We start from the raw sequence: 144,179 nt of genomic DNA on the forward strand, positions 1-144,179 counted from the left end.
TTTTATGATTGCCTGCTCGAGTTAGTTAAGCATTCTGCTCGTTAGCACACCACATAGGCTGGTCAACCATGCAAGTCCGCAGTCATCTACCTAAGCAGGAGGGCTTCATAGTGGGCTCAATAAATCTTATTTAATACCCTCTTCTCACAGATCATGGCTACCCCAAACAAGGAGGTGTCACAGTTGCGGGCCATGGTGGAATCGCTGGCAGCCACTGTGGCCACGCTGGCGGACCGGCTCCCTCCCCTCGCAATGAAGGAGGTCGATATCCAGGATGGTTCTGGTGATGACGACCCCCCCCCCCCCCAGCAGTCCTATTCTCGCTAGGGCTGGAGAACATGACCCCTCAGAGACGGCGAACCAGGAGGACTGGTTGACGGGCCTAGCCGGTGTGGGTCCTCGGGAGGTGCCCCCTTCTATCGCACAATTTATCAGGGCCCATTGGGGCTCTGAGGGGCGACAGGAGAGGTGCCGGAAGGCCCTCTCAGACTTCCCACGCCAGACTTCCTTTTCTGGTGGTACCAGAATTAAATGCTGAAATGAAGTCTCTGGTGCGGGGGGCACCAAGGGACAGGAAGGCCCCCCTGTCACCGGACGGTGACACCGACCACAGCAGCGCCACTCAGAGGGACCAGGCCCTCCGAGACGCACAGGCCTCGGTGGTCTCATCAATCAGTCCGCTTGTGGCCCTCCTCGAGCGTTGTGCTGACCGGGAACCCACGGCACAGGATGATATCCCCAGCGGCCAAGTGGAGAGACGGGTCATTGCTGACCACCTGGCGGCGACCATCTCCCACCTCGGCCGCCTCTTCACCTGCCTAGGCAATGAACGGCGGGACAACATCCTGGGGCGCATTGCTCCGGACCTGCGTTCCCTCGGGTCTAAGGACCCCCAACCCGAGGACGAGGGGACGTCGCAGCTGTTTGGGCAGCGCTTCCTAGATCAACTTCGCACCCGGAATGAAACGTTCCGGGTGTTGAAAGAGGCCCGCCAGGAACCCACACGCCAGCCGATGCAGGAACCGGCAGCCAAACGTCCCAGAACAGCAGGCGGCGGCCCCAGTACCTTTCGGCGCCAGCCCATACCCTTTCCAGGGAGGCCCTTCCCGGGGGCTTCCAGGGAAGGGCACCACCAGGCCCAAGAGGTAAGTCCTGTAATTCAGTCACCCTTGACGGCAGGCAGGACCAGTCATTGTGTTCAGGCTTGGGCTCAGCTATCTCGCGACGCGTGGGTCCTCAAGACAATAAGGGGGTACCATCTGGAGTTCTCACAGAGGCCGCCGTATCAGTCCCTCCACAGCAACACTCAGGTTCCGTGTCCTTCGGTTGCCACCGGGGGAGTGATCCAGGAACTACAGTAGAAAGGAGCAATATCTGCCATCCCCTTGAAGGATGCACGTTTTCTGTCCCCATTCTTTCTGGTCCCCAAGAAAGATTTGCAGTTGAGACCCATCTTGAACCTGAAAGAGCTAAACCGTTTCATTGCTCACGAACATTTCAAAATGGAGGGCTGGGACACTGTGAGGGGACTGCTCCTCCAGGGAGATTTTCTTGTTCGAATAGACCTCAAGGACGCTTACCTGTCCATTCCAATCAGCAGTTCCGATCGTTCATGGCTTTGTTTCCTCTATCACGGGACCTGCTACCAATGGAATGTGCTCCCTTTCGGTTAACGTCTGCACCACGGGTGTTCACCAAATTGATGAAACCAGTCGTGGCTTACCTGAGATCGCGCGAAGTTCGGCTAGTGATTTACCTGGACGACATTTTGATCATGGATCAGTCTCCTTGTCATCTACTTGCCACCACGAGCTTTGTAGTAGATTTCTTGCATGCCCTGGGTTTCATCGTGAACCAATCCAAATCCCACCTCGTACCAACTCGGAAACTACTCTTTCTGGGGTTCGAAGTTTCAACCTCCCCAGAACCCACACTTGGCCTACCCCTGGGCAAGGGTCAGACCATCATCCAGGAGCTCGAAGCCCTTCTTCAGGGCCCAAGGCGGGCGAGACACTTAGCAAAAGTCGTTGGCCTATTGAGTGCAACATCCCTAGCAATCTTGGAAGCTCCTCTCCATCTCCGGTCGCTCCAATCTCTGCTTCATCAGACCTTGAAGCGGGGTTCGTACGAGAGCACAATTACGCTCACCGTGGACGCCACCAAGGACCTGCAGTGGTGGAGCAAGAAACTCTTGTCATGCCCCACTCGACCATTGCGCGAGAAATCTGTAGTACGGATTATTCAGTCAGACAGCTCCCTGAGGGGTTGAGGGGCGAGCTCCGAGGGTTCTGTAGTGGGCCAACAATGGACCAGCGACCAGGCTTGCCTCCACATAAACGAGTTGGAACTGGTAGCTGCCCTCTTGGGGCTCAAAGCTCTAGTGAAAGCGCCACCTCAAGGGCGGATCCTTCTCCAGCTAGACAACAGGGCAGCAGTGGCAGCCATCAATCGGATGGGGAGCACCCGTTCCTCACGTCTCAATCAGGTAGCACTCGAGCTATGGTCTTGGTGTGGCCTGACAGTGTGGCCAGTGTGGCCAGACATCGTGGCCTGACAGTGCAGGCGCAATACATCCCAGGGAGTCTGAATGTGGTGGCGGACCGAGCCTCACGTTTCAGGTTCGGCAGCAGCAGCTGGAGACTGCATCCCTTAATATTCCGCAAAGTCGTGAAGCTGTGGTGACCAATTCTGGTAGACCTGTTTGCAGACCTATCGAACTTCCAGGTGCCACACTACTTCAGTTGGAAACCGAATCCAGGGTCAGCAGGTGTGGACGCCTTCAGCCAGCCCTGGTCGGGACCAGGTCTCTATGCTTTCCCCCCTTCAGCGTAATAAGCCGTTGCCTTCAGAAAATGTGCGAGTCACAATCCACTCTCGTCCTAGTAACCCCGATCTGGCCCTCTCAGCCATGGTATCCGTCCCTCCTGCGTCTTTCATGCCAGGAGCCTCGTCTAATTCCTCCACTTCCAGACCTTCTACAGAACACCCAGGGTGTAGCTCATTCACTGTTGGGACAGGGCCTTCGCCTGGCGGTATGGAAAGTGGCCAGCGACCATTCACAGACCCAGGCCTTTCGGGAGAAGCTGCCGAGCTTATCTCAGCATCATGGCGTAGGGGCACAAAGCTTGTTCACAGCGCTTGCTGGCGAAAGTGGGACAGCTGATGCAGTACAAGGTCGATAGATTCCATTTCTCCCCCTATAACAGCAGTCCTGAATTTTTTGGCCCATCTCCACTTCAACGAACGTCTAGCTTATAGAACGATCGGTCTGCCCTGTCCCATATTATCGGTAGCTGCGAAGGGTATCCTTTAGGCGAGCACCCTTCTGTGTCTCGTCTGCTTAGGGGAGACTTTAATCTTAATCCCCCTCTCCCAAAATATACCACTACTTGGCCTGTGGAAGTGGTCACCTCTTACATCTCTTCCCTCGGCTCAAACAGCTCCCTCCCCTTACGCCTTTTAACTTACAAATTGACCATGCTCCTAGCCCTTGCTACGACTGGCCGCTCGTCAGACCTACGTTTGTTGTCTACAGAGGGTATAAGACGACAAGTTTTGGGCTGGGATATAGCTCTCAATGGGTTACGGAAAACATCCAGGCCCTCGGGGACTGCACCTTCCCTTATTATTCCTGCCTTGCCACAGGAACTTCTTTTTTGTCCTGTGCTCTTCCTGCAATCTTATATAGCACGCACCCTATACCATCGGAACAGCTGTCCTCAGCTCCTTCTGACAACCCAGAAGCCGTATAAGCCTGCCTCACGCGATACTATTGCAAATTGTCTAAAACGGGTCCTGAATCTTGCGGGTATTGACACCCGCATCTTCCAAGCACACTCTGCTAGGGGTGCAGCAACATCCAAAGCACTGGATAAGGGGGTTCCTGTCTCTGAGATACTCAAAGTTGCTGACTTGTCTTCTGACACCACATTCAATCGTTTCTACAGGCGTGAGGCTCGCTCAAGGACTAGCTTCGGGGTCCAGGTGCTATCTCAGGTGTGCACACAGCTTTGAACCAGCAGTTGTAAACCCTGATAGTAAGTGGCGACATATACAGAAGTATAATTATGCGGTTCTGACGAATGGTACTTACCTGAAGTTAGAGCAGGAATTATACGATGTATAGGGAGATACTTACTATCAGGAGGTGTGCCCTCCCGTGGTTACGTGTCCCACCCTTACACACCCTGTTTAGTCATACATTTGTATATTCTTCCCTCCTGACAGGTCCAGGCAGAGTATGACCTTAGGCCATCAGTCTAAATCAACCTAGTTCCTATGGCCAATAAATGTAGTTGTGCACACCCTCGTACTGTCTCTCGTATGTACCTCCATCCCCTCCTCAGTCGGCAAAAGGAAATACGGGTAGGGATTAGGGAAGTGACACTATGTATGATGGGAGTTGCAGCGCCATCTGGGATCCCAGATTTCAATCTTTTGGCTTTGAACTTGAGCTCCGACGCACGGAAAATGGTAAAAAGCAGTGGTAAACCCTGATAGTAAGTGTCCCCCTATACATCGTATAATTCCTGCTCTAACTTCAGGTAAGTACCATTCGTCAGAACTGGTAATTTGTGTTTGGACATTCGCTCAGAGCGAGCTTGGAGGGCGGGCTCGCAGATCCTTCCCACAATTCCTGAGCTAGAAGATGACGGCTATTTTGAAATTTTGGGTTTCACCCAGACAATCTAGACCGCCGTACCACACGAACCAGTTATGGAATTAGTGCTTGAAAATGCAAAACTCTCTGACAGATGTCGAGAAACTTATGTAACACAGGCTTTGATGCAGAGTTTGCAGCCAGCGTCGTGATGGACGAACGCGCGAGTGGTCCCGCGTGAACGGCAAGCAAATCGGTCGTCGTCGTTTTCCACACACTACGTGCAACATGGAATGAAACGTGAAATGATGTACAAACCGAAAAAAGAAGGAACACAAAATCAGAAAAACTGACAGAAGCGAAACCTTCAAGCCACTAACGCATAAACGGTGCCGTACGACGAACACCAACGGAAGCAGACGACACAGCCATAGATACTGCGCAAGCGCAAAGCCGTTGTCGCTCGGTCGCGTATGGAATTTAATTTTCTCCTCGCTTTAGGGTCAGTTCTCACTTGGCGAGGCCCGACGCGGCGTCGTGAGCGGGCGGCGGAAATACACGCGCATTTCCGGAGGAGAGGAGAGACGTCGAGCCAAAAAAAAACTGCCATGCCGACCTTCTTTAACGACGTCGGCGAGAGTGGCCGAGAACGACAGCTGGCGACCAATTAGGTGACACAGAAAGGCCACGCCTCCTGATTTTTCGTCTGCTTTAGACTGCGGAATGCCACTGTGGTGGGAACATGTAAATCGTGCGGGCTGACGGGGCGGCGGAAATGCGCTCTTACTTCCGCCACCCGCTCACGACGCCGCGTCGGACGTCGCCAAGTGAGAACTGGCCCTTACACCCGACCGATCGATTTCCGGTTCGGTGACGCACATCCGCTCAGCTCGGGCTTTGCTCCGAGCGAATAAGGGTCAGTTCTCACTTGGCGACGCCCGGCGCGGCGTCGTGAGATGGCTGCGGAAGTTGAGGCGCATTTCCGCCGCCCCATCAGCGCGCACGATTTTCGTGTTCCCACCACAGTGGCATTCCGTCGTCCAAAGCAGCCGAACAAGCAGGAGGCGTGGCCTTTCTGTGTCACCTAATTGGTCGCCAGCTGTCGTTCTCGGCAGCTCTCGCCGACGTCGTGAAAGAAGTTCGGCATGGCAGTTTTTTTTTGCTCCCCAAGCAAGCACCCCAAGAACACACTGTCATCCCAGGGCTATCCTAAGGTTGTCTGATGGGGACAGGTATGGCATCCCTAGGATGTCAAAATCTGATCCTCGGAATGTCATAATACTGCCACTTTGGCATATGAGATGACGTCACCGAGGCTGTCCCACGGCCATCCTCAGGGACCAATTTAGGACAGTTTAAGTACACATGGAGGACAATGCTTTCCCTCAATTCCCTGCTTTGATTTGTTTTAGTTTGCTATTTCTGGCACGCACATCCGCCAAGTGCTAACAGAAGTTACATCAAATTGCAATGACACCAAAGTTATGGCATCATTTTTATTGTTTCAATGAGAAACAAAATCTTGTCAAGGACACTAACTCTGACAAATCCTCGAATTGCCAACTGTAGGGTGGGACAAGCTTTGCATGCCCACTCCGAAACCCACTCCGAAAGGTACTAGGGTCATTACACAAGAAGCGATCCAATCGCGTGGCTCGACCATCACGAATTTTGACGCTATTTTTTTCTCAGATTGGTATCATGAAGATAGAGATACTCAAAGAATATTTTTGCCGGATTCGGTATGGTTGAAGCGCAAAGCTGCGCTGAAAGTCAACTCCTGCCCTAAAGGTGGAGTGCATAAGAGTACGTCTCCAGGAAAAACGGCTGAAGATATTAGGGTCCGGTCACCGTCAGCGAGTACAAGAAGCATGTTTCTTTCACTTTTGATGAAAAACATCCAAGACGTACGCGTGTTTCGTATCGAGCTGGGGGCCTAAAAGTATACATTTTTACGAGAACTTCAACATTTTTTTTTCTGCTCACTAGGTCGAGGTAGGAAGGTGAAACTCGGTGAGCTTGTAGTTCGGGGAATGACAAACACGTGAAAAAAAAATTCATTTTGCTAAGTGCAAGGAAAGGCTGTGAAATATTTAGCCAAATATGGCAATTTTACCAAACTTCGCAATATTGGACCGGAAAAAACGTGACGTGTGCATCGTGATTCGGACGTTTCGTTAACGGCAAAACGAAGTGCTATCTATCTACATCCAGCCTGGAAAAAACTAAAAGGCTTATATATGTTGTCTTTTAGTGACCATTTTTTGAAGTGAGCTTGTGGGACAAGCCTACCTGTTAGCGCACCAGGTTCACTTTCGGACATTACTGCTCCGTATGTCGCCGAAATTTTTGGTTCAGATGCTTGTCTCACATTAGGAGCATCCCGGCCTCAGGTTGTTCTTGTTGAAAGACGCGTTTGGTGGTGGGCACAAAAATATAGTCGTCGTTGCGCTCACTGGTTGTTTGGTTACATTATCCAGTGGTTGTTTTCCTCTTGCGGATATTGGTTCACTGAGGACGCCAGTCTTTTTCTTAATGTCCCTGGCTTTACGCACCAAACGGTCAGACGCTCCGAAGTAATCCATGGTTTGCTGTCTGGACCACGACGCGATTTCATAACATACTGCTTGCCAGGAAAGAAGTATGTCTTGAGGGGACAGCAGAAGCGCTTGATGCTGACTGGATTAAAGGAAGATGTGGCGGCCCGTGGAAGACGACGACGACGCGCCTCTGCTGCCACGCGCTACGGCGCTGGCACGGCAGTTCTACCGGCACCGTCCTAGCGTGAGGCCACGTCCATCTGCCCGCTGGGACATTCCATCATCGCCGGTCGGGACTCATGTAGAGGAAGACCATCGTCCTCTACATTTGGTGACCCGAATAACGAACACCATGTTCGGCGCAATTCGGCCACTCAACATCCTAAATTTTTCGTCGGCAAACCAGCAGCGAAGAACCCTCTAGCAGGCAAGGCGCACCGGGACCACTGTTCCACCGGGGACCCGCAGGGAGACCACAGTAAGCTGTCTTTCCGGCCTCCACCTGCTTCATGATGCTCCTCCCCGGCACTTCTCTGGCGGCAACCGGCATTCACGCTGTCGTACCGGTCGCGGTACTGTCGCCCACTCAGCAACTCAACACAATCAGCAACAAACAGCTCTCAACAACGATCACTCAACGCACTCCCTCAGCAACAAGCAACGCAGCAACTCAACGCCACACAACGCACTCAAGCGCCCAACCACTGAGCACTCACAACTCATCTCTGGAACCCGCCCGGATCCAGCGCCCTTGTTCCCGCCATCCCGCTGCCGCATCAACAGCCACAATCGCAAGCCGTATCTCCAATCGTCCACTGTCCACGAGTCGTCCTCATTCTCCTCTTCCTGGCATCGACGCGGACCTCAACCGCACGCATCGCTCCGCGTCTGAGGGGGGGAGTGATGTGGCGGCCCGTGGAAGACGACGACGACGCGCCTCTGCTGCCACGCGCTACGGCGCTGGCACGGCAGTTCTACCGGCACCGTCCTAGCGTGAGGCCGCGTCCATCTGCCCGCTGGGACATTCCATCATCGCCGGTCGGGACTCATGTAGAGGAAGACCATCGTCCTCTACAAAGGTTTCGACCTGTGGAAGGCCAGCAATCTTACACAGAAAATTTGATTTTCAAAGTTCGCTTCTTTGAGACCTTCCAGTTGTGTGCTTCCTGGGAGCCCCGGACCGCATTCTGTGTGCGTTTGCAGTTATCATCAGAACGTGAAACTGATGCTCAACGCAGCAGGGATACAAGAATCCTACAAAGATATTCTGAAGTTGATGGTATGTAGTATCCGTGAAGAAACATGCATGCTGGGCGACTGCCGTGACTGCCCTGGGCCTGGAGCGCTTCATGACACGATTGAAGAACATGTACTCCGAATGTCTGAGTTCTGCGACCAGATCATGAACGGAAACCTTGGTTGCGAGACCTGAATAGTTGAAGTTGAGTTGCAACACCTGAAGTGAGAACAAACTATGTCCCAAGGATATCTTGGGGAAGAACTGAATTTGACATTTGAATATCCCAAGGATGTTCGTGAACGTCCCGTTTACGTCCGTGCGACGTCCCTGGGAACAGACTTCTTCATTTTGCATTCCGGGGGACGTCCTATGAACGTCTCCGTTAGACATCTAAATGTGAATGGGGCGTTTACCGTTTCATATCAGATTAGCGTGTATGCTGACCACTATGCATTACTTTTCAGTTTTTGTTATCTGTCCACCTTTTAGAAATAGTTTTGAATAAATAACAGGCATCTTTTATTTGAGAATGGTATGCAACACTTATCGGCAACGCCACGTGACCTGCGTATCCTATAGTGGGTATGGGAGACCGCTTGCGCTCACACATACACACATCTGTGATATCGAGTAAGAGCACTACCCACGGAGGCCTATGGTGGCCCCTTTTGGCGTACTAGATGGAGCATATACTGAAATGAGAGTTGTAGGAGTACGTTCAGTAAGTGTACAGCGGGGTGAACTACGCTTGTTACGATGAAGACGTCTTGGGAATTAATTCGTGTGCCAACAACACCGAAGCATAGCCGTTGATACTTTTGGCGTCCCTTTCTCACAAATATTGTGTTTTTAATTCAAACTATCTTCCATGATGTGATTACTCGGCAAAGAAAGGTCTAAAACCAGAATGTTTCACGCTTTGCTTACGTCACTCCTGTAAGCATCACGTACGTGTCCCAGATATGTGCGCAAAATGCCACGCGCTGGGGCAATTACTTTTACATCCTGCAGATGTCCCTAGGAGATACAATGTCCGACGATTTTCAACGTCACATTGTGGACGTCCAAATAACGTCTGGTGGACCTCCTGGACATAGGTGACGTGTGCGACTTTTCTGGGACGCCCCTGTGATATTTTTGGTTTACTGGGCTGAAAACTACACATATATAGCGCAAAATTCCCCGCAGCCATTTTACTGGAATACGTCGCAGGCAACATTACACCCCATTGTAGTATACTTCAAAGATGTAGCAGGTGACCAATTGCAACATTCATCCTATGTCGTCATCTCCGGCTCTCTCACTCATGACAGCGCATCTCTCCACCTATATCAGAAAGTTTTCCTGCAGTACTTCCTTGATGCTCAGCCGCATATTAAAAGTTGCACTACTTTTCGGACGGAGCTACCTCACGATATATATATATATATATATATATATATATAAACTTTATCAACCTCTGCTTTCATCACGAAGACTTCGGACTTCATAGGACGTGGAACTTTTTCGGAACATCGCATGGGAAAGGTGCTTGCGAAAGGTGCTTCGATAGTCAAATTCTGACCCCGCAGCCCAAAGAACACACGCGGTCCTCAGGACGTCTCCACAGTGTCATCGTGTCCTCGTCCTTCGATGTTATCCTCAGGACGTCCTGAGGATAATACTTCGGACTGTCCGTGAAGAGTCATTCAGGTACGTCCTGTGCCCGTACCTGTGGGTAGCTAGCGGGACGAGAAATACTACTTTGTTTAGTTTACCTGTTCAGACTTTCTAAACACATTTGTTTTCTTTTTAGGCCAATCCTGGACCTGATTGACATTTTTCTGAAATAAAGGGTGGTCCAGGGTAAAATTCTCTGCATCTAAAAACGATGACTATCTATGATAAATGGAGCGCATTATTCGTGAAATGGAGAGAAACGCGCGATTCTGTCGCACTGCTTTTGACTTTCAAAGCTCCTACCTGAACGTCTCAAACGAAAAGGAGTAAGAAACATAGACTTTGCATTGATGTGGACCTAATACTTCAATCAATTTCTCACTTTGAGTATTCTTTCTTTGCGTAACCGAAAGAAACGTGGATAGCTCACCCTCCGTTTTGTGTCACAGGCGAACAGGACTCTCGAATGTACGGAGGATCGCGTTATAAGCAATAAACAGTGTCTGTTTTGTTTCGCCTTTCGGAGTGGGTCTCTCGGACTTCGTGCGGATGACAAGATTTTTTTTGCGTCTTTTATATTTCTCTCTGCTTTCTCTTTAAACCGCGGCGCTCGTTGTCCGTTATGAATAGTACTAGAAACAAACAGCGAGATTGTATTGCAGAAGTTAATCAAGATGTATGGAAAAAGAGAAGTTTTCACGACTGTGTCTGGTGTCGATGATACGGAGAAAAATGGGGTACAGGTGGGTGCAAATGAAGTCGTCCTCACAAGGTCCTGCGTGTGTTCCAGGTTGACACCCTGAGGATGTGCAGGTGATATGACCGGGAGTCCCACTTTAACACGGAGGTAACACTGCGAGGACCAGTTGATAACTTCCTGAGGATGTCATCGTCGTCCTGGGTCGACATCCTGGGGACGGTCGCAGGACGTTTCTGTGTTGTTGGGGAGCAACTATTTTTGTGGGCTCAAGAGCACCTTCGCAACATTTTCCCACTGTGGGTCTCCTGCTCTGAAGTACTGGAAGAACAGACCAGGCTGAAAGGCCGTTACGAGAAGGCCAAAGCCATCCCTGGCACGCGTGATTTTCATTACTTTCAAACCACACTCCACACACAAGGTCTACGTGCGCGTGACATCATCCTCTAGTGTAGCAAAAACCTACAAAGTCAGCATGGACCGATACTGAATGCCTTCCCCAGTGTGCCCTGTTCAAGAGAAACAGCTATGAATAGAAAATTTTGACTTGATGAGAAGCTGTAACTATTTATATTTCCTGTCGTGGGTGTAATAAAATATTGCAGATAAACAACGCCATCTATTTCACAGTGTGGGACTGATTCTGCGCAAGTCCGAAGGGAGCGAGCAGTTATGGAGCATAGTAAACTTAAAAAGTCACTACTAAAAGATAACAAATATAAGCCTTTTAGTTTTCTCCAGGCTTGATGTAGGCAGATAGCACTTCGTTTTGCCGTTAACGAAACGTCCGAATCACGACGCCCACATCACGTTTTTTTCCGGTTCAATATTGCGAATTTCGGTAAAATTGCCATATTCGGCTAAATATTTCGCAGCCTTTCCTTGCACTTAGCAAACTGAATTTTTTTTCACGTGTTTGCCATTCTCCGAACTACCAGCTCATCGAGTTTCATTTTCCTACCTCGACCTAATGAGCAGCAAAAAAAAAAAAAGCGGAAGTTCTGGTGAAAATGTATACTTTTAGGCGCCCAGCTCGATACAAAACACGGTTGCGTCTTGGATGTTTTTCATCCAAAGTGAAAGAAAGATGCTTCCTGTACTCGCTGACGGTGACCGGAGCCTAATAACTTCAGCCGTTTTTCCTGGAGACGTACTCATATGCACCCCGCTTTTAGGGCAGGAGTTGACCTTCAGCGCAGCTTTGCGCTTCAACCATACCGAATCCGGCAAAAATATTCTTTGGGTATCTCTATCTCCATGACACCAATCTGAGAAAAAAATAGTGTCAAAATTCGTGATGGTCGAGCCACGCGATTGGATCGCTTCTTGTGGAATGACCCTGTATTGCCAACTGTAGGATGGGACAAGCGTTAGCTTGCCCACATCACGTTTCAAAAATAGACCCACTAGGAATGACCCACTAGAATTCGCTTCCGAAGCCAAAACAGATACCATTTGTTGCTTATAACGCGACCCTCTGTAAATTCGAGAGTACTGCTCACCTGCTACGCAAAACGAAGGGTGAGCTGTCCATGTTTCTTTCGATTACGCAAAGAAAAAATACTCAAAGCGAGGAATTGATTGAAGTATTAAGCTCTGCTTAGTTCCAAAGTCTATGTTTTTTACTCCCTTTGGTTTGAGACATTCAGGTAGGACCTTTGAAAGTCAAAAGCAATGCGACAGAATCGCGCGTTTCTGTTCTTTCCACGAGAAATGCTTCATGTATCATAGACGGTCATTCCTTTTGCCTGCAGGGAATTTTACGCTGGGCCACCCTTTATTTAAGAAAATGTCAGTCAGGTCCCAGGATCGGCCCAAAAAGAAAACAAATGTGTTTAGGGAGTCTGAGCAGGAAAACTAAATAATATGTCTCGTCCCCCTAGCTACCCACAAGGACAGGCACAGGACGCACTCGAATGACTCTTCACGGACAGTCCGCGAGTTTTATCCTCAGTACGTTCTGGGGATACACCTCGAAGGACGAGTACACGATGACACTGTGGAGACATCCTGAGGACCATGTGTGTTCTTGGGGCCGACGGTTGGCAGAAGGTCGGATGACAGTTGGCCAACGACTCTTTTGGCCATCCAACGTTGGCGCAACGTTGCATAGCGATAGGCAGCGCGAGGATTGGAAAGCCGTCGGCCAGGGTACAGATCCGTATCAAGAAACGAGCTCGTTGGCCAAGCACTTGCCAAAGCTCAGACCAGTCTCGCCTGCGGGAGAGGGTAACGGAGAATAGTGTAGCGCTGCATAACCCTATTGAAAAATACTTCAGAAAATCTTACAAAAGAAATCTCTCAGACCGCTGAAGGAATTTCTATGAGGTTATGAGACTAAATCTTACAAAATTTCTCTCAGAGTTTCTTACAGGGATCCTGTAGGATTCCAAGGAGGCTTTCCTGCAGGATTTCTTACAGGCAGTGGCAATGCAGCTTTCTTACAGAGTTTCTTACAGGGTGGCCTGTGAGGCTTTCTCACAGGATTTCTTAGAGGACTCGAGGCCCGCAAGAGAGCCTGTGAGAAAGGGTAATGGGCCACCCTGCAGGAAACACCCTAAGAAAGCTGCACTGCCACATGAAAATTGAAGGATCCCAGACTTATTTTCTGAGAAGTATTGAGAGTAAGTCGCATGCCGTCACTGTAAGGATTGTTGCAAAACATTTGTGGCCCAGCCAATAAATTCAGAAAGGCATGACCCAACGCATTGTAGACTTACTTGAAATGTCCAATGCGACGGCCAAAAAAATCATTGATGTGATTATGCCATGTTAATGTTTTGCACCTTGGGAACGCGTAGGCTTTCTTGCGTAAAAGCAGCATCCAACTTTCTCGAGAAGAGAATGGGTTACGACCACGAACTCTGATCCAATGCGTTAATTTCCGCTGCCTGCCGCTTCTTACGAGTTTAACCTTGAAGAAACAGCATTTCAAAAAGCACGGATACAACAACATGTGTGGGCGTGAGAGATAGGCATAGAAATATTTAACATACCGTTTGCCCAAAGCACAGTTGCTATAACCATCTCACTGCATTCTACATTCCGATCCACAGAATACCTGCGAACAGGAGTAAGGACGCATAAAGAATGGGAATGCATAGCACGGGCGATTATATACCACACGCACACGTGCTATATACCTCAAAAGCGACGAAAATCCTGAATGCCAGGCGATATTTGCTTGAGATGCGTAGCTGCGTCCATGCGCTTCCTCGTTTTAAAGCAGACTAACTAATTTGCTGGCAGTTGGAATAAACGCCTCCACTAATGTACGATGGAATGTCATAACAGGTTATATAATTAATAGTTTCAATAGGAACGACAAAACGAAGCAACCATGACACTTCTACGAAAGAGGGATTATTCACAAACATACGAAATCGCACGAACTACTTTCCAACACGGACAACATATCACTCTCTGCGGCCCTTCAGTGCTTGCTTCATGTTCATCCGACAGGGAAATATCCTTCAAAATTTTTAGTACTGAAGGGAAGTTCGTGAGAAAGTCAGTCCTGTATGAATCACGCTGTTTTCTCATAGAAATCACAAGGCCAGACCCTGAATTATCGCACAGGATATTTTCTCACTGGTGTGCCTGTGAGGATATGTATACGAATCTGCATCCTCTGTAGGAAATTCTGAGAGACAAAGACGCTTCTGTAAGAAATTCTGAGAGAATGCTATGTTTCTATGAGATTTTCTGAAGTATTTTTCAATAGCGAAGCGACTTTCGATGGACCAGGGGAATTTCTCAGAACTAAAGCAGGAAGAAACAAGCGTTACATGGCGAGTTAATACGACAAGCAATTCATCATTTCAGTGTTGTGTACGCGCCAAATTAAACTTAGACACCTCACCCTTCATTTTGACACACGCGAACAGGACTCTCGAATTTGCAAAAGCTCGCGAGACAAACTATGTATAGTACGTATCTGGCTTATGTATAGTACGTATCTGGCACGCTCATGGCTTAACGGCAGGTGTGTAATCACGTGACGAGTAGCGCTGAAATGAGCCGCGAGAGGCGATTCTGGCGCCGAGCAGAGCCGTATATTAAAAGGGAGTCTGGCCATTAATGGGTCATGCCTATACCTGAAGCTCCACCCACTTTTTCAGCTTTCCGACCAATGAAGTCTTGAAATATGGGGCGCTATCAATCAGCCTATCCTCACTATTTGCCCCCTTATCCAACATGGGCAGCGCCATTTTGGGTGGCAAGTGGATTGGATGGGATTGAAATGGATACCTCTCGCAATCTGCAAAACTAGTGGAGTTTTGGTGCAAATTTGATGAACGCCACCTAGGGAGCGTAAGGCACGTCGGGAATTGTCGTCTGCTTCCGTCGTTGTACCGCTGCCGCACCTGCTGGGACACATTCTGTTGCCGGTATGATTTTTAAACATATCTACATGAATAGTTGGAACATAAAAGGCAAGAATGTTTATATCTATGAAATCCAGCAATTAAATATGAGATTGTACAGCACACTGCCGTTTTTGTTATGATTTCATTACGAGCGCCATGTTCACTAGGCCTAACACCGGCGACAAAACGTATTATTTTCAGTTAGATATTGGTGGATGAGCATAAGTTGAAACTGATTTCCGAGAAACGTATATGAGGATGTACATTTGCAGCGTAAAATCAAAGTAGTCTGTGAAAATTTTTTATCACGAAATCCCCGCTTCACTGTGTTTGTTTTCGTCGCCATTTTGGGTGGCAATAAGGTGTCATGGCGACCCCCTTGGTAAAAAGCAAACTAATCAGAGGACCGAAACTGTGATTGACAGGTCGAGCCTCTTTTTGTGACTCCTCCCAATGGCCAGACTCCCTTTTAATATACGGCTCTGTGTGAACCTAGGGACGCGCGTTCCTTCGGACCGCGAAAATGGTCGGCGATAAGGACTGAGTCATGGTCCCATTTCTGTCTCTTTTTTTTTCTGTTTTCGTAGAATGAATTGCCGGATTTTGACGGCTCCTGTGTTCGCTTGTTTTTGCTTTTAATAAACGTTTCATGATCGGCGTCCTTGAGCGATGCCCGCGTTTGTTTGTTTGTTTTTACTTTTAATGAACGTTTCATGATGGCTTGATTCATTGCCTGTTAGGCGCGGACATCGAATGGCTCGTTTGTGGCGTCCTTGGGCGATGCCCGCGTTTGTTTCTTTTATTAAATATATGGAACACGCGGAAGTGCGCGAAACCACTTTGAGCTTCCCGCTCCGCAGCGGAACCGGTCGGGACCCGGAACGCGCGCGGGATATCGGCGCGCCGGGGTGGCGCCAGCGCGCGGAGAAATGGCGGCGGCGCACAGGTCTAAGTTCGAGTCACACAGGCTCCGCCTCGTGGCGTGCGTCATATGTCACGTGAGGAGGGACAGAGAGAGAGCAAGGGATGAGGCGGGAATGGCGGGAAGAGGTAAAAGGCGGGGAGGTAAGATTGGTATGTGTACGGCAGGCAGAACTGTTTGCAAGTAGGGCAATTTATGCGATTTTTTGGGGAGTTCTAACTACAAAAAAGGTATTAAGAGCGGTTATATGTACGCAGCCCGTCAGACTGAGAACACGATAAACATTCCGTTAAATGCTCCGTTGAAACAGTCAGCACTTCCAATAGATGGGCATTTTCCTGCGGCCTCACTCATCCTCACCTCACGAAGCACGGACTTTATCAGCCTCACTCACCCTCACCAAATTTTCCTCAACAGTAACTTAACCTCAGTCGCCCTCACCCTCACATTCCATTTCAAATTTTTCCCTCACGAACCTCACTTCAGGGCATCGGGATCCCGAAAGGCCTCACCATCCTCATCCTCACATGCCTTCACCTCATGAGGCTATTCACGACCCTCATGGCCTCACGTATCTTCACCTCATGAGGGTCCTCATCCTCACTTGTCCTCACCTCATGAGGGCTCTCATGACCTCAGGAGTCCTCATCCTCACGTGCCCTCACCTCATGAGGGCCCTCATGTCCTCACGGCGCCTCACGTACTTTCGCCTAATGAGGACCCACATGGCCTCACGTACCTTCACCTCATGAGGACCCACATGGCCTCATGTGTCTTCAAGTCACTAGGAGACACGTACGTGAGCCTCAAAAGAACTTTCTGTCATGTTCACATGAGACGTCGGCGTTTATCTACTGTGTCGGTAGTTGGTACTAATGATACTGCGCGGCATTAAACTGTTTACAAGGTTTCGTGCTGTGCTGGATAAATGTGCTGACAGTTGTTACTGTCACAGTGAGGTTTAGCGTTAGTGTTTGGCATCAGTAAAGTGGAGCCCGAAATACTACAGTGCATATGTACTGTTACGGAAATGATCGGGTGGTGGCGGGGAATAGTGCTTGAAGAGATCCTGTACTGGATTCTCAGAACCGTATGACGCTGCTGCCAGAATCGGAGGATACGCTCACAGCTGAAGAGTTTGGGCACAACGATTGTACTTAAAGGGACCGAAAAGTGAAAAATTACCCCCATATTTTTGCCCACTGTCGTGCACAACATCGTTGTTTGATAAGATACAAAAAGCATTACTTCTCAATTCCGCATATTTTTTACGTATAAATATTTTGAAGATTGCCGGAACATGGACGGTGCTGCCAGCGAACGGCGAAGAAGAGCAACTTGGGTTTCAGGTCCAGGGCTCCCAGGGATTGGTCAACCCTTACCACGTGAGAGTTAATTTTGTAGAGAACAAAGCTGACGCACATTATCTTACAGCTAAATGTTAAAAATGACGCTCACTTCCATAGCTTTTACGTTAATAAAGCATTCAGCTACTTCGCCGCTACGAGCTACGATCCGCCGCGCCATCTGCAAGGCCGTCTGTGTTATCGCGTTTATTGTTTACGTCGTGGGTGGTCGTGTTGGTCGCGCGAAGAGAAGTGAATGACATGTTCGTGGTTGTTGTGTCAATTATTCGAGAGGCCTAAATATGCCTGGTGTAGTTTTGGTGTTCGGGGATGCAAAAATCATGTTCGTTCACCATCGGCGGCGGGCGTTTTCTACCACAAGATTCAAGAGGAGAGTGCGCGAAAACAAATGTGTTTCGAAACACTCGGTTATTAGATGTAGCAGTCGTGTCGTGTGTGCTGAGCTCATTTTGCTGCCGATGACTAAGAAGATGCCGTAGAAGGCGAATTGCGAAGACGTCCGAAGGAAACTGCCGTTCAGTAACCAGTGATTTTGCTTCACCGAGGTGACGAGTTCAACACAACGTCTTAAGTATGTACAGGCGTCACACATGTATAAATTCTAATATAGCGACGACGTATTCCATTTAACTTATGTTATCCTACTTGTCCCGTACTCAACATTGTCAACATCAACAAATTTAAGTTTAGGGGCCTTCCAGTGTTGAAGTGGCGCAAAACTGTTTCGTGTGTGTGTATGATCCAGGCATTGACATGACAGAAGTAGCTGAAAACAGGTATGCAAAGTCCACAGATGGAAGCACTAGATTTGTTACGTGTTCCAGACTTTGTGACATTTTTTTTAGTCTTTGGACAGGTGCAGAACATTCGTATGACGTCAACAAGGGGAGAAGAAACTGGTGAGAACTACTAGCTTGTTTGAAGGGTACAAGAATACTTCCTGTTGTGATGTAGTTGTGACTTTATGACTAAGAAACGCTAATTAATTTTCTAGAGATGCGTCCTCTACACTTGAATGCCCAGTGAAACAGCAAACGTTCGTTGTCTTTGAAGTCCCACTACTGGAATTGTTCAATGTGTGCCAGATCGAGCTGCAGTGAGCCATGCAAGGTTACCACATCATATTGGTCCTAAATTTGCAGAGTTCCCCTATCTCGGACGCAACTGTCATTTCTCTTTATTGCTCTTCCGATCCTACCTTCTCAGAGATTAATGAGGTTCACCATACACTGCATGGGTACTGCCTTTCTCTATACTCATGCTTTCGGTTTCTTGTTCTGTTGAATAAATCTTCACTTGAGTTTGAGAGCCATCACGCTGTCTACTGTGTTTGCCCCTCATCTATATTGATGTGCTGTAACGGTATAGCACATCGATATGCCAACAGCCTACCAAACAACCTTGCTTAGTCCTACTTTTGGATGGAAACTACACGATGTGGTAACATCTACATATATAAAGTTTTAATCGACGGAGATTTGGTGTTTTTGTACAACCTTCATTGTACATTTCTTTTGTCTCACTTAGCATGCCTGAAGAAATGTTCTGATCTTCATCAAGGTGACAGGTCATTGTTCGATCTGCAGCATTATTGTTCCTGTAATCTTTTCACCAACAGAGAATACAAAAGTGAAGAAATGGTAAAATATAACTAGCTTGTTAAATTCAAAAGGGAAAGACGAAACTGTTTATACGTCTCTTGTTTATTTTGTTGCAGGTTTTACAACTCTATCAAGTACGTCAAAACATCAGAGGACAGGAAGTCCTACTCTGTTTCCTAAATCCCTGGACAATAAAAAGAAATATATAGTTTGAGTTGTGACAATATGTTGCTTCTGCTCTTATATTATATTTCAATTAAATGTTACGATGCATTTGTAGTGTACACTGAAGCCAGTTTCAATTTGCCGGGCTGTCAAAAGTACTTTACAAAAGTACATCTCAATTACAGTAACAGAGAACTTATGCAATAAATTATTTAGCCATTTTGGCGTACTATGCACACCAATGGTGCATGGTTAACTTTGAAACCAGATCAAGGGTTGATAATACTTGAAGTCAGCCCTCAAGTCCTTCTTTACATATAATAGTTGGTGACGTCTAATGGGTGACGTGATAATGAATGAGTTACAAGTACTACTCCATTTAGCAAAACAGAGTTAATTAAGTGTTAGATCCCAATCTTGGTTCAATTATTAGTTGACATTTGGAAACGTGGTCACTAAGAAGTATACTAAAAGGTTAAGAATACAGTTCAAGTGAATGACACTGATGAAAATTATCTTACTCCTCACATGAGACTCAATTGAGACATGAGTATAACCTACAAATACATCTATGCCTACAGGTTACTTAACCCTCCAGGAACAAACTAGTAATTATAATATGCTGTTCCTGAAGAAACAAGGGTTTTCCGTTCAAGTAGCTCGTAAAGACCACGCGGCGCTGCCGTGTATGTTTCCATGCTCTTCGGTTTCTCGGATGTATATAAAAGACACTTGCAGTACTTCGGTGTCAAGGCACAGTATTTCGAAATATTCGTTAGTTCTGATGCAATCGTCTGTCTGCTTTTCACACGCATTTTCTACCCCTCGGCAGCAAAAACCGTAGTATCCATCCGTAGTATCCGTCGGTTTGCATTTCACACATGAACCCCTGCACGACGAAAAAACAGTGCTTGTTTCGGCTTACACAAGTGCTTCTCCCTGATACATGGAAATTTCAAAAAGCAGTTCATGTTCATGGCACGGTGAGCTACAGCTGAGGACGAATGTGACTCCGATTAATCTCTGGACGAGGAATCTTCTGCTGCGAAGAACACACTTTCCAGCACGCTAACGCACGAACAACAGTTCTGTGTGAGCGACAGTTCTCGAATGCGGAATTCCAGCGCACTCATGTCCAAGAGGCTCGACATTCTCGACGTAGAAAGTGGTCACAAATGCCCACTACCATTTTCGTTTTCGCCGGATAAGCGCCCGGAAGTGCGCGTATTACATGCGTCCTCGACAGATGGCGCGGGGTCATGCAGTTGTTGACAGACTGCTCGGTTTCCTACTAGGTCCCTGGACATGCAATTATGGAAAATTCGATTACAGAAAAACTACAGCGATTTCAGCGGAGTTCTTTGATATTTGAACTTTTGAAGGTTCAAGCTTTTCGGTGAACATAAAGTTTCGATAGGTTTATTTTCACTTTTCGGTCCCTTTAATCGCACCTGAAGTCGTGCCTTTTTATTGTTGTTTTTTCTTCTCATTCTTTTACATTTCAAAGGCGCGCTAGTCACGGGGATTCCAGTTTTCCTGGCTTCGTTTTGAGGAGACAAAGAAGGATTTTGAAAATTCTTACAACTCCATGATGAAAAACCCGAGACTGGGGAAAAGACGAAAAACAGATGACGCACACAAACTTTCAATTTCAACGTCTGTTTTTCGTCTCTTCCCCAGTCTCGGGTTTTTCATCATAGATATTTTTGATTGTTATTTGTTTGTTCTGCTTTGTTAGTTCCTTCCTTAGTACTTCCTTCATTATTGCTGTCGCACAGACTTTGGGGAGCCCGGTAAAGGCTGCTTTACATTGAGCTTTATGCTGTTAAGAACAAGAGATGTCAAAATAAAAAGAAAGCATCGTTACATTCCCAGCAGCGGTAACATTTGTTTAAAAAGAAAATACAAAAACACCGCACATGGCACCTTTGGCACGACACAGCACGCGTTGTCCAGTTACAATCACTCGAAATTAGCGGGGGGAAAGCAGCTGCACGCGCTTTCGAAAACGCGGTACAGGGCCTCTCCAAACGAGGCTGCTATTCCAGTAAACAGGCAGAAAAACGAATCCACGAGAGGTAGTGTGGCACTCAAAACACGACTTCGAAATCGTGTTCCCTATTCTCGGGGTTTTATCTTATGCGACAACATAACGTGACCGCCTAAGAGAGTCATGACTTATCTGTAAAGTCACTAATGAAAAAGTCCCATGCCCCTTTGAAGTGAGATTCTTCATGGTAGCCTTCATACAGGGTGGTCCACCAACCCTGATAGAAATTCATAGTAAAAAACGTAGGCCCTGGAGAGACATGCGGTGAAGGGATTCTTTTCTGCCAGTAACTTTTGTCACATATTTGTAATATTTTATTTCATTTCAATTGACGGAAAGTTAATTTCTTGAATTGAACTACGAAATTTCCCAAGGCAATCTAACGTAACCTTTGCGGAAATGGGTTCCCCGTCGTCATTTTACTCAGTATAGCGCATAACCCCACTCGTAATGCAATGGCAATTGCCGAAATAAATTCACCGAAAATCGTGGAAATGAGAGCCCTTGGCACCGCCTCTGTTTTGACGGCTCTAAGTTTGAAGGCAAAGCTGCGAAGAAAGGAGGTTACATTGACATGCCAAACGAGGGGGAAAGGGTTACAAACCCAACCCACAGAAGAATTCCGCTGCCAGGTACGGTATCAGCTTTGCCCACGTCAGTTTCAGGGGCGCGCTCTTTTTCTCTTATTCGTGTTTTGCTCAGTGTGTTTGTTTGCTTTTGGGTGCGTACGCGGCTGTTTTCACTATGACCGCTGATAGCGGTCTCGTAGTTTTTCTGCACCACCTTATTGTCATGAACCTGCGTATGTGTGTGAGAGAGAGAGAGAGAGTTGTATGCGCGAACGCCTGTCAGCTCTCTTCTTTTTTCAATTCGTTTGTTTCAACATGCTACGGATTTCTTCACATTCAACGCACTTCCTGTGTACTTTGATTAGGTTATGATTAGCCTAAAAGCGCTCGCCATCTGCTGCAACGCACAGGTGGGCTCTTCGAATTGTATCTTCCACGGCCCTTTTTATTTCGGATCTGGAAAGCGACGAGCAGAAAGCAGTGATTTTCCCCTGCTGGTCAGCCGGCGATCGTGGTTCGCTTTTGTATACCTCGTCTTTGATGCAACCCCAGAGGTAAAAGTCCATCGGCGTTAAGTCAGGAGACCTGGCGGGCCATGACACTGGACCAAATTGGCCAGCCCACTTCTCCCGGAACATGTGACGGAGCAGCTGTAATGCACGCCGCGCGCTGTGAGGTGGAGCCCCATCGTGCTGAAACCACACGCGGGTCTGTTCAGCAAGAGGCAGGTCATCAATAAAGTTGAACACGGCATCTAAAATTTCGCTACAGTAGCGGTTGGCATTTAGGGGTCCCGTGAAAAAGATTGGCCCCATAATGGCTCCGTTATAAATCCTGGCCCATACATTAAATCCCCACTCGTACTGATGCTTGCAGTCCCGTAGCCAGTGTGGGTTTGTTTGGCTCCAATAATGAGCGTTGTGTCGATTCACTTGAGCGCTATGGCAGAAGTGGGCCTCATCAGCCCAAATGACCCTGTGCACAAGGTTTCTGCTTTCCTGGGTCCGACATCGGATCCAGTTACAGAAATCCAGCCGTTTCTGGTTGTCGCCCGGCTGGAAATGTTGATGAAGGTTCACGTGGTATGGGTGGAGTTTGTGCTTGTGTAATATCCTCAGCACACTTGACTCTGATGTCTGTACTCACTTTGCCAGGGTGCGCAGACTTTACGTGGAGATCATCTCCTACTTCTTTCAGAGCCTGGCCTGTTTGTGTCGACTCACTGGCAGAGATTGGGTGTGACCGGCTCTGGGTACCGGAACGGAAAGTTCCTGTTGTGGACAGCCTCACAAATGCACGCCTTATGGTACAAGAGCTCACCACCCTAGTTCCTGGAAGCATTTCACTGTATTTGAGGACTGCTCTGTCATAGTCCATACCTGCAGCCCCCAGAGCAATGATCATCCTTGTTTTTTCTTGGTTGGAATACACGGTGCTTGCCATCGCTGCCGTTTACTTGTTCACTGCATTCACTGAGACCGGAGTGCAAAACGGTCCAAAAATGTATTTCCTTCCCTACCTGTCAACACGTCGGGTGACCTCATTTTTGATAAGATAGCTCTGATTCCCGCACTCACCGCGGGTGTTTGTTCCGTGGGTAAGGCTTGTAACCCTTTCCCCCCTCGTGTGGCGTGTCAATGCAGCCTCCTTTCTTCGCAGCTTTGTGCTCAAACTTAGAGCCGTCAAAAAAGAGGTAGAGCCAAGGGCTCATCTCCACGAATTTTCGACGAATTTATTTCGGCAATTGCCATTGCATTACGAGTGGGATTATGTGCTATACTGAGAAAAATGACCACGGGGAACCCATTTCACAAAGAAAACGTCAGGTTGCCTTGGAAAATTTCGAAGTTCAATTCAAGAAATTAACTTTCCGTCAATTAAAATGAAATAAATATGTTACCAATATGTGGCAAAAGTTATTGGCAGAAAAAAAATCCCTTGACCGCATATCTCTCCGGGGCCAACGTCTTTTACTAGGCATTTCTATCATGGTTGGTGGACCACCCTGTATATGGAGGAATGAAACCTAAGAACAGAACATGGCGATCCTCGAAGATCTTCGAATTTCCATTGGCCCTTCGCGCAGAGTGATGCCATCTGACGCACACCTTCTCCAAGCGAGGGGATACAGTGGCTTCCCCTTCATCAGTGAGGCTCTTCACGAATGGACCCATGACCTCATCCGTGAGGTTCCTCACAAACGGCCTCAACCGTGAGGTTCCTCACAAACGGCCTCACGGCCTCATCGGTGAGGCTCCTCACAAAGGGCCTCACGGCCTCATCTGTGAGGCTCCTCAGGGAATACGTTGTACCCTCACGTATTGATGGCCTCACGACGACTGGCCTCATGAGGGCCCTCATGGTGGGCCTCATGAGGAACAATGCCTCACGACTGTCCTCATGAGAAACTTTCAGCGTGGTCTGGCCTCACTCACCCTCACCTCATCGTCGTGAGGTGAGGGTGAGGCGCCCTCATGAGGGTCCTCATGAGTGAGGCCGCCCAGCTATGCTTTCCAACACGTCATGAAATATTATTTACGCTGTTGCCTGTGTACTGCTGTCCGAGGCGTGTTAACTGTTAACGGCTTCTCGAATTCAGCATTATGTATTCGATGCACGGCGATTTTCACATTTATCTTACTTCACAAAATAGTATAGATTATTATGGCTACGTGTAACTTTTGTACGTGTAACGTGTTTACTCTCATATAAGCCTCTGTGAAGTAGGGTAGGGTCCTGAGGCTACCAGGGGTAAACATCGAACATCATCATAACTTCTCTATCATTTATTATTGTTGTTGTACGTGCTTCCGAACTTCGAGATATAGGTATTAACAAGAACAGATACAGAGAAACTATTTCATTAAATGGAACAGAATAATCATATGTATATTGCTCTCAGTCTATTCTTTTGCTCTTTTATTTTATTTTATGTTTCCAGCGATTTGAGCACACATTTGAATCACACATCACAGGCACAACTGCTTGCTCACACCTGTCGCACTTAGTCTAAATTGTATTATACTGCAGTTGTCCGGGTGTTAAAGTGACGTGACAGAAGACGAAAGTTCAGGGAGTTCAGAACAGTCCTCTTGCGATTTGTAGTTGTTGATTGCAAAATTTTCCGAAGTTCAGCAGCAGGCACTTGTGTTGCCGCTCGGCAAACACTGATCCCCATCTTGCGTTTCCTCCCCTTTTTTATTTGGTCTAATAAATATATCCCCCCCCCCCCCCAATCCTGCCCGCGAAGACTAGTGAACGAGTTACTCTTCTTCTTGCAATCTGGAATGATATGTTTGGTTTAATAAACGAACAAAAGCTTTCCTTGACGTATGAATTATTTTGCGTGACAGATACCCAGCGCTGTCACCGGTCGGCTTTCCTATTTTACCCGGGGAAGCGGTGAAACTTCAGACACTTCCCCGTTTCGCTCGAGAGGAAGAACCACCTGAATGCACTCAGTGTAGCGAACCTCTGTCGGTTTTACACAAACTCATCTCATGTCCATCCAGCAAGGCTATGCAGTAGTGCGCGTAAAACACATTTACCTTATAAAACTACGAGCACATGTCCACATTCCACATCTCTCCGCAGATAGAAGAATCCCCAGCGGCCAGCGCGCGGGCAGAAGCCAGAAGCATCCACCGGAAGCTCCCGTTTGCGCCATAGGGGTGGCATCCAATGTATTGCTCCGTAGACGAAAGCGTGCTGGGCGAACGCAATGCATTCTGGACAGGTCCTGGTCGCACGTCACAGCAAATGTCAAGGCACACGTGACCTTAAAGGTGGCGGCGCCCGTGATCGGCGGCCAAACCGTTTGTAAACAGTGCGGTTGTTGTTTCTGGACGACGTTTTGGATGTTTTTCGATCACGGTAATTATTTTTATCCGATAATCTCGCAGTAAAACGCGCAATTTTACACATAAAACCTCGTATTGTTGACAACTTCCAAAGATGTGATGACGACCGCGCGTTAAGACTTACCGAGCCGATGCGATGTACTTAAGCTAGGGAGAAATGGGCTGCCATGTTGCGGAAGAAGCACCGCATAGTTTACGCTGGCAAAATACGGTCATCTCTTGGTGTTATGACGGCGAAAATATGTCGGTAAGCGGCAAAACGACATGTAAACAAAGTCACATGACCTCAAAATGACGTTTTCTATAACGTGTGACCAGGACAAGATGGCAGTTTTGCCAAAAGCACTCGCTTGAGGGTAGTTACAACAATGGCGGGTTTGTGTCACCCCTGTGGTTTGCGCAATGGTCCAAGGAAAATGGAGGGCGCCCAAACCACGTGATCTCCAGGAGCCACTCACAGCGGCCCCGAGCAGCAGCGCGGGAAAAAAGCTGGGGCCCAGTGCGCATGCGCAGACCGACCTCCTTTCCCAACCTCCTTCCCCTTCTCTCTTCGGGGTTTTCGTATCTCCTCTCGTCCCCCCCCCCCCAGCCTCGTCCGTTTGTCTTCGGCGCTTGCTGTAGAGCAACGATCATGCTGTCCCAAAGCAGACAATCAAAAAGCGATGGTGTATGACAAATCAAGTTTATTTGTCCTCGGGAACTGCCTCGAAAAAGCTACAGTACATATCTTTTTACGTCTTGTAACATGCTTCACTGGAGCTTTAGGTACTTTGACATCGGAGTGCAGTCCAGAAGCCAATGCTGAGATATGTGCGTCGTTGTTGCCCATGGCTGCGGGAGAACTAAAACAAAACAAAAAAATATATTGATGATCCGTAACTCTGCACGAAAATCACTGCTATGATAGGCAATCGCTCTTGATTTCGTATTTGAACACCAAAGCGCACTTGTCACAAATGTTCGTAGATCACAGTGAATGAACGGCTGCGACGTGCATAAGGGGCAACTAGCATAACCACACATAATTTGATTAGCGGCATAACAGAAACGTACAAGTTACGGCAATGCACAGCACAATGAAACGCCGCTAACGTACCGAGTGACTCGTAAATGTTGTACATAATACACTTAGTGATAAACCTGCATTACTTCCTTCGGTCACAAAAAGTAATCAAACTTGTCTTACCGTTCACCTGCGGTACGTCGGAAAGAGTGCAGACTTCCTCTCTGACGATTTCTGCGTCCTTTGGAGGTGCAGGGATTCCCTGTCATGTTCGTCTTCCCGCTGTTGTGATGATCAGGTGGATGTGCCATTCCGTTCTCACATTAGCAGTTCGCCACAATCTAAATCTAAAACATGGAGGAAGGAAACACAGGAGCGGCCGTTTCGAACAGATTTCCGTGGGACCCCTCTGGCTGTCGCTCCTGTCAAAACCGCCATTACTTCCTGTCCACCACGTGATCCTATCTAAAGTCTCGGTTTAGCAACGCTTTGTTGCTCGCGCTGCTTTCCGTGCTTTTCCAAAATCATTTACTCTTAAAATGTGAGCACCGCGGAAACAACGTTTTGTTAAGGTGTTCTTACCGCGGCTGTCGTTGAACGAAAAGCGAGCTGCTTTTCGTTGCCACAGGAATAACGTTTTATTCGTAAGTACGTACTTTATCGGTTGTTTCGTACCCTTGTCTGTGAGAGGGTCATCTTGAATCGTTCGTTTGCAAGCTGGCGCTGTGCTACAGCTGCAGATTCATTTGATTTCCTCCATTGTTGTACAAGTTTGATTATTGGCATCAGGGATTTCCCTAGTCGTGCAAAATTTTCAGATTATTCTTACTGCCGCATATCACTCGTCTTTGACGGGATTGTATTTCGGAAACATGGTGGGTGCGAAACTTAGTTGTCCTTTGTCTCATTTAGCTACAGAAAGCAGATTATTGGGGGGAGATTACTGTGGGGGGGGGGGGTGTACACCCCCCTGAAATTTCTCAGGTGACCCCACCCAGCTCGGCCACCAACACGTATTGGTAGAGAGTCCGGTGCAGCGAATTACATCCTGTACTGTCAAACTTTGACTGTAGGACCACAGTCATGCAGATGATCGTACCATGCATTACAATCTGTGTGCTAGGTATTCATTGAGCTTCGTGAGACAAGGTGCTAGTCTTTGTCCGTCGTGCGATTATGCATCTTAATGTTGAAATGCCGTTCATAATGAATCTGTATTCTAATGTACTGCGTTTTAACGTATAGTAACATGTACAAATAAAACGAGAAAGCTCTGCAGAGATGTCACCATTGTTCCACGATTCTTTCCGTGTCTAAGAAAATTCCTTAAGTGCAACCTTCACCAAGCATACACCCCCCCCCCCCATTGAAAGCTCAGCGCCCCCCAGCAGTGAATTTCTGGGGAAATCACTGATTGGCATGCTTTACCACTTCAGCAACAAACACACAAAACATGGCCCCGTCGTCACACAAACATCGCTGCACGGATGATGTTTCTAGCCCTGCGTGCTTGTCCGGCAGACTGTAATCGGTCTTGTAGTAGAACGGTAAACCAAGAGTAAACCTCCGAACACACAAATAAAATGGACGCGCGGCGTTCCACACAATGGAGATATCTCAACTGCAAGACAATCACGACTCCTGTCGTCTGCTTTAGGAGCTGGCCTGCGCATGCTTTTGGGGTCACGTGAGCGGTCACATGGTAGACAGGAGCATCCCAGAATGCAATGCGAAGGCTGGCACGCCCGTCCCATTGGCTAAAAGCTGGAAGGGCCGCTCCTGTGTTTCCTTCCTCCATGATCTAAAGCATTCAAAACCCTCAAACTACCCGCTAGCGTCTGCGTGCACAACGGCTGCAGTGGTTGCAGTCCGAGCGAACACGCGTGGCCGGACAGACGCGATGTCTCCTCTGTCGTTTTTCTTTCTCCTCTGTTCGACCGGCCGTTTGGATACTCGCGCCTCGCCTCAATCAAATGACTCTCGCCCAATCAGCGCGAAGGAAACTGACGACAGTTCTTGGAGATCAATGAGCATCCAAATATACACACATATAACGTGCCAATCAGAGATCCCCAGAGCAGGCGCGCCGGTGGCGACAGTATTTTGGAGGCGGTGCGTTTCGCTTTAGAACCGGCGGCTGCCAGAAGCGACCTTCTCACGTGACATATGACGTTTACCGAGAGGCGGAGCCCGTGTGACTCGAACTACAGAGCCGTATATTAAAAGGGAGTCTGGCCATTGGGAGGAGTCACAAAAGAGACTCGACCTCTCAATCACAATTTCGCTCCTCTGATTGGTTTGCTTTTTACCAAGGGGGTCGCCATGATACCATACTGCCACCCAAAATGGCGACGAAGACAAACGCAGTGAAGCGAGGATTTCGTGACAAAAAAATTTCACAGACTAACCTGATTTTACGCTGCAAATGTACATCCTAATATAAGTTTCTCGGAAATCAGTTTCAACTTATGCTCATCCACCGACATCTAACTGAAAATAATACGTTTTGTCGCCGGTGTTAGGCCTAGTGAACACGGCGACCACAACGAAATTATAACAAAAACGGCGCTGTGCTGTACAATCTTATATTTAATTGCTGGATTTCATGGATATAAACATTCTTGCCTCTTATATTCCAACTATTCATGGAGATTTGTTTAAAAATCATACCGACAACAGAATGTGTCCCAGCAGGTGGTTCTGCCGGCAGCGGTACAACGACGGAAGCAGACGACAATTCCCGACGTGCCTTACGCTCCCTAGGTGGCGTTCATCAAATTTCCACCAACAATCCACTACTTTTGCAGATTGCGAGAGGTATCCATTTCAATCCCATCCAATCTACTTGCCACCCAAAATGGCGCTGCCCATGTTGGATAGGGGGGGGGGGGCAAATAGTGAGGATAGGCTGATTGATTGCGCCCCATATTTCAAGACTTCGTTGGTCGGAAAGCTGAAAAAGTGGGTGGAGCTTCAGGTATAGGCATGACCCATTAATGGCCAGACTCCCTTTTAATATACGGCTCTGGCGCCGAGATACGCTTGGCGCCATCTCTCGGCAGGAGCATCGGCGGGTACGTATGACAACCGCCGAACGGCTCACCAGTCCTTCTAGCCCACCATACTACAGCCGAAAAGAGTCTCCCAGTTTCTGCACCGCCGACGGACAAGACTTCACGCTGATGTGGACGAAGCGGAGACTAAAACGATGGACTACACAAAATACAGGGTGTGTGCAGAAAAACATGACCCGCATTGAGGCACATAGCTTGTTGTCTACCTAACTAACGAACTTCCGGTGGGGCACGATGGCGCATTTATGCGTGCGAAATCTGCAGAAAAATTGTGGAAGCCATACTCAGCTTAAAAAATAAACGGAGCAACGAAAACGTCGGCCTCCGTGCATCAGAATAGGGCAACATGGTGGACGTAGGAGAGTTGTGTTCAAGTACCGCTAGGGGAGCTATCGGTGCATAAATCGAAACGATGTCCCACACACTCTTAAACCCGTACCTTTTATTGTAACTTTTAGAAACATGTAACTTCTATATAGACGTAGATTTCGAGATTTCTTATAGGTTACACCACTGTAACGTATATTTAGAGGTTAAAAGCGACCAAGGTCATGTCTTTACAACACGAATAGAAGTTACATCTCGGAAAAAACAAAAACAGCTTGTTGTAACTTATAAATATACCCTCTACCCCGACACTGTAACTTCTAAGCGAAATCTCCAACGATAATCTCTTTGTTAGTTTCTTATCGTTTCTTTTCCTTTTGTTTTTCAGCATAATGCCGCGTTTCAGCCTCCCATTCGAGACGACAGTTGCGAATCTACGCTGTTATTTTTTATCTGTTTCAGCGTCACCTATACGTCAACTACATGTTATCAATGCTGTATGAACACAGATTATATGTTCGCAGTCTGAAATACTGATAGTATGTTTCTTTCTAAAGGGTGGAAAACAATTGTCAATGCCGCAACCACCAAGCTTTCCGATTTCGCTGCGTAGACGAGACTGGTCTAGGTCTATCCACATTGAGAGGGGTTTCCTTGAAACGCCGTCGTCCGTCCGTTAACAAGTGTAATCTGTTTTAATCAGTGGTTTTCCTCGCGTTTATCATAGTATCGTCAGGAACAACGGAAAAGCTAGATGTCGCTAGCAAACAAGGATATTTTCGGTGTTCTCAAGGGAAAGTGTAGTGAGTGCGAAGATTGCAAAGAATATATAACCGAAAACGAACGTCACCACCGCAGCCCTAATTCACACACTTCATACACTGGGTAAGTGTACATTTTGTGCTAGGTACGTGCGTTATTTTGATAGCAAGAGCTCTTAGCGCAGGTTTGTTGTGATTATGGCAAGCGTTTTGCGGTCCTGCATATGAACGCCACTTACGCTTGCTACTTTTCTGCTCTTACTTGGTCGCCAAGTCAATACACCGGCGTGCATTTTGCGAGCTGCGGATATATGCATCGAGATATATAATTCGCAGCTTCCTACTTGTTGTATTCTTACGATATTCAAAGACTCAATCGCGGAGTGAACGCCTTCCCGCATTTATGCTGCTTTGTACCTTGTGCTTTGTACGGATTTGAATGGTTCCGTAAATGTTACTCTCATTGCCCAAACTTTTGTTCCCAGGATCCCACATGCAGGTTCACATACCGTCACCAGCGCAATGCAGTACCTCACAAACTCGTCCCAGAGCGCCTCCAACGCTGATAACGCAGTAATGTAGTGTCTCCTGCGTTACTGTACACTCATATTCCTCAAGGTTGTGTGCGTTTTATGTAATACTGTATTGCCATTTGCGCTCGCCTCTGCAACACGAATGTGGAATAAACTTTTTTTCTGCTGCAGTTCTCCATTTCGTTGGGTGTGTTCAGCTTAGCAAACATAGGTCAGTTGTTTTGACTCGCTAGCTTCCTCGCACTTTTATGCATTGCTTCTCACTTAGAAGATAGTTCTTTTTTCCACATACATGGTAAAGCGACCATGGTTTCTCCTCACACCAGAATCGCACTTGTGCACAATGTGTCACCTCTCGACAGACTTCTGTTTTTGTAATATACATATGTTCAAGATCTCCTTTTCTGCTGGTTCATTTTGGTACCTTGGTGTGTTCTGTAAATGTCTGTCCATATCCCACGCACAGGGTGTTTGTTTTTATTCGCATCACACCAGCGCTCATTTGACAGGTGGGTTATGTTAATTTTCGCAAATTAACCCATCCGTAGTTACAAACATTTCCGACATTTCCTGACGCATGTGTTTGTAACTACGGATCGACTAATTAGCAAATATTCACATAACTCACCTGCCAAATGAGCGCTACTCTGTTGCGAATAAAAATGAACATCCTGTATAAAAAGCCGCACGTTGGCGTAACCTTTACGGGCAGGTGCTAGATTGAAGGCCGTAACCTCTAATTAGTGGGTTTCCTTGTAAGTTTTATAAAAGGGGTCGCTCAGAGGGTACCTGGTAGCTTCTGAAATAGAGGGTAAAATATTGCGATTTTTTACCCTTTACTAAAGGGTACGGAGTTAAGAGTGCATGGATGCTCATCGGCAGTACCCCTAGCGGTGCCTGCACATAACTATCCTGAGACTGAAATGCACTACCCTGCAAGGTGATGACCGCCCTATTCTAATGCATGGAAACCCATGTTTTCGCGCTCTGTTTATTTTTTTAGGCTGAGTATGGCTTCCAGGATTTTCTTTTTGTAGCTTTCGCACGCATAAATACGCCATCGTACGACACCGGAAGTTCCTCGGGTAAGTAGACAACGAGTTACATGTAAAAATGCGGGTCACGTTTTTCTGCACACACCCTGTAGTCAGATGCAGAGGAGCCAGGAAAAGTCGCGAAAACGAACAAACAATTTGACATCGAAAGCATAGCAGCTGACTCTGAAACAGGACGAAGTACAACGCCATCTGTTGTGTGTCATACACCTGGAAAAGACAGCGCATAGAAATCTCCCAGACAACACGTATCGTCGCAGGGACGTCCCAAAAACGTCCCTACGTCCTTCGTTCCACCGGGGACATTCAAAGCACATCCATCGGACGTGCGTTCGTAAGACGTCCTACACGTGGCCCCGGAGGCACGTAAACGGGAGTACGGGAATGGTTGTCGGAGAAGGGGGTGTGAGAGAGAGGGAAGCGGTGGTAGCGCCATCTATGCAGAGCTGTGCAAATGTATGGAAGGCAAACGCTGCATAGCTCCGCCAAGGGAATGAAACTCGCGAGTTCACTTGCGGACTAAAGTGAGGCGCTCCGAGCTTTTCGCGTCATCAAACGTCATGAAACGTCAGAATTTTTACGTCGAAGCTCGAGTTCTCAACCGTCACGAGCCCATTGGTTCCTGAGGCCGCTCCTCCGGTATGCGAGCGCTCATTGGTTGGTTTGAAATTATGAACTCTCCTTGGCGCGCTCAAGCCGGCGACCCGGCGAGGGCGACACCGTGTCGGCGGTGCCGGAGCAACCGAGCACCGAGCATCTCTCCGCAAAGTTTCGAAATGTGTTGGATGCAGCAGGGACGCAAGCAAAGCATCTATGCCTGTACCGCTTTGGGTGGTTTTTAGTGTCCTTCCCTAACATGTTGTCGATACAGACTCTGAAAAGCTCGGTGCCTCATGGATATTTGTACAAGTCAATTCAGTGATAGATAAGTGGAAGGCAGATGTGCTTCGCTTGCTTTGGTGCGACAACGATTCAAGACAGATACTACTACTGCGTTTTTCGGCTACCCACTCGATGACAGGTAAGTCAGTTCCTATTCCATTCTGCCGCTTAGCATAGCATAGCGCCACACCTGTGGCATACGCAGCATTTTGGCAGGTAGAATTTTTGGTTTTCACTTTTCTGATCCCTATTTTTCTTGTTCAGGTATAAGCACTCAACAGATATCTGCTTCAGAATAGCATCTGCATGGATACAGTAGAATGGATAAGACACTCAGAGTGATTGGAGCATCATCTTTCGGCATAGCAGCCGCCACAAGTTCTTTTGTGGCGGGTCAACCAGGCGCCTACAGAAGCAGCAAAGGGATATGGACATGTTCTCTGTCATGCCGGATCTCTGAATGTGTGTGCCTGTGCAGCCAATATACTGTTGTTCTACTGCGAAATCTTCCACGTGAGACATCAGTATCAGTGAATACAAAGTTGCTTCGGCATATCATTCGAACTTCAGAAACAATGTTCATATCATGTTCGTGTTTTGCACAGCTACAGCAGGCTGCAGTTTTTGATTTGGAAATATCTATCTCGAAAAATAAAGCAGTTTGTATAACAGAAACAGCGAACGCTTCCGCATTTTGTTATTTATTTCACTCGACGGGAACGAAAATCAAGAACCGCCAAAGCGGGGGAGAGGGTAAAGAACAGATGAGAGAGGGAAAGGCACCGCCAGCGTCACAGGTCACCCAGAGAGACAGAAAAAAGCAAAGCAAAAAGCTACTCAACCGTCGTCCAACGATTGGCCCAACGCTAGAGGTCACGTGAGTTTTTCCCGACAACAGAAATATACTACACGTTCATCCCCTGGCTCCGCGCCAGTCGTTTGAACCAGAGAGCTATCGTGACCCATCCCAGTAAACCATAAATGTCCCTGGGATGACTGCAAAACATCCTTACCAGGATATGTGGACTACCTGTGGACGTCCACAATCCTCCTGATGATGTCAAAGTGGACATCCCATGGATGTTAAAAAAAGCATCCATATCATGTCACTGAGATGTCTTTCAGAGACATGATCTGGTACCTTGTTGGGACGTTTTTTATGTTATGCTAGGTGCATATACTTTGAGCAATATCATGATGCAAATATGTGGTTCAGCTTCAACGTTTATTGGTGCACTGACTGAGTACAGTAAGACAGCTTTTCATAAAAATAGTCTCGATTAGAATGAATCAAAAGTACGATAGGAAACTACAATAGTACCACAGCAGCGAGGAGCTTATACAGCTGGGTTTATAAGCATTTTTAGCAGAATGGAGAGAAAAATATGCAGGTTGTGTAGAGAACAAGGTTAAGCCACATTGTGCTACAAAGCATGTAACCATATATATATATATATATATAGCAGCGGCACTGCCGTGGTAACACACGTTTATGGGCGCGTTCCCTATTGACGAGTGATATCAGGTTTGATGTGATTGGGGGCACTGGCTTGATGCTCATGTTAACACGTGGCGCTGCTCTGATACTAATATTAACAGAGCTGTTCAGGCTCATGTTAACATTAGAGCTCCCTGATGCTGATGCTAACACGAGGGCTGCCTTAATGCTGATGTGGCACAATAGTCGCATTGATGCTGATTATGGCAATCTTGAAAATGCTGCTGTGTGGCCAGCAACGGCAAGCTATTCACCAACCCTCACCGTCGCTGTCTACATGCTTTCTGAAATGTTCCGCGAAGTAAGCCGCTCATGTCTGGGGGAGATGAGAACCCGCAAAAAACCCACGCGAAACAGTAGATATAGCAGCAAGAAATAACTTTATTCACCACTCCCGAGTACGTACCTCAGAAAGCATCCCCATTCATCATCAACACACCTGAGCATTCGTCTCACGCAGGCACAAAATTCGCAATGATCGGACGATGAACAACAATGAAAAAAAAAAGCACATAGATTCTCACTTCCGGTCCAACTTGTCTTTCTCAAAGCATTTGCAAATCTTGTAATGGATGAGTCTCCGCCACATTGAACACAATGCTTGCGTCTTTCTTCCTGGTACACGTCGCGCCATACACGCCCAATCTGCAAGAAATATCTTTTCAGAAAACACGATGACAGCATAGCCATGTGCAGTAGGTGTCAAGACATATACACACTGTCCGCACCAAGTCACTCACAGTTTCATCTTGCGTTCCGTCTCCCTGTCGTTGGTCAGATTGCCTGCAAATGGAGTGAAATCTACAATGGCAATGCAATGCACAGTCGAACATATTATTTCACAGTTATATTGATTACACACCTTACACGGCGAAAATCCTGATGGCGAAGAGCGATTTTGGCTTCAGATACAGGGCCGCGTCCTCACTTGACATTTCAAACGAGCCTGACTGGTCTGTTGTGGGGTGGCAGAAACATTTCCCCTTACGTGCTCTTTCTCAGACGGGTTGCTAGAACGACAGCATACGCAGGGAACGACAGCACAAACCCTCTAATAGGCGAAAATTCTTAGGCGAAAATTCAGGAGGTCGGCATCAGAAAATTCAGTAGAATTCAGTAGATGTACTAAAAACAAGGACAAACGCTCCACGGCGACCTAACTAGTGGGCCATATGATAAATAAATACGAACTTTCACGATATATAGGCGACAGAATAAGTGAAATATACTTGTAATCTGGTGTACACAGTAAAGAAGTGCTTGCACACCGCCATTCGATCATGTACTCTCGCTCATACATATTCGCAGTTAAGTTAAAGCAGTTCTTGTCTCCTATCAGTCGCTTCGTGTGCAGCGGTTCAGTGATAGTTTCTGTCGAAAGCTGTTCACGAGGTTCACCTAAGAAAATATCCGTTCCACGCACGCGCTCGAATGCGACAAGCAGAGGAGGTTTACAACGAAGCTTCCTAACGACGGAAACATAAACTCGTCGGAACTTGCATGTTTGCTATGTTACCGGGTGTCCTGTGGAATATGCATGATTCTGCAATGTTACCGGGTGTCCTGTGGAATATGCATGATTCTGCAATGTTACCGGGTGTCCTGTGGAATATGCATGATTCTGCAATGTATTTGCTATAAATTGTTTTACTTGGGCGGCTGCTCGCTTTTTTAAAGGTGACTGCTTGCAGATGCCACATAACGCGTAGACCCCTCATTATGTCAAAAGTACATGATTTTCTCGCTCGTACGCGGACTACGATGCAACCAGACAGTGCCAGCAAACCTGAATTGGAGTTCGCTATGCAAAACCACGCTTCAGGCAAAAAATTCAGTAGATTTAAGGCGGAATCAACCCAATGTATTCTCTATGGGCATTGCTTTGGGAAGTTCATCTCGAAAACTACCGCAGTAATGGAGCAGTACGCCGAGCTGGTAATACATGGGCAAATTCTGCACGTCCTGACATATTTTTTATCTGAATACAGCAAATAGGCGAATTTAGACGATTTTTTGTTTCTGTGAATGCGAATACATGGAGTCCTATGGGAGCAGCAGAAATCACTTCCTCAGATCTTTCAGCGACGAAATAAACGCCTGAAAAATATGTCAGGACGAGCATCTGTGTCCCCTGATGACAGTACAAGCTAAGTTGCAACGTTAACCTTCGTATTATTCAAGATGAACGGGACAGATGTGTGGACATTTGTCGTCTGCTAGCATGGGCTGCATTGTGCTGCCCCCAGTGGGCTTCCGCTCCGGGAGAGGGGATACATCGAGATGGGAGGTGCGAGAGCGAGAGGGAAGGCAAACGGCTACGTGCACTGCGTGAGGTTGTTGCTTCAACCTGCCTTGGCGACGGGACAGAACGGTGCGCGTCTTATCGTGGTGAATGACTTTGCCTGCTCTATCCGGCGTCAGCGTCGTGCATCGATATTCCTCACGCATGGCCTGTTACTGCGACCTCGGCTGCAATCAGTAGGGCATAAATTGGCGTAATCGTGGCGTAATGCACGATACAAATAGGTGTTGAAGAGAAGGTACGTCTTGTACTTTCTGTGTGTCAGTTGCGTGATGTTTTCGGGGGTGCGCTTGTTTTATTACACTGGTTCACGACCCAGTATATGCTTCAGCCTAAATATGGAGCGAAGGACAGTATTCATAGCTGAATCTGGCATGGTCAAGATGTGCTGACATCTCATGCGACCAACACAAGTGCACGATAACATGAGATGTGCGTGATAAGGTGTCCAGGATGTTACTAAGCTGCCGCTACGGGAAGGATCGCCGTGAAATGTGGCTTGAGAACGAGAAGACGTGCCTTGATTTTGAACAAGTGTGTCGGAAAGACGCTTGAATTGTGTACCATTATTATTGTGTAGCATTCCACTCATGAGGACCTTTCGAACGCCGTGTGCGGCTGCCCTTATATACAACAGCAGGTTCTGTTCGTCATAAATCAGACCATCTGTTTATGGAATTTTATCGTGCATGTGCTTCTCTTCGTTCCTTAGTGCCACTTCTGTGTACCCTGGGTCATTCCTAAGTGTCGGAGCTATGTGTACTAGTTGTCAAGAGGACAAAATTAAAGGCAATCAAATGGACTGTTCATCTGCATAGACAAGTGTTATTCATTTCTGCTTAGTTGCACCATGTACACACAGGTGAGCGCAAATAACATGTATGCGGGTGACCGTGACTAGAAGAGGTACAAAAAAATCCAGCTAAAGTTATTGACACTGGGCATATAAGACGACGGTTGATCTTGCCTGCGCCTTGCTCGTTATGGATAAAGAACTAATGTTCTGAGGCTGGAACAACATAGAAGGGACAAATACATACAATCCAGAAGATGTGGGTTCGAGTCCTACAGCTGGCTAACCTTTTCAGTGACTTTCATCTTTCATCGTTATGGATGTCCGTTGAGTTTTTCCGGGTCTAGCTACAGGATTTGTGTGAGACCAACCACACGGCTTCATCCACAGTTATTCGCGTGCTTGCACCGATGGTTCAGCACATCATATTTTCGGCCGTGTACCTATGTTGAATTATGCGATTATGATTCGTGAAATAACAGACGCAGGCAAGTCATGGGGATATTCCTGCCGTCACCCTATCCCCATGGTGTGATTTGCAAACATTTCGATGGGGGGATGGGGGAAGGGCGGATATATTGAAAGGAATATATATATATAAAGAATGAAAGGGAAGCGCCAGCCATGCACAGTCCGATTGGTCCCGCAGTGCGCTCACCAACGGGAGCGTATACAGGGTGTTTCAAAAAACGTGTCATTCGGACTTTATAAAAAAACGGGGCGACGGAAAAATACGGGGTAAACGGCATTTGTGTGGTAACTGAATTTGCCACCTTGTAAACATATTTTCATTTGATTTTAATTAAAAGAAATTGAATTTCTTTAATTGAACTCCAAAATTTCCCAAGTCAACCTAACGTTTTTTTACAGAATTAGAGAGTCCGTAGCGAACTTAGTCAGATCCACCAAGAAATCCGCTCGATATTGCAAATGGAACTGCCCAAAAAGAGTCGCGAAGTTGAGGCTTCGGAGTTTCGGGTATTCAACGGCGCACCAAATCAGTCGCAAAGATGCGCGAAGGGCAGGACATGTTCCTGCCCCAATGGAGCTAGAACAGTTTATCGCCGGACCGGCGTCCAGCACAAGACGCGCCGATAACAAGGCGGGTGACATTCCACCATACGTTGATAAGCGGCAAACAAATATGATTCCGCCTCTTTTTTCCCGCCCTGCTTTTTTTTCGACCTTCTATCTTTCATGTGGGCAGGAGCAAGTCCTCCTCTCCACAAATCTTTGCGTCTGATTTCGTGCGCCGTTGAATACCCGAAACTTTGAAGCCTCAATTTCGGGACTTTTTTTGGGCAGTTCCATTTGCAATATCGAGCGGATTTCTTGGTGGATCTGACTAAGTTCGCTACAGGATCTCTAATTCTTTAAAAAAAAAAACACGTTAGGTTGACTTGGGAAATTTTGGAGTTCAATTAAAGAAATTCAATTTATTTTAAATAAAATTAAATGAAAATATTTTTGCAAGATGGCAAATTCAGTTGCCACACAAATGCCGTTTACCCCGTATTTTTCCATCGCCCCGTTTTTTTATAAAGTCCGAATGACACGTTTTTTGAAACACCCTGTATACAGTTGTGCATAGCCCGGGATTGCATTGCATGCAGACTGAGTCAGCCGTGTACAAGATACTCGAAAATGTATTTAAGAAAATACAATAAATACTAACGTTAGATTGTAATTAAGATAGAGTATATGCACATGAAAATCGAAGTATTTAAGATAGAGTAAAGTACTTCATATGGTATTTGAAATACAATTAAGGTACTATTCATCCTTGAACGCAAAAAGTCACTGGTCAATGCGGCAAGTTGCTGCTATGTGACATGAATCACCTAAACTACGCGCACTACGCTAGCCGCCTCTGTGTGGTAGAAGTCATCTAAACATAAGTCCCAAAAAGATGACAAAGAGGTACCACATAACTCCACTAAGTATATGTGACCCAAAACAAAGCCAACTTCTAGCAGGTCCCTGCTCGACGAGGTCAGAATTCGGCGTCACCGCGTCAGGGCACACATAATTGAACCCTCACTGGCCAAGGATTAGTACACACAGGGCAAGATCTCTAAATGGAGACTTCCAAGAAGGGCCAATTTCCGGGTCAAGTCCGAGGCACTCAGGAAATTTCCACTGAACAAGCAAGATAATAGAAAGACGAGACACAGAAAGTCTGAGAGGGAGATCTAAAATATGTAATTAGGGTATGGAGTAGAAAATACCATAACATGCATTTTAAATAGCGTACAAATACACAAAACAAAACGTATTAAGTAGAGTGCCAAAATACCGCTAATGGTATTTGAAAGACATTATTTTAAATACAGTACTCAAAATACGTTTAAGTCTGGACTGACCGTATACACACACGATATCTACACTCACTGCACGCGAATAGCATTCTTATGCAGCTTGCCAGGATGATGAAGTTGCCACAGAATTTAAAAAGTTCGTCCAGTTCGCTCATGTCCACTGCTTTATCCCGTAGTTCCATGTGTCTCGTGAATCGTGGATCAACTAGCTCAGGAATCATATATCCTACATAAAAGTTCCTAATGTCAGGCAATATTTTTTGCCAGAACGCAAGGTTCCTATTGATGGTTACAACTTGCAGGTCCGTCGACGACCACACTGCGAGTGTGCAGTAGCTCCTCTTCGCAATGTTTAGCTGAGGGTAATCATAAGGCCGAAACTCATAAGGCCGAACTATCATAAGGCCTAAACTCATAAGGCCGAAAAGTCAAAACACCGAACAATCATAAGGCCGAAAACCAGAAGACCGAGAAGTCATAACGCCGAACAATCAGAAGGCCGAAAATTCAGAAGACCGAAAAGTCAGAAAACCGAATTATCGAAATCGAAATTAAATTTAAGTTATTTAAATTTATTTATTTATTATGAATTATTTAAATTTAAATTAATATATTATCGAAAAATAAGGAAGCAAAGATACGAAAACTGTTTTTCCAACTGCGATAAAAAATTAGCTCCACAATTTATGTAGGGTAGACTTGTTGTGAATTAACATCACAAATACTTTCACCGAACTTCGCGTTAATAACGCACTTTCCATCACTTAGGGGCGCACAAAAAGGAAAAGTAGACATACGAACCACTGTGTTATTGATGCGTTTATTGTACACAATGGCAGCAAGTTAAAATGAAAAATTATGAGCTATACCCCGGAGGAACTGCTGAACGTCTCGGGTATTCATCTTACTCAAAACGCGCATGAGACGATCTTCGCGAAGCCTTTGCTGCTTGCGCGGACGAGGGGGGGGGGGGGGGGGGGGGCTTCTCCTCGGATAAGCCGCTCTGTGGTGGTCTCTGTGGTCTCCTGCTCCTCTTGCATAGCAGTTATGAGCCTGAAAACGCTGACGTGATCGCAGCCAATTAATTTGTTCCACCGGCGATGCCAGGCCTCAACCCCGTTTGTGATCCGTGGTCGTTCGTCGTCTGTGAGGCATGATAAGTTCCAAAGAGAGGGTGGATACGTGGGCGTGCTCCTAATGACGACTGGTTGCCCATCAGCAGTCGTACGTCGTATGGCCTACCCAACATGTAGTTAATTTCCCACCAGTCCAGCAGTGGCGACGCATCCGATGGGAAAAGTGTCTTCAAGCTGAAGTAGGCCTCCCTAACTTCGTCGAGTGGCAGAAAGGCCAACCCGGCGAGCTGTCGTACCTTAATTGCGAAGTCGTCAACGTTCTCGAAGTACAGTCTTGACAATCCCAGGTGCTGCACCCTCCGCCACAGTATTTGACACAAGTGAAAAAAACACCCATAGACGTTGGTACTCAAGCAGCTCCACCCGAACAGCATTGATGGCTGCAACCTCAAAATCCACAACAATAGCTCTTGGCGACAGCAATATTTGCTGCTCTGCCGCGAGGTCAACGACGTCGCGCAAAAGCTGCTGGTAAGCTAGCTGCGTTCTCCGCGACATCAGACAGTACACTAAAGGGAAGAGAGACCCTTGCACGTAAGCGTGGATCGTGTACAATTGCTCAAACGACCTAGACACAGTCTTAAATGTACCGTGCATAAGCCACGTTGTCGAGGATTCAAGGTACGCCAAGTTCTCGTCTGTGCAGAACACAATGACCCTCGAACCGTCGTCGCAGATGGTGTCGTAGCGCAGAAATAACTTCCCTTGTAGCGAGCGCCTGTGGTCGTCACCAAGCACTAAATCATCGATGCAGTCCGGTTCGCGTGGAAGACCGATTCTTCTTGCTCTTCGAACCAGTTGCCTCATTGCGCTGTCACTTGGGAGCTGTAGCCTCGTCGTGTTATTCATCGCGCTTGACACTTGCTGCACACACTGGGGCTTCACGAGAAATCGATGCCGAATTCTTGAGGGCAGTCCTCGCGTCTAAGACGTCTCCTCTGCAGATATCAGGGGCATGAAAATGGCTCCTCGTTTTCTTCGTTAGAATGTGCTCTCTGTGCACCAGCTCCGTAATGATGCGGCCTTTGCATTCCGTCTTGCGCTCACAACGCCAATAATGTCGAGTACTTTTCGTTCTGTCTAGAATATACACATACCCATCGTCGTAAACAATTTTAACGTTACCTTTCTGAGAAGATAGTCGCCGTAGTGCTACGCCTTCCATGACTAGCTGATCAACTGACGACGGTCCAGTCAACTCTCCACAAATAGTGAGAGGCCGGTAACATTTCCCGGTGACCCATTTTCAACAACGGCTTCAACCCAGGTCATTCCTAAAACCAGTTCGGTATCATCAGCACTGACTCAGAACTGCATCTAATATTGTTCGGCCTCGGGATAAATAGGGTGAGTAGCCGAGTGAATGACCAGGGACAAGTGAATCCTCATTCTGGACGAGATAATATGTGTGCTGCTGTACAGGGGACAAGCGCGTGGTCATTACACAGTTCTTGAAATAGAACGGTACAGAAAGTTGCAGGCTAACCGAAAAAATAAATAAAATAAAATAAAAAATATAGAGATCTTGTCTCGGCCTTCTGATCGTTCGGTATTTGGCTTTCGGTCTTATGATACTTCGGCGTTCTGATTTTTCGGCCTTAGGGCTTTCGGCCTTCTGATAGTTCGGCCTTATGATTTTTCGGCCTTTTGACTTTCGGCCATCTGATAGTTCGGCCATATGATTTTTCGACCTTTTGACTTTCGGCCTTCTGATAGTTCGGCCTTATGATTTTCTGCCTTTTGATAGGCTTCCATCAGGGTCGACGAAAAGGCCACATTTTTGCACTTCAACGTTCGGGCATCTCGCTTGGAATGATGATGCTGCGTTTTCCTCGTGGTCGATGACGTACTGACAATCTTTGCTGCGGAACGACTTGGGATACATTATGACCTTCACTAAAGAAGAGTGCTTGAATGTTTTTCTATGTGGGCGACATATACTATGTATTCAGGTTGATGATATCCTCATCTTTCTTTGTGAGTGCCATAGGTCGGACTTGTTCTGTTCTAGTGTAGACTTCTGTAGACTGTGAGCTTCCTGGCTGGTCAACTGTATGCCACGCACAAAGTCTTTAGCTTTCTCAATAAAAATTGTCCTGTCCAGATCGGGTCTTTATGACTGTCCTCCATAGTCCTTGTCTTCAACTGTGCTTGCGAATTTGGTTGTTCTCGACATTAGGCGATTTCACATATTGCTATTGTGCTCCGCACGGGGGCCCTCCGTCGCCCAAGTCACGCGCATCGCGCAATGCGTCGTGGGAAATAGTTTACATTCGTGCTCGTCTGCCTGCCTGTTGCTCGAAGGTGCGGGAGGTGAAGGAGAGAGAAAACTGAAACTGTTTCCGCTCTTCTTCTCTCTGACTCATGAAAACTAAATCCCAAGGTGCAGCGGGGCTTTCGCAACACGGCGCTCTCTGGTGGGCCATCCATGCAATTTCTGAAATCGTCTATTGCATTTTGCATTTTTGTTCGTTGCGCGTTTGTCTTGATGTTATTAGTTTCTTCAGAGCGGATGATGGACTTTTCGCGACGAACTTGCGCAGATAGAAGTCGTGCGATCTTTCACCTCTCATGTTGTATGCAAGTGCTGCGACGCGACATCTGTTACCGTAACTTTTACCCTTTGCCTAGTCAACGCGTTTGCCACCGACTGTACGCGCCACCATGCTCATGTAAGTCTCAGCGGCATTACTTGTTGCGTCGTGGAGTTCCGTCTCCCCAATTAGCGTCCCTCATTCTGTAAGCAAGTCCAAATGTATTATCACTTCAAGCCGTTCCCGAAGCGGTCAGGAAAACTGCGAAGCGATGACAAACCAGCCGAGACGATCGGAGCAGTTGAGCCATACACGCCACATCTCGCACACGCGCCGCCACTAAAAACAATAAAAGCATCGACAAATGTAGGAGCAAATGATACGTGAATCATACCTCAAGGTCAGGCCGCAACCCGCTTTCTCTCGACGGCTCCGCGCTTACTAGGAGGAAACCGTCACTTCCATAAAGGAGTGCAAGGAGCGTGAAAAAAAAAAAAAAAAGCGAAGCATAAAAAATAGCTTTTTATACACCGATTGTTTTTTTTTTAATCTACAGCCTTACATCACAAGCCTAGGGGATCCCACTTACTGGTCGTGTGTTCGAAAGAACGATTCTCAAAGGGCCACCAAGGCTATTGCATTTTGTTGAAGCAGCGGTATGCGTATATTCCCCCTCTCTTGATACTGTCACCATTTCATTCCACCCTCTAAAAATCAGAATATTTCCCGAATCATTCAAACTCCAGAGTTTCAAGTCTGCAAACAGCCAAAACAACACATACGGGATGATGGTGACTGAGGAAATTCCACACTACAATATTCGACCACTACCCCATGGCTCACGGGGGGGTTATGAGATCTGTAATGATGATCATAATGAGAATGTGATGCGCAGAGCAGAAACTTGAGTTACGAGCCCAGGGTTGATGTAACACGCTGGACGCATGCACGACGTCATGGCCGACGAAAACAAAGTCCGCAAACTTGGACTGCATATTGCAGAAAACGAAAAGGCGCCAATGAAACGAGAAAAGTTTCGGCGCAATAGCGGCGTCAGGAGAGTTTCTCTTCTGTGCGCCTCACAGACGCAACACGAATCCCATTGAAACATATGGAATTGAGAGCAGCAGTTGTGTGAACAGTCCCATACACATAAATATGCTCGTGCTCGGCCCATGAAAACTTGTGTGAAACCAGCCTCGTTGCCACGTTCCCTCCGAGCGAAGGTTTCGGAAAGACCGCCGCGCGAGAGACAGAAGACGATTTCCTCCAAAGCCACTGCCACTGCGATCTGCGACAGCGACACATGGCACATGCGCAAGCGGGATGCTCCGCCCCCAGCGCCGAGGGAAAAAAAATATGAAGAAAACAATTTCGCAGCGGTGCTGCCATCCCTCGATGGTAGCGCGCAAACAAGGAGCGGAGAGGACCCCCTTAAGAGCGTTTTGACCTTTTTTCAGTATTTCAGTAGACAGACTCGGAGTCCAGTAGATCTACTGAAATTTCAGTAGACCTGGCAACACTGCGCTCGAGATCATCCGTACCACTCGCCGCGATGAGAAACGTCCGTTACGGCCACTGATCTCGATTGTAAAAGGCTGGATCGCGGATAGGGAGCGCGAGCGTGAAGAAACCGGCCGCCATCTTACGGTGCCCACAACAGCCGCCGCAGCGATCATGGCAACTTCTTGCAATTACGGTCGTACCAACCGTACTGGCAAGGTTACAGGGCCTAAACTTATACAGGTGAGTCACTCTTCATCAAGGAATAAATAGGCGTCCATTCTGTACATTTATTTGACCAATATGAAGTGTTTTTTTGCCCAAAACGAGCACTGGATGCAGGTTGCTTGATCGCTCTTCCGACGTTCAATCGAGCACACTTGCATTTTACCCGGCGGCAAATACAGTTTGAGTGCATAATATGCTTGAAAGAACATGTTACACTACACAGGTAGTGTTGTCATCAATATATGTGCGAACACTCGAGCGCTTTTTTGCATGCATTGCTAGCATGGTACACGGTGTTCTCTGCGGAAGCAAGTGCCACATTCATTTCTTTGAATTACCTTCGCGCACAAGTTCGGTATTACGTCATAATAAGACCACGATTGTCACATTTTTTCATGTATTGGTATTGTTTTGTGCCTTGGTTTGATTTGTGACAAAGAATCCTACGTAACGGTGGCGTGGCGCGACTTGAATAACGCCTTTGTGTCTGAGCTGTATCGTCAGCTTGTTACGATAGTAATAATTTGTAGCGTGTCGTGCTGTTTGTAGCAGTTTTAAGGCAAAAGTTGTCTCTCAATACAGGTTTCGTCATGAGGGCTGCCCAGCGAATAATCTGTGCAGTGTGATACGGCTGGGTGTACAGGTAAGTATCACGTTCCTCATCCACTGGTTTCTACTTTACAGGAAGGAACAACCTCAGTGCACGCACTGTGGTTAGCCTCTCTCAGTTTTGCATATTTTCTTACATGTTCACATCAGAAACACACCTTACACTTTAGGCTCCTTAACCCAGCAATATAATAATTAGAGATTATAATTCTTTTTAGAAGAGTTCCCCATATTCTTTTTAGAATAGTTTTTAATCTTTTTAATTATCAGAAGATACAGGGATTGTAAACCATGTTTTAAACTGATGTTTTAACATTTGTCCAATGCATTTATTAAACAACATATTCATTTTTAACTGGTTGCACCCAAACCAATGTTCTGATGTATTATTTCCTTTGTTGTCGATGCACCATAAAAATTGGAATAATCATCATCAATGCAGGTTACTTCACAGCTGCCTCGACATACTCAAGAAATGGGTGCAGAACCTGCGTAATGCGACAAACTTTGACTACCACAGCATCTTCAGAAAGTAAAGGGATATGTGTCACATGGGATTTTTAAAGGCATTCACAGTATATAATACCTTGTATGAACTGTTGTAGATCTAAGCAGCTTCTACAGTACACTCTCAGAAATTAAAACTTGTCAGGGAACTGTGATAATTGTTTCAGTTAATAGGCATGCACATATACGCTATAAGAAGACAATTATTTATTGAGAATGCACTTCTCTGGCTACTCATGTCGTCTACATCTACTGTTGATCACATTCATTTATCACATATTATATTCTTATATATTATTATTATATTATCACATATTCGATCACATTAAATTTAAAATTTAGCATATATGAGAAAATATCAGGAGGGAAGTTGCTATTCATTGCTCATTCCAACCTAAAATTGAGTGCTACAAATTTAGAGAGCGTACCTGACCATTATCATTCCTAAAATATATATTGCCATTGTAGCAAGGTCACAAAACAATAAATGTAGCCTTTTGCGACCTCCCTGCACGTTCATTGTATCCTGAAATGCATAAGTGCAAGAAATAAATCTTGAACTTGAATAAACTTGATGTTGTATAAACTTGACATAAAATGTTGAATAATCTAATGAATGATATAAAATATTAAATAAACTTGAACTCGTATATTCTCTTTACTCATTATCAGTGATCTTCATTACAAAAGCATATCGTGTTACACTTTTTTTGTTTGCGTTTCACAGACTGGGTACACTAGGGCCAAAATTACAAAATCACAACTGTTTCAACCTCCAAATAGTCCTGTTGCAATTTGAAGACCATACGTGGAGCTGCATTGTTTGGAACATGCTCCACATAACAAGCATGACAAAGTCAGCACTGGATAGCAGGACCCCGTCCCCAAGCTGCTTTTCTCACGCTGCAGTTGTATTCAACAAAAGCATGTGAGTGCTGGAGAAGGACATTCAGTTTGGCACAACCGCGCCTGCAAATAATCAGAACAAATAAAGGAAGAAGCAAACAAACATAGAAGGGCTGTACTTCAAAAAGAGATAAGTCCTGTGTCTCAAGGAGGTGCTACCACTTTCTAAGTAACTTAATTGATTAAGCTTACATCACTACCTGATTAACTGTCCTAACGAGCGTGATCTAATTGCGTATAGATAAAATGGTTAAAAAGCAAGCGAGCTGGTGGCTAAGATTGAGACTTTGTGTTGTGTCGTCTGTTTTTCGTCTTTTTCCCAGTCTCGGGTTTTCGTCATGGATCTAATTGCGTATTTCGGGCTGCTTCGGTGTGTCCATATTTGCGAGGCAAAGCACAGCTGTCGTTTACTAAAAGACTGTTTCTGCGGCGATGCTTGATATAAATCATACTAAACCCATACACGACTAAGACAACGGCTGTGATTCTACAGTACGATCTCTTCTGCCATGCGAGTATATATCATCCCGGACCGTTCTTTATGGAACAATTTTTGTCCAGAACGCAGCACGGGATATTACATACATGGTTGTTGTTAACCTCACGTCGTTTCTTATTGAAATATTGGCTGGGAAACGTACTGTAGTACAATCCCCAGCGCTGCACTGCCGTGACGGTCTAGTTTCGGAATGCAAAACATAACGTAATTAAGAATCGAACGACAGGACACCTGTGAAACACTGTTAGGATACATCAGTATACTGGCACCTTACAAAATTGTGTGATGACAAACAACGATCAACGCCTGCAGCGCAATAAATACTCACAATCTCCGTTGCCTCCCATTGTTTTCTATGGGCGCACACTGCGTTTTAGGGCCTCCCAACATGGCGGCCCGAATGCACGCCTCTCCCCCACGAGCCCCTCTCCCATGCGCGATCCAGCCTTTATACATAGAGATCAGTGGTTACGGCCAAAGCAAAGCGAACCAGCCACAGGGGTGACATATGTCCGCCATATTTGTAACTACCCTCAAGCGGTCGCTTGGTGCAAAACCGCCATCTTGTCCTGGTCAGGGGCGGATACAGACCCTCGGTTTGGGGGGGGCGGTTTCTTTGCCGGAGCGCGCAGTGGGGGAGGGGGAGAGGGAAATGCAATGCATAAACTGACGTTTTGGGGGGGGCGATCGCCCAACCGCCCCCCCCTTGGATCCGCCACTGGTCCTGGTCGCACGTCACTAAACATCATTAAACGTCATTGCTCTACGGACCAATCATGTGCATCTATATGTTTTGTTTGTTTACTTCGACGCTTTTTGACGCAGCGCACAGCTGGGGCTGCCGTGTACTTCGGTAGTTTTGTTTCTCTGTTGTCGGCATGCTATTTGTAATTCACAATGGTGATATGTTGCTATTTGGGATGCGCGAATCGCTCGACATTCGCCTGCAAAGAATCTGGTATAACATACCACTGGTAAGTGACATGTTCCGCGAGTTTCGAAACTCTTCGTATTTATTGCCCTCGGCTCTTCGTATAGTTTTCCTCGCGATTCCTCTCTGCGGCTGGCATGGGCACATGCAATTGGACGTCCAAGCTGGGTCCCAACAAAGAATAGTGTTGTCTGCTCGAAGCATTTCAGGAATGACGATTTTGACAGGACATCACCGGCACGAGTCCGCCTACGACAAGGCGCTGTTCCCGTTGCACACTCTTCGGTACACGCTCTACAGGTGCGTAAAATAAAAGAAGAAAAGGTAGTCGGCGCGTGCATGAACTACATTGATATGCTGCTGATATCACTTTGTCATTTATAGCACCTGCAGGTGTTACAAGCCAGCAGACGAGAACCAAGTGATGTAAGCTAGTCATTTTCATTATACAGTACCACAAAATGCTTGTTGCTTAAGTTCACGAAGTTGAGGATGTGCCAACCGCATTAGCCGGCTTATATTTATTACATTGTACTGCGCGCATCATTTATTTCTGTTGCCTTGTTTGTTACGACGTATGTAGTTCCCGAAATCGGAAAATGTGCATGGTACCAAATACAATATTGTTCTGATTTTCTTTTTCGTGTAGAGCACATCAGGTCCCTCTTTTGAACAGGAAGGCAGGTTGGGCCCACACTGCTCTGCGCAAGCTCAGCAGGTGCATAAAGAATTTCGTTTTGTGCATAGAAGTAATTGCAAAGCTGAATAATGTGCCATGTGAATATCTACTGCTGGCTTACATTTCTAACATTAATGTGCTACATTATATATGTTGCCTTGGTTACTTGGTGCCCTATATTAAATCCCTGAAAGTGGAAAGTTCCTGCATGTATATGGTATGTCATTATCTTTTTTGTGTAAGACACATCATGTTCCTCCTTTGAACAGGGGTCCAGTACGGTGAGCCCACACTCTTTGATCCATGATCAGCAGGTATGTGAAAAATTGTGGTTGTGTGCAGTGGTGCATATATAATAGCTGTTGCCACTGTTGTCATTGTAGTATCTACAAGAAACAGAAGTGCCACATACTGTGTCTGAGCCTGGACCAGAGCTATGTGACGTAAGATCTGGTTATATGCATTCCACTACAGTATCACTAAACATTTTGCATTACAGGTGCACGAAGCTATGGATGTATTCGCCTCGTCAACTATGGTATATGTGATTTAGTGTTCTCAGTTTAATATTCAGGTGTCGGCTATGCATTTCAAGTCACCTGTGTACACAGTAGCTCGATTGGGCATGATGTGTTTATTTCCTTTAGCTGGATTATGTACATCACCATATAAGACATTCTGCTATTTTCTCCCTTTAAGGGCACATCAGGTGGTCACTTGGATACTGCGCTGAGTGGTGTAAGCATTGCTTTGCTTTCATATGGACGCTGTCATTGCTGTGTACTGCTAAAAAATATAGCCATATTGTAAATGCAATGCCAAAATGATTAGGTTTCCTGTCCATTACTTGTGCTTTACCGTATTGACTACATAGATGTAGCAGTGTTGTGTGAGTATTTTTGCATGTGCTTTTGAACCTTGCTTGAATGAAGTGACTGAGCACATTAAAGTCCCAAAAGATCTATATGCTTGCATCATCACAAAAATCTGGAGCTTGTTTTTAGTTTTCCGACTGTTTGGATAAGTGCTAATCGTATTGACATCAATTTTAGGACAGCACTGGATTTGACTGCGAGAATCTTTCAGCTTTTGATGACTGGAATGAGGCAACATCACCGGTAAGATGTTAGCACGTGGAAATTGCTGTATGAATGTTAATTGGCTGTGCAATAGCTATTACTCTCTGCCCCTCTGTGGTAGTATATGTGGTAGAGCTCATTAATTCAATTTTCATTTACCCACCGTGACAAAAACCATATTTTGCTCTATTCTAAACCACTTCGAAGCATAATCCTGCATCTCTTAGTACATTTTCTTTGCAGAGTCTCTTGGAAAGCAGTACCAGTGCTGAAACTCCAAAATCGTTGAAATACCCATCTCTGGTAAGCCTCATAGAGAAAGATCGGTAGTTCTGAGACACACACACACAAAAAAAAGAGTGTAGCACCCATGCCATTCATCCAGTTATGTGCTGGTCACTTCATGATCACAAAACACGCTTCGTTCACAGCATTATTTAAACGTGAAAAAAAAAAAAAAAACTTCTTGGTTCCTTTATGTGAAATATACGTGAGTGCTCTGAAAGCGTGTAATTCAACATTGCAAACCTGTAACATGTAATTTATGTTTTTGTTATTTCTGTATATTTCCAGATCACTAGTTCCTCCAGCATTACCTTTTCTACCCCAAGCACCAGCAGATATACGGTAAGAGTAGTGACCAGGGATACTAAGAATTGCATGGGTATATACTGTGAAAAGATTAACCAGTGGATATGCAGGAGAGATAATATGTCATACAGGTACAGGCAAACTGCTTGTAGACGGCAAACTCCACACTGAAAATAGCTTAGCTTAGGTGCAAAGAACATGCTGAAGATTTGGTGCAAAGAACGAAGTACAGCTGAGCATGAGAGCAGAGGGCACAACCATAGTGAAGTGCAGTTAATGAAAGTCATGAAAGTTTATGAAAACTCTGAAACAGGGGGAGGAAGTAATTTTTAAAGTACATATTTATCGGATGTAAATACGACATTATACGACATGCTGGAGAACACAGTGAGGGATTGGCCACACACTGGTGTTCACATTACCGATAGTGTACATGAGCATTAATGTCAAGATTTCATAAGATATTCGGTAGGATACTTAGTTTCATTCCCTCTAATGACAAATTATCCACTGCATACCACTTTCTGCATGTTGTTGATTACCTACAACTGTAACACAAACCACAATGAATTGTACACATTTGACGAAATAAAGATTACTTTAGCCATCCCACAGTGGTGGACTTCCTGTGATTTGCATGCCTGATTTTGTGCCACCTGTTCTGGCAACTACGACTCAAAGGTGCAGCACTCCTGTACTCTGTGAGTATCACAATATGTATTCAGAAAGATACAAGTTTGTTAGGTCATCACTTAGTTCAGGGTAGCACTGCGTACAAGTGAGAAACAGCAATGAAGCTTCCTTAAAGTTATTTCTAGCTTTGGCATGGTGCTGAATGAAGGGAAACATCATCAGGTACAGAACGAAAGGAATCAGTACAGGAAGAAGTGTGGAAAGCTTGTAATCAATTTTAGGAAGCTTCATTGCCATTTTTCAAGTGTCTGTTCTACTACTAGACCTGACTTTCCCACTCTACCTCCCACTCATGTATATATATACCTCATCTGCATTCCACTGCATGTAAGTGTTCAAATTAGCCAAATGGCATGGCTCTTGTACTGAGCATATGTTACCGTCCTTTTATTTTTCTTTACTCAAGGAAGAACCATTTGTAAGAGAATTAAGATAAGTCTCCCTTGCCCTTGATAAAGTGCAAGCAGCACACTACTATTACATGAAAGCAAAATAATAAACAAGTAACAATAGATGCATGATATAAGATAGCTGCATGGCCATTGCTGTTATCTATATCAAAACTGGCCCAGTGATGTGTTAACATAGATGCTAAATACTGTCCTAGGAACCATCATCTGAGGATACACCTGTAAAGGCTTTCCTCAAAAAGGAAGTAAAAAGAGTAGGAAACCTTCACACTGTCAGCAAGAAGAGGATTAAGGCTCTGCAACAGGCACAGCGTCGTATAAAACAAAAGGTTGCAAAGCTAGAGCATATAACTAGCGACCTCACATCCAAGAACATTCTGCTGGAGGAACAAGCAAGGTGTCTAGAAAATATTGCTGGCGCGAACAAAGAGCTCCTTATGCGACAGGCAGCTAAGGTTGCAGGCACTAGCTTACCAAAACAGTACAGTCCAGAGCTCCGCGCTTTTGCTCTTACTCTGCACTATCTCTCACCACGTGGGTACGACTACGTACGTCACACTTTTGACACATGCCTTCCTCATCCCCGTACTATTAAGAGGTGGTACCAGTCTGTCGATGGTGAGCCTGGCTTCACAAAGGAGGCAATTGCAGCACTACACATGCAGGCAATGAGCAACAAGCAAAAAGGTGTGCCATCTGTGTGCAGCCTTATGGTTGACGAAATGGCTATAAGGCGGCACATAGAGTGGGACGGAAGAAGGACTTATGGGTATGTAAGTGTGGGACCAAGCTGTGACGATACTGGCACAGTAGCTAAGGAAGCGTTTGTCATCCTGCTTGTTTCCCTACATGAGCAATGGAAGTTACCCATTGGCTACTTCCTAGTAGATGGCATCTCTGGGGAACAGCGCAGCAACCTCGTGAAAGAAGCATTGGTACTTGCTCACGAAGCTGGAATAGCAGTTGTGTCACTTACCTGTGATGGTGCTGCAGCTAACCTTTCCATGCTGCAAAACCTTGGCTGCTGCCTACAGTCGAACAATCTGAGAACAAGCTTCCCCCATCCCAACACAGCAGAACCCATATTTATATTCCTTGACGCATGCCATATGCTAAAATTAATAAGAAATGCCTTATCACATTTCAAATGCTTTGTTGATGAAGATGGCTGCACAGTTTCGTGGGACCACGTTGAAAGACTACAGTTACTGCAGGAGAAAGAGGGGCTTCATGCAGCAAACAAGCTACGAAAAGCCCACATTCACTGGCAGCGACAGCCTATGAAGGTGAGGCTTGCCACAGAGCTTCTAAGTATGTCTGTGGCAGATGCTATAAATGAATGCCGTAGCCTGGCCATTGAAGGTTTCGAAGATTCTGAAGCAACTGAAAGGTTTCTTAGGATCATCAACAATACTTTTGATGCCCTTAACTCAGTGAATGTGCAACAAAAGTCTTGGAAAAGACCACTGTGCCCTGACAACATTGATGATGTCCGTAAAATGTTTCAAATTGTGACCTCCTACATATCTCGGCTTCGAAAAAGTGAATCTGGGCCTCTTCTTCTGCAAACAAATAGGAAAACTGGGTTCCTTGGTTTCCTTGTGTGCTGTAAAAGTGCCACTGAACTGTATGACTCTCTCTTCTCTAAGTCTCTGGTGAACTACCTCCCAATGCATAGAGTGAGCCAAGACCACTTAGAACTATTCTTTGGCATCTTACGTTCACATGGGGGCTACAACAACAACCCAACTGCAAGGCAGTTTGCAGCAGCATATAAAAAGTTGATTGTGAGTACTGAAGTACAAAGCTCCCGGAAAGGAAACTGTCTCCCACTTGAAAACGTCACTATACTGCATGTCAGTAGTGCAACACAGGTGCAGTCAGAAGACATAATAAACTGGACGTCAAAAGGGAGGACTGTGGTGACTGAAGAAACAAGCCTGCACAACGACATCTCTGATCATGACTATTTTTCAGATCCTACAGAACCGTCCATTTTTGGTGACAGAGTTATCGTATATATTGCAGGACACATTGTGTCCTACCTACAGGGATACCTAAAATGTGAGACCTGTGTCTCCCACTTGACAGTTCTTGTGCCTTCTCTCCACCATTCTTTGATACAACAGAAAGAAAGGTTTCACAAACTTCCTTATCCATCCCCTGATGTAATCACGATATGCAGAAGATCAGAGAAGGTGCTACGCGAGGCCCTTCTTAAAGAAGGTATGGCATCAGGAACTCTCATGCAAAGAATGCTCCTGCAAGTGCTGGGTTCTGTGATGGACAGTGGGTTCTTTCCTTCTCTACGTGAAGAACATATGCTCGAGCAGTCTCCATTGGAAAATCATTACTTTCACTTGATAAGATGCATTGCACACAAGTACCTCAATATACGTATGCGGCATGCCAGCAAGACACGCACAGAGGAGCTGCATAAAGTCAGATGCAGGCAATTGTTTACTAAGCTAACTCAGTTTAAAGGACAATAGTTTTATGTAACTTCTTACAATATGCATATTTCCAGGGGTTTTGTACATATGTGCAGTAAGTCTTTTAATTGCATACTATTGTTCAAGTGCAATTACTATTAGTTTAAAGTGCAATCGTTTTATGTGATTCCTTATAGTATGCTTATTTCCTGTTGTTTTGTACATATGCACAGCAAGTACTTTAATCATGTATTATAGTTCAAGTGCTATTACTATTTGAAGATGTAGTTCAGTCACTAGTGAAACTACATTTCTATACCATTAATTAAAGCCATGACTACTGCAACTGTGTAATGCAATGTAAGTATATTTTCAATTACTCACCCTTTTAATAGTTCATTTTTTTACAGTATTCCCATGCTCATAACACCCTACCATGTCTTACAAAATATCATACACAAAGATCACTGACAGTACTCTGTACCTTGGAGCATGCCCACGCCCGGGATTCCGTGTACTCTGATTTACCTTGTACAATGTGCATCTTGTCTTTTCCAAAATGTGGTCTTACAAAAATTGGGCCCGTGCAGCAGATATTTTTCATTACTTTTCCTTTGCGTGAGCAAAAACTTGTACTTGCAAACAAGTTTCACAATGAAGTTTTATGCATTGTGAATCAAAATCAGTGAAATAGATCCGATTATGAGAGTACTTTCAATGGCTCCCCGAGACCTTTGGCATCTCCATGCAGTCAGAACTTATTCATCATAGTTATGATAACTTATGATTAGTTATGATTTTTCTTGGGCTGCACTTTTGTAAGTTGGCTGCAAAGTTGTAGGTCCCTAACAAGCATGAAAATGTCAGGCCGTGCTTCACTAGGTGTTGTCAAACTCCAAAGGAGCTTTTTGTCCTTGGGTCCCCCACAATATTGTGGAAATAAATACTATTATTATTATAGCATACACACAAAGAAAGTAAAGTGAAATTAGGACCAGATGTCTTGCCTGCCCATGCCTTTTGGGGATAATAACGCATGGAATGGAGGAGAATGTGGTGCTTTTGTCAGTGTTCAGGTGATACGTGATGTGGAATGTTGTATGCACTAAAGCACCCAGCAGCATTGTAGAATGGTCGCTGTATGCTATATCTGTACTTTCCACCAGTTTATTTCAAGCGTCAATGAGCCATAAAGACCGCTGTGTATCAACGTGAAGGCAGGAGCTGCAACTAAGTAGTTACGCCTTGCAATATAACCTAACTGATGTAGGTAATCAGCAGAAAACATCGCTACTATTGACTACTTCCCATGTCTGCATATAATTTTTCACCTCGTGCTATCTATCATGCATGTCATAAACATATAGGTACGTTCGTATAATGTCTGTAAGCAATACAGTACTTTTTTTAGCTGTCAATAGGCCATCGTTCCGTTCCAAGCAAAGCGATCATACTACGGTGCCGCAGTTTGACGTAGTTGGAACAAGATGGCATAAATCAACACTAAGCGATATTTTATCTATCGAATCACAGCGATAGTTTATTTCACATATGATGGGTACCAATATGACTCCGTGTAGAAGAGCACCTCCGATCCGATTCACTGAGCGAACCCAAACACCGATGTCGTCGGCGGTCACTGCGAGACCAATTTTATGAACTTGCATGCTCAGCTGCAATAATAACCAATAAAACTGATTACCGAGGTTGAAAGAAGTCACGAAATACCGCACAGAAGTAGAATCCGTATTGTTTACAAACGTTTCGAAACCGATCACGGGCGCAGCCATGTTTTTGGTGACGTGAACAGTGACGTAGCTCATGACGTCCGACCAGGACCTGTCCAGAATGCATTGCGGACCCCCGACACGCTATCTCTATGGGCCGAATGCATTGTACGCCACCCCTGTGGAACCAGCGCCAAGCGAACACAACAAAACTGCGCATGCGCGACTGACAGCGCTGGCTGGTGGCATGGTGAACAGGCAAGGACGCGGGAGTTCGTGTTGGCATGCAGCCAATGCAGCCATCGCGGCCCAAGAAGCAAAAATAGGAAACTGTACACAATATTTTTTGTCAATTTAAACTGAAAAATATTGCATCGGGGACGTGCCTGGTATCATGCATGTGTAATTCCACTGAAGTGACACTCGCCCCACATTACGTCCAGAGTACAATGTCAAAATACAATCCTCAGGATGTCATGCAATTGACAGCCTTTGCGACACTACCTATGGATGTCCTAATGATGTTTAAATTGGACCAGGACGTCTGGACTAGATGAGGACGTCCATGGGCTTTTTATGGTTTATTGGGATGAGGTTGTGTTCCAGCAATGTGCAGTAAGTGCATATGTTGAGTCCTTTGCTATACGTTACGTTGTGCACTGTTGCATTGTTGAACACTGGCCACTTCAAATGAAGCGAATACAACGCGTTCTTTCTTGGTGTGGGCTGTGACGCACATCACCCAGGCGTTCCTTCACAAGAAGCTGCTATAACTGCCATGAAGAAATGTAGGCAAACAGTTCAAGCGGACAGTTCAAGAAAGCCTATCTCGCATTCATCCGTCATCAAGTCCTCCACACGATTTCACCATCAGTGTACCTCTTCAAGATCAACCTCGTTTTGTGTCCATAGATGATGTTGACATTGATTGCTTCGTCTCATGCAGTATGGTTCTGGAGTGTCAACGCTATTGCCCTTACCTTCCCGCGGCAATCGCTCTGCATTTGATGATACGGCAGTGGAATTGGGGTTTTCACATTTCAAGAGAGCGAGGAAAGTTGCGCGGTAGCTAGTGTTTCTTCGCTGCCAAGCTTCGAAGATCAACTGAAAGCCTGGGCGCTCGAATCGACCGTTACACATTTGGACCTAACTAAACTTTTGAAAGTATTACGGACGGTTCCCTGTCTTTGTGAGGTTCCAGTGTGCGAGAGTACCTGCAACGAACTCCCTGTACTGCTTCTGGAGTAGAGCAGGTGGGAGATGGAACGTATTGTCAATTATTGTAAAATGGTACACATTTCATTCATGCAGAAACGTGCCTTCAGTTTTGAATAAAACTACTTTGCAAAGTACTATCACAGTCTAGCAACAGTATCTTTATGTATTTTTTAGATTTGTTGTGCAATATAAGTGAAGGTTAATTATATTCAGTGCAGAATTGTACTCAATGATTTCTGAAGTGCAGAATGGGCATAGAAGGTGGCTTACAGATCTGATATCTATTTTCTAAATGACTCTACTGCCGCCAAATATCGCGCACAGGTTCAGCGTCAGGCCGGGTAACCCACAAACGCAAACGGCATTTATGGAGCTTTTGTCTTTTTACTGTAAAATGCTGTAGGGTGATTTCATGCCGAATCAGGCAGGGTGGTCCGGTCGACCTCTCCAATTTTTTTCTTTCAAACATACAGGGTGTCCCAGAAAACGTGTCATTGAATTATAATAAAAAAAACTACGCCACCTAGAATCATGCGGTCAAGAGCATTTGTTCTTATTAGGTTTTTGCCACCTCCTAATGTGAATATCATGTACTGCAAGTTTAATTCTGTAAATATTTGCGAACTCAACTCGGAAATTTGCCAAGTAAAGGTCACTTTTTTACCCCACCAATATGAAGAGCGTGCCGAATTCACTCAAATTCATGATAATTCACAGTGATATTCACGAGCTATCCCATCGGAAAAAATAGCCGAATACCATGCTTTTCGGAGCACCCGACCACAGCGCGCGATGACTTTTTGAGCGCAATCGCTCTCAGTGCGACGAAAGGAGGTTCCGAAGCCGGCCCACAGAGTGATAGTAGAAAAAGTAACAGTTCCTAAAATTGGGAGAGGGAAAGCATTATCCCAGCGAAAGTCGGACGTGATAAGCCGTGCCTGTTTTATCTCTTTCTGCGATGTCGGGGAGGGCTGGGTTTCGAACCTCCTTTCGTCGGACTGACAAAGATTGCGCTGAAAAATTCATCGTGCGCTATTCTGTGCGACCTCCGTAGAGCATGATGTTCGGCTATTTTTTCCGATGGGATAGCTCCTGAATATCCCTGTCAATTATCATTAATTTGACTAAATTAGACACGCTCTTCACATTGGTGGGGTAAAAAAGTGATCTTTACTAGGTAAATTTCCGACCTAAGCTTGCAAAAATTTACATAATTAAACTTACATTACACGACATTCACACCAGGAGGTGGCAAAAACCCAGTAAGAACAAATGCCATTGACCGCATGACTCTAGGTGGTGTAGTTTTTTTTATTATAATTCAATGATACGTTTTCTGGGACACCCTGTATATTTTGTGGAGGGTTGTTCCATCTGCTCCCCAAGACCTGTGAGCGATAACGTTCATGAGATTTAAAGACTTTATACATTTTGCTTTTAGTTGTTTGATGTGCGGCAAAAACGTAAGCTTTCTCAAATACCATTCCCAGAAATTCGTGTTCTTCTCGGACAGCAATGTCCTCACCATTCATGGAAAGTGTAGGGTTTGGAAGTAGTCCCTTTTTCCTGGCAAACAGAACGCAGATAGTCTTTTCTGAAGAGAACTTGAATCCATTCTGGTCTGCCCATTTAACCAGTCTGTTTATTGCTAGTTGTAACTGCCTCTCACAAGTTGCCAAATTTGCAGACGAGTAAGAGATTTGAATGTCATCAACGTACAGCGAATACGATATAGACGGAGAAATTGCAGCGGCTATGTAGTTCATTTTCACAATGAATAATGTCACACTAAGCACGGAGCCCTGAGGAACTCCATTCTCCTGAAGAAATGGTTGTGACAGAGTGCTGCCCAGTTGGACCCTGAAAGTTATATCTTGGAGAAAGTTAGTGACACAGCGTAAAAGCCGGCCCTGTATCCCTAAAAAGTACAGATCCCGGATGATACCATACCTCCACGCGGTGTCATATGCCTTTGTGGCGCCCTCTCTGCATCACATGAGCCTACCTGCCTACTCTGCTCTCCGCCCCTGGAACCCTCCCGGCCAGCTCTTGTCCGCACCGTTGATCCCGCCATTTCTGCCAACTCAGCACCAGACGCAAGTCCAGCCGTCCCTGTTCCACGTGTCGCCTCTATTTCTCCTCTTCACGTATCGACGCGAACCTCAACCACTCCACCGCAAGCGCAGCTCCGCGTCTGAAGGGTACCGTATTTTCATAACTATTTAACATATTCAGCTGATTTTTTTCCCCACATACTGTCAGGGGTGAATAGCATTGCATCCTGAGTTCTGAGGATTCTAAGGTTTGCCTTAGAGGAGATAAAAAATCGCAAAGTTCCCTGATTTGCAAAATATGGTACGTTTTGGAACCTCACCAGTCGTCTCCCAATTGTGATACCCGAAGGTAATATGCATCATTGTATTCGTATCGAAATGCCCTTTCTTCTCATAGCGAGTACATCGTATTGTGATTTGGGGCAACGCATCCAACAGTTGTTTTGTGAGGGGTGTCTACCGAAAATGCGTAAATTCGACAGGACGCAGCCCAACCATCCCCACTCGTGACAACTTTCATATTACTCACAAACGTTCTTTATGACGACTCAAAATAACACACACAAAAAATTGCTTCAGAGATGGGCGAAGTTGTTCGTAACGCAACGGTCATTCGCAACGTAACTTCGACCATCTCTGAAGCAATTTTTTATGTGCTGTTTTGAGTCGTCATGAAGAACGTTTGCGAGTAAAATGAACCATGTCACGAGTGGGAAGATGGGGGATGCGCGCTTTTTTTACGCATTTTCGGTAGACACACCTCATAAAAAGACTGTTGGGCGCGTTGCCCCAAATCACAATAACATGTACTCGCTGTAAGAAGAAAGGGCATTTTGAGATTCTTCGATTCGGGCATTCGATTTCCCTTCGGTGCAGATTACTTTCTGGGATCACAATTGGGAGGCGACTAGTGAGGTTCCCAAAACGTACCATATTTTACAAATGAGGCAACTTTGCGATTATTTTATCTCCTCTAAGGCAAACCTTAGAATCCTCAGAACTTAGGATGCAATGCTATCCACCACTGACAGTATGTGAAAAAAAAAAATCAGCTGAATATGTTAAATAGTTATGAAAATACGGTAGCGTCAAACTTCGTAGGAAGCGCAATGGTCGAAATACCCAAATCTGAATGATAATTCATTAAAAAATAACCACCAATTATTTTCGACTGCTTTCAACGCCAATATGCCTCATAGGGACGAGGCTTTAATGTATGTTTGGAAAGAAAAAATTAGAGAGTTCGACCGGACCACCCTACCTGATTCGGCGTGAAATCACCCTGTAATATGGACGAAGACACACACACACACACAAAAATGAAGTGGGAGGAGCTTCCCGGCATACGTCCTATGGAGAGCTGAAGCACGTCCGAACGGCATCGCGCAGTTACGTCCGATGAACGTCTCTGTGATGTACTTCGGTGTTGCATTCGCACGTTTTTGGGATTTCTGGAGGATTGAATTCGGACGTCCCAGGGATGTCCCCAACGTCCCCCGATTGACGTCCCCGCGATGTGTTTCGGATTCGTTTGTGTTGTCTCGGCCTCTCCGTAAGATTTCTATGAGACAGCGCCTTCAAGTTACTTAGCTCAAAAGGAAAATCGGGGCATACTGCACAGTGCACACCCCGTATGTTAAGAGGAATAACTTTAAACCGAAACAAAGGCTGGTGAAGAATTTTTTTTAGCATGTCCGCACACTTCGCTGCATAAGAGAGAAACTGATGTTCTGAGGCTGGAACAACATAGAAGGGACAGATACAAACAAAGCCTCAAATGCCTAAGAAGTTTGTTTCTGTCCCTTCTATGTTGTTCCAGCCTCAGAACATCAGTTTCTCTCTTGTTCAACAGGTGCCGCTTGCGTCGATTTCCGTCGTATGAATGTGTGTATGAGTGGGCAAAAAATGTAAGAGTGAAAGGAGGGTGAGTGAGAGTGAGTGGCTGGTTGTCGTCCGTTCAGATGACGCACCCCGAAAGCAAGGGTCCGAAACTCGCCAGTTCGTTTGCGGGATAAAGTGAGGCGCTTCATGCGTTTCACGTCATCGGACGTCAGAAACGTCATAAATTGAACGTCATGGACACATCCGGTGGCCAGTGATTACTGATTGGTTCCCATGAGGATGAATTCGTTTTCTGAGCTATGATTGGCCGTTTTCAAATTTGTTCGCGAGCGGTCAAACAGGCGACAGCGCGGCGGCTGTGCCGGCAGTGTTGCCAGGTCTACTGAAATTTCAGTAGATCTACTGGACATCGAGTCGGTCTACTGAAATACTGAAAAAAGAACAAAACGCGCTTAAATCTACTGAATTTTTTGCTAGAAGCGTGGTTTTACATAGCGAACTCCAATTCATGTTTGCTCACACTGTCTGGTTGCATTGTAGCCCACGTACGACTGAGAATATCATGTCGTTTTGACATAGTGAGGGGTCTTCGCGTTATCTGGCATGCATCTGCAAGCAGTCCCAAACAAAACAATTTATAGCAAAGACATTGCAGAAGTATGCATATTCCACAGGACACTCGGTAACATAGCAAACATGACAAGTTCCGACCAGCTTCGTTCGTTAGGAAGGTTCGTTGTAAACTTCCTCTGCTTGCCGCATTCGAGCGCGTGCGTGGAACGGATATTTTCTGTCAACCTAGCCTCATGAAAACGAAACAGCTTTCGGCAGAAACTATCGCTGGACTGCTGCACACATAGCGACTGACAGGAGACAAGAACTGCTGTAACTTCACTGTGACTTAGTAGAAACTGAATGTACAGAGTACGTGATCGAATGACAGTGTGCGTACTGTGTACACCACATAAAAAGTACATTTCACTTATTCTATCGCGTATATATCGTGGTAGTTCGTGTTTATTTATCATATGGCCCACCAGTTAGGTCGCCGTGGAGCGTTTCGCTCTTGTTATTAGCACATCTACTGAATTCTACTGAATTTTCTTGTGCCGACCTCCTGAATTTCCGCCTAAGTGACCTGGCAACACTGTGTCAGGCCCCCATAGCTCCCTCTCTTCGCGGCTCTAAAAAAATGTTTGCACGTCATAAACACGTGGTATTACACCGTCAGGCATCATAGTTGATACCCATTGGCCGAAGGACATTGCGCGCTCCGCTATTGGTTGGCAAAGTTTCAAAAGAGCATTCTTTCGCGGGCTGCCTGTCCGGCGGGCAGTTACGAGCAGTGTTGCCACATCTACAGATTTGTATGGAAATCTACAGATTTCCGGCAATATCTACAGATCTACAGATTATTTTTGAAATGTACAGATTTTTGACTCCTTGATGAAAACAAATTTGAGAAGGAAATACACGAACATACACGAAGATCGTTACCATGCTCAGGCTCGTTTTGTTGGATTTCATGCACCAGCAAGCCTGCGCTTACGTTATGTTGTCATATCTTCGGACAATCGTTAAAAAAGTTGTGACGAGAAGCCCGATTCACCATGTTCAACTCTGGAGTGAAAATACAAAAAAAAAAACAATGAATTTTTAATTTCATGTTTGCTTCGTGTTGTGTCGGCCAGTATATGACTGTCAGTATATAATCTTTGATATTTTGTATCACTCGAGGCTGTTTGCACTTAATTACACGATGTAGTTATACTAATCATCATGGTTAGATCGCTTATGTATTGATTTGTCTGATGATGATACTTGGTCTTTTCTTATTTTTATGCCTCCACTGGAAACAAATATATCTCACGCAGTCGCCGACGCATTGGCAGCGGCCATGGCACCGACAATCAGGTGGTGGTGTGCCAATTCAGAGTGATTTGCCTGACGGCTTGTTGCTCGGTTCTTCCCAGACACTACAGCCGGCACCAGGGTTTGAACCCGGGAGAGTCATTCCATCCTGCGCAGTTCCGCAATATAACTTTGCCATCACATATTTCCATTGTTTCGATTCGAAGAGCAAAATACAAAATGTCACACGACGAAACGCACTGAATCGTGGCCTAAAAACGGTGTTAATTAAGCAATTTGTATGTTTTATTGCAATCTACAGATTTTTACGGAAATCTCCATACTTTTTAACAAGTGATCTCCATACTTTTCCTCCGACTGGTGTGGCATGGCAACACTGGTTACGAGAAGAGAAGGGAGAGAAGTGGCAGCGGACAGCGGCGTCTCGCGTCTCGACGATGTCAGTTGACACCACCGTGTGACGGCATTGTTCAAAGAGAAGTCCCAGATTTGTTTCTGTGTCAGAGTGACTCAGCGCGTGTTGTGATGTTTCCCGACACAAGTATCCTACGTACAAACAGTCTCTCGAGTTCAGAACTGGAATGCAGTGGTGAGCTGACGCCCGAGGAACACTTGTGAGCGCCGTCGCATTTTCAAATGCAGTCACAACGGAGACATGATTCGGTGTCCGTGCGACAAGCATTGCTCGCTTCATTGAAACCTTCGCACTGCAACCAACGAAAGGAGATGCTCACCGTGAAATCGCATGCACTCGTGTGAGCGTCGCTCACTTCTGGGAGTAGAGTGTGTGTGTGTTTTTCGAGTTCGAACTTGGTTAACGAACGCAACGATTTGGACCAGACTCTGTACGCACGGTGAATATTTGTGTCAGACTATCGAATCAGTACGATGTTTCAAATAAATGAGTATTGTGTCAAACATTTGCCTAGTTGTTCTGGAATACGGAATAACGAGCGTCGGGCATGAAAACCAGTAAAAGTAAAAGCTGATGGTAGCCAGCGGTAGCCAGTACCGGGCCGAAAAGCGAGCCAAACTGAGAGACTCCTGATTGGCCGAATGGTAGGCATCATAGTTCATTTTCATTGGTTGCATGTCCAGTGTTGCCTGAATTATCTCAAACTATGGGCTCAACGATGAAAGATGGAAGTCACTGAAAAGGTTAGCCAGCTGTAGGGATCGAACCCACTGGCTCTATGGGGAGCTGTGGGAGCCTGACTGTGTGCCGGTTGGAACCGGCGTCCACGGAGTCGCCGGCGTCCGTCTCACACGAACACGAAGACACGATTTACTTACCACAGCGGGCTGACAGATCGGATGTGGTTAATGTCATGTTCGCTACTACATGGCACTTTCCTTCTGTTCTGTCACAGCTGCCAAAGAAAATGCCTGCGCAACATTTCTGCTCTGCTTCTTGGTGTAGAAACTATTCGAGCGTCCGAACGCCTCGTACCTGATACCCGGTCAACGACTGCCAACAGGTAAGTGATTTGACATTGCTTGTTGCCTTACAACACCGTGTTCACTTCGTGTATTGTGAATAAGTTGCTTAACAGTTACCGTAAATCGGGACCGGGATACGCTGTGACCGAGACAGTCAGTGTAGCTTTGCAGACACGATGGTAGAATATAATTTCTTTTCGTGAAAAAATATCATCAAAATATTATGATTAAATACCCGCTCACGTCGTACTGTATAAAGGTATGATGATACTTGGTGATTTCGCTCGACAAGTTTCGTTCGACGTTGACTGTTCTGTACGTAGCGCTAAAGCCAAGTTTGTCAGGCTATTCGGCCTGAATATATCATTGTGAAGTAGAGCAATAAAAGGTATTTTTTATACTAAGTCGCTCATCATACCCCATGGCTGCGAGCTTCTCACAACCCTTCCACCGTTCTTTTTCGCGTTCAATAGCACCTTTATTATTTCTATTCACATTGCAACTTTCACATGCATTATCTGATACTAATTTTCCTCTTGCAGCCATTGAGCTCCAGTCCCCAGTAGCAGTTCTTGCCATAGGCAGTCCGACATTATCACGCTTCTTCAAGCAAATTCCGGAACAATATTAATGTCATGTTGTTTTCGTTACCGCAGTCATGCTGTGTACGTCTTGCTTGCATAACCGTATGTCGCACAATAAAATACTTCATGCGAAAAAAATAACCAAGGCTTCGTCGTATTTCTGTAACTCACACTGCATTCCGACAAACGCGAACCAGAAAAAACAGTGAATTGAAGAAAAAAAAAAAAGGAACAAAAGAAAATGGGAAGCAGAGCAGAGAGGAGAAAAGTAGAGGGAGAAACGGATGACACGTCATTTACGTCATTCGCGACATAATAAAAAAAATAGGGTGGCTAGTCCTCAGTCATTGGTCCAGTTCCGGAGGTCACGTGAGTTTTCAGCTACAATAGATTTTTACTACAGCTTCGCGCCCCTGCCGAAAGTCGCTGGAGAGTGGTGTTAGCTTAGCTCAATTGGTAGAGCCCTGGACCGGTAATCCAGAAGATGTGGGTTCGATCCCTACAGCTGGCTAACCTTTTCAGTGACTTTCATCTTTCTTCGCTGCATGCTGCATGGTTCGTTGTTTTTGCTGGACCCTCGTCTCAAAGAGGCCCACCAGGGGTGCACCAACAATCCATCCATCCACTTGCTCTTTGTGCATTTGCCAATCCAATCCGCAGTTTTGGAGTTGCTTTGAAAAATGGGGAAGTTTCAAACTATTGTGGTGCAGCTCGAAACTGATTTCAAGTTTATGTGGATCACCATGCAACCCGCGCAACATTGACTTCGTCTACGTAAAGCTTTGTTGCAGAACTTGAAATGAAGCTCATGAAGACTTACGGCAGGCGCTACAAAGATAGTTGTGATAGTGACATACCACAAAGGCAGTGGAGCCCAGAAGTGCTGGAAGTACCGGCGAAGAGAAGAACGGAAGCGCTATTCGATGAATTGCTGTATGTAAACCTGAACCTCAACTATCACTCGTCAGTCTAACTCCTTCTTTTTTTTCATCACGTGTGCGTCGAAATAGCCTAACGTCATATACACTACACGAAATTGCTAATCTTTCACCATTCTGTTTACATTACATAAGATTAATCATCGTTGAATTACAGAACCGTCCAGATCATTATTTAAATCGTAGAATTAAAGGTCTGAGGACGAAACAGCGATACCAGACGAAAAATGGGACATTTGTGTCCCCGAGCATACTTCCTACGTTTCGGTTTGACAGAAACTACTTCGGGATGCCAGAATATATATCATTTTCTCGAAACATTCTTGTTGTAGTTCAAAGGGCGGATCGGACTACGCTACGCTACACTACACTACACTACACTACACTAAACAGCACCAACATTTTCTAAGTATCCGAAGTTTACTGTGAGACAATTCTATTCAAAAAGCATAACTCGCACTACTCTCCTTCCTTCCTGGCACTCGGATACATCACACAATTTCCACGTATCGCAATGCCAGACTCGTGGCACTGGAAATCCTTTACGTCTTCCCCTAGTCTCGGGTTTTTACATTATGCATCATCTTCACCAGCTCGCTTGCTACTTAGCCATCTTTTCAGTGTCGAGGTTTGTGTCCGGGTGAAGGTGTAATCTGGATATAAAATATTCTCAAATTGCCCAAGTTGGCATAAAAACTTTACAACTTGAGTTTTTCATTTGCGTTATTCTCGCTAAAGATTGAGCGATAGCTAAAATGAGCGATCAAAGCTATGCTGAGCCGCATGAAGACACTGTAGACAAGTTTTCATCTAACCTTACGTGGCCAGAGCTCAGCTTTCGAGTCTGAAGGATTTGATATGGTCCCTCACAATTCACTTCATCCAATCCAAGGTGTGGCTGGGCCCAACAGTCACAGTAACCCATAGAACCCATAGTTTGGTATAGTTCACACAGCACTGGGCATAATGCAAATTAAATTGACTGGACCAATAAAAATGTGGCATTATGCATTCCAGCCTGCCGATCAGAAGCCTTCTTGCTTGTCTCGCTTTTTGTCGTACAGTTTACTTATTATACTGGCTTCCCACCAGATGCCCATATATTTGTAGTCTGAAATAACTAAAGGAAATTTTTGTTTAAAAAGGACACTTCATTCTTCGTATTGGTTCAAAGGTCTATGTATCCAAAGCCCACTGCTTATGCTTGCTATCACATTGTAACCAAGTCCGATGTTGCAAAACAACCACACTGTCTAATTTGTAATAATGAACAAGTCTCATGAGTGCTTCTCATACTACTTCATTATGAGCATCTTGCTTCGTGCTGTTTTTTTTATTTGTGCTATTTTTTAACTATGCTGAAACCTTCACGCGTGTTGAGGGGATCATTTTTTACCACCAGCAGCATCAATTACCTATCTCCCCGGTGTTCGGTATTTTCCTACGGAAAATATGGCAGCCCTAGTTGCGTCGTTCATGATTTATGAGCAAAGGAAACCACAATGTATGCCTTCCTTCACCTTCCTTCTCGAGATGCGTGACAGTGTGTCGAGGCCTCAAATTGGTCCCCTCAAACAATTTCCCATCACGATTGGACAAACCATTCGAGGAGACCAATGACAGTCCACTCTCCGGACTTCTTAAGAAGGAGAGGAAGCGAAAATTGCGGTTTCTTTCACTCATAAATGACGAACAACGGAACAGATGGGCCCAATTCCTTTTGTATTTACATCAAGGTAACTGCATTTTTCATTCCGAGAGGGTAAATTTTTCCACTTCGGTGCCAATTTAAAATTGTCTTTGAAAAGTGCACAATGCACAGACTCAGGTATTGGGTTCAAAAGTACCCGAGTTACAATTCTAGATACCCAATGGAAAAAATACTCCGATACAGTTAGCGTTACGAAAAAGTCAATATTTTTGCTGCTGTGTTCCTCCATCTTTTCCAAAAGTTAACCAAACAAAAAATGTGTTATTGGATCACAGGGTGTATCATATGATGTGATTTGTATTTGCGTGTGAACGATAGAAAATTTTATTCTACTTGCACCTCAGTGAAATACAGTGAACCCTCGTTAATATGACCCCCGATAATCTGACGTATGCGCTTTACGACCATACTCCTGGGGAACAATTTAGTGAAACCTCTGCAAATGCCCCCCGTTTATATGACAATCCCGCATTATGACCAAAATTTTCGGGAACGACCATGGTCATAATAATGAGGGTTCACTGTATGGCAATATTTTTATCGGCCAAAGAATTACTAGATCAAACACTAGATGAGAAAGAAAACAAAATGCATAATAATTGGGAGTGATAGCCTATATTTGTATGGAGACTGGTCGGGCTGTGCCACCTGTTGATGTAGACTGACAGTGACATTTTTTTTTTCTTAAGGGACAGTCACATCCGTTCTAGTAGACTTCAAAACTATAGTGCCATTTTATTCCTCCTGGTACCAAAAACCCCACACGAAATAGTGACGTAGTTTCACCGTTATTCGACGAATACGGACAAAAGCGGATGACAGATGTTGAGAGTATGACGGAATTTCCTCTCTGGAAAAACAGGATAGTGCCACATCTTAGGAGCCAGCGTGGGCACGACGTTGACAAAAGGGATGCTGCGGACGTGTGAGCATCTCATAGAGTTATGGGGACGTCTGGACGGCGCCTTTCCTCCTCTGGGTGCCACGCTTTCACTCTTCGCTTAGACAGCGACGTTACACTGGAGGTTCTGCAGCTGCGGAAGCGGTGCTCACCCTTAAAATTCCTTTATTCAACGTCTAAGCGCTTTTCGGGTGGAAAAATTAGCCAATAGATTGCCAAAAAATTAGCCAAACATAGTGGTATCAGTTTCATAGGTGGGTTTCCAGATGCGACTGTCCCTTTAAGTAATTAAAAAATTACTCTAAAAGAGGATACAAATTACTGAAAAAAGTAACTATTTACCGATACAAAGTATGTGTAAAGAGAAAACGGTTGAGAGCATTAAACAGTTTAATTTGCGAAAAACGAGACTTTCATGCAGTAGGCTGCACTTCAGGTTTGAGGACCTGCTACAAGTGGTCCAGAATATATCAAACCCAAGTCACAAAGGAGTAGAGGTTGAGAAGAACACAAACAAATGTACTACAAAGTACTACAAACTACAAATGTACTACTCCTTTCTAGTACATTTGTTTGTAAACTTTTCAACCTTCGCCCTCGTCTCCTTTGTTACTTGGGTTTGATATATATTCTTGACCACTTGTAGCAGGTCCTCAAACCTGAAGAAGTGCACGAAAGTATCGTTTTTCACAAATTAAACTGTTTAATGCTCTCAACTATTCTCTCTTTGCTTGTGAATCATTATTGCCGGAAACTTGCACATTATTTTTTCACACCTGAACTGAGAGCACAAGAAACACGGACAAAGAACGGAGAAATAGACAGGATGGGCGCTAACTTCCAACTATGTTTATTGAAGAAAATGTGCCACACGTGTGCTATGAAGGTGGTATCTTTTTTGCTCATTTTCTTCAATAAACATACTTGGAAGTTAGCGCCCATCCTGTCTGTTTCTTCATTCTTTGTCCGTGTTTCTTGCGCTCTCAGTTCAGATGTCTCAATACCAACTAGCCCAATCCTCAACCCTTCTCAAATATTTTTTCACATTCTACAAAGTATGTGTCTGAGAATGTACTGAACATTTTCCTCAAGATACCCAAAAATTACCTTAATACCTGCTGGTTGCTTAAAAAATAGCAGGAGAGGCATCCCATACTGGTTTACTTGAGAGAGTGCACTGAATATTTTGTTGGTTTGCAGCTGTCTTGTACTCATTTGCACTGATAATTTTTGAAAGCTTCGATTGCCTGTTGCCTCTGTTTGCCTGTCCTGTAGCATGTGCCTGAACTATATTTACTGTCTCAGTCTCAGGAGTATGGGATGATAACTGAAACTACTCCACTGATGATCACATTTCCCAACTAGCATCTCTAGTACCTTTACCATCTCTACTCCTAGTATGTCACATATTTCAATCACGCAATAATGGCTACATATTGTGTAACTTGCATAAAAGTACTCCTTGGTCAGTTTGTTCTGGAATGGCTGTACTAAGGACAAAGAAGAGGCAAAAAAAATTAGCCTTTGATAAAAATTATGTGGATACTCTGCTCCTACGTGAGACTGAGTTATGTTGGATGAATGTTTATTTGATGCAGATCCGTATACCAAAACCAGTGCAGATCCCAAAAACAGACGCATCAAGCTACACGAGAGCCTCAGGTAGAAAATTGTCGGAACGACATCTGTTAAGTACGATTAATATTCTGCTTCCATCCTTTCTGTTGGCAGGAGATAGAAGAAATTCATGGCTGCTTGTTCGCCGGGGAGGCAGCACCGTTACGGGTAGGCATGACATTAGTTGAGACAAAAATGACATGTCTGTCAAGGTTAGAATTTGATAGGCTCTTCACAGCTACAATATTATGCTGACTGTGGCTGTGGCTTGGGGTGGTGAGGCAAATAAATTTAGCTAATTACCGAAGGACAGCAGTTGATGACAGTCAGTGAATACCAGTGGTGACACCTCACTGATTGTTGGGTGGTGTGGTATTAACCAGTTATTAGTCTTTCGTGCAGCTGTCATGGTCAGCTGGAGCACATTTACCTGACGTTGTCGTGCAATCAAACTGAGGTTTCGCGATTGCACCCTGTGGGCTTTGACCCACAATATCGTAATCCAGATTGACAGACCCGCAGTATGCCATTACAGTGCAAATAACCACGTTTTTAATGGAAAGGAAGTGGAATACCCGTAGACATGCATATAGTCCCAGGATATCGTAATCAGGATCGACAGTCCCACAGTATCCCAATGAGGTGCAGAAACCCGCATATTTAATGAAAAGCACCCACACACATGGGAATAGTCCCACAATATTGTAAGCAAGGTTGACAGTCCCACTGTATCCCATTACGGTACAGAAACCCATATTTTTAATGAAAACCATGGGTAAAATCCGTAGACATGGGAATAGTCCCACAATACCACAATCCAGATTGAGCGTCCCACAGTATCCCATTATGGTGCAGAAACGTGCATTATTAATGAATAGCATGTGCAATACCTGTAGACACGGGAATTGTCTCAAAATACCCTAATCAAGATTGACAGTCCCGCAGTATCCCATTAGTGCAAAAACATGTGCTTTTAATGAAAAGCACGGGGAATACCCATAGGCATGCTTATTGTCCCAGAATATCTTAATCAAGATTGCCATTCCCACAGTATCCCATTACACTACAGAAACCCACATATTTAATGAACATGGTAATATCCGTACACACATGGGAATAGTTCCACAATATCCTAAACCAGATAGACAATCCCACAGTATCCCGTTATACTCCAGAAACCTGCATTTTGAATGAAAAGCATGGGTAATACCCATAGACATGGAAATAGTCCCACAATATCGTAATGAAGATCCACAGTTCCACAGTATCCCATTACAGTGCAGAAACCCGCATATCTTATGAAAAGCATGGGCAATATCCGTACACATGGGAACAGTCCCACGATAACGTAATTCATATACGCAGTCCCACAGTATCCCATGTTTTTAATAAAAGCATATGTAATATCTGTAGACATGGAAATAGTCCCGCAATATCACAATTCAGATTGGCAGTCCCACAGTATCCCATTACAATGCAGAAACCCACGTTTTTAATGAAAACCATGGGTAATACTCGTAGACATAGGAATAGTCCCACAACACTGTAATCCAGATCGACAGCCCCACAGTATCCCGTTATGGTGCAGAAACCCACAATATTAGTGAAAAGAATGTGCAATATGCGTACACATGGGAATTGTCCCAAAACACACACAAAAAAGTCATGTAGCCCACACATAGTCACTTGGATTAAATTGCATGAGAAATGGATTAAATTATGTGAAATGAGGATTAAAAATAATGAAGGGAGGATTAATTCCGATGGCAAATGGATTAAATGTCATGGTATAAGGATTAAAATGTACGACAACGCCGCATTAATAACGCCGGAAAAAGCTGTAGACACGGACAGAGATAGACATACTCATTTTGTAGTTGTTTGTCACGTTAAACAGATTTACCATGGTTGGGGCATCATGGCCTTAGTCGTCTTTGCGCCATAAAAAATCCAACACAACTACTCACTCACATTAAACAGATTGTTGGAAGTCAGTGCAGTGTTGTCTATCTCTGTTCGTGTCTAGTTGTTCATGCTCGTGTTCAGTATGCTGATTTGTGTCTGTGTGCTTCCTTCACACTGTTATTAGTACTTTTGTTATGTGTGGATGCCACCTAGCCCAGATTTCCACCATTAAAGCTCCAAGGCTCATCATTGCTATGTGTGGTAGTGCGGGAACAGCTGCACGAAAGTGGATACCCAATAGCTCTCTTCCTCAACCAAGCTTGGCTCTGCAAACTGGTGTGCTTCTAGATTCCTGTTCAGACGTATTGGAAGCAATGAAAACTGGGGATGTATCACCGCAAGTCATGTCATTTGCCACATCACAGTCCAAAAATTTCTCAAGATGTTACACATTTCTCCTAGTATGGCAGCACACAGTAGTCTAATTGCAGCATCAAGCATATAGTCTAGAACCGGAAATGGCTTGCATCATTCTACCCACAGCTCAAAGTCCAAAGCATAGAAGTACTACATGCTTTGCTTCTACAGTTGGCTATATAACACATGATAGTGGTAAAAATGTCTAAGCAATTATAGGAATTGTCAGAGGGTACATTTAAGAATGTCTGTTTTTCAATTTCAGGATGTATTGAAGAGGCCCAATCACGAAGGCAGCTCAAATCCATTAAAGCGAAAGAATACAAACTGCAAAGGGAAATATGACAGCAACAAAGAGAGATACATCGGTGCACGCCTACAACCACCACCAACTTTCAAAAGCCCTGCAAGGAACATGTCGGTTACAGTATGCAGACAAAACAGAAACAAGGAAAATAGTGGAACAACACCAGTGCAGTGGTCACCTCACTTCATGAGCACACCTATTCCAAGGCAGCAATGCATGCCTCTACAGGATCAGGATCACAATCCAGCGGTAAGACAAAGCCCAGAGAATAAGAAATTTGCTCGATACTGTACTTGGTCTGTCAGCAGCGTTTTTTAAACTTGACGCCACAGAAATGTTGTGCACAGAAGTTATCAGAATGCATTTCGGATAGCCAAATGTAGCCGATGTCTACCCAACCTCTGTAATGGTCAGAAATGAGGAAGTTCAGCGAAAAGAACTCGTTATATCAGTTAAGTTACTGTACAAGAAATGTAACTAACTTACTAATGAAGTTACAGATAATGAAAATAAACTTGAAGTTATTATAAAAAAGTAACTAAGTTTCAGTTACACTTAATCTGCAAAAATAGTAACTGAGTTACGTTACTCTTTTTGAAATGTAACTAGTTACAGCTAGGGTGTCGAACGAAAGGTTCTTTGTTCCGGTTTTCATTTCGGTTCAAAGAAAACAGTTCAGTTTCGGTTGAGCTCCGGACAAAAAAAATAACGTTTGACACCTGTCCGAACCAGTTCAGTTTCATATGGTGTAAGGAGAATTGGTTACAGCGAAAATAATCCCCTTTATTCTTTCCAACAGAGAGAGAAATAAAGAGAGAGGTTAGAAGGTCCTTAGATGTGACACACAGACAAAAACAAGGAACCCGTCTTGTGCTCTGGCACATTGTTGTAATGTGAGCTTTCTGGAGTTCCGTACCCAAACACCGATGGATGCCATGTATTGGGCACTTGAGGTCTTGCGTTACGTACTCTTGAGGGTCAAGTAGTTAGTCAATTTTTTAGTTTAACCGAAAACCGAAAACATAGTTGCAGTTTCCCTCCGGAGCATAAAATTTTGTTTTAGTTTTCGTTCCGTTCCGGTTCGCCCCAAAATAATGTCTTTTTTTTGTTTTTTGGTTCAGGTTTCCGGTTTGCTCAGGAACCCTGGTTACAGCCACTGTTACCATGTTAAAGTAACTTGGTTACTTTACAGTTACATAACTGCCAACTCTCCTGATTCATCCGGGAGACTCCCGCATTCGGACCGGTTTGTACGATTGTACGGCCGAGAAGCGAATCTCCCGGAAAATGCAGTTTCCCTCTCTATATCTCAAACGGCTGTTTTTTCTCTGGGCACACAGACGAAAACGTCAATCCAATACCAGACCAACCGCCGTCGGCATCGCTGCCGCTTCCCGGAGCATCTGTGTTACGGAGTTCAGGTGTTCTGGTCATGGTTCTAGTTCTAGCACTTCTAGTTTCCGTGCATTTCCTCCATTTTTTCGGGCGACGAATGTGCCTTTGCACTAGCTGACGCGACCTTGCATACCTCGCAAAGAGAACAGAGACATAGTTTTCTGACCTCACGTTCTTTTCAGAAAGTGTCATAGCCTTGTCACAGCTTGACACCCAGATAGTTGCTTGGAGAGGGCAAAGTCTGTTGCTGCAAAACTTGTGCCCGACGAGCCTACTCGGGTGAAGTGTGCTCGTGTTACGTATGCAAATAAAAGCCACCCAACATCGGCTTTCCCCTCCCCCCCCCCCCCTCCTGTCTTCACAATGCACATACAGAACGATAATTTAGCTGAAAACAAAGCGCAAGTGTCCGTGCCCGTGGGGGGACACCGCATGGGTAACCAAGCGTGCGAGCAAGCGCTGGCATCTCCCGTTGGTCAGCGCCCTCACAGAGAATGTGGGAGGAATACAAACTTTTCCAACCACCGGCGTGCAGGGGCATTTGGCAGGCCGTACCAAGTGAAGCCCATCCTGGATGTGTATGTGGTGACAAAATTCGTGGAATTCCTGGTTTGGAAAAACAGCTGTGTATACGTGTATATATATATATATATATGTGTGAAGGTTTGTGGCTTTCCTACCTGAAGCAGGAATGTTGACATTATGTTGACATAATCAGAGAGATCGTGTGATAAGGACTTCAGTTGCAGTGGATGTGTTTTCAAACCACACAGAAACATGCATGTCGGAATGTCACGGGCGGGAACAAAATTAAAGTGGTAGAAACGAGGCACAAGCTGAGCCAGTGTTGCCATTGCGGGAGGTGTGGAGTGAATACATAAGTTTTTTTCTAGGCTAGGCAATGTGCCTTTATCGACCACCCACGTACAGTTCCGAAGCTGTGATCTTGAGCAAAGAAGCATTGCTGCGCGAAATTACGTACCACACTTCAGATTCTGCAATGCATCTCGATTTCCATGCATTTTTGCGAAACCATAGAATCGAGGAAAAGACAGGGCCTTAATCGTGACACTGGTGAAAACGTGTGAGAAGTTGGAGGAATGGGCAGAGGGTACTTTTAAAAATGTCTCTTCTTTAATTTCAGGATACATCAAAGGGGTGCAATCTGGAAGACAACTCAACTCTGTTAAAACAAAAGAATGCAAGATACAAAGGGAAATGTGACAGCAACAACAAGAAATGCCTCAATGCCAACCAAAAAGTGCCGTCATCTTTCCAAAGCCCGGCAATGAATATTTCTGCAATTTCAAAGCCCTGCAGACCAAAGAGAAATGAGATATGTAACCAACCAGTGCAGTGGCCGCCTCAGTTCATGAGCACACCTATACAGACACAGCAACGCATGCCCCTTCGGGATCACAATGCACAGGTAAGACAAGGTCCATTGCTGGACATAAGTTCACGGAACACGCTCCGGCACATTCGTTCCCCAGGGTGACACGCTAGCAGGGAATGGTACCGTACGGACTTGCAAACAGGTGACTGTGTTACCTAGGCCTGTAGCTGTAGGCCTGTAGGGCTGTATGGTACCATTGGCTGCTAGCGTGTCACTCTGAGGAAGGGATGTGCTGGTGCGTGTTCCGTAACCTTTTGTCCAGCACTGTACTATAGTTGGTTTGTCAACTGCATTCTTTAAACTCAATGCTCCCAAAATGTTATGCACAAAAGCTCTGGCAACTGTATGCTGGTGTACACAGCCAACCTGTGCAATACAGCTGTGGCTCGTTAATATGGAAACTTTTACCCCGACAAAAAGATACCTGTGAAGTGAGTCATCCATATTATATATTGGAGAAACACAGAATAAATTTTTCAGGAAAAAAAAGCAGTGGACGGGGCTACTGCCATTATCGTTACAAAATTTAAGCTCTGTTTGTGGCACCCCATGAGCTATGCCAGCCGCAGTGGTCGGAGTGGCACAATGAACTCGTCGAGAGGGCACATGGGACAATTTGAACACTTGTCGTCCAATTCCAACTTTCCCTTTACTGCCACAATGGTTAAATCATCAAATACTTCCCCCACCTAGGCTTCCTCGTCAACATCAAGTAGCTGCGCAGCATCCGTTTCAGGGTCTGTTGCTCCAGAACCCTTGGGGTCTTCCTGGGGGGGTCATCATCGTGGTCAAACATATCAAGAAGTGAAATCCCAATATGATGACAGCGGTTCACAATGCTTGCTAAACGCACTGCATCCCACGCTATTCTCAGTGGCCTAAAAACACCATCGAAGGTTGAAACTTTGGTGCTCATTCTCTTCCTAACACAGAAGGTGTTACACACCCAACACACACCCAGCCCACACCCAACCACAGCCCAACTAACTCAGTAGTCAGCGTTGGTGGCTAGAATAACGCCAGAAAGTGTCCCTGTGTTGCAGGCATCCAAATTTTTAGGTCAAAGATGGGCAAAGTTCCCTGCATGCAACTGCTGTCCATAATAATGAGATAGAAACACACAGGGGTCTGTAGGTTTGGCACCTTATTGCACTGTCCATTGTTGGGAAAAGTGAGTTTTCATATCAACGTGGTGTAAATACTATAAAAGTGATTGATTTTGAAATATCAGGCGTTTTTGGGCATTAGCAAGTTTTAGTACATTGGAAGTATGCTATGAAAATGATACGATAAACAAAGTTATCATATCCAAGCTTAGCAATGTGATGTCACCCGCTTAGGAGGAACAGGACAATTGGCTTATCATGAAAAGGCGTTAAAACTTGGGCTTGTCCCCTTGCCGGTGCAATGTCCTCGTCTCTTTTTGTGTTCCGGCCTCGTCTTTCCCTGGACTGAGGGTTTTATCCTATTTAACTATGGCATATCATGTTTTCAGAACCGTTATCGCGAACACTTTCCGATTTACTAAAACTAGCTTTTACCCAAAAATGTCAGGCACTATATGGATGATTTCATTTCTAATCTACAAACGGCCACTGGTCACTTTTTTTTTCTCTTTTGCTTTTTTCTTTTCTTTTTGCGGGAAAGCTATGTAGTATAATTGTAGTGAAGTGAAGCAAAACAATCCTGACAATAAGCCTTCGCAACATCGTGTTTCCTGTCTGGGCAGCTTCAAATGAACAAGTGACACGCTTCTGGCTTTTCAGCCCTGCAGCATTATAACTTTGGAACAAGAACTGGAAGAAATACACTGAACTCCTATCGATTGAGAAAAGTGAAAGAACAATTGTCGATTAGAAATGAAACTACCCATGTGAGATCCAACTGACAGTGCATTATCACATCAAACACTGGCAGTCTTTCTGTGAAACATCCTGCAATACATTGAGGGAGAAATTAAGCATTCAAAAAGTTCAGTTGAATTATGGTGATACTTCAACTGTTCATGTTCCCAGGCAACTTGAGGCTTGTGTTGTATTTGCCTGTTTGTATGTTCCAGCCTTAGAACGGTTACTTGCCAAAAAGTCCTTAATAAATTAAATGTGTGCAACTTGAATAGTTACATAGCCCTGTAGTGATGTATTTTCTTTGTGCAGGATACATCGATCAGTGAAATACAGTGCTGCAAGTTGTCTAACAAGATGCAGAAGACACAGGTCAAAAATGCGCCACCTCAGGCAACAGTATCTCTGGTGACCAACAGTGACGAGAAAGACAAAATGACCACAGTACCCGTGATGGCCAATCCAGCATTGTCAGCCAGTAAATGGATAACCATGCGGAAAAGGAACAAAAAATCTGGCTCCACTTTCACACTGCAGACGCTTTTGGGGAACAGCAGATCAATTTCAGTCACGAAAGACGACGATGTTTTAGTTGCAGATTCATTAGAAGAGTTGCATTGTATGGATACATTGAACAGCAGCAAATCTGTGTTCACTGTGTCGGCAGAGAAGACGATATTGTCCCTTGGAAGAATTCCTGGCAGAAGGGCGGAAAAGGTTCTCGTCTCTGATGCAGCATCTTCGACCACACCTGCGTTGGACTTCCATCTGGTTATGCCGGCAGAGGAGGTAACCTATGAGAATGTACATATCGTCAGACGAAAAGCGAACACATGCATTGCGCTGTTGCTAGAAGAATCTCTGCGTCACATGACACAGATAACTTGTTTTCCATTGTGCACACACACACAGCCTTTGGAATGTCTGTTTTGATTGCTGTCCTCACCCCCTTTTTCTTTTGTTCACAAATGAAACATGGGAGATGTTTGCTCATATTGTTAGTGGCAGTGCTCCCCGAGGTTCATTACAGGACCTTGAAACGCTTAAAAAGTGCACGTTTCAAGGCCATTTAATTTTGAAACACCCTCCAGAACCCTTGAAACTTGACAGGGAAGTTCGGCATAAAAATTGTCTGTTTACGGAAAGTGCCATAGTTCCTACATCTGTTTTGTAAATCATTTCTCCGAGCAAAAAATTTGGCCGATACTTTCTCCTGCCTAACCGTGCAGCTACCTCACCATTATTTCTAAACACCATCTGGCAACTTTTGCTGCTTTTCATCAGCATAGCACCTCATTTGGCTATAATACACGAAATGCTGGCGATACCATCTCAATGTTTACCATGCAATATTGATAACTGACACTAGCATACTGCAGTGAGTGTCGTGTTTACTAAAATGAAAATGAAAGTGAAAGTGCTATGCCCATGTGTGAAAGATGCACATTCTAAATGTCCTGTCCCTTTTGCTATGTTTCTGTCTACCTCCTGACAGCGGGTTGGTAGAAAGGACTGTAGTCTGCCTAGCAGTGTCGATGGGCTCCTGTGCAGAGGCTGTGCGGGAGACTCAAGTGTGCAACTGAGACCTTAAGTGTGCACAGAAGGGAGAGAGTTATCAAGGAATGGTTAGACTCGCTGAGATATAACTGGTAACTGTTTTCTGGAAAATTTCTCAGAGCGAAAGCCGAAAGCTGCTGATAAGTGGTGTCATGGGAATTAAACTTCAAGCAGTGCAGTACATTTAATAGTTTGAAACTTATTTGTTAAAATATTGTTGAATGGTGGCTCTGACGGAATCATGCACCATAGCTTTCTTGGTTCTGATTTGGGCCTGCATTGCACCATGGAAAGCATAGTAATGACTATGGAACCATTTCTCTTTGTTCGCTTTCTCTTTTCAGAACACAGTACACACGCTGTGCAACACTACTGTTTTAGATGCACGAGAAACCCTGCTACGTCTTTGTAATCAGAGTGCGGAGGCTACATTTCAACAGGTTCTCAAGCTGAGGTATGTAGCAAAATGGTGCTGCAGGTAAATGGGAAATAGTGCAGTATTGGTATTGCAGTCAGTTAGAAGAAAAAAAAGAAAAAATCATAATACCCACTGACAGTGGGTCAGTCCAGAGTCAGGATGGGCGTCTGCTTTAGGACCAGATTAAAAGGCATACGTGTCAAACTTGATGTGCATATTGGCTGAGTTGCTCTACAACTATTGGGCTTAGATGGGCCTTTCACAACAGGACTTGCTTGCATGAACGTTGAGGAGATTCCACAGTAGTGTGCTCATTAGCTTCGGTGGTGCTTTGGGCATGCACTGCAGTAATGCTGCTCATGCATAAAGCACAGTCAAAGTTACTCAGGAATTCCCTTGACGTATGTGCAGGTGGGCCCAGGTCCGAGATGCTGTGAGAAGCTTCTAGAATAATTTGTGACTGTACATGATGTTGCTGAGGTGTAGTGTTATGCAGAAATAATTTGTATCCTTGTATTGATTCCAGGGGCAGCTGTTGCAGCAAGGTGGGAGAAGGCCTGTACGGAGAAGTGTTCTGTTGCAAAGGAGGGGTTTTCAAGGTGGTTCCTGTCGAAGGAAATACATTTGTCAATGGGGAAAAACAGAAACTCATGTTAGAGATACTTCCTGAAGTTATAATCTCAAGGTAAGAACTGCTCACTGAGCATCTGTATTTAGGCTTTTACATAACAGTGAAAACCATAAGTAAATAATAACCATAACCACAAAAAATAAACCTTAAAACCTATAAATACTTGGCACTGTGCACCCATTGTTGAGTTCATTAACAGAAGCCCCATGTAACATAAGTTCTGTACGGTACTTTCCGATGTGAATTAGTGCTAGATGATCTCATAGAATGTTTTGGAGTATTCTGCAAGGTTTTAAATGTAGTAGGTTTCTTGTGACAAGTTGTCCCTTCTGTAGAGTATGGTTGGGTTGTACCTTGAGTTAGGGAGTTTCCCAACACCACTGTTAATACACATATACTTTGATTAGTGGAGACCGTTTATAGTGATACACATATTGATATATGCATATTTCATAGAGCAAATTTTGTGCACAGGATATTTAATAAAGGGTGAATGTTTTAGAAACAAACATGGCCACTATTGAGTTCACTGTATTTCCTTACTGCATGGAGTCAATGTCTGGCTCGGAACAAAAGGATATACTTTAGCAACGATGCTGTGGCCTTTTCAAACAGAAAAAACAAGAAAACAAAAAATGTGCTGTCTTCTCAATTACTGTAAGACAATTTCTGAATTTACGAGCAAAATATGTTAAAAATATGCACTTTTTAAAATATGTTTTACGAAAATGACTTTTTAAAACTGAGCAATCCGGCTCTCTATGTTCTACCACCATCCCACTACCGTAATTTCACGCGTATTAGACGTGGCTTATGCGCTTTTTTTTTTTTTTTTCATGGGCGCTCTGTGGCTTATCCACTGGTGCGGCTTATCCCATGACTATTTTCCCCTGGTATTTTCCCCATAACTCGGTTTTAACGAAAGGGCTGACAGTGTGTCTGGAACAGCACCGCCCTGCCAATGCACGAACAATGCGTAACAGCGTCGCGTCCACATACGGGTAGGCTGACTATCCTGGTGCCTTCCCCCCAAGCAGCTTTAACGAATGTGGTGACAGTGATTCATGTCTTCTGGAAGGCCACTGACCCGTCGATTCATGAAAAACACACAACAAGGGTACAATCCGATCTTGGTAGGACACTAGGACTGACCTCCTTTGTTGTACACTATGCTGACCCCCAAATATGAACCACAGTTTTTATGGCCTTTCTATGGTCTCCTTTGTCATGCAAATCAGGATTATCTGCGAGTGCGGCTCATCTGCCCCTAAATTTGAAAAATGCTCCTAAAAACAGGTCCTGCGGCTTATCTGCTGTGTGGCTTATACGCGTGAAATCATGGTACCTCAGCGCCACCAACAATGAACTGGGAAATTGATAGAAATGCGAAATGGACTCCTTATATTTGACAGCCTTTTTGGGGGTATTCCGAACGTAATTAGTAAACGTATTGCAAACAACACAAAAATTTGGCAGACAAAAAGCTAAGAATGTACAAAACACACACACATGAGCAGCCGTTTTGAAACATGGAGTTTCAAAAGGAGTGCGAGAAATGAACCTCTTCACGCTAGGTCATGTGCTCATGGACACCGATACAACTGTATCATGGATTCATTCCAAAGGACTTTCACCAAACAACATCAACCCTCGCTGTGGCCGTGAACTAACCGTCAAACCATCGGAGTGCACATTCAGACAATTCTGATGTCGGCACGGCCATGCCCAGTTCTCACAGTCTGTGATTGTGGGACCTGACCTGTCCTAACCTCAGTCGCGCTGGATGCACAATCTACGTCAGCCCTCTCGACACATGGAATCTGTATTCACATGACCTAACCTAACCTAACCTCAGTCATGCCGGATGCACAGTCTACGTCAGCCCTCTTGACACATGGAGTATGTACTTACCTGACTTAACCTAAGCTCAGTCATGCTCAGTGCACTGTCTACGTCAGCCCTCTCGACACATGGAATCTGTATTCACATGACCTAACCTAACCTAACCTCAGTCATGACGGATGCACAGTCTACGTCAGCCCTCTTGACACGTGGAGTACGTACTTACCTGACGTAACCTAAGCTCAGTCATGCTCAGTGCACTGTCTACGTCAGCCCTCTCGACACATGGAATGTGTATTCACATGACCTAACCTAACCTAACCTCAGTCACGCCGGATGCACTGTCTACGTCAGCCCTCTCGACACATGGAATACCTACTCACCTAACCTAACCTAACCTAACCTTACCTAACTAGACGCACATTCTACATGGACCCACTCTTCGACATGTGCAATACGTAATCACCTGTCCTAACCTAACCTCAGTCACACTGGATGCACTGTCTACGTCAGCCCGCTCGACACATGGAATATGTATTCAATTGACCTGACTTGACCTGACCTAACCTAACCTCAGTCACGCCGGATGCACAGTCTATATCAGCCCTCTCGACACATGGAGTATGTATTCATCTGACCTAACCTAACCTCAGTCATGCTGGATGCACTGTCTATGTCAGCCTTCTCGACACATGGAATACGTATTTACCTGGCCTAACCTAAGCTCAGTCATGCTGGATGCAATCTACGTCAGCCCTCTCGACACATGGAATCTGTATTCACATGACCTAACCTAACCTAACCTCAGTCATGCCGGATGCACAGTCTACGTCAGCCCTCTTGACACGTGGAGTATGTACTTACCTGACTTAACCTAAGCTCAGTCATGCTCAGTGCACTGTCTACGTCAGCCCTCTCGACACATGGAATGTGTATTCACATGACCTAACCTAACCTAACCTAACCTCAGTCACGCCGGATGCACTGTCTACGTCAGCCCTCTCGACACATGGAATACCTACTCACCTAACCTAACCTAGCCTTACCTAACTAGACGCACATTCTACATGGACCCACTCTTCGACATGTGCAATACGTAATCACCTGTCCTAACCTAACCTCAGTCACACTGGATGCACTGTCTACGTCAGCCTGCTCGACACATGGAATATGTATTCAATTGACCTGACTTGACCTGACCTAACCTAACCTCAGTCACGCCGGATGCACAGTCTACATCAGCCCTCTCGACACATGGAGTATGTATTCATCTGACCTGACCTAACCTAACCTCAGTCATGCTGGATGCACTGTCTATGTCAGCCTTCTCGACACATGGAATACGTATTTACCTGACCTAACCTAAGCTCAGTCATGCTGGATGCAATCTACGTCAGCCCTGTCGACACATGGAACATGTATTCACCTAACCTGAGCTAACCTCAATCGCGCCGGATGCACAGTCTACGTCAGCCCTCTCGACACATGGAATACCTATTCACCTGACCTAACCTAACCTAACCTCAGTCACGCCGGATGCACAGTCTACGTCACCCCTCTTGGCACAAGGAATACGTGTTCACCTAACCTAACCTTACCTAACCGCATGCACATTCTACATGGATCCACTCTTCGACATGTGCAATACGTAATCACCTGACCTAACCTAACCTCAGTCACGCCGGATGCACTGTCTACGTCAGCCCTCGCGGCAGATGGAGTTTGTATTCACCTGACCTGACCTAACCTCAGTCGCGCAAGATGCACAGTCTACGTCAGCCCTCTCGACACATGAAATACGTATTCACCTGACCTAACCTAACCGCAGTCGTGCTGGATGCACTCGACACGTGGAATGTGTATTCACCTGACCTGACCTGACGTCAATCACGCCGGATGCAGAGTCTACGTCAGCCCTCTCGACACATGGAATGCCTATTCACCTGACCTAGCCTAACCTCAGTCACGCCGGGTGCACAGTCTATGTCAGCCCTCTTGACACATGGAATACATGTTCATCTAACCTAACCTAACCTTACCTAACTGGATGCACATTCTACATAGACCCACTCTTCGACATATGCAATACGTAATCATCTGGGCCTAACCTAGCCTCGGTCACGAAGGATGCACATTCTTTCTCATCCAGGTGTTGCTTTTTGTTTTAATTTGTAACATTTATTTCCATCTTCCAGCATAAAAAGTTCCATTATATTAAACAAAAACCATTTTACATAACCTTGCCATACCCAAAACGCTTCTCGTAAGACTACATCTGATAGGAGATGACTATTTACTCCTCCATACCCAAAACATGTCTCATGTGACTATATCCAATAGCAGAGGACCATTTTGTTCATAGCAGACAACTATGCGATACATAGCCGATCACTCACCCGTATGCACTGGTATCGTCTGGCAACAATGACAACATGCCAAATTCGCCAAACACTAATTCCACGCCTATCCGTCTGCCACGGCATCGTTACTAAAGTACAGCCGAACAAAACATACATAATGCACAAGAAAGAATGGCGAGAAGGGGTTTGTGTTCATGTATGTCTGTCCTCTGTTCCCTCACTCTCAGGGTTTCAAGTAGGGGTCATGTACAAGTACAAACAAGAATGTGAACAAATTATAGATGTGCCAAATATCCAGTACCACAATTACAGCTGCCCAAGGCCAAGGCTGCAGAGAAGCAAACTGAACTATGTGAATGCACAGTAAAATCAGGTCGTAGATTAGGTCTCGATAATCCAGAAATTCTAGCTTGTGAGGGTTGTTGGGGGGTGAGGAAACAACTGGAATACTGGCGCACAAAGATAACCAAAAAGGCTATCAATAGGTATCCTGGCCCCCTACCGGAATGCTACACACCCTTGGTACATAAAATGGGACCTGCAGCTTGTGATACGTTATTCTGATGATGAAATTCGAGAGTTTTGAAACGTTAAAGTTTTTCATTGTTGTACTGTTGTTTGCCAGTGTATATACAGTGAAACCCGCGTATAACGATATTGACTGTAATCGCGAATTCCATCGTTATACAGGGAACTTCGTTAAACGAGGGCTGACCTATATAGCGCGTCCCTGAAAAGTCGCGCGGCACCCCGCGTGTAGCAAACGAAAAAGAAACAGATGCTTAAAAAACGCGAAGCTGTGTGACTGACATCGCACTGGCTTGGGAAAACAGCGATCAGAACTCGTGCAGGGAGCCGGGGAACATAGCAGGACAACTTCTGGTAACACTACACGTCACCATTCTGCAAGTCGGCTTCACCTAACTCCTGCGTGCTTTAGGAGAAGCTCGCTTTAGAACGCTGTCGCGCGACTCGCAGGTGGAAAGCACGTGCTAGGCCTTTCGAATCATCTCGCGAATTTGAGCAGCATTGGCCAAATACGGAGGCATAAAAGCGTTACCACCTACCTCGTTCACTGACAGTACTGGAAAATGAACAGTCGCTGTCTATTTTCTTGCCTCAATTTTTATTTTGGTTTAATTACTTTGATGTGAATTTCGGATTATACGATTTTTTCCCGCTACCCCGTGAGATTCGTATCATCGAGATTCTACTGTATCTTATCGCGGCGAAAATCGCCGCGAGGTTACGCGCACGGGACAGCGTCCAACATCGTTATACGAGTACTCGGAACTGCGGTCTCCATCGCTATACGCGGGTAGTTTCCCCGTGGAAACAATGTATATTTTGACGGTAAAATCATGAACCATCGTTTTACGAGGGATATCGTTATACGCGATATCGCTATCCGCGGGTTTTACTGTACCTATTAAAGACCTTTCACCTCATAATGTACCACCAACTTCGAAAGGGATGCTGCACCTTTCTGGTGCTTTGAACTTCTCTTGCCTAGGTGAAATCGTTTGATCTTGGTGAACCGATATCTTATATGATGTATCTCAGTACTGCCTTTAAAAGACTTAGGATCCTAATGGAATCCTGGGAATCTCATAATGCACAAGGACTTCACTTAAAAGTCTGGAGTTGAAATTATGGACCATGTTCTGGGATTCCATGCCTATAATTGAGTTCCCCCCTATCTACATAGAGATAAACAACTTGAAATTTAGTATCTTGTTTTGCAGTCTGATTGGTAAGCAGCTTCATTGTTCAGTTCATATACCATTTGATGGCTGATTCATGCAGTTCTAGTGCTTTAAACTTGTAAGCCATCCCAAAGTCAGTCACAACCAAGATGTCAAAGTTGTCCTGCTCAGCCCTATGGCACAGGCTCACAATTTTCACCAACCCACCAACGATGTGTGTGGTGCTATGCCGGGTGCTTGTCAATACAAGTAAAATAGAAACGGATCAGAACAGCATAATGAAAAAATTAGGTTGTGTTACTGTGCCAAGACCAGTTCCCATGGCACAGTGGTTAGGACGACCGCTTTCTACGATGATGTGATGCAGGATTGAATCCCCGCACCGGCTGTGCTGTCTGGCGTTTTCCTTGGTTTTTCAGGCAGACTTTCCAGACGAATGTTGGCACAGTTCCCCCTGAAGTCAGCCCAGGATGCATACTAACCCCCCTGTCCCCCCAACTCCTTTCTCCTCTCCATCTGTCCACATCTGTATGCCGCGCTTAGCCACAGTCGTTTCACGGTGCTAACACGGAATTTTAAAAAAATTCTGTGCCAAGATTTCAGTTTCTATGGAGACAGTAGAACTCTGATGGTAGTTTCTGTAATAAACTTTGTTGTATGTGTTATATATATATATGTTATTGCACTTTGGGAAAATGTCTCTGGTGATCTCCTGTGATATGGTTTTCTTTGATTTTCAAGGGAAATATATCATGCAAAAATGTATGTCACTTTTGGATTTAATGGTGAAGACCAGTAAAAAGTAGATGTTGAAGGATCATCTATACTTTTGCTATCCAGGCTTTCCTCGTGCAAGTAACATTAAGTGCTGTTTATTAATCAATGTTTTTCCATGTCCCTCGTATTGGGGTTCTTCAGTACGGATGTTTATCAGTTATGAAACAACTGATCAAACGAAGTGTTAACCAAATTTATGAATGACGCTCTCGGTTCTGCATAATGGAGTGCAATGGATATTATAAAGAGGTGTGATACAATAGTAAGCGCAAAGCCGAGGGTTTACTAGGTGATTCTAGTACTAGGTAATTCCAATGAAAGTGGCCATGACAATGATGTTGTGCCCTCTATGTCTTCATCACAATGGGAATGCTTGTGCGTGCCATGTAGAGCTTTATAGGTTTAATATTACTGCAGTTTGTTTTCTACACTGCAGGTAAAAAGTAAATGCACTCAAAGTGTTCTATGCAGCTTCACTGGCACACTCAGTCCTTGATTTGATCCATCCAATCAGCAAATCTCTCAAGACTTATCTGAAGCATGTACGTGTAGTTATTTGGAGTATTTGACTTGCACACACTTGGTGGATGCCCATGTCCAGAGGTTGTACAATAGTAGCAGGACACTGTAGTGTTTTCAAATACAAATTTTTCCTACACATGGTGATGTGTTAGAACACATATTAGAACAGGAGTAGATGAACAAAAATTATAACCGCAGGAACACTTCATTTTGGGAAGGATTTTCGGGCTACCTGAGCATGTACGCTGCTAAATCAGTAGCATGCTACAAATTGCTCTGTGAAGGACGTCAAATATGGTGCCCACATTGAACAACCTCTGGGGCCAAAGTATCAGGTGGAGCAGGGGCATGGACCCACTGTGGCAATTCCCATCATCATAGTTGTCTCTGAACAAAATTGTCACAAAATAGGGTTATCTTGTCAGTTTTTGGGTCTCTATATTTTCAAACAAATTGTCGAAGAATCTACAGTCAAGTTGGTAGAAGAGGACGAATTGAGCAGAGAAAATGTTGGCAATATATAAATAAAATTTGACCTTCAATTGGCTCTGTTTGCCTAGTGACGCAAATTTTTTCAATTCTCTGGTGAGCAATATGAAGATTACGACAGCATTTGGAGATGACATTTGTGAGGGCAGTACATTGGGTAGCACTTTCATCCCCAAAACAATTTTTGCGTTTCAAACTAGTTTTACGTAATAGGTACAGAACATGCTTTGTACAAAATATGTCTAACTCGGTTCCAATCTGTGTTGTAATGTCGTTATGGTTATTGTATTCCAGGGAACTCAGCTCACTCGCTTCTACTGCGAATAGGTCTGCAAATTTCATCCACATGAGAAGGTAAAGATACGGTTATTTCATAAATTTGTTCTTAATCGACCTTCGCTTGCAGGGTGCAGCTTGTTGAGGACCAATACCACCCTGCCCTCCTGAAAGCTTGGGATGCTTTTAATGCAAAGCATAAAAGTGAAAATGACCGACCAGGTTAGACATTTCTTATTAGTTAAAGTGGAAGTGCCCATAATTCCAACTTGCCTTAATTGTTCTGAAATTGTATTTGTGTGTTTGTGTCACTAGATATACGATAATAACATCATTATGCAAAACACAAATAAAACATGGACAGTTTGGCATGCATGTTGTGATGCATGCAGCACACACACTCACTTTAAGCACTGAGCATGACAGGCAATACTACTGCTGTCTGGATTTTGACCACTTCCCTGTTTGAAATAGGGTGGAGGTTTTGAGTTGCATATGACACAACGAAGTTTGTAATTTTGTTATGTCATATCCGTTATTAGCAGCAATCCACCACCACATTTGTCACCACATCCACGTCTGGATACTATGGCCTTTCTAAATTCTTTTAGTGGCTTTTGGAAGTCCCTTTCACTGTATGTACAAAGATTAGAATTTAGGCCTTTACTTATGGCTGGTATATGTTTTTCTTATCCTTCCAGTCACATATATTATCAATCCTTTGTGTTCTCTACCAATCTGACATTACTTTGGCGTTATCATTCGGCGGAAACTCAATTTTTTTCACATAGTCACGTTCCCTTGTGTCCGTAATGGTTGAACATAATCACATTTTAAGCTTATCTTCACAGTCTCTTTTTCCTGTGCACACCTATCACACACCTTATTTATAGTTGCTGAATATTTAGCATTGCTTTAACATGCTTTGACATCCATTCTATTTAACATCCTGACCTCAACAGTAGCATACTTCCTACACAATTGTCGAAATTTTGTCTCGGTAGGTATTTCCTTTTATGTTCCATGTGTATACTGAGGGATATTTCTCATCCGTTATACAGTTGAATCTCGATGATACGATCACGGATGATACGAATTTCGGGATGATACGAATTCTTTTCCGGTCCCGGCCGGTATATGTATTCGAGTTCGGATGATACGAACGCGTTATCTTGCCTTTACGGGTGATACGAATGAGCCGAGGATGCGACAGAGGTCGTTCCCCCGTGACGCGAGAGCACGCGAGTCATGCTGCTCCTTCTTTCGAAAAGGGAGGGCGATCCTCACCACGAACTCCCTTACATCATGTAGCGCAATGCATGCAATGACTTTCGTTTTGGTGGTGGTGGAGGAGATAAGATCAAAGGGATTGCACGGCCCGGAACCTTATCACCTTATCTCTGTTTTGACCTTTTTACCCCCCCCCCCCCCCCCCCCGCAACAATAAACCGCGAAGCTGTGTGACATCGCTCTGGCGGAAAACAGCGACCAGAACACGTGGAAGGAACATATCGGGACAACTTGTGGCAACATTACGCGTCACCATTCCGCAAGGCGGCTTCACCTAACGCCTGCGTGCTTTAGGAGAAGCTCGCTTTAGACCACTGTCGCGCGACTCGCGGGTGGAAAGCACGTGCTACGTCTTTTGAATCATCTCGCGTATTTGGGCAGCATTGGCCAAAAACGGAGACACAAAAGCGTTACGACTGACCTCTTTCACTGACAGTAACGGAAAATGAACAGTCACCGTCTATTTTCTTGCCTCAATTTTTATTTTGGTTTAATTCGTTTGATACGAATTTTTTCCGCGACCCCGTGAGATTCGTATCATCGAGATTCTACTGCATAGACAGATGGAGGTCCTAGGTTAAAAACTAGTTCCCACTTCAAGGCTTCACTGTTGGATTTCCTGCATATCAAGACATATGATATTAAAGTTGTGCATATAGACCAGGGTTGTTTGGATTTAATCCACATGGATTTTATCCGGTGGATTTTTTTGGATTTTATCCACAGAATTTTATCCAGATTTTTTAGAGATTTTCTCCAGATGTGACGTGAAAGACAATCTGAATTCAACGTCACGCGGAAAACTCCCGGTTTATTTTCTTGTAGTGTTGGCTGTTTGCAAAAGCCCAGGAACGTGCAAAATTAGCTTTTAACTTTTTAACTTTGTTACTTTTCACTTCACTTTTTTTAATTTATAACTTTTCAGATTTAACTTTTTCCCATTTTCTTCTACTTTTTTCCATTCAGAGAGAGACTTTCTTCCGCTTCCTGGAGGCTCCGTAACTGAAGTGCGCCGAAACATGACAGCTAATCCAGGCGTGTAGGCAGGGCCAGTTCTAGGGGTGTGCGGGGGCTGAGACAAAGGCACATCGCAGTGCCTGTTTCACACGATTAAGTGCATACTTGATATTTAAAAAAAAAGTATTCCCTGGTTGAGGGCTTCGGGCGCGGGGCCTAAGGCGGTCGCCTTACTCGCCCCCCACCCCCCTGTCGCCGGCCCTGCGTGTAGGATCCACACCATTCAACCACGCATTCAACTACTTTTCGGAAAACAATAGAGACTGATACAATGTTGCAGGGACAGGCAGTTCCGTAAACAGAAACTATGAGAGGTCACCCGAAATCAAGAACAGCAAAGCACATTTGTTTTTACTCTGTGTCACATTTCTAGCCTTGTATATATTCTCCAAAAATATCCGGGTTTTATCCAAAAGAGCCCACTGGAGAGGATCTTTTTAAAAATATTCGGATTTTTTTCAACCCTGATACAGACAACCATTAGATAAAACTCTACATCATTAACTAGCTGAGATGAATTGCCAGATGAACGGTTACTACTTTGTTTGAGTATACTATGTACAAATGGATGCCTAGTCCTGTGTGACCTGCTGTGTGCTCACATCTGCCCACTATGGACAAAAAAAAAAAGATATTTTATTTTGTGTTATACGTCAACTTCACACAGAGACTCAGTACACAAAAAATAGGTGCCACCGGTGAACATTATGCACCTCCATGAATTTTTGCCCCCCCCCCCACACACACAAAAAAAAAAAAAGAGAGAGAGAGAGAGAAACTTTTACGTAGTTTTGCATCCTTCAAGAGGAGGTGGCGTCACCGGGCGTCCTGGCATCTGTCTGTTCGTCGAGTAGAAATTACAGGCGAAATTAAATTACAGATAGTTACTGTAAACATATTTTTATTTGCGATGTATTAATTTTCGCGATTTTCGCGACCACTAAAATATAGCGAAAAATTGTACTTGTGAACACAGCTTGACGTTTATCCCGCGAAAGGACACTGCTCTGGAATTGCGAAATTTAATACTCGCGAATAACTTCGCAAATGACTGAATGCCCGATTCGTGAAAATTAGTACACTGCGAATAGAAATACGTTTACAGTATTCACTGTTGGAAGTGTTTTGTTGTCAGTAATTAAATGCATATTACTTAATTGAGTAATTAATGAAGTACCTTAGTTACCTGTGACTAATTAATTTACAGTCCTGTTTGCAACTCATAGATGCACATCTCACATGCTGTTTTTTTGGTCGAGTAAACTAGGGGGTGGTCCCTGGACTGTGAATATGACAGTGTGGTTTATAATACATATTGAGTGTGCATTTCAAGTCCACATCTAAAAATTGATTCAGCTAAAACCCTCGCCTTCTGATCCCGAGATCGCGGGTTCGAACCCGGCCGAGGATGCCAGCAACATGGTGGCAGGATACAAGTTGCTTAGACACGCAGTCTTCCGCGAGGGACGTTAAATACGTGGTGCCGTGTGGTGAGCTTTCATCGCACGTTAAAGATTGCTCAGGTGGGCAAAAGCAATCCACAGACCGACCGCTGTGGCGTCGCTCATGATCTCAGTTGTCTCGCGACATAAACCCCCAATTATAAAATTATATAAAGTAATCAGCTAAAATCCAATTTCTGTCTGCAGAAAAGGGATTCAATCCAAATCCTACCCATTGCCTTTGGGTGCCAATAAAATCCAAATTAAATCCAGATGCCTCTCATGTAGATTTAAATCCAGATTTAAATTAAGTCAGAGATTTCAAATACAGAACACTAATTGCACACTGCATGACATTGGTGTTCCCCTCTTTCTAAATAGCACTCTTACCTACTCCGTAAGGCCATGATACTAGACAAGGCCTGATGGTATACCATGATGAAATCTGGGTGATGCGTGGTCACTCATGGCCACAGGCTTCCTATGTAGTCATTTGCGGTGATAGGTTGAGGACGCTGTGACTCTCTGTGTGAACATCACGAAGGAGGGAAAAGTGGCATTGCCTCCTGGGTAGTTTCATTTTAAATCGAACAACGTATGAAAGTCGTATTTTTTAAATCGCCCAGAAAAAATATATGTTAGAGGACAGTTCAAACGTCGCAAATCGCGCCACGTGCGATGCTTGTGCGTGTAGTAGTTTCCGCTTAGGAGAGGGGGAAAGCCGGAGGCTGCTTGGGCGCGCTTTCTTCTGGACCGACTTTGACGGGATCTAGCACCGCTGACTTTATGCCTAGGAACTGGAGGATTTTTGTGATTATAGGCTGCACCATAGACACTGTCGACAGCCACCCACAGAACTGTGAGAGCCACAGATTTTCTGTTAAAAAATGCCAAACTTGGCGTAAACGTTCAAAAAGGCAAACTTTGTTACCAATTTTGTTCATGGCGGAACGTCTGAGAACATCGAGCTTAGTGCCATTCGATAGGACGTTGAAAGAGCTTTCGTTTTGTATAGAATTCATTTTTCTCAGCCCAGTTGTTTCTGCGTTATTAGCTTGAGAATCACACTTGGTAGGCGAAAATCGACAATGTTGCATCTCAATTTTCTCAAAAATGCCATCTTCGATTTCCTTGATTATTTTTCAAAAGGTGGCGTCATGTCTCTACTTTAGACGCCAAGTGAGACAATCTTTTATTTTTGCCTGAGAGACGCGCAGTGATTTTTTTGTCAGGCAGGGTGCACGAGGCTGCGGCCTTGCGTGCCCCACCCACGAGGACCTTCAACCTCTTCTTTGCTACATGTGTCCCGCTGACGGAGAAATCAATGACCACACTGCGTGAGCTTGTTGTAATGTCCCCGGAGCATCACTTTTACCCAGTGGTCTCTCAGTTCCGTCAGGCTCATTCAAACCGTGGGAGAGTACATGAGTTGCCTGTGCGCCCTTGACGAGAAGCCCCAGTTCGACGAACATACCGAAAAAGCAGTGAGAAGAAACGAAGCGCCTTGTAGAGATCTTTATCCACTGGTAACATCTTAGCTTTTGTTTCGGGTTGCCGCCAGTCCTTCAGGCAGTGTGAAAGGCACATCCTTTTCATTGGTAAAAGAACGAAAACCGAAAGTTGCGAAAAACGTAAAATGTGCCCATTGCGATACCCCTGCAGGTGGTGGCTGCCACCAATGGATTAGCATCATCCGATAGCTTTAGACATGACCTTTCACATGATATAAAGTGACTGTGTTCAAGCGCATTCTTTGTCCGCCTAGTATCGCAAAACCACGAGTGGTACGCGAAAATTTTGCATGTTCGATCTTAGTTATTTCTAAAAAGCCGGAATATTTTTCACGATTTATTCCACAGGGGCAGAATTATGCCGGTACTTTGCGCTGCTGGTAAAGTACCTTTTCCCTTTTTGATTGAGACGTAGGTCTACCTTTCCGCGGAGCGATTTTTCCACACAAAGGCGCTCTTCGTATGTTTACGAGCGTGTTTTGCTTCGTAGTCTTTGCTTTGTAATTTAATGCCCAGATGTTGCATTATATACTTATTTTGCACTTATGGTACGTATGTTTATTTTTTTCCTTTAAAGACGCAGGGCAATACTTTCGTGGGTGACTTGAACTTGCTATTACGCACTTTCATGGGAGTCGCACGCACGACGTGTGCGTATACGCACGTGCGCATATTCACTATTCTCCCGCACATGTGCTTGAGGCAATGCACATACGCACGCTATGAGGCTGTCGTGCGAGTTAATATTAAGAAGGCAGAACTACGGCCACAGGGGACAGAAAGTTACAACATATGAGAATACAAACTTGTGGTCGCGTGGTTGCAGTCGCCTCTTAGCTTGGGCGCAATAGTGATAGTTCCGGAGGTGTGCATGCTCTCTTTAATTAGTTTGATGCTCCGTAGCGTTATTTCGGAACCACGACGAGTGGTACAAAACCCGTAAGACCGCTGTGATGACAGTTGCTGCTCTCAAGTATAACACGTTCGCCCTCACCCAGATGTGTCAATGTCACCGGAATCAAATTTTCCGACAGAACAACGCACAACTGAAATCCCTCGTTCCCGGTAGCCGTAGGTACTTTAAACACTCGGTGTGGTCTTGAGTAGTCCTTCTGGCATCCATGCGCTTGAACCCATTCACTTTATATCATGTGAAAGGACATGTGTAAAGCTATCGGATGATGCTAATCCAATGGTGGCAGCCACCACCTGCAGGGGTCTCCCAATGGGCACATTTTACGTTTTTCGAAACTTCCGTTTTTCGTTCTTTTACCAATGAAAAGAATGTCTTTCACACTTCCTGGGGGACTGGCGGCAACCTGAAACAAAAGCTAAGATGTTACCAGTGGATAAAGATATCTACGAAGCGCTTCGTTTCTTCTCACTGCTTTGTCGGCATGTTCGTCGAACTGGGGCTTCTCGTCAAGGGCGCACAGGCAACTCATGTACTCTCCCACGGTTTGAATGAGCCTGACGGAACTGAGAGACCATTGGGTAAACGTAAAGTGATGCTCTGGGGACACTACAACAAGCTCACGCAGTGTGGTCATTGATTTCTCCGTCACCGGGACACTTGTAGCAAAGAAGAGGTTGAAGGTCGCGTGCTCGTGGGTGGGGCGCGCAAGGCCGCAGCCTCGTGCACCTTGCCTGACAAAAAAAATTGCAGTGCGTCTCTCAGGCAAAAATAGAAGATTGTCTCACTTGGCGTCTAACGTAGAGACATGACGCCACCTTTTGAAAAATAATCAAGGAAATCGAAGATGGCATTTTTGAGAAAACTGAGATAAAACATTGGCAATTTTCGCCTACCATGTGTGATTCACAAGCTAATAACACAGAAACAACTGAGCTGAGAAAAATGAGTTCTATACAGCACGAAAGTTCTTTCAATGTCCTATCGAATGGCACTAAGCTCGATGTTCTCAGAGGTTCCGTCATGAAGCAAATTGGTAACAAAGTTTGTCCTTTTTGAACGTTTACGCCAAGTTTGGAATTTTTTAACAGAAAATCTGTGGCTCTCAGGGTTGTGTGGGTAACTGTCGACAGTGTCTATGGTGCAGCCTATAATCACAAAAAAACTCCAGTTCGTAGACATAAAATTAGCGGTGCTAGATTCCGTCAAAGTCGGTCCAGAAGAAAGTGTGCTCAAGCAGCATCAGACTTTCCCCCTCTCCTACGCGGAAACTACTACACGCACGAGCGTCGCAGGTGGCGCGATTTGCGTCGTTTGAGCTGTCCTCTAACATATATTTTTTCTGGGCGAATTAAAAAATACGACTTTCACACGTTGTTCGATTTAAAATGAAACTACCCTCCTTTGGTCTAAGACATACTGACAAAGCTGGCCAGGTGTTCTCCCTGGAAGCAATGCAAGGAGCAAATAAAGGAGTGGTGATCTTGCAGCTTTTGCAAAAATTGTGGCTGGATCACATTATGGTGACGTTATGATTTCGCCAGGCAGCTTCCCCCAAAGAGGTGCACGCTCGAGTTAAATTGGGGAGTGGGAATAATAACAGGTAACAGAACCAACGACAAGGTTCACTGGAAATCTGTACATTCCAGTGTTATAGCGCATAATGTGTGAGGAATGAAACCTTACATGGAACTTTCATGAGGATGTTTATGGCAACAGCATGCTGAACTGCCTCTCTTTCCCCCATTTAGTAGGACATCTTGTCTGTTTGATATAGACAAAAATTCAAATAGACATTCCTGCCTGTATCAACATTTTATAGGTTATGAATAGGGTTCCGGGTTTTCGGATTTATCCGAAAAACATACTCCGGTAAAGTTTTAAGCAATTCAGATTAATCTGAAAAACTCCGCTTGGCAGATGTTTTTCCTGATAACCGGGTTAATGTCCTTGGCGTCCTTTTGTGTCCTGGGTTTCTTCTGAGCTTGGATACTGGCCCCACCGCAACATAATAATGGTTTCCGTGGTTTTCTTCGGCGGTCATCTCGACCACTAGAGGATTCACACTCGAGTTTTCCCCAGTCTGTTTCCCAATATTCTTGTCCCACACGTGACCTAAGCACTAAAATAAGCATTGAACTGAGGTCATACGGAGTGGTCTTCTTGAAAGGGCAACTAGTTGCAGTGCTGACAACAAGATGGGATGCAAGCAAAAGCTGCCCTGCGACTACGTCAAGGAGTACTCCGATTTCGAGGAGTTCACATCGTCCCGCGGTCGCGATGCAGAGGTTGTCGTATGTAAGTACTGCCGCATAACAGTGAGCACTACACGCGGAAAGGGTGCATTTGGAATTGCGGAACACCTCAGTGTGCGTCGTACGAAATGTATTGCTAAGCTTGTGTCTCTTTAGTGTGAAGCAATAAATGTGACAACTGCGTTTTCGATGCACAACCGTGCGCAAGTCGTCAAGTTTTCTCAAATTTTCGGACGTTAACTGAGCCAAAACCATACACTCTGAAAAACTGCGTTTTTTGAAAAAACAATGAACTCCAATAAACATCCTCCGGTAACGCCCAGAGATAAACTCTGAAAACGCGGGACCCTAGTTATAAATAAGTTTCAGTAAACATAACAACATGTGTAACAATAATATAATATATTATAAATATATTATTTATATTTAAAATAATTTAATAATATTTTAATATTTTAAAAGCACGTGTAAACTACAGTGCACTAAAATGACCAATCCGACTATTACAGATTTCTTTGAAGAGAGCCAAAAGTATGTCGTGTTTGAGTTTGACAACGGTGGTACCTGTCTTGAGAATTGGAAGGTAAGTTGCAAGTCCCGACCTGCAATTGCAGGAAGCTGAGTCCTTATGATCCCAACAGATAAACAGAGCTCAACAAGCCCAAAGCATTTTTCTGCAAGTAGCTTGCACACTCGCAGCTGGAGAAGGTGCCCTCGAGTTCGAACATCGTGACCTTCACTTGGGGAACATCTTGATATCAAAGACTTCTCACAAGAAAAAGCAGTACCAGTTTGATCGAAAAACTGTGCTCGTAAACACAGCAGGCCTCACAGTTGCAGTCATCGACTATACATTGTCACGCATGAAGAAAGGTGTGTTCATTAAGGGAGGGCTTGGAAAACAACTGCTTAGATGCTTGTTGCTTATGCTGCAGGAGGGAGCATAATTTTCACGGACCTGTCCAACGATGCCACTCTGTTTACGGGTGAAGGAGATTACCAGTTCCAAGTGTACCGTCTCATGAGAAAGAGCAATAAGTAAGCACCATCATGATGTTCTTTGAGAAAACATGTCCTTTTTTTTGGGGGGGGGGGAGAGGTCTCTGAAAACCACTATCAAGGTCAGTTGGCTAATTGCAGTATTGTTTCAGCAAGTGCAGCTAACATCAGTGGAGTGTTTGCTAAGTTTTTTTCTATATGTGTGCAGCCTGTTAAAGTGCGACTCCATCACAAAATCACCAGGAAGGTTGTGGCATATCTGTAACCTTTGGCTGTCAGGAACATGTGTGCGAAATATCTTACTCGAAAACTGGGCAGATTTTATTCAAACAAATTTATTACAAAGCGGGTGGGTCGCCTCTGTGAAACCAGAAGTCAGTGAATGCAACACCGGGCTCGTGTCACCCGGTGCCTTTTCCTGGCTCTGTTTCTGTTGTCTTGCTCATGTTTTGGAAGAAACCAACTTTTAACATCTATCACGTTGAAATCAATACAATAATGGTCGGGCCAGTATGTTTCAAAAGTGGTTATGGCAAAAGATCTCGCTACATGACGGAAACAGCTACTACATGGAGTGTTCTCAAGGGAGAATTCAAGAAATCCAAGGGAGACTGCAGATGTACCCCCTGCTCTTTCCAGATCATTCAGAGCTCTCTGATCCACAACTGGCAAATTATTAATACGTAGTTCAGGAACCTCTAGCGCTTCAAGCGACACCTCTTCATTGTTAAATTGTGACGAGAGGGTGATCTTGACTCTGTGGTGTAGAGCTTCAACTCCCATGTTTACCCAGTGTACTAATTGCTAAATGCTCCTTGCCCACTGTAGGCTGCTGCAGTTTCCTTGAGGAGGCACCTTGACGAAACTTCTTTGGGTTCCTCGATCTATGAGGAAACATGCATTTTTCTCTCTGCATCCTGATGTACAAAGCATGGCGTAATAAGTTTGCTTCTTATCTCGATGCAAGTTGCAAAGCACTTGTATCCATCGTCGCTCCTTCTTCTCTTCTTCTGGCAGTGCTCTATGAATGATAGCATAAAGAAGTAAACAGTACGATGGTTCACTAGTACCCAGAGGCTCCAAACTTCTTGTGTGTGTTTGTACCGTATCATGTAAATGTCTCAGCTCAGGTATGTGTCAAGAAGACTGAACCGGGTGAACACTTAACAGCCCCTTTAAATTAATCTGGACCAAGTAGTTGGGATTTCAAATCGTTCGTTCAGTATCGCAACTGCTGTGTCATACATGACATAGTTGTAAGCCATTGATTGGATATCCTTTTTGTTGTTCGATAAGAAGTTATGAAGAAGAGACTCAAAATGAAGCCAGAATCCCTGCCAATATTCTTGACTAGTACCACTGAACTTGATGAGCTCTAGCTTGGGTAAATGGGGCTGTGTATTCCTAAACAGTTCGGGGACCAGTTGAGGGAACCAAATCGCACGTGCCAATTACGACGATTAAGAGGTGTCGCTTGAAGCGCTACAGAGCACTCTCAACGGTCCGGAAAGAGTGTGAATATACATTTAGCCATACATTTAGTATATATTTATATACCACTCGTAAAGCAATGGCCGAGATAGGTTGTAGCAGGCCGTGGACAACGACGAAGATGGCCACGCGCTTGGAGCACCTGCCTCAGTTCCATCGGCGCGACCATGGAGATAGGCCACTGTCATTGCCTCTCCGTGGCATACCATCATCGCCGGTCGGGACTCATGGAGAGGAACACCACCTCCTCTACATTTGGTGACCCGAACGAAGAACGTCATGTTCGGTGCAATTAGGCCCCTCACCAACCCAAATTTTTGAAATCATTTGCAAGCACTACCAAGGCAAGCTATCCCTGGAATCCAACTGCATTACTTGACACATCTCGCTAGCATCATTACGCCCTTCTCCTCTCGACCGTCTCGCCGACCGCTCACGTCCCACAAACGCCCACAAAAAATACGTCCCACTTCTGTTGACGCTACCGATTCGAATGATCACGCAACGACCTGACCATCGCTTCACGGCTTCCAGCGACCGGCCTGCGCTGTCAACGGCAACTGGAATACTCACGACCCGTCACTTCATTTCTGCATCTAAACTCGCATGCACTGCCGGCCGCGACACCTGAGCAACGTGCTCCCCTGCCGGTTTCGGCAGTCGTGGCAGCCGGCATCTCGGCGCTCATCACGGGTAGGCAACCTCACTTCCTGGGACCCCGTGCCGGTTGCAGCACCCCAGGCCATGACTCCGACGCCCCTCATCTGCTCCGCTCATCGACCGTTTACCGCAGCAGGTGTTGTGCCGTGCCCTGAACACGTCCAGTAGTGTGCGTCATCCACGGTTGCTCTTGTTCTCCTCCTCCGGTGAGAATGCGGTTTTTCTTTTTCGCCGCTCCGCGTCTGGGAGGGGGAGTACAGTAGCAGGCCGTGGACAACGACGAAGATGGCCACGCCACGCGCCTGGAGCACCTGTATCAGTTCCATCGGCGCGACCATGGAGATAGGCCACTGTCATTGCCTCTCCGTGGCATACCATCATCGCCGGTCGGGACTCATGTAGAGGAACACCACCTCCTCTACATGGTGTTCTCCTGGGAGCTGATTTCTGTGGAGCAGTGGCTACATGAAAGCAAGTCATGTTACGTGAGAATCTCATTGCCTCGGAAACTGCCTTTGGCTGGACCGTTCAAGGACCTATGGGAATTCACACAGTTCAACAAACTAACGCCTTCCATGTACAAGTATAGAGTTGCAATCATGATGAAATATCCAGTACAGGTACATTACAGTCGTTTTGGGACTTTGAACGTATTGGAATTGTTGACACCACCAGTGTAAGCAAAGCGAATCCAGCCCTGCAGCATGTTGGAGGCACAATTTAGTTGGCTGATGGCTGATATAAGGTTCACATAAGGTGAATCCTCGCGATGCCTCCCTTGAAGGCTGTGTATTCAGGGATAAATACTGGATAGTATTGAAGCCAAGTACTGTACAAGTGGCTAATCATGCAGTTTTAATAAGTCTGGTAGAGGCACGATTTCGGGATTTGCGGTTTATGTTATATGTGGAGCTCATCTATTAGAATGCTGTAGGCCTGAGGCTTTGCCAAGATATCCAGAACTGTTGGTACATAATAAAAGCAGCAGTCCCTATGTTGGCACATCCTCAATAGCCTCGTGAAGCAATGTGGTGAACTTTACTTGTATGTACGTTCAAGCTTACATTCGAGTAAAAAATGAGTGTGGAATGCTGCTACAATGCACCAAAAGCACGCTAGAGCAGAGAAAGTGCTACACCGACTGTACTCAGACTCCCATTGGCTCTGTGAAAATCATTTGTTTCAAATCGCAATGCTTGTCATTGTTACTAATAGTATTTTGAGTAGAGGGTTGCAAATATTAAAATTTTCGAATGTGAATGTCTGTAAAATTGGCCTTCGAATATCACATCATATGATATAGGCTTCTAAGAGTAACAGTTAAGCCCCAGTAAACCAACATCACACTTTTGCGCTAATGATCCTTGGAAAAATGCCCCAGGACATGCACTTTAAGGAACATGTATTAGTGTAGCACAAGGCATACATGCTTATCTGTATCTTTACGGCCAAATTATTTTTAGTCATTTCTACAATGAAACAACTTGTTGTTCTCATCAGGTAAACTGAAACCGTAAAAATAATTTGCGCTTGGGAAAATCCTTAATAGAGGCTCAAAACCTACGTTGGCATTGTAAGTGCTGGTGAAACACTGACAAACAGAATGGAAGTGTAAAGAGTATTGGAAGTAATGACATGTTCACAATGTGGGATGGTTTACTAATGAGCACATCTCAGCTCACAGGTTATCAAGAAGGAAAATGAATGTAGTAAATGCTCTTTTCTTGCATAGGTAACACTTTCCGCAGTTGTCGTTTTGGCAGGAAACGCCGTGCTTTCACGCGTGAGACAATCAATTCTAATGGTAATGCATACTTTGACAACATTGATCCTCGGTGTTGCCATATATAGCTGAGCTTATCACGCGTGATCGTTTCCGCAACGTTAGTGTTTAGTGCTGCTTTCATCTCAATTATGACTGTTGTCGCGCATGTTCGTGATTCAATTACAGTATATGTCTCTGATGACTGGTTCAAGCTTCGAAGTATAGACCATTTACAACAGACAGTTGCTTCAGGCGCTAATGTGTATTGGCATCGAGGCGGAAGACCAGTCACAAGGACTGGCTCCCTGGCGCTAATAGATGGCGCCACAGTAGCCCCGCCATTGCTTGCCTTCTGCAAGTGCCTGTGTGCCTTCGACTATATGTGAGTGCTTCCGATCTTTTTTGCTGGTGTGCTACAGTTCCGTGCAAAATATCGAAAAGCAGAGGGAAGACTGTTTCGTGACTGAGTGTAGAAACTGTGACAGAGATCTGATCGTGTGGGACGAAGCAGTTTGTCAAATTCATGAGCCGTCGCTATACAAAGACTGCCCGTGTTCGAGGCCTTTTGCAATGCACGGGTTCCCACAAGGAGAGAACAACAAGCTGATCCGACAACGGTGGTATCGAATCTTCAGAGAAAGGATTTCAAACCGGGAAAGTGAGCGAGGGTAAGCAATGCAGCCCTCAAAGTAGCGCAGCATTTCTGTGTGAGCATCAAAGAATGGCCAAACTCTCCCTATAAATGGCTCTGAGCCAAGGGCTACCGGTGCACCATCTGTTGGCCAAGAGCAGAGGCCGCAGCGCTCAGCCTTCCGAGTCCCCCTATTGGCGCGCATTTTAGAGGCGGGGCCTCCCACGCTGTTGGTCAGCAAAGTCAACGATAGTCGCATCAGCGTAAAGATATATGTTGGGGACACTGTTAGCAAAAATCGCCTGTCAGTACTTACACGTCCCATATTACCCCTGTTGCGCTTGAAAGTGTTGTGTCAATATTGTATATGAAGGTGGACCATGTGCTGCAAGTGTTTATTACAGTACTCGAAAGAAATAGTCTTGTAACACCTGGAGGCTTGAGATGAGAAAACCACGGAGTGCTGATTTTAGACAGCAGTGTCCCCTCTAGTTCACGCTCCAACCATTTCCAGCAGAACGTGACCCAAAGTCATCTCTACTGCTTGGCTTCCGCAGATACGGTTCCAAGCTCTCTATTTACATCACTCCTTCCTTTATTGCAGAGTCACCAATGCCATAAAAACACAGGCAAATATTTAAAAGAAGGGGCATTGTCCTGTTGAGACAACTATTCTGCTTTCGAGCTGTAACCATTTAATCTCCACTTTTCCTAGAAATGCTAGGATGAACTCAGTTGTATCGACATGCTTGCCAATGTGTAAAGCTTGTTGTGATGAATAACTAGGGAGTGGCTTTTTCGGGTTAAATGCCTTTTAGATTCGGGGAGAAATCGGGCGATAATTCTGCCTTCGGTGTTATCAGGTGTTTTTGTTTCTCCTCTTGTCTATTAAGTCTTTTCCTAATCTCTCTTTTCTGCTTTTTTTTGTTCTTTTTTTTGAGGGATTGTGACCTTCCAGCGGTAATCCCCGAAGGTATAGACAGTGTTGAGACACATGGGTGTATTGCTGGGAACGTAAGTGACCCATTCTTACATGTGTTACATGTGGCGACCTTTATTAGTCTTCAGTGGAAACGTCACTTGAGGATTTCATAGTGACTGGAATTCGGGGCGAAATTGGGTCTAACCCAAATTGGTTGGAGGTCAGTTCAGGGGGGAATAACCGGGTGGAATTAGGTTTAACCCGAAAAAGTCACTCCCTATGAATAACAGATTTAATTAGCTACAGTACATTACAAACATCTCACTGTGCACTTTTACAGGAACAACTGGGAAAGCTACAACCCTTACAGCAATGTCCTGTGGCTGCACTATCTGATAGATAAACTTCTCCAACACCGCACAAATGTCATTGATCACAATGAGGTCTGGCAACAACTCCTCTCTTGGTCAAAGCTGCTTCTGACATGCAGTTCTGCTACAGATTTTGTTATCAACCACTGCTGAGATTTGTGAAGGCCTTTGATTGAGTGCATGTACAGTAACATTTCTCACTGTTTAGTTTGCACAAAGTCCTGAGAAATTTTCCGTTGCAAGTCCTTCTCTAAGGTGTCCCGTTCCATCTTCTTCTGGTTGAGCATATGTAATATGGTTGCTTCATCCTGTAAACAATTATATAACAAAGGAGTACATTGTGAATCATTGTACCATAATGCCAATATGATTTGCAATGTTTATGTATTATTACTATACACGGCGTAATTTTTCGGGTATACCTCACTCCTTCAGAGAACTTTAACTGAGACATTCAATGTTAGGCATACATCATACATCAGTGTTTTATCTAATCACTGTACATACCATTGGAAATTTGATGTCACATAAAGACTTACTGGTTGTAGACCATGATATGGCTTCAATTGTTCTTGGAGTGCTTTCTGTTGCTCCTGAAGATATTCTAAGTTCTGCAATGGAAGGTACGTATTGGCATGGAAGGACACTCAGCAGTTCATGAATGGCATATGTCTGGACAATAGTATACAAAAAATTGAAGAAAACAGCACCTCAAATGAGATAAAAATGACTTAACAAAGCAAATTTCCAGAACAGCACAATTATCAAAGAGTATCCAGAATGAAAACCTCAAAACAGCCCTTCCCGACACATGGTCCCAAGGTCATGCTTGATCTAGTTGGAGGAATTCAATATAAATAAAATGGAGCGGATGACCAAGTTGAGATGGCAGGTACACAAAAAAGGAATAAGGGCAATAAATACAGTAAACATGCGAGTTAATAACTTTGTAATAGCAATGCGTAAAAAAACTACCACACACAAATTTGAGGTGACTGAAACCAAACAAAGATTGCAAGACAAAATAAGTGGAATCAACTTGTTTTCAGGTGCTTCCTGGTCGACATACTGAAAGAATAATATATTTAGATAAACAACGAAACAGGTCTATAGCTCTTGACATTGGTCCAGCGATGAGCAACTGAGCAAGAATGACTGAAAAATATATCATATGCCTTTGTAATAGAACTAGATGTATTACTAGAAGCAAAAGCAGTAATTCAACTCCCAAAATGTAATTTGGAATGATTTTTGGAGCAGAGATATGCGTGTTTTGGAGCACTATGGGGTACCCAAATACAGATTTTTGGAGTACTTTGGTGCCAGTATTATCACGCCTTACTTTCATTTCACTTCCAGCAGGCACATGCGCTTATAGGTCTCGCCTTGCAACTACTGTGCGGAAATTGCTGTTTCAAATAAAACCATGTGGAATTACATGTAGAGAGCACAGAGACATGCATGTAGATATCTAATGACGAAGTGAGTTGACTTCGTGGGACGGCGTTGTGTGCGACAAAGTTTTGTGTCGGCGTTTGTTCACGTTTGGTTATAATGCCCACTGTGCCAATGCAAAAAAAATCGCTTAAGAATACCTGGAAACATTTCATGCGAATATTCCTAATTTTATGGCAGAACGGAACCATGTGTGATCAATGTAGGAACCCATGTACGTAGCTGCGAGAAAATAATGTGCACCACTGTTGCGAAAGAAATGCTCAATTTTGTGACTTGGTTTCTAGTGCTCTAAAGTCGGTACCTGCATTCTAGACTTGGAGCAGTTTGGCACAATATTGTGGATTTTTATCAGGATGGCACAGTAAATCTTATTTGGCGCAAAATGGTGCATGAGTGGAATCATTGCAAAAGCAGACTGGAGCTGCTGTAGAGATGTGAGCACACTGTCAGCAGCGAATTTTGAGCTAATTCTTTTTGCTCTTAGTGCAGTGGTTCTCAACCGGGGCTCCGTGAACCTAATCCTGATTGTCTGCAAAGCTCAGGAGCTCGAGCTCCCACAATTGAAACTTGAGCGTGTACCAAAACTTGCCTTCAGTCAGCCTTAGTGCCGACTGTGCCCAGCAAAGTGTATCCCATTGTTGAAATAAGGACTGGCACGAGAGCCGATGTTACGGCTGTCATCGTTGACTCAACCGATGTCTAACTTCGAATAATCAAATGATATAATAACAAAATAAGTGAAAATCAACAACATGCTACTTGTATGAACGACATCTAGCTCGCCTGACCAAATTCCACACAGTTGTGTCTACCATTGCGTAGTAGACTGTTCCGCGAACTCTTGCTGGCCCAAACACGTGCTCCCTCGAATAACACGAGTTCAGAACTGCCAGCTTAGTGCACGGAAAAGCAGACCCCCACTTTGTTCAGCGTATTCATTTCATTTAATAGGCCAATTAAATGGCCCCAGTCTTTGGTTGCTTTGCATTCCAAGGATTGCAGTCCCTTCATGCAAATGCCATTACACATTTAATGTGCTACCACTGTTTAACTTATAATTGGAGCCTGAAGTTTTAAGGTTTAACCCGATTCTTTCCCAAATTTGCACCCTGTATTTTTACCTGGCAAATTGCCCTCACTAAGACATTTATAGGAATGCACACAAACTTGTTTGGCAGCAAATGTAGTATTACTGTTTGTACGAAACCATTACAGCTAATTTGAGTAACTGTGCCCAATTTCTCCCCAAATTTAGCATACTGGAAGTTTTTCTACCCGAATTCGCATGAATTTAGAGCACATGTCACCCCATTTTTTAGCCCCTGAATTTAGAACAAAATATTTCCCAGAAACTTGAGGCTCAACTTATAACTGCCTCTAGTATCACCCCATAGGACACTCTCTTGCTGGTGTGCTGCTGCATCTCCTAGCACTGCACTCTAAAAAGCAGTTTTCCTCTCACCAGAGGGCTTTCATGAAGTTTTTGAATGAATGAATGTTGAATGAGGGTTTTTGACTACCTTATTTGTTCCTAGACAATTGAACCTATGTATGCAATATGGAGATAAGTCAACCAATTCATCTTTCAGTATTTTTTGTTGAACATGCTGAATGCTAAACATGATGAAAGATGGTGCTCCTCCTTATCAAGCCTTGGGAGGAGTGTGTATGGGTGGGCTGCTAAAAACTTCCATCTTCTAGTGCCTGTGCTCCCCCTCTAGCAAGAATCAATGTCAGACTCCCAACCAAGTAACACAAATACATAATCAAGAAAATACAACAGCCCACATGGACTCATCTTGGAAACTATCCCATCTAGTACATACTACATTTCTCAAAGCTCATTAATTGTTTAATAGGACAGCCAGGCCTCTTTCTCAATTTCACCTTTATTTCCTCTCACCGCATCATAAAAGTGTTGTCCCAAAAGGGTGAATCTATTACCAACATTTTAGATTTTTCTCCCCTCAAAACTTTAAAACTTTACCCCTTTTAGAAAATGTGCCCCGAGAACTTATCGGAACCTTGAAAGTCGAAAGCTTGTACAAATAATGAAATAATTTGACAGTGAGCACTATTCTTGTTACCAGATGCCATGAGCTTGTAGCATCTATTTTCCATCCAGATGCACAAAGGAAGTTCTCAAGTCTAACAAAATTTTTCTCGCTTCTGATGGCAACTTTGGCATCAACTGTGCTCAAACTATATTCTTCCTGTAATGTGAAATTATGTAGTTTTTGGACTCTCCAGTGCTCATTTAAGTCCAGTAGAAATGAGTACCTTCTTGAAAGGCTTTGTTCCAGACCCTTGTGTATAGGCAAATGTGAAAAATTCTCCATAATGTAGGAAGTTTGGTAGAATGCACCTAAGAACATTCTCCCGTGGTGGACAAAACTGGACCAATCCTAACAGTGCTGAGCATTCTTATCGCTTATCTGAAACTGCGAGAGTTATCTTCTAAGAGCTTCTTATTTTCTGTAAGAATGTATTCTCAACTAAATATACTTAGGGTGTGACTTTTTCGGGTTAAATGGCTTTCTCAGATTCGGGGGGTAAAAATCGTATTTTTAAATCTGTAATTCGGGGAGAAATCGGGCGATAATTGTGCCTTCGGGTGTTATCGGGTGTTTTTATTTCTCCTCTTGTATATTAAGTCCTTTCCTAATCTCTCTCTTTTTGTTTTTTTGTGGGATCGTGACCTTCCAGCGGTAATCTCCGAAGGCATAGACAGTGTTGACACACACAGGTGTATTGCTGGGAATGTAAGTGACCCATTCTTACATGTGTTACACGTGGCAACCTTTGTTCGTCTTCAGTGGAAACGTCACTTGAAGACCCGAATTGGTCGGAGGTCAGTTCGGGGGGAATAACCGGGCGGAATCGGGTTTAATTTGAAAAAGTCACTCCCTAGATATACTTTACTACATCAAGAATGGCTATAAGCGGTCACCGCTGTATCTGTACCTCATTTAAAACATAAAAATCTAAAACCTTCCCTGAGGACATATAGTACTTTGCAATGTGAGGTAGCTTACACGATGATAGGCAACTATTTCTTCGTGGATAAAGGTTTCATCAACTTCTCGTCTCTGGAAATGAGGTGAATTACACAGTGTAAAAATACTGCACACTTGCATGATTATGATTCAACGTACAGGCAGTCGATTACGTTTCTTCTCATATTCCTGTTGCTTGGCTCGATAAAAGTGTATGTCTTTCATGTGATGTTGCTGCTTGGTCTTAAATTTCTTGTACTCAGAAGGTGCAGCCCTGGAAATTATGCATGAAAACTGTAGGCACTGTATGAGTACATCAGACGCAAAGTGAACTCAGTGAACTTTAAATCCAGTCTGAGTCAAGTCAACTGCAGCCAACAAATGACCTAGCAACACACATTATGCATGAATATCTTATAGGATACATTTTCCCACAATATCACATATAAAGTTGGTGTTTTGCACTATGTAACGTACATAGAAAAAAAATATACTGTATTCTTTTTCTTTTTGTGTGCAGTGGGGAAGAAGCTATCATTTTTACCAGCACCAGTGAACAGTGTGAGCTTTCGAAAACCACATCAAGTGAGATGTGAAGGTCAAGAACGTCTCCTGCACTGTTGGCATTGTGTACAACATTGCATTAGACCGCAGTAAAAGTGCATGTGGAAGTACAAGTAGAGGTTGGAAGAAATGGCATATGTTGATACAAGAGCATGCGGGAGTCATGCAAAATTCAGTGAGATTTCAGAGGCAGAGACACGTCTTGTTCATTATGTGCTAGCCCCTCAATATGTGTTGTTTGGTCTTTATGTTATGTTAGTTACACCAAAGGGCACGAAGGAATGCTTTATTCCAGTGGTTCTCAACCAGAGTTCCGCAAACCTTTCCTGAGGTTCCGCATACACGATACTGCAGAGTTCCCGTGAGTCAAACTGGAGAGTGTACCAAGGCTCGCTCTTGGCCAGACTTGGTACGCATCAGCCTAGCCTAAGCTGCACAGCTACACAGCTCTAAAGCTGAAATTACATAATGAAAGGCATGTCAGTTGTTGGCAGTAAGTGAAATTTCCTCTTCTATAAACACGAAGTCAGTGCCCTCTTGACCTTTTAACAGCCTGCAGGTATGAAACTGAATTCTCCAGTACCATGTAAATGAAGACCTGAAACCAAGTACAGATAGAGGCTAGACATGGGAGATGATCTGAGGCTCTGTGTGGCTAGTACGAAGCTAACACGATGATTAATGTCGAGCAATGGCAAGCATCCCACTGGCACCACTGTTGTCCAGAGTATCCCTGACTCTTGCATGAAAATCTATAACTTGATATTTGATTTGATGGTATTTATAATAATAATTTGGTCTTGCACCATTTTCCAATAATTTGATATTTGTACATCCAGTTCTCCTGACCCTATTATTGTGTAGCAGTAAGTTCCTCGACCCTGTGCGGGCACGATTGTAGGTTTCCGCGGATAATGTAACTTGAGAAGCACATTTTTACTGTATCCTGGGTTGGTATTTCTGGGAGGAGAACCAGTACCATTATAGGAGGGCAGCTAATAGAGAGCTCCAGAATGAAAGCTTTGTACTACCACATCGCGTGAACGCCCCCTATTGAAAGTTACCCACTTATGTAATTTATGTCACAAAGCTTGCAAAGACGCAAGTAATGTATGAAACTTTCTCAAAAACAGAGAAGAAGAAAAGAAGGGGGTGGGGCAACAGAGGAGAGAACATTACATGTAACATGATGTCTTCCCGTATGGGGAGAGCCCAACCAAGCAAAAGCCTTCCTCAAATATTGCACGACTATGCACTACTTATGAGGTCACTACAAGGCCGAAACAGCTGTTCAGTCTTTGTATTGCAACATATAAGTGAAAAGTAGGGATGTGCCAACGGAATCCGCGAATCCACGAATCCTAGGCAGGGATTCGAGATTCGGGAATCCGAATCCCAGTGCACAAAACAGCGAATCAAATCTTTCGAATCTACTAACCAAGTTTGCTCGTTTCTTTTTCAAATTGGCACCTCCGGAGTCCGCTGAAAGCCTCATTGACCGACGGGTGTTTTCTTGTTTCTTTGTTTACATTGCTCTGGACTGAAAGAGTTCAGGCTGGAACTGTTACATTACAAGTTTAAAAGTAATATGGTTTTGCTTTTGATTGTTGCTTTAGCTGTATGGAAATAATTCAGACTCAACAATTTATGTATTTCTTGTAGTCGACGAACAATATGTTAAAAAATTAAGAACTATATGGGTATATTCTTAAACTAACTTTCTAACAAGTAACTAAACTAGAATTAATTTCTTCTTCAACTTCTAACTAAATAGTAACTTTCTAACAAAACTGAACTGTTATTTAATTTTTTTTGATTAAACAAATGTATCATATTCTGCTTCAAAACACTCTCCAGTAGAAGTTTTTTTTCTTCTTGGCTTTTCGAACTCTTTTTAAAGAAAGGATTTGAAAGATTCGTGGATTCGCAGAACCTTCCTTGGATTCGGATTCGTCCCATCTCTAGTAAAAAGTTTATACGTCATGTCACAACTCTACTGCACTCAGACAGGACGAAGGGGATTAAAATGACGAGACAAATGTATCTGCAGACTCTCAGCTGTGAGGAATTTTATTTGCACACGCATATTTATACAATGACAAAAATGATAGGTGGTGCCAGGCACAGATCGGGAGGGGTCCGGACCCTCCCCTCAATTTCAGACTTGAACATAGGGTTCAGTGGACCAATCCCAGCGTGCACGTGGCACTTGTCCATAGCGCCCTCCCCCCCCCCTCGGGAAAATCCTAGACCGCCCCTGGGTGGCGCACTAGCTACACAAAATTTTCCCCTAGTGCGGCCCATGCGGATCCCCAAAGTTAACCCTGCAATACACGTTTAGAAAGTCTTTTTCTTGTTCAGTGACCACAAGGGACAATGCATCCTTTTTTTGTGAATTGAAAAGGCCTCAATTATCTCACGCAGAGTTTCATCTTTTTTTTATGCATGGGAAACAATCTCAGTCCCTACAGTGTAGGCCAAGGTGGCCTGATGGGGTGCGGCGTATGGTCGAGGCATGCTCCTAGAGGCACAGTGAGGCAGAGTAGCTCCCACAGTGCTGGGACTGAGATTGTTTCCCATGCTTCAAAGAAATTAGAAAACTGTGCATGAGATAATTGAGGCCTTTTGTATATATATATATTAAAAAAAATTGGATGCATTGTATCAGCACCCCGTCCCTTGTGTTCACTTAACTAGAAAAATACTTTCTAAATGTGGAGTGCAGGGTTGACCTTGGGGATCCATGTGGGCCACGCTAGGGGAAAATTTCGTGTAGGTAGTGCGCCACATATCATTTTTGTCATTGTATAAATATGCGTGTGCAAATAAAATTCCTGACAGTTGAGAGTCTGGAGATACGTTTGTCTCATCGTTTTAATCCCCTTTGTCCTGTCTGAGTGTTGTAGTGTTGTGACATGATCTATCACCAACTCCCCCTCTTCCTCCCGGCGCTAAAGCTTATACATTACAAGCAGCCATAGCTTTCCATTTTGCCCAAACTCATGAATTACATAATAGTAAAACAATTTGGAGACCACAATCATAAGATGCGCTGAAATGTTCCCTCCCAAAGGTCCTTTTAGAGAGGCAGGTTCTTAAAGCACAAGTTGGCTTGCACAGAGCGTGGAGCAAATAGCTCCCAGCAGAAGGTGCCATTTTTTAAATATATTTCAACACACCCTTAAGTACTTCCCTCCATATCAGTTCCATCTCTGCCAACATGAATGTGAAAAAGAACGTAAGCAAAAAGAATTGTTTACATTGGCAAATGTGGGATAGCTATAGAATCACTTTTAGTGAAAATGTTGAAACTACATGAAGATGTCCCGGAGATGCCACCTTAAAATTTCAATAATTTATTAGATAGAATAAATAACAAATTATAAATAACATGCATGGGTATGCTCATGCTCAACATCGAGCTTCGAAATGCTGCATTGTCAATATCCAGTGCTTCTAATATCCAGTATTGTGCGTTGTAGAAGTCTGGCCCTGTTCTGTCTCGTGTTGTGGGTGATTTTCTGGTCCAGATCAGAGTAATACAGCAATTTTAAAACTAAAGTTTGCTTCAGGGTATTGTATAGATAAATACCATGTAAGCTATAGGAGACCCCGGCAGTCTCCGCATACTGTTTACATCACACTCAACTTTGAAGTTTCCATTGAAATTTGAAAGGAAGCAGCTTACTCTGCTGCAGCTCGTAACTTCTTTTCACGTGCCTCTAGAGTTTCTTTCAACTCGTTTACTTCTTTCTTTTTAGTATCCACAAGGTCACGAATCTCAGACATTTGCTGCTGCAATTCTGCCACAGTCAAGAGGTTGCTGAAAAAGATAGAAGCAACTGAATCTACGCATAAGTATGAGCATAGCTCTGGAGCACCCAGTAAAGGAGCATCAATTACATAGATTCTTGTTGTTAGCTCTCTGCTACAGCAGCACAAACTAACCCAAGAATCATTTCAAGTACCTTTCAAGAGAGACATCATCGCTGCTTCCCAAGCATGCGACGCTCCGTAGTGCTTGAAGATGGCAACGCAAGCTTCTTGCAAGATATGAAGGCTTGATACCCGCAGAACACAGGAGGTCAGAGAGTATGTGCGCTGCAAACAGTCAAAAGGGGCAACTCTTGTAAGAATGCTGGCATGACTACTAAAGGAGTGCTAGCTAGCAAAGTAGAAAAAGAAAAAGCCTAGAAGTAAAAGCACATCATTGAAGGGAAGGCCCCATACGGATAGACAGAAACAATGTTCAGCACCTGAGCTCAGCGTCTTTCTTCTGACTGTCTTTCTTGGCTGTTTTTCGGAGACTCCAAATTCAGAGACTGTTAGCTGCTAGGAATAGCAGACTTCACATAACGTGCGAGTCTTCACACAAATATTGTACACACTTTGTTTTATTTTAATGTGGCGGTATCCGACACGGGGACCGCACCTGGCCCGCGATGACCTGTCCTGCGGTCCGAGGGCCCTTGACCACAAACAGAACAAAGCTACACTCTAAAATATAATAATGAAGATTTTGGAATAAAACCTGATCTTTCGGCATTGTTTTTAACCTTGCTCGGCACTGTGCTGCCCCTGCCCGTATTAAGCAGAACATACGCATGTGACTCGTCAACCTCAAGAAATTACGAACACGGCAACCTAGTCTTCACGTGCACGTTGCTAAACTAGCACTGTTTGTATTGCGATGATTTAGATGGCATATCTAAATTGCTACAATAACTTAAATAGTGATAAACTAGAAAAATAGAGACCGAACAGTCACGTACAAAGACCATTGAAAACTCGGAAGACATAGGTACAGTCGACCCCCGTTTATCCGGACGATGCCGTTCCCGGCGAAATCGTCCGGATACCGGGGCATCCGGATAAATGAAACGACCGAATAGAAACGTCCTACAGAGCAAGGTTTAATTAAAATACAGAAATCTCGTCAATGACAGCTGTTACATAGTAGTGTAGGCACTCGATTCCTGCAAACTTTTGCTAATTACATAGAGTTGAGCCACGCTGTTGCGCTGCTCGAAGAATGTCAGTGCGGACGCAAAGTGTCAATGTCGGAGCCTTGTTTCTCACTGGCGTCATCGGCACCGTCTTGCTGCACATCATCTGAGGCAACAGCAGCAATCACACCGTCATCAGTCATAGCTGCACACGCGTCATCATCCTTATCAACGTCAACGTAGCCAGAAATTGCAGCAGCATCTACGGCAGTCGCAGTGAGCCTCTGCATCAGGGATCGCAGCTCAGCTAGGGGAATGTCTTCATCGGCCAACAGGCCGTAAGCAGCAGGCCCTCGGGATGCAGTTTTCCCCCCCAGAACCGGACAGTTGCTCGAGATATTTCCAAATGACTCGACTGGTCAACGTGACCCAACGCACACAAATAGAAAAGGGGGTCATCGTGCACGGTTGTCTCCCCTACGGAGGAATGTAGGTCCCAGACGTGTGACGCGAATAACCCCAACACAGCGAAAACAGTGACGAAGGGGGGTCAGCGTCTCCTCTTACTCACGGTAGTCCGGATAACTGAAGCTGGATTACAAGAATTTTCGACTTTCGTTCCCTGGAATTCTTGTCCGAGTCCGGAAGCTGAAGTCCGGATAAACGAGAACAAAATACATGGAGGAAAATCCGTTCCCGTGCCTTTTGTCCGGATACCGCGGGATCCGGATAAATGAAGTCCGGATAAACGGGGGTCGACTGTATCATGAACCATCCGGCTCCACAATAATTACGCTGCTCCTGTGTTTTGTGTATATTTTATGGTATATTAGGGTACTTTAGTCATTAATTATATTAATCATATCTTTTATGCGTGGCCCTCCTTGATGTGGTCTAAGGTTAATGTGGCTCCCTGACTTGATTTGCGTTTGAGGCCTGTGCTTTAACGTGAAACCTACATTTTGACTGCATAACAATGCAGCGCAAATGTGCCTCATAGACAGTACAATACCTGTCAAAAATGCTGCTGCAGTCGAGTCAAATAGAAAAAAAATGATGCACTTCACCCAGTCAGCAAGCTGGGAATATTGCTCTTTAAGTAATGCCTAATTTTAAGGAGCAAGTGCTACTAGGTGAAGTGAAAAAACACAGAACCCAGTGCTTGATACATGTAAGGCATTCATGCATCGACTGCACATTAAATGCTTCTTACTTTTTTGCTGTTTCTGCTTCTGACTTGTTTGGCCATTTTTGCCTGTCTAATAAGTGCTACAACAATAATGATGGTGTGCCCAACTCCTGAAATGCGCAAATTTATTTTTCTCTCAGTGAAAGTACTGATGAAAAACAGAAAAAAAAAAACGCTGTGCAAATCTGTCACAAAAAACATTTTTCTGCTCGGATTACGAATGTGATGCAGCTGCTCTGTCAAAGACATGGCAAACACCACTGGTTATGCATGTTTTGCATTGCGTTTCAGAATTTTCCAAGTTTGGAACTATAGCAGAAAACTGCGCATTGCTTTATAATTAGGGTTCCGCGCTTTCAGTTTTAATAGAAAAACATATGCCAGTTAAATTTGCCCTCATTCGCTTTTAATCGAAAAACATTGAATACAGAGGAACATTCCAGGAGCCATGGCAGTTAAATTGCTGCCCAGCTTAAGATTCCAACATGCCAAACAGGCTTTCCTTTATTACTCTTCTTTTCTTGGTATTTGCTATGGTTGGATGACCTGCGACCACATTCCGTGTTCCAGGGTCAATCCCTTTGTCCCGGATCAGGGGCGCTTGTCGCAATCTCATTCTTCTGCCATTGTAGGTGCCTCACCGCGCTTGTGAACCTTTTAGGGACGTGATGTCAAGTAGAATCTCGGTCACCGGCCTTTAGTTGTTTAGTGGAGAGGTTGTGACAGTACATACACCCTCACTTTCCACGTACGGCAGTCCTGTCTTTCCACGGTACCCGAGATGGGAAGAAAAAGGAAGAGGGCCTCGGACTACATTTGCGGAAATGAAGATTTTGAACTCTCAGGCAAGGAAGGTGTTGTCGTATGCAAGTATTGTCGCGTGACAAGTTAATGTGGGCTGTGGAAGAGGAGTGGCGCTCATATTGGAGCACGTGCAATCACGGCTCCACGTGAATCTGAAGAATCCTCGTAACGAACAAGGTAAGCAAACACCTTCCAGTCATTTCTTGCAACATTTGCAAACAGGAAAAGTAGCACATGTAAACTAGGAAAAACATCGAAAAACTCAGATTTCGCGAAAATCAATAAACATCGAAAAACATACGCCGAATCCGGTCAAAAATGATCATCGAAAACGCGGAACCCTATTTATAGTCCACAGGCACTAAGATAATTTTGATGCCAGCATGGGCGTACCGAGAGGGGGCCGTGGCCCCCTGAAACTCCAAGGTTGCTTGCGAAAATAGCGCGCTCTTTAGTCATAGATCATAATTATTCTCAGGTGTCATGATAGGAACCTCTGAATACCCACATAGTGCGCGACGTATGCCTCAAGAAAAAGATGTGGTAGGGGTTGGGGTTTGCAGACTTGCCCCCCCTTGGAAAAAATCCTGGGAACGCCCATGAATGCCAGCAAAGTAGACATGCGATATTTATGCACATGTTCATATTACAGCAGTCTGTAAAATGATGCACGTTAACATTTTTCAATGCACGCAGCAGACTATACTGGTTCTGTTCCACAAAATTTCTTGCGTTTCGTTTTCAGTTCTTCTATCTCCCTGTATAGGGTTTGAACTGTGATGAGAACTTTGGTCGGTCCATAACCACATGAGCACCAGATGTTCCATATTCTCAAAGTTTTTCTATTTTTTGTTCAGTAGATGTTACTATAATGGCAGAATCCTGCAACTATCCCAGTTCTTCTCCCTTTGTCTCGCTGCCATTAAAACCAAAAGGACTCATAAGACAAATGTGTGGAAAATCAAGTTGTCACGATAGATAAACCAAATTCATTTCTCTTATGTCATCTGCTGAATAGCCAATTTGGAAAAATTTCATTTTTCATCCATGTAGAATATTGAAGCTGTCAACTCCATAAAACAACACCAATTTATTTGAATGATGATGAGTGGGGAGTTTCGTCACCAGGGACAATACCCCACCCTACTCCAGAAAAGCACTGAACATGAAACAATGGTAAGCTCGGAACTGATACAGTCAGTAGCCCAAGTAGAACAGCACTTTGGTGCAAAAGGACTTGAGGATGCACCTGAGCGCACTTAGGAAGTGAGGACCATTAGAACAAGAGCGAACCATTTCAGATAGGAGACCGCAACAAGCAAAGTTTCCGAGGTGAGAGATGAAGATCTAGGGGTAGGCTGTCTACCCTATGGGTAGTAAACTGTTGCAAAATTTTGAGAACCACAGCGCAGGTCACTCTGTCGAAAACAGTAGACATCCTAGTAGCTATTTATGGAAGAAAGGTGCTATGCAGAAGTTGGTAAACTGGGTGTATGTGGATGTGGGGCGGATCCAGACCCTCGGGTTGGAGGTGTTCTTTATCGGAGCGCATAGTGGGGGAGGTGAGAGAGGGATATACAATGTATAAACTGACGTTTTGGTAGGGGGTGGCGATCCCCCTTTCTGGATTCGCTATTGATGTGGATACAGCATCCTCAGCTTCACCGTGATTCTTACATCTAGGAGCGCATTATGCGAGTGAATGTCGAGGCAATACAGTTGGGCTTTTACCTCACCGCTGTAACTGGGACGAAATTTAAACACCGTCGCACTGCAAGAACCTGCGAGTTTTACGCGTAAATCTTGTAGTGCGGAAACACGCTCTTTTTAGTATCCTCATAACCATACTAACCATCTTGGTTGGCCAGATTTGTGTCTTCTTTATAACGCAAAATTTCCAGCTGAGCATCGAGGTTCCGCCTTTTGCTTATTTCCATCAACTTGGTTAGTACACGGATTGACGTATCGTCGTTCTCGTACACTGGCACATCCTCACCAAGTATGGTGACTAACCATTCCTTTATCTGTTAAAGAAAGGAAATGAACGCATATTTTTCACAGAACGTTTTATCAATGTTCCCAAGAACTATTTTCACATGTCACACTTACAGCGTTGTGTTCTTCTATTGGTGATGACATGCTTCCACCTGAGATTTCCATTTTGTATTTACTTCTGCTCTGCTTCTGCTGGGGACTTTTACTTCGCGCGCGCTAAACATCAAAACATTCTACCACCGTGCCTGCATGTCACGTGGTGCCATACGTTTTGGTCATCCGCCGCTGCCGGACAATAGACTTGTGCGCCGCCGTCATTTCTCCGCGCGCTGACGCCGCCGCTGGCGCCACGCGCCACCTCGGTGCGCCGATATCCCGCGCGCGTTCCGTGTTCCGATCGGTTCCGCTGCTGAGCGGGAAGCTCAAAGTGGTTTCGCGCACTTCTGCGGGTCTTGGCCTCACGAGTATTGAACTGTCATGGCATCAGAGACTGGATCTCCGTTTTTGAGGCGCGTGTCGTTGTTCTCTGTTGATAAGAACTCAAGTGCATTTAAAATGAGCGCGGTGTGGCGTTACTTTGGGACCTTATAGCGTCCTCGATAAACTTGCTCCGGGATTGCCCCGAAACTACAGTGGTGCGTGGCGCTCTACACTGGCGGTGCCCTGGGCGGAGGCATTATCGAACATGAAACTGCACTGTACTGGTGGATCTGATGGATACTAGCATGCGCTACCTAGAGATCTGTGCTCGTTGTGGCTCGTAGGCTGCGCGACCCGTAGCGAGAGGCACCTGGCGAGCGGCACCGATCGAATGCCATGCTGACGATGACTGTCTGCTGCTACTTGCACGGCTACATCTGGCTACTTGCTTGCTTGCTTGATAGGGGTTCACGAGTGGTCAGCCGTAATGGGTGGTTTGCAACTTCCTGTCAAAATGACGCAAGGGAAGTTGCAATGTCACGTGGATTTACGCTTCCGGTCCGAAGTTCTGCTGGAGTCTTATAGAGTAAGCGAGATTTTCAACCGAAAATAAGCTAATGTTCCGGGCGTAAATGCACTAATTCTGCGGAAAAGAGACATATAATGTATCGCATATCCTTGGATCCTGCGCCTTTGGAAAAATGTTCTCAATGTAATCGAAAATTGAACTAAGGGGTGTTGGCACTTGTCACCAAATGTCGTGCTGTGTACTTATCACGTTGAACTGTGCGTGGCTGTGATAAGATTATCAACTGTGACGTGAATAGAATATTACTAAAGCCACAGCTTCTTCCCAGTCTAAAAGAAAACGATTACATGCGTACTATCGTCAGAGTGCTGAAGATTGCAGCGTAAAATACTGCCTGCACATTTTGTTGCGCCATATCTGAAATGTTGCCTGTTATCTTTTAGCGTCCTCGATAAACTGCACCGGTGCGCCCCGGTGCGACCTGGTGCGGCTTGCCATCCTCGATAAACTGCACTGGTGCGCACTGAACGTCCTCGATTAAAGGAGTGCACCCGTTCAGTGTAGCACTGAGTTGCCCCGAACCCACACCGAGAAAAGCGGCCGAGCGCCAGAGTGCAATCCCAAGAAGCATCGCGACTGCCGGAAGCACGGAGGAAGGCGGAAGCGGCAAGTAGCCAGGTGTAGCCGGGCAAGTAGCAGCAGACAGTCATCGTCAGCATGGCATTCGATCGGTGCCGCTCGCCAGGTGCCTCTCGCTACGGGTCGCGCAGCCTACGAGCCACAACGAGCACAGATCTCTAGGTAGCGCATGCTAGTATCCATCAGATCCACCAGTGCAGTGCAGTTTCATGTTCGATAATGCCTCCGCACAGGTCACCGCCAGTGTAGAGCGTCACGCACCACTGTGGTTTCGGGGCAATTCCGGAGCAAGTTTATCGAGGACGCTATTTGTTATTTGAGGCGTCAAATTGACCGCATTGTAACAGAACATTTCCCGTAGCAAAAGATTGCGATTTTGAAGCGCACGCCGAACGAAACCGAAACATGCACTACGTGTCACGAAATATTATCTTTGTCGCAAGAAAAGTACGTGCGAAGTATTTGTTACAGTACCTTACTTCTTTGGGGTGCAGGCATTCCCAGGAAAAGCCATCTTGGTTGTCTTTTAAGCCAGGTGGTAGAAGTTTTGCTTTGCTCCAATTGAGCGCAATTTCGGACCGGAAGTTCGAAGACCCAGCATGCGTAGCGCCACTTCTCAACTTGAAAACCACCCATTAAGGCTTGCTACTCGTTGCCGCTTCCGCCTTCCTCCGTGCTTCCGGCAATCGCGATGCTTCTTGGGATTGCACTCTGGCGCTCGGCCGATTTTCTCGGTGTGGGTTCGGGGCAACTCAGTGCTGCACTGAACGGGTGCACTCCTTTAATCGAGGACGTTCAGTGCGCACCAGTGCAGTTTATCGAGGATGGCAAGCCGCACCAGGTCGCACCGGGGCGCACCGGTGCAGTTTATCGAGGACGCTATTAGTTTTGCAAGACGGTTACAAGAAGGGGAAGATTGGCTCTGATTTCGTATGCGATGAGTGCCTGACAAACGCAAAAGAGAAGGATAGAGATAAGCCCTTCGATAAGTGAGTATGTTGGTACAGAGGCGGAGAGTTTTCATTTTCCCGGAGGGGGCAAGGGCGCACCGCGAAGTAAGTATTCTGGCGCGGGGCGGGGGATATGTTAATTAAGAAAAACTAATAGCGTCCTCGATAAACTTGCTCCGGAATTGCCCCGAAACCACAGTGGTGCGTGGTGCTCTACACTGGCAGTGCCCTGGGCGGAGGCATTATCGAACATGAAACTGCATTGCACTGGTGGATCTGATGGATACTAGCATGCGCTACCTAGAGATCTGTGCTCGTTGTGGCTCGTAGGCTGCGCGACCCGTAGCGAGAGGCACCTGGCGAGCAGCACCGATCGAATGCCATGCTGACGATAACTGTCTGCTGCTACTTGTCCGGCTACACCTGGCTACTTGCCGCTTCCGCCTTCCTCCGTGCTTCCGGCAATCGCGATGCTTCTTGGGATTGCATTCTGGCGCTCGGCCGATTTTCTCGGTGTGAGTTCGGGGCAACTCAGTGCTGCACTGAACGGGTGCACTCCTTTAATCAAGGACGTTCAATGCACACCAGTGCAGTTTATCGAGGATGGCAAGCCGCACCAGGTCGCACCGGGGCGCACTGGTGCAGTTTATCGAGGACGCTATTAGTTTTGCAAGACGGTTACAAGAAGGGGAAGATTGGCTCTGATTTCGTATGCGATGAGTGCCTGACAAACGCAAAAGAGAAGGATAGAGATAAGCCCTTCGATAAGTGAGTATGTTGGTACAGAGGCGGAGAGTTTTCATTTTCCCGGATGGGGCAAGGGCGCACCGCGAAGTAAGTATTCTGGCGGGGGGCGGGGGATATGTTAATTAAGAAAAACTAATAGCGTCCTCGATAAACTTGCTCCGGAATTGCCCCGAAACCACAGTGGTGCGTGGTGCTCTACACTGGCAGTGCCGTGGGCGGAGGCATTATCGAACATGAAACTGCATTGCACTGGTGGATCTGATGGATACTAGCATGCGCTACCTAGAGATCTGTGCTCGTTGTGGCTCGTAGGCTGCGCGACCCGTAGCGAGAGGCACCTGGCGAGCAGCACCGATCGAATGCCATGCTGACGATAACTGTCTGCTGCTACTTGTCCGGCTACACCTGGCTACTTGCCGCTTCCGCCTTCCTCCGTGCTTCCGGCAATCGCGATGCTTCTTGGGATTGCATTCTGGCGCTCGGCCGATTTTCTCGGTGTGAGTTCGGGGCAACTCAGTGCTGCACTCCTTTAATCAAGGACGTTCAATGCACACCAGTGCAGTTTATCGAGGATGGCAAGCCGCACCAGGTCGCACCGGGGCGCACCGGTGCAGTTTATGGAGGACGCTATAAGAAAGGAAAGGTAAGCCAGATGGATGTCGGCTTGTTATTAAAAAAAAGTGAAAGGCAAAGAAAATAGGAAAACAAAAAGAAGGAAAGAAAAGGAAGAGAAAAATGAAGAACACAAAACTAAAGCTGAAGAATCACACACTCTGGCGGGATCCTATGATGTATGCAGAACTGGTATAGAAGTAAGAGGAAGGAAGAATAGAAAAAACAGAACAAAAGAAAAAAAAAAACAGAGAGACATGTGCACAACTGAAGGCATTACGCCTTTGAAAACTGAGTGCAAAAAGAACAAAATGTATTGAGTCCCCGGTGTTTGACCCGAAATGCGCGCAATATAATGAATATGGTCAATGAAATGGAGCAGCGGGAATTGAACCCGCTCCCAACGAATATGCGTTCCGAAGATCCTACCGTTACACCTCACTGGCAGCTGCTGCTACCTTTTCGACTGCTTCGTTTCATTGATCTGATTGCTTTGGGCGAAATTCAGGCTATGTGTTGTGTCATCCTCTGTGTCTCTTCGCCTCACCTTCTATTGTGATAATGAGTATGGTGGGCGGATACATATTTTACAAATTGCAAGATGCATTTTTGGGTTGGTGCCTCTTCGCTCTTTTGACCCAGGCGCGCCGAGCCCCAAAGGTTGGTGTCAGTCTCTTACAGCGTCCTCGACAAACTGCACCGGTGCACCCCGGTGCTGCTTGCCATCCTCGATAAACTGCACTGGTGCGCACTGAACGTCTTCAATTAAAGGAATGCACCCGTTCAGTGCAGCACTGAGTTGCCCCAAACCTGCACCGAGAAAATCGGCCGAGCGCCAGAGTGCAATCCCAAGAAACATCGCGATTGCCGGAAGCACGGAGGGAGGCGGAAGTGGCAAGTAGCCAGGTGTAGCCGGACAAGTAGCAGCAGACAGCAATCGTCAGCATGGCATTCGATCGGTGCCGCTCGCTACGGGTCGCGCAGGCTACGAGCCACAAAGAGCACAGATCTCTAGGTGGCGCACGCTATTATCCACCAGGTCCACCAGTGCAGTGCAATTTCATATTCGATAATGCCTCCTCTCAGGGCACCGCCAGTGTAGAGGGCCAAGCACCCCGGCGGTTTCGGGGCAGTTCCTGTGCAAGTTTATCGAGGACGCTATTAGCGGGACTTCCCGGGGGAGGCGCCCCCCCCCGCAGTCGGCGCCTATGTGTTGGTACATGAAAATCTTCTCATCGTTGCTGGACGAATGCAAAACATTGGTAAAAGGAGACGTGTAGAAAACGCTCGAGCTTTGTGGCTCTTGTACTGTCATTATTATTATTTATGTTTTCATTAATTCGTGATAGTATTAGGTTGATCCCCATGGGCACCGCGAAGGGGTGCAATGGGGGCCGTTGCCCCTCCTCCTCCCGCTGGCCGGGTTGATTTTTGTGCATGACAACATGCCCTCTGTAAAAATTCCCTCTGACGGTACAGCGCGTGTGCAACCATGTTACTGTGCACAGATAACGGGCCTTCACGGCTTGTTCTAGTCAAAATGTGATCGAAGTAGATCTATTGTTTGTGATAAATTTGTTACGGTTAGACTTTTTTTTTTCTTCAAATAAAAAGTGGAACCTTTTTAGGATGTGGTTTCGACTGTAGTCTAAACAATATACACCTCGCAGGCCACCAGCGCTTGCGTACGCTTGTAGACGGCTTACCCTCGCGCCGCTGACGCCGCCGCCGCCGGTGGCAAAACCGGCTCTACGCCGCCGCCGGTCAAAGTGACATCGGTACAGTGGCTAGAAGCATCGGAGCAGAGGTCTACCGGACAATTTTTGCAAGCCGCTGCCGATGCTGCCGTCGGATGGATGGATGGATATTGTGGCTTTTCCCTTTGGAGCGGGCGGTAGCTTACGCCACCTAGCCTAGAATCGACACATTACTGAGATGAAATTACTTCGGATGATCAGAATTAGTTCACATTTCCGGTGTTTGCATTGGAGAAAACTACATTATTCCTATGCCACCAATCATTCAGTCGGTTCTTTGCACTTTGTACTGATCTGAGGTTAACTTCGCCCCTATCGTTTTGGAAACCTAGTGCTTCTCATAAGGTCACATCGCCCTGCGTCGGCTGAATACCTTTGTACAGTGGCTAGAAGGAGAAGTGTTCCGGGCGCCGGGAAATAAGCGCACAAAACTGCAATGAAAGGATCCAGGTGGCGCCGGTCGCATTACGCGAGTTACCTCCCGAAGGGCTCCTACGTGGGAAGTTGCGGAGTTCGGCACTCAAACCCAGGATTTCATGTTAGCTTGAAAAGAAATCTTGGTGGTACTTGATTCATGTCCTCTTAATTATGCAGCAATAACAACGAGAACACGAGCACGCGTAATTTTTAAACAAGAAAGAAAAAATAAACTTTCAAAAAGAAAACAAATAGAGTCATGATTGTACAGTACTGAACACTTTTATATTTTATATTACCGAGACGTCATAGAAAATATTTTCAAATGGCGTATTTTCAAGCAAAAATAGCGTATTTTCGTTGAACATAAGTAGAGGAAACAAGCGAGCTGGTGTATACATGTACGATTGAACGGATCAAAGAGATATGTTTCCGTTCAAGAGTATTTTCAAATGCTTCCGCGCTTTCTTTTTGACACATTCTCTTTATTCAAGAAAATTTGAGAGACAAAGAAAAAAAGAAACTTTGTAAGAGAATGCAGTCGTGTGACTAAAAGAACTGAAGAACACGTCCAGTCACTTCATTGCAGTGCACGTCACAGCCAATTTGTTCAAGCCTTAGATTTGTCAAGAACTTGCATAAGGTCAAAGACTCTGCGGACGTAGAGCTTCTGAGTGGAAAAATATAACGTAATTGATTCTTCCAGCACGGAAATGAGCTTGGCCAATCCATGCATATAAGGCATCCCTTGTCGAAGTAGCTGGTGACCTCACTTTCTTGGATCTGTGCGGCTTATCAAAATGATTTTCTAGTTTGCAGCTCTTATAACCATGACCTATCTAGCCTATTCGCTCCCTCTGATCCTGAGATCGCGTGTTCGAACCCAGCCGAGGACGCCAGCAACTTGGTGGCAGGGTACAAGTTGCTTAGACACGCCGTCATCCGCGAGGGACGTTAAATACGGGGTGCCGTGTGATGAGCTTTCATCGCACGTTAAAGAACCCCCAGGTGTGCAAAAGCAATCAACAGACCGACCGCTGTGGCGTCGCTCATGATCTCAGTTGTCTCGCGACGGAAACACCCAATTATTATTATTACTACTCGCTCCCAATCTAGCAGACAGAAACCTGAATAAAGGTGCGTACAGGGTTTATTGAGCGCACTGTATACATTTTCTAAACAGGAATTCTGAACCACTTTCTAACCAGCCCTTATCAAATTCTGTATTAAGCACACTGTATACAGCTTTTATACGGCAATTTGTCCGTTTTGTAACCAGTCCAAACTAAGTCTGTATGCAGCAAAAAAAGAATTTTGGACACGGAATTCCATTTCATTTTTTCTGATGTGTCATGTCATTGACCATTCTTTCATGCGCCGTACGTTGATAGAGATTGCAAAATTGTTTCCATCACTGCTGAAATGCACAACGGGTTGAGGTTGTGCACCTGCGCCCCAGAATCCAGGTTTCTTTTGATGGGCGCACTTTCTTCGTGAAATACTTTTGCGCGTCCGGAAACAGTGCTGGAATGGCATCGTCCGTTAGCACCTGTCCCTCGGAATTTCAACGTTTTCGTCGCCAGTGATGTGCCGAAGAGTCCTCACGGTATACCCTTCCTCGAAGTGCCGTTCACACACAACGCAGTCAATTGTCAGTCCTTTCTCCGCGCGCTTTACGTTACGCGCACTCTTCTTTGCGGATAGTTTCCTTCGGTGGTCGGAACAGGAAGACCTCATGTTCGTCCTCTCGGTGGCATAGACCCTGTCGTGAAGACTGGATACCCAGACTTCGCTAAGTGGCACACAGAAGCGCCCAAAGAGACACAAACTGAACAAACAAATGCTCGAAACGACGCACGTTTTGCTGACAAGTAAGCGTCTGCTTCCCGCGACCCGACTCGCCTAGTGGTTGCAGCGCCCTCTGCGGCGCCAGAACCTGTCATTGCGATTTGCGCTTCCCTATCGCATGGCGTGTATATGGCGCCCGGCACACTTCTCCTTCTAGCCACTGTAACCTTTGCATGCCAGTATGACATGCTCCGCCGTCTCCTCTTCTTGTCCACATATACCTCATGTTTTATCTGAGACCTCAGTATATTTTGCGACATGAGTTTTCGTTCGTAACGTCCCTGCCTCAAACAGCAGCGCGCTTGCCCTAGAGTTGTCGAAAATTCCCTCTGACCGTATTTCCCTTTTATATTCCCTGTACACCTCAAGTGACGGTTTCGCCTGCATTTTACTTGTCCACTGTCTAGTTTCCGATTCCCTTACCCTAGTCTTTATGCTTTTCTTTCTACTTTCCTTGTCCCATGTTAAATATTTAGCAGACAGACGCCTAGTTCTTTTCCGCCATTTCGTGTCTACGTTGTTTAGGTAAATGTATGATAGTACCTTCCTGGCCCACATCTTTTCGTCTAATTTCCTGAGACGCGCATCGTACCTGATCTTACTTTTTGCCTCCCGGCCCTCAAAGGAGGACCATCCCATATCGCCCATAACCCCCTCGTTCGGTGTATTTCCATGTGCTCCTAGTGCCAATCTCCCTACTCCCCTTTGGCGTGTTTCCATAAATGACTGTATTCCCGGATTTGGGCAAAGTACTGCGTTTCCAAATGTCAACCCTGGTACCATCACCCCCTTCCAAATCATACGGGTTACTTCGTACCTGCTATAAGCCCATAGACCCCTGTTTTTAATTATTTCCGAATTTCGCTTTGCCTTTTACATCAACAGGTCTTCCTGTTCTTTTAAATAGTTACTGCCCGTATTTACCCAGACTCCTAAATACTTGTACTTAGTGACATTTTGGACTGTTTTCTCCTGTATGGTCAAAGGTCTTTCCTGGGCACCCCGAAATACCATATAACCCGACTTCTCACTACTGAACTCCAGCTTTAGGGACTCGCCTATTGCGCCGCACATATTCAAAACATCTGTAACTCCGTCTTGCTTCCCGCTGTGACCACTATATCGTCCGCATATATATTAGGCCTGGAATTTGCTGCTTGTATTCTAGCCCATCCGTCTTCACAGACAAGTCGAAACCCACCCCCGCCTTTTCGAGTGCTTCCTCTAGTTTCCGTAAGTAGAGCATGAACAAAATGGGTGACAGTGGACACCCCTGACGGAGCCCCTTTTCTATCTTTATCTTACCGGTTGTTCGCCCTTCCCATGTCACTACAACTTCATTGTCTTTATATATTTCCCTTAATATGCCAATCATTGCCCTGTCCATACCTGCGTTTTCCAACTCCTTCCATAATATGTTGTGGTCCGCCCAACCACAGAGGGCGTTTTTCCTTCTCGGCTATTTCTATAATCTGTGTCAGTACAAAGAGGTTGTCATCCAGCCACCTCCCTTTTCGAAAACCATTCTGTAGTTCGCCCAGGTAACCCTCCATCCAGTTTTGTATTCTTTCCTTTAGCACCTGCATTGCCATTCTATAGATTACCGGTGTGACAGTAATTGGTCGATATGCCCCAATAGAGCTTTTATCCCCTTTGCCCTTATATATCATGCTGACTCTACTGTTTCTCCATTCTGTTGGAATGTCACCAGTGATGAGCACCCTACTAACTGTTGTCTGTAAGAGGCGCATACTTCGTGGTCCTAGTGCCCGTATTAGCGATATCGATATGCCATCTAATCCCGTAGCCGTGTTCGTGGGTATCCTTTTCATCGCCCTGTCCCCATCAGATACGGCGTATTCCCCTGACCCCACGGGATACTCTATGCCTGGCACGCTTTTTCCATTCTGTCCTGAAGGTAACCTACTGCCTGCTCCTCACTACCCAGGCAGAAATCAGGACTGGTTCCCGAATGGTCCCCAAGTGGTTCCATTTGCAGTTGAATGGTCCCAGATGGGTCCCCAAGTGGTATTAATGGTCCCACTCTGGCTTTAAGCGGGTTCCATTCTGGTCCCCGATGGGTCCCCAAGTGGCGTTAGTGGTCCCATTGTGGCTTTAACCGGGTTCCATTCTGGGCCCAGATGGGTCCCAAAGTGGTGCAGTGTTCCCACTCTGGCTTTAAGCGGGTTCCATTCTGGGCCCAGATGGGTGCCAAAGTGGTGTGTGGTTCCCACTCTGGCTTTAAGTGGGTTCCATTCTGGGCCCAGAAGGGTGCAAAGTGGTGTGTGGTTCCCACTCTGGCTTTAAGCGGGTTCCATTTTGGGCTCAGATGGTTCCAGCACTTCCAGCTGGAGCCTCACATGTACCATTTTGTTCCCAGAATGATCACTTGAGACTCCAAGTTGGGCAGCTTCCCAGCTTTCCCCTTTGAGATTTCATCTTGTCCACACTTGCCATATATCCTTCTGGTTTTGTTAGATCTATTACTCTGATCTATTTTAGCACATGCATGATCTCTTTTTATTGCTGTTTATCCAGGTGCGTGCGACTGCGATCAAATATATGCTGTATCCCTGTAACTCCAATTCGAGCACATATTCTCATCTCAAGGTGCATATCTTAACATATAAAGTACGTACTTTATATGTTAAGATATGCACCTTGAGATGAGAATATGTGCTCGAATTGGAGTTACAGGGATACAGCATATATTTGATCGCAGTCGCACGCACCTGGATAAACAGCAATAAAAAGAGATCATGCATGTGCTAAAATAGATCAGAGTAATAGATCTAACAAAACCAGAAGGATATATGGCAAGTGTGGACAAGATGAAATCTCAAAGGGGAAAGCTGGGAAGCTGCCCAACTTGGAGTCTCAAGTGACCATTCTGGGAACAAAATGGTACCTGTGAGGCTCCAGCTGGAAGTGCTGGAACCATCTGAGCCCAAAATGGAACCCGCTTAAAGCCAGAGTGGGAACCACACACCACTTTGCACCCTTCTGGGCCCAGAATGGAACCCACTTAAAGCCAGAGTGGGAACCACACACCACTTTGGCACCCATCTGGGCCCAGAATGGAACCCGCTTAAAGCCAGAGTGGGAACACTGCACCACTTTGGGACCCATCTGGGCCCAGAATGGAACCCGGTTAAAGCCACAATGGGACCACTAACGCCACTTGGGGACCCATCGGGGACCAGAATGGAACCCGCTTAAAGCCAGAGTGGGACCATTAATACCACTTGGGGACCCATCTGGGACCATTCAACTGCAAATGGAACCACTTGGGGACCATTCGGGAACCAGTCCTGATTTCTGCCTGGGACCAGAGAAAGGTAAAAAATACATCTCAACAACAACAAAAATTAAGCTAAATAACTAGAAGAAAGACAACGAAAAAAAGAAAAGGTAACTGCAGAGGCTGATGCAATGTGAAGACGCTACGGCGGCTACAAATTCAAACTTCAAACGGCGAGAGCCGAGAGGGAGAGGAGAGGGCGAGAGAGGCGAGAGTGGCATGGCGGCATGGCAGTTGGTGCTTGAACGCGTCGCAACAAGTTGGTTTGGTCTTCAGTTGCCGTCGCAAGGATGGTGTATCTCCTGTGCAGTATTTACGTGTGTTTTAGTGGGCTTTGTAAGACAATGCGATGACAATGGTTCCTATGCAACACATTGTCGATTTCCCGGAAGAGTTTTGACGCCAAGAAGACGTAAACGGCGTAGGGGCAAAACGCACTGTGAAACGCCAATCGGACTGCACGTCGCGAATGTTTGCAGGTATGAGTGATTACCGTGATGTTTTGATTACTATTAAATAGATGTTTCATTTTAGAAACTTAGGAGGAACTTGAAGAGAAACAGGATAAGAAGATTCCGAACGTACGGTGAAGAGGAAGGGGGTGTCGCGACCCGCATGGAAAACAGGAGTGTCATGTGTCATCTTCTCTAAGAAAATACAAGATGTGAGGTGGCCAACGAACGAAAGCTCCCTGTATTCCGTGAGTGCATCGCACAGTCAGGCATATGCTTTGTCAAGACACAGTGAGTGATCAGACTTATACTACGTAGTATGAACACGTAGAGATGTATTGATTATTTCTTTCTGCTCAGTGTAAGCTTTTAGCAGAATAAACGGTATTTACTTGAGCAATATCTGCATTTCTACGCATTATTTTCAGTCATGCATTCAGTGGCCCCAGCTGCTAAGTAGCCGGATCCCGGACCACTGGATCAATTCCACTGGTTCCAGTTCAAGTGGGACCATCGTGAAGCTGGTTCCACTTTCAACTGGTCCCAGTCACTAAGTGGGACACACTCAAAGTGGGACCTGTCCAATAAACCACTTTGAAGTGGTCCCACTCCAGAGTGGTCCCATTCTGAAGTGGTTTAACGAACTGGTCCCCCATGGGACCACTTGGCAAGTGGGACCAGAGTGGGACCATTACTGGGGTGGGACCAGGGTGGGACCATTACCAGAGTGGGACCAGTTCGTTAAACCATTTTGAAATGGTCCAATTTTAGATTTCTGCCTGGGTAAGGTTGGTTCCTTCGTCCGTAACCAAGTATTGTTGCGTCCTTTCTGTCTGTTTTCCCAGCTGTTGTACACGAGCCCAAATCTATCCTTTCCATTTATTTCTTTGAGCCAATCGCATCCCTCCTTTTGCATTTTATCTTGCACTAGTTTGGCAGCTCACCTTTTGAGTTGTAGGTATTCTTTCCACTTTATTTCAACCATCGCCGAATTAGTCTACTTCGCTTTTCTATATTTCCTTGCTGCCCGTTTTCTTTCCTGAATATCATCCCGTACGTCCTCGTCCTACCACTTCTTTCTGGATCCCTTTATGTTTACGTTTCCTTCCACTAATTATGTGTATTTTCTCTCTCAGCGTACCCATGAACTCTTCATAAGTTACCTCGGTGTTTCCTTGCTCTACTATTTCCTTTTCCATCAGCTGCGCAATCTCGTCGCAGACCGCCTCACTTAAATGTATACAAGATTTCTCTACCTTTCTTGTGAAGGGTGAAACGCCTCGGCCAGGTGGCGTGCGAGTTCACTGCGTACAGCGCCACTCGCGGTGGCGGAGTAATTACCGTCTCGCGCCAGCCAGGCCATAGGCGCAGCTGTTTCCAGCGAAAGCAAGTGAACGGCTACTTCTGCGTTGTGCCGCCGTGCTTTCCTAGCTATGGCAATGTAGCGTCTATTTTGTGGATTCGGCAAGGTGGAGAACGTGGAAGCATACTTCACAGGAGCGTTATTTTGGAAGATGGTGCACGATGTTTGGTAGAATATCTAGAGCTGTGTGATGGACAGGTATCACTAAGGAATAAACATTGCTACTACACTCAAATCCAAGTCCAGTTATACGTTCTCAACCTGTCCAGGGGTGTTTTGTTTGTGTACAGTCCGAAGGAGACACAGACTGTGGTAGTCACGCGGGATGACTCGTTTCTTTTACAATTAATCCCAAAGCTAGAGTATTTTTACTTTACATATCTCCTCAATGAGCTCAGTGAGACCGAATAAACTTGTGGCTTATATTATCTGAATATCAACATTTGCTTTATTCTGTAGCAATGTTCTAACAACTGAATAAATGATGCTCAAGTGGAAGCCAAAGGTGTGTTACTGACTTCAGTGGTTAAAAGGACAGTCTTGTGCCAACACTGTTGTTTTAAAGCCCCACTGAAATTACGTTCCATAGGGTTTCGAGACATATTCACTGCACTGGGATACATTTATTGGACTGGAGTGCACGAGTTGATGATAGGAAGCTCAGGACCTGTCCTCGCTAAAAAAAGCTATGCCGCTCCGGGGTTTTCACTGTCAGAACGAAAGACAGGAAGTCGCACGTGCGGATGAAGTTTGGTGACAGCTTTTTTTATTGGCCTTTTTCTTTTCTTTTTGTGGTCGTAATACCCTCTACTACAAAAAAAAAAAAAAAAAAAAAATATTATTTTCTCCTGTATACGAAAAACCACACTCGTGATTTTTTAATATGTTGTAGAGGAAGGCTCGTTCTATAAAACTACCTTGGTTTCAGGCGTATCTTCCGACCTCTTCATTGCGTGTTTTGCGCTCGATAGTAGCGAATTTTGGAAAAATCGCATACTTCCTCTTTTTTTCCTGCAATGACTATGAAAGTTACGTGTCTGGCGATTTTTCCTGTTGAAGTATTCCTTGGTGCCTTGGCAGGAAAAAAATATTCATTAAAATTTAATGGTTTGATTGTCCATAAAAAATCGCGAAGTAGGAGGAAAATTGCGAAACTTCCGGCCTTTGTATACCTGCACCGGTTACAGCACGACAACCGGGATTTGGATGCTGTGTAGAGCATAGTTTCCTCTATCCGCAAAAGAAACCCACACAGTTCTAGGTGCTTTCTGTGAGCCGCACCTGCCGTTCACACCAGGCACGGTTTTCGACAGCGCTGCGAACTTTGCTCGTGTCTAGCACCCGCCACATTGAGATTTGGGAAGAAATGTTTCGTGGTGTGTCGTTTTACACTATTAGCGACTGCTAAAAAAAATTTCGTAAAAATTCAGTATCGTTTTGTGGGGGCCGAGCAGGTCAGCTGGATCATTACGCGTGGAATCGCCCAGCAGCACACTCCGGCATACACGGGACGGTAGTTTCGCCTTCCGTCGACAGGGGAGAAATTGGCGCTGGCGTCGTTCCGCTAAACTCCAGGCGCGCGCCCCACTCGCTTGTGCTCGCTTCCGAGGTTTGTCGTTCCCTCCACTTCCATTCTTGCCAATGAATCATATATGCCTGGAGTCACTAGACACTAATCGATAGATGAATGGGAGTTTCTCACTTCCCACGTGATTTCGCCTTCGCACTTTGAAGAGGTATTTACTATGACCAGCCCGTGTCGGGGCGCGGACAAAAGCTCACCGGACAGAAGCTCACCCATTGAGCGTCGAAGCCGGGACAAAAGCTCACCACATTTGCAACGGCGTTTTCTCCCTGTGCGATATATATTTTGCGATTGTACTCGTGTTATGAATGATTAATAATATAAATTGATAAACTACTCTTCAATTGAGGTTTTCCTGCAAAAACTGAAACAGCAGAACTGTGTATTATGTTTATTATTTTATTTGTTATCTTTTTTTTTACGCTTCAGAGGCGGATGCAGCTTCTCACCGCTTCCTCAGGAGATCTCCATGGTTGAAATAGTCCTGGCAAAGGTGCTTGAGTCTCGCTTGCAGGCGGACGGTCTCTCGCCTCACCCTCTTTGCTGGAGGATGTTTCAATTCCTCCCCCCTTTCGTTCTCCTGGTATTCTATTGCACCCCTCCCACACATACAATGGGTTACATGGTGGCTGCTCCCCTTCCCGTAGATGAGCTTCCATGACCCCGAAGATGCTTATGTTATCTTTTTCGAGTGTTTCATACAGTTCCTCCCACTTTGCCCTAGATCTTCCCCCATGCATGTTCAAGAAACCTATACGCTTCGTGCAAAGCGTCCGCCGCGCCACGGAGAATCCTGGCGGCAGCCATAAGAACTTGTTGTGTGAGTCCGCTCGGTTCTCGAGGGCTATTCGTACGCTTTCAATATCCACCTTGCTTCGATGACGCCGCGTCTGAATTGATAGCTGCTAAAACTAATGCCGTAGCGCACGAACTGTTGCGCCGTTGGGTGCACAAATACATACGAGGACGCCGGGCGTAGGAAAAAATGGTCCCTGGTTGTGTGGGCAGCAAAATGGTCCCACATGTTCCTGCGCGCCCAAAAATACAGGGGCGTGGTTGCGGATAACTGATGAAACAAATCACAGCTGACCGAGTGTTACCACTCGCTCTCCCCATTCGTTGAAAAATGAGGCATAGGCCTTTTTCATCTGTTAATAGATAATAAAATCCGCAGGTCGTTCAATGAGTTACATAAAAGCGACATCATTCGCAGCACTAGTTAGCTAGCGCTATCGTTCGCCGGATGCTTGTATTTTTCTACTGTTGATCAGACACAAGTTTTGAGTTTATAAGTTTGAGCTTCATTCGAAAAGAAGAAACGAAAAGGAAAAGAAGACACGAGTTTTACAGTTGTCCCCTGCACCTTTTCCGTGTTGTGTTTATGGAAAATAAAAGCTGTTGCCCTCTCATTCGGTGATTCATTGGCTTTTCAACTCCGCTTCCGCTGAAGATACGGTTCATCGACATAGAAAGTATGACAGAACAACTGTAAAACCTGTCTGACCAATAATAGGAAAACACCAGCTTGAATCGGGTCTCCTCTCTACCCTATGATCTGCCTGCGTACCTGTGTGCTGTGTGTTTTTGTGTGCTGTGGTTTTGCCTACCGTTCTGATGTCTTACTGACTCCACTGACAATCCCTATTTAGCATCGTTCATCACCTCCTCATCAGGACACATCACATCCTGCCCCATTGTGCCTTGGGGTAGTGAGCCGCACCTTACGTGGCGAATTTCCCCATTCATTATCATTAACTTATTTGTTGTTGTTGTTGTTGGGAATTGTAACACTAGGTTGAATTGGGAGCTACATCCAAGGACCCCCCGTACAGCGAGTGTGAGGTGGGAGCCAGGCTAGTGAGCTCAGTGCAAAGCGTTTATGTGTGTTTTATTTTATTGGTACGAATACAGAAGGTAATGTGCCTCTTTGCTTACTCCTCTGTAATCCGTCCTGTTATAAAAGAACGCAGGTACCATTTTTCGGACATATCTGTAAGAAATCGCATTATCTCCCGGGCAGCACAGCGGGTTGGGAAACGATCGGGAGCCCCCCGGGGCGACTGGTTATCTGCGGGTGCCCAATGGATGTCGAGCACCAGCCCGTCCCCGCCCTGTAGCCGACAAAGCTCGCGCCCGTGCCCGATGCTTTTCCTACGCATCACCGACGGCGTTGGGGTTACGTCAAACGCCGACAAAGTTCGCATCCGTCCCCGATGCTTTTCTAACACATCACCGACAGCGTTGGGGTTACGCCGAACTGCGACATCGTGCCTGGGCTCTGCTCGTGCGCTGTGCCGCGCATGCGCAGCGTCACTCCTCCATGCAGGTTTGACGGTTGACCCTCGGCGGTGTGCGTCTGCAAGGTATTTGAAAGGTACGTTTGCATTTTCCTGTTATCTGTGGCATTATTGTGGTACGAACCTGTATGTGACATTGGTTGCTGTCGAGGCCGTAGGCTTCGGGACATGGGGCGAAGATTCCACGCTCATTTAACGTCACTATGTTGCTTCATTGCGTTGCGAACGCGCACATCTCGATGGTACCCTCTCTGTCTATATATATATATAGACAACCCCATTGACAGATTCTATCTGTGTGTATGTATGTATATATATATATATAAACAGAACCTGCTGCCCCAGGCAAAAATCTGGAGTGGGACCACTTCAAAGTGGTTTATTGGACAGGTCCCACTTTGAGTATGGGACCACTTAGTGACTGGGACCAGTTGAAAGTGGAACCAGCTTCACGATGGTCCCACTTGAAGTGGAACCAGTGGAATTGATCCAGTGGTCCCCTCTGCTAAGTGGTCCGGGATCCGGCCACTTAGCAGCTGGGACCACTGAATGCATGACCAAAAATAATGCGTAGAAATGCACATATTGCTCAAGTAATTACCGTTTATTCTGCTAAAAGCATACACTGAGCAGAAAGAAATGATCAATACATCTCTACATTTACATACCACGTAGTATAAGTCTGATCACTCACTGTGTCTAGACAACGCATATGCCTGACTGTGCGATGCACTCACGGACCACAGGGAGCTTTCGTTCGTTGGCCACCTCACATCTTGTATTTTCTTAGAGAAGATGACACGGCACTCCTGTTTTCCATGCAGGTCGCGACATACACCCCATTCCTCTTCACCGTACGTTCGGAATCTTCTTATCCTGTTTCTCTTCAAGTTCCTCCTAAGTTTATAAAATGAAACATCTAATTAATAGTAATCAAAACATCACGGTCATCACTCATACCTGCAAACATTCGCGACGTGCAGTCCGATTGGCGTTTCACAGTGCGTTCTTGCCTCTACGCCGTTTACGTCTTCTTGGCGTCAAAACTCTTCCGGGAAATCGACAATGTGTTGCACAGGAACCATCGTCATCGCATTGTCTTACAAAGCGCACTGAAACACACGTAAATACTGCACAGGAGATACACCATTCTTGCGACGGCTACCGAAGACAAAACCAACTTGCTGCGACGCATTTAAGTGTCCAAGTTCCAACTTCCAACTGCCACTCTCGCTCTCGCCCTCTCCTCTCCCTCTCGGCTCTCGCCGTTTGAAGTTTGAATTGCCGTGGCGTCTTCACATTGCGTCAGCCTCTGCAATTACCTTTTCTTTTTTTGTTATTGTCTTTTTTTTAGTATTTAGCTTAATTTTTGTTGTTGTTGACATGTATTTTTTTTACATTTCTCTGGTACTTAATATGTTATGATATTCACCTCAGATGAGAACGTGCACGAATTGGAGTTACAGGGATACAGCATTCGCAGACGCGCGCACCTAGATAAACAGCAATTGCTAAAATAGATCAGAGTAATAGATCAAACAAAACATGGCAAGTGTGAACGTCTTCTTGGCGTCAAAACTCTTCCGGGAAATCGACAATGTGTTGCACAGGAACCATTGTCATCGCATTGTCTTACAAAGCGCACTGAAACACTCGTAAATACTGCACAGGAGATACACCATCACCATCCTTGCGACGGTTACTGAAGACCAAACCAACTTTCTCGCGTCGAAGTTCTAACTTCCAACTGTCACCTGCCACTCTCGCTCCGTCGCTCGCCTCGCTCTCTCCTCTCCCTTTCGGCTCTCGCTCGCCGTTTGAAGTTTGCATTGCCGTGGCGTCTTCACATTGCATCAGCCTCTGCAATTACATTTTCTTTTTTTTGTCTTTCTTCTAGTATTTAGCTTAATTTTTGTTGTTGTTGAGATGTATTTTTTTACATTTCTCTGGTACTTAATATGTTATGATATTCACCTCAGATGAGAATGTGCACGAATTGGAGTTACAGCATTCGCAGACGTGCGCACCTGGATAAACAGCAATAAAAAGAGACCATGCCTGTGCTAAAATAGATCAGAGTAATAGATCAAACAAAACATGGCAAGTGTGGACAAGATGAAATCTCAAAGGGGGAAGCTGCCCAACTTGGAGTTTGAGCTACCATTCTGGGAACAAAATGGCTGTGAGGCTCCAGCTGGAACTTCTGGAACCATCTGAGACCAGAGTGGTACCACTGATGTCACCAAAGTGGAACCAGCCACCCCACTTGGGAATCCAGCTGGGACCATCCACATTCAACTGGAACCATTCCGGGACCATCAAACATCCAACTGGAACCATTCTGGGACCAGTCCACATTTTCGCCCGGGGCAATTGCTAATCATGCGAGGTGCTACTACTGATACAGACAGTTGATGCGTGATTCTTGGTCAGAGTTATTGGAATTTTGTAGCTTTCGGAACATCTGCATTCGAGGTGCAATATGGGAACAGCTGCGAGAAATGATAATTAGATTCTCACTTTTGATCATTCTCTAGGAGGTGACCGCAATATATTATTGCTACTGGTTGTCATAAAGAGGGCAGTGAAATCTCTTGATCAACGACTGCAAGTAATGGAACGTCTCATCGAAAGAATTTCCCAGGAGAAAGGCATTGCAAAGCCAAACTTTCCCGAACTCCCAATTCAGACATGCAGTGAGCTACTTGATCTTGAAACGTCACTGTCAGATGAGCAAGCCAAAGTATACCTGGTAAGTTTCCTGCCAAGTAAGTACTATAATACTCCCGTACAGTCATGATTAGTCTCGTGTAACTTAACTCTTGTATTTCTCTTAATGATGCATTTGATGAAAAAGCACGATAGCGCTGGGTAATATGTGTTTTAGAAAGAAATCGTTTTGCTATCTTCTGCTAATTGCCTTTTTTAACAGTTCAACTTTTGCAGATTGGAAAGCTCTCTCGTCTGGGCGGAAACTCGTTGGCTGAAAGTGTGCGAGTCCTGGTGAAAAATCTTATAAAGAGCAGCATTGCGTTTCGATACAGCTTAAGGGGGGCACAACAGTCTACAGTAGTCTACAAAACAGTAGTCTACAAAAAAAGAGAGGAACAGAAGGAACAGTCGCAATGCGCCCAATACAACCGGTACAGCGAATGTAATCGCTTTCCCGCCAAATCCACACGAAGTGGACAGGTGAAGAAGATGGGTGTGGGCCGTCAAACGTACGTGTCACAAAATAAGCTACTCCGTGAATTCTATCTGTCTTTTTTAGGCCAATGATCCTAATTGATTGCCGTAATCAGACCGTATATCGTTCGTGATGTGTGTTCTCAATTCAAACATGAACTTTCAACTAGCTTGGACCTTGTCGCTTTGTCCGACTCGGGTAATGAGACTTCTGCATCCTTTTGGTGTGGGTGCAACCTTTGCAAAGTTACTGTGAAAGGTATAAAAGAAAACAGACACAAGTGCGGTGCGCAGGAAGAAAAGCTCAAAAAATTGTAATAACGCTGACAAACATGCGTCTGCATATGGTCTTATGCCTTTTTGGCCGCTGAGGACAGAAAAAAGTCGTTCACAGTTTAAATCGATTGAAACCGGCAAAATTACACAACCGATTCACACATTTTTGATTTGGATGACGCCCGCCACATAGACTTTTGACTGGTTCCGATATCGGACGACTCACACAAAAATGTTCTCTTTCCCACCGCTACGTGGCCACGCAATGCGCCACCTTTAGTCTGTGCACGAGGCGTATACTGTCATTACCTCGCCCCTTTCTTTTCCTGTGCCTTTGTCTCACTTCCCCACCACTTGACCCCCCTCGAATATCTGCAACATTTGTTATTGCTCCATTAATTACTTGATATATCCCGGGAATTCCACCGCTACCCGTCTCGTGGTCTATCCTGTGGCTCGGAGAGCCCGTGGACCGCCCAAAAAAGCTACGGCCTTGCGCCCCAGCCTACTTCCTACCTCCACACCTACCTGGTCGCCATAATGAATCCCGTCCCGTGCAAAAGGGAAAGGTTCACATCTATATATACTTCATGATTCACCTCTAGTACCTCATACCCCAGCTTGCCACTTAGCTCTTACTTATCTGCCACTTAATTATCTGGTTTGCTTCAAGCACCATCCGTTCTGTACTTATCCGCTGTCTCCTGACCTCCGGTATCGTGCACATTGCCACGCACGCGTTCTCCGCAACGTTCTTTATCTTTCCCATGCCGTGCTCTATGACACCTCTCAATCCGCTTGCTTTTCCGTTTAGAACGTCGTTCAGGCCCACATGCACCACTACCATTGATCTGGTGTCCCCCCACACCATCTCCTCCGCCTTTTTCAGCGCATCTTTGAGCGTTTTTCCCGGTTGTGCTACCACCGTCACTCTGTTATCACCTCTCGTTTTCTGCATGATGACCTCCTTGCAACGGTTTATGTTGGAATCGCCAACTATCACTACCTTTCGCCCTACATGGGTCCTTTCCCTGCCTTGTCCGATTCAGCTGTCGCCTGTTCCGCGTGTGTTATCGTCTCCTGGGTTTCAGAACCCGACATTTGCGGAAGGGCCTCCCTGTCCGCCGACACCGGACACTCCTGCCTTTCCCTAAACTTTGCATTTAGGGCCTCCAACTCCTGCTCTACCTTACACCTTTTCTCAACTTCTTCTTTTACCCTAGCCTGTAGTGCTTCTCGTGCCTCCTTTTCTGATTGGAGTTTCGTTTCCAACTGCGTTACAGTTTCCTCCCACGTGGCAGTCAATTCGGCAAGCCTGCGTGCCACCCTTTCTTCCACCTCACGTATGTGCGTGCAGAGTTTGCATTCAAAGGCAGCGCCCTGTGCATCCTCGATTGTCTCAAAAGGTGTTTCCTCTATCTTCCACCATTTGGAACAGCTATCACACGCTACCATGGCGTCCGCCGTTTGACACTTTTCCGGATCGGTTCTTCCCATCGGATCCGTAAACCTCCTTAATTCTAGACCACTACCTTACTGAACACCCTGCCTAAAGAAAATAAATTGAAAGTACAACTTATCGTGCGTTTGAAATGCCCGCCCTTTGGCCACGTGCTGCTCCGCGCCTCCGTCCCCTCGCTCCGTCAGTCGGTTCGGCTGATCGGCGCGCCGCTGTCGGTGAACGAAATTTCATTTTTTTCCTGCGGATTTTACTGGAGACTTTTCGGCTGTAGTTCGACAGTTCGAGTCACACGGGCTCCGCCTCATGGCGAACGCTATATGTCACGTGAGGGAGCAAGGTCGCAAGGGGTGCCAGGGGTGCGTTCCAAAACAAACCCTCGAGTCGAGTAGGTCACATGACCGAGTTGTGCCATGTGACCACAGAGTACGCGCCCGGTAGACTAGCTTTGGGAACGCATAGGGGGCTCCACTGATCTCTATGTATAAAGGCTGGATCGCACATAGGAGAGGTGGTCGTGGGAGAGAGGTGCGACAAGTGGACCTGGCAACCGGCCGCCACGTTGGAGGGCCCAATGGCGCCGGCTGCTCCCATAGGAAACAATGGGAAGCGATTCGATTTGGAGCATTTGTTACTCTTTAAACGCTCCCCATTGCTGATTAGCACGCATCTTTCTTAGGAATCAGTGCGCTGGTGTATTCCAACCGTGCTTCGGCGGTGTTCCTGTAGTTTTCATGGTAATTACATTCTTGTTCTCCGCTTCCTGCACTCCGAATCGTCGTTAGTTACGTGCACGGGAAGCATACAAATAGAGGAATTTGGTGAATGACAACCTATGAATTGAATTCCTTTTGCTTAGAAAGGGTTTGCACTGTTTGTTATTGTACAGGGTTAGTCTAGCTAGCCAAACGTTACACATTTTGATCGCATCGTAACAATAGAAGACTGGGTTTATTCAACACCAAACTTTGCAGACTCGTAACCATTTGTCTGATGTTTTGATGGAATTTTTTGTGAGCATTATAGTCCTCTAGAAGAAAAATTAAAAATCAAGCAAAATTTCACTCTATGGATATTCTATGGCTTATCTCACTCAAAAGCCGACATTTTCTGCTGTGTGCGCTTGATTTTTGTTTCACCACACACAGGTGGCACCAGCATACAGAACAAGACTGGAACAAGAGGATTCGTGCATAACGTCAGGATCGGCATGTCAGATCGTTGTAGGCAGCGCTACCTGTGTGAAGTGATGTGAACATGGAGCAGACACAAGAAAAAATGGCGGTGTTTGTGTGTTGGATAGGCCATTGAAAATGCATGGGGGGAGATTTTGCTTTATTTTTAATTTTCTTTCTACATGACTATAGCGCTTACAAAAAATTCGAATGAAACTTCAGATAAATGGCTATCAGTCTGCAAAGTTTGGGATGGGCCAAACCTAGTCTTCTATTTTCACGGTGCGATCGAAATGTGTAACGTTTGCTAGAATAACCCTGTAAGGTAGTTTCGTTTGTGTGTGGTTGGTTAGGCGTTGTATATGGTTCTCGTTTGGCCTTTTCCATAATCCATTGGCATTCGTATTGTGTTCTACGGGTGTATTGCAGTTGTTCAGCTGTCGGCGCAGTTCGTTACAGAAATTCGAAGCGCTGTGCACGAAGAGCGCATGACGTATTAGAAGTGCTGCAAGAGTGATTGCACTTGCGAGGTTAACGCCGCAGTTTACTTCCACCCTACCTTACAAACGAAAAATTGGATAAAATGGCACAGTAACATCACTGCGAACATGACATGTAGAATTTATAAATTAATATTGCAACACACGACTTCTACGGCCATTAGTCATTATCATTGATTGTTGAATACTATGATTCTTGAGAGCTTCTTTCGAATTCATGGTCTGTCATTAACATTTTCTGTGTGCTCCTTTGCGAGATGGTGAAGTCGAATCTTGCCATAGCAGTTAGCTATAAGCTTCATAAGGCGAATGACGTGGTTTTCTTCTGGAGACTTTAAAAGCGATAAAACCCCCGTGCCGGGGAACAAGTCAAAAGACGACACAACACACAGGCACAGACTGACGAACAAGGATTTAATGGGGTTTAACAAGGGTTTTATCGCTTTTAAAGTATGCTGCACCGAACAGCCCAATTTTTAACCATTTTCTTCTGGAGAGCACTCGAAAAGGTGCTCGTAGAGGGTAGGGAAAACGTCGTGTCTCAGAGATGTGGACAAGATGTCCTGTAAAACAGCTCTTGTGAGAAGCCGCCTGATCTGAATGCTAGACGGCAAATTTCCCTCCAAAATGTGGAGCAGTCGTCGAACTAGTTTTTCTGTCACCTTGCATATGGCAACGACGCTTTGGGATGGCTTGACAAGCCCACCACGCGATTTGCGGTGGAGTATGGCACTGCTTGAAGAACTGTCTGTCAGGGCATCAATGCAGTCAGCGCAGGAGATTTTCCTTGTTGCTGACTTCACTACGTACCCTGCAATGTACCCGACGACATCCTCAACAAAGGCAGAGAGTTGCCCAGCGTCTGGTGCTTCTGCATAGTCGTGGTCTCCACCTTCACTTGTAGAGGTGCCAAAATATCGAGAGGCTTGAATATCAAGCTCATCAAGGGAGGTGGCTTCTGATGCTGCTGCAGTTGTCACTATAAGTATATGTGTGCTGTCTTGAGCTGTACAATTGCCTCCTGCTGATGGCTCTATTTAGTGGTGTACAGAGGTGGGGAAATTACTTTTATTTTGTAATGAATTACCATTGCTCATTACTTGTATAAAAAACTAATGCATTACATTACTCATTACTTTTTGGATATTAGTAATGCATTAGTAATGCCATTACTTTAACGAAGTAATGGCATTACTCTGGCATTACATTTACGTTTTAGTGCATAAGCCTCAAAGGTGCTATGCATAAGTTAGTTTTTTCCTTGCGTTTTTTTTTGCTATAGGCAATACAAATCGGTGCCACTAAATCCCCGCAGAAGCGAGTCTGATAGGTAAAAGCTATAGATATGATTTACTGCAGATGATGCCTTTTCTAGCATTATGGAGCCGGCGGATGAGGCCCAGCCTACAGTTCTGTCCTGACAGAAAAACTACCTCTGACAGCACAAGAGAAGCTAACACGGTACCATACGAAAACAGTGAATCCCTACGGCAATTGAAACGTATTACCCTCATAGAGGCTATGTTTCTATTTCATTGATTTTCCTTTACTCCAAATGCGCACAAGAGAAAATCGGTGATATTATCATGTAGACACTTGTGACACACACCGCCGACTGTTGAACTCTTGCAGCATTCCCCAGGCTGCGCCTTTCTCTTTCCTTGTTGCCTTGTGCTCATTGTTAAAGGGGGGTTGAAGAAAACCTGGATGTTCCCAATCTTCACGTGGCACAATGAAGATTCGACAAAAGTAATGAGTAATGCCACCCTGCATTACTCAGTCGAAATGTAATGCATTACCATTACTCATTACTTGCTGACAAAATGTAATTCATTACCATTACTCATTACTCAAAAGTAATGCGTTACCGGTAATGCATTACTTTGTAATGCATTACTCCCCACCTCTGGTGGTGTACAAGCAGTCTTTTGTATCCAGCCATGAAGTGTCCTGCAGTAGGATTATTGCTCCACCCACCTCTGCCTCTCAGTGCACAGAAGAAAAGCTCAAGGTGATCTTGTGAAAGCTTGTAGGTAAGCATGTACTTCAAGTGTGGATTTTCGTCAGAGAGAAGGCAAGTGCAGATACTTTGAAGGCTTGTCATGTTGATCAGGAATCCAAGGAATCCTGTTTTTCTTGCAGATTCTGGAACTGGCTTCCCAAATCCATATTTTAGAGCGGTTATATAACAATCCATGTCATTAAATGACATCCAAAGGTGGCGGGTTGCGTATCGGATTGGTGTCTTGAAGTTCTTTACCAGAGGATTGCGAGAGTTCAGGATGTCGAAGAGACGGTCGAACCTTCTGAGGAAGTTCACTGTAGCTTCGCACCCTTGAAAGATTGCAATGTTTAGGTCTTGATCGCAGAATTCCAGCGCATCTGCGATGCTTGCACTGAGTGTCTGGGCAGCCAAGTTGACTTTCATCTTTTGGCTGGTCCAATCAATGTGTGCAGCCCTGAGTTTGTTGCCTGCCCACAACCCTTCTGTCTTTTGGAGCTCCTGAAGGCGTACAATGAAGCTCCACTTTATCTGCCCTCCATTGCTATCTTGGAGGACTTGCATGGTCCCAAAGGCATTGCGCACAAGCTTGAGCATGTGGCAGGCATCAAGTATGATGTGAACCCTCCAAGAAGAATCTGACGGGTGTGGAAACCACGGCCTGAGGGAGGGGGCCCGAATGTCTGCACCAAGCTCTCGAAACATTGTGAGATTCGAGCCCAAACCATCACTCACGACAGCTGCTACTAGAATGCCAGTTTCATGTAGTTTCTGTA

The 144,179-nt window shown here is 45.2% G+C and overlaps 3 protein-coding genes across 4 annotated transcripts; 2 read left to right on the top strand and 1 right to left on the bottom strand.

Moving 5' to 3' along the window:
* Positions 1 to 48,949: 48,949 nt before the first annotated feature.
* On the top strand, positions 48,950 to 52,772 carry LOC135388593 (uncharacterized). The gene is made up of 13 exons (XM_064618224.1): positions 48,950 to 49,082; positions 49,147 to 49,339; positions 49,424 to 49,465; positions 49,689 to 49,757; positions 49,988 to 50,032; positions 50,102 to 50,161; positions 50,218 to 50,256; positions 50,418 to 50,456; positions 50,771 to 50,836; positions 51,041 to 51,100; positions 51,371 to 51,424; positions 51,993 to 52,089; positions 52,689 to 52,772. Coding segments are annotated over exons 1-13 (843 nt in total). The 5' UTR covers positions 48,950 to 49,005; the 3' UTR covers positions 52,691 to 52,772.
* Positions 52,773 to 66,292: 13,520 nt separating this feature from the next.
* Positions 66,293 to 104,483, top strand: LOC135388594 (serine/threonine-protein kinase haspin-like). Of its 2 annotated transcripts, XM_064618225.1 has the most exons (14): positions 66,293 to 66,593; positions 70,809 to 70,872; positions 70,942 to 70,995; positions 73,415 to 73,705; positions 75,996 to 76,280; positions 78,404 to 78,880; positions 79,993 to 80,102; positions 80,593 to 80,751; positions 88,688 to 88,747; positions 88,800 to 88,891; positions 97,607 to 97,680; positions 97,739 to 97,970; positions 98,033 to 98,135; positions 103,906 to 104,483. In XM_064618225.1, the coding sequence occupies exons 1-14, from the start codon at positions 66,460 to 66,462 to the stop codon at positions 104,087 to 104,089; spliced, it is 2,319 nt and encodes a 772-aa protein (XP_064474295.1). In that variant the 5' UTR covers positions 66,293 to 66,459; the 3' UTR covers positions 104,090 to 104,483. The 2 variants fall into 2 exon arrangements, with proteins under 2 accessions (XP_064474295.1, XP_064474296.1); XM_064618226.1 differs by lacking the exons at positions 70,809 to 70,872; positions 70,942 to 70,995 and having other exon boundaries at positions 66,518 to 66,593.
* Positions 103,027 to 118,182, bottom strand: LOC135388595 (uncharacterized). Its single transcript, XM_064618227.1, has 8 exons — positions 118,003 to 118,182; positions 117,746 to 117,917; positions 112,923 to 113,055; positions 112,643 to 112,777; positions 108,550 to 108,664; positions 108,430 to 108,483; positions 104,476 to 104,547; positions 103,027 to 104,244 (listed from the first exon to the last, which is right to left on the bottom strand). The coding sequence occupies exons 1-8, from the start codon at positions 118,051 to 118,053 to the stop codon at positions 104,134 to 104,136; spliced, it is 843 nt and encodes a 280-aa protein (XP_064474297.1). The 5' UTR covers positions 118,054 to 118,182; the 3' UTR covers positions 103,027 to 104,133.
* Between the last annotated feature and the right edge of the window lie 25,997 nt (positions 118,183 to 144,179).

Source organism: Ornithodoros turicata, chromosome 3, assembly GCF_037126465.1.
Source record: "Ornithodoros turicata isolate Travis chromosome 3, ASM3712646v1, whole genome shotgun sequence".
In the NCBI taxonomy this organism is placed as follows: domain Eukaryota; kingdom Metazoa; phylum Arthropoda; class Arachnida; order Ixodida; family Argasidae; genus Ornithodoros; species Ornithodoros turicata.

What these genes read in the sequence shown, in the direction of transcription:
- LOC135388594 (XM_064618225.1), top strand. Translation starts at nt 66,460, where the DNA reads ATGAAGCTCATGAAGACTTACGGCAGGCGCTACAAAGATAGTTGTGAT. An exon ending in TGGTTATGCCGGCAGAGGAG is followed by an intron (nt 78,881 to 79,992) that starts GTAACCTATGAG and finishes TTCTCTTTTCAG; the next exon opens with AACACAGTACACACGCTGTG. An exon ending in CTCATGAGAAAGAGCAATAA is followed by an intron (nt 98,136 to 103,905) that starts GTAAGCACCATC and finishes GCACTTTTACAG; the next exon opens with GAACAACTGGGAAAGCTACA.
- LOC135388595 (XM_064618227.1), bottom strand. Translation starts at nt 118,053, where the DNA reads ATGGAAATCTCAGGTGGAAGCATGTCATCACCAATAGAAGAACACAAC. An exon ending in GATGATGTCTCTCTTGAAAG is followed by an intron (nt 112,778 to 112,922) that starts GTACTTGAAATG and finishes TATCTTTTTCAG; the next exon opens with CAACCTCTTGACTGTGGCAG. An exon ending in AGAAACGTAATCGACTGCCT is followed by an intron (nt 108,484 to 108,549) that starts GTACGTTGAATC and finishes CCTCATTTCCAG; the next exon opens with AGACGAGAAGTTGATGAAAC.
- LOC135388593 (XM_064618224.1), top strand. Translation starts at nt 49,006, where the DNA reads ATGGTGATATGTTGCTATTTGGGATGCGCGAATCGCTCGACATTCGCC. An exon ending in TCTGGTATAACATACCACTG is followed by an intron (nt 49,083 to 49,146) that starts GTAAGTGACATG and finishes CTCTTCGTATAG; the next exon opens with TTTTCCTCGCGATTCCTCTC. An exon ending in CGTTGAAATACCCATCTCTG is followed by an intron (nt 51,101 to 51,370) that starts GTAAGCCTCATA and finishes GTATATTTCCAG; the next exon opens with ATCACTAGTTCCTCCAGCAT.